Consider the following 144,179-nt stretch of genomic DNA (forward strand, 5'->3'; position numbering starts at 1 on the left):
TGAGTTTAAGAGCATTTAAATGGTCATAGGATAGGCATATAGACGAGAATGGAATAGTGTAGGTTAGATGGGCTTCAGTTTGGTTCCATAGATCGGCTCAACATCGAGGGCCAATGGGTCTACACTGCGCTGTATTGTTCTGTGTTCTAACTTGTACTGTTTGTCCTGGATATATATTTCCATATTGTACTAACTTGCCGAGAACATCAGGAATTTAATCAAAGAAGGAAGTATAGAGTAGGAAATGTTTGTGGTCCATTAAATCTGGGCCTTGTACAGACTATATGCCCTCTCATGGGTTCTGGCTTATTTACATGGCTACAAAAAAGGAAAGCTTTATAAAGTTTCTTTTTGACTCCAAAACAAAGTACACCACACTTACTGTATTGCATTTAGTTTCAACGACTTCCAAAAAATGACATTGTTATATGACATTGTCCAAGCAGAATCCATATAATTACAATCCAGGATGTCCAAAATCATTTCTGTTTTTATTTGTCAATATGTTGAGTGAGAAAAGATTTAAAAGGGACCTAAGGGGCAACGTTTTCACACAGAGGGTGGTGCGTACATGGAATGAGCTGCCAGAGGAAATGGTGGAGGCTGGTACAATTACAACATTTAAAAGGCATCTGGATGGGTATATGAATAGGAAGGGTTTAGAGGAATATGGGCTAAATGCTGGCAAATGGGACTAGATTAATTTAGGATATCTGGTTGGCATGGACAAATTGGACTGAAGGGTCTGTTTCCGTGCTGTACATCTCTATGACTCTATGTTCTTTAATCTCATTCCTGGTCAGATATTTACTTGGTACTTTCTCCCAAACATTAATCAGCATTAATTATTAACTCTATTATGTTGGATTCTGTTTTACGTATTCACTGCTGTCTGAAAAAGTGTTTACTAATCTCATCTTGCTTGAGGCTCATTAATGTTATATTTGATTTCTCTAAGTAGGAGCTCAGAGTCTAAATTTAAAAAGCCAATTTATTTTTACATTATTCATGTAATTTGGCATTTTAAAAACTTGGATTTCATTCTATCTCTAGCCTTCATTTCCCTGATGAAAACAAACTCAGTTCTGTTAGCATCACTTCATAACTTAAAGCACTGAGTCTCAAACTTGTCACTATAACGAAACATGATGTCTTAACTGTGGAAAAAGTAAATAATTTATACAGAGTTGTAATAATCTATTTTAACAATAAACCATATTAGACCTGTTAATAACAACTATTAGTCAAAAAAGCTTCCTTCATCATTAATCAAGTGCTTTTAATTTCTTATCTTTGTAAATAGATTTTCTTAGGTCTGCCTGTCACAAAGCAAGGTTATCTTAACATTGTTAAAAATCACACAGAACACCAGGTTATAGCCCAACAGGTTTAATTGGAAGCACTAGCTTTTGGAGCGCTGCTCCTTCATCAGGTGGTTGTGGCTAGTGTTTCCAATTAAACCTGTCGGACTATAACCTGGTGTTGTGTGATTGTTAACTTTGTACAACCCAGTCCAACACTGGCATCTCCAAATCATTATTTTAACGTGTACTGATTGCACAGACTGGATTTTATACATCCCAGCAGAATGATGGAGGCAGAATGGAAATGGAATGGTCCACTCACTCTTGCCCCAGCTCTTCTAGCTTGCTCCAAAAAGTGCCTATAAGTGGCCATTCAGAATGAAGGAGGAAAACTAGAGGTGGAACATGTGAGTTTCCTGACTATTGTGGGGTCCTTGGCACTTGAGAACAGCTGGAGACAGACCCGTATATTAAAACTGCAAGACTAACAACAATTCTGACTTTTTCCAAAGGTGTTCTACATAGGCAATGTGGTGGCTCAGTGGTTAACACTGCTACCTCACAGTGCCAAAGACCCAGGTTCAATTTCACACTCGTTTTGACTCTCTGTGTGGATGTCTGTGTGGATTTCCTCTGGGTGCTCCAGTTTCCTCCCCCAGTCCAAAGATGCATTTGTTAGGTGGATTGGCCATGAAAAATTGTCCCATAGTGTCCAGGGGTGTGGGGGTTAGGTGGATTAGCTGTGGGAAATGCAAGGTTACAGGGATGGGGTGTGTATGGGTGGGATGCTCTTTGGAGGGTTGGTATGGACTGAATGGCCTGCTTCACACTGAATGTATTTTTTTCTGTTCCAGCTGCCATTTATTTATATTATTCTACTTGTATGGCATGTTCAAGTGAACAATATTTGCAAGTAGCAATTTCACAGTAATACAACATGACAGTGACCAGTGAAGATTGTACGGCAGGGTGTTATGTGGCAGAGAGGTAATACTGTGAGCAGGAAGTTAGTCACAGCTACAAACTTGAAGGATCCCTGGCTCTTTGAATTTTTAAAACTCTGCCCTGGCAGGCTCCGAAAAGTTGGAAGAAGACATAAAAACATCACACAGGTCCTGAGCAGAATCCGCTGCTACATTCAACAATGTTGAAACATTGAAACACAGAAAAAAACGAACAGGAATAGACTATTCAGCTCTTTGAGCCTGCTCCAGCATCCATTATGATCATGGTTGATCATCCAACTCAACAGCCTGTTCCTGCTATTCCCCCATATCCTTTGATCCCTGTTGCCCTCAGTTCTATGTGTAACTCTTTCTTGAAATCATAAAATGTTTTGGTCTCGACTGCTTTCTGTGGTAGTGAATTCTAAAGGCTCACCATTCCGAGCCAGTGGAAAATTCAGCTTTTCTCACATATCAGATAACTGTTATTCAGTTACATAAATGCGCATGAATACTCATCTTAAGGCAACTTCATATGCAGGAGTTTAAATCGAAAACAGGAAGTTGACTGCTGGTAGCAACCGTTTCTAAGAAAACAAGCAATAAGCAAAAGACAGACAAGTTTTCATTGTAAACTTGACCGCATAAAGGTTTTAGACAGGACACAGATCAGTTCCTACAAACATTGACAATGTGCTTGGTTTTTTCCAAAATTAAGGTAAGACAATAAAAGAGGAATACTGCCCCAGCAAATGGTCCCTTGCTTAGAGTCTGGGCTGAAACTTCAAATGGCTCAGCCTTCCAGTGTTCTTCTGTGACTCATTGAAATCAGGCTAACCACAAGCTGGTGTATTGCCAACAGTGTAAGTGCTTTCTGTGCACTGCCTTTGAAGTGAATGGGGGTGTGCATGCTTGTGGTGATAGCAAAGAATGATACTGAAAGCAAGTCTTTTTATCCCAGTAAGTTAAAGATTGATGGTTTTGTTATTTTTGTTTATAATTTCTAAAGCAATAGTCTTTGGCTCTTGTTAAAAGCTACATTTAAATTACTAATGATTTTTATGGGTCACTGAAGCCAAATGTGAATTTCAGTGCATGCCTGCTCATAACTATGGCATGTGCAAATAAACAATGTGTTTAATATACAAAAGAATGAGAAAGGTGTTGGTAATGGAGTGCTGAAACCCACTTGAACTGAAATCACTTTCAATGCTATTGTTATTAAGGCATCTTTGTATGAACAGTACTAATGTCATAGCATGAACAGTCAGAGATTAGTCAATTACATGAAAGAACACCCTACAGTGTTGCATCACCTATCACATTTTGCAATCAGGCTCTGTGATCTTGTAAATTCCAGCTTCCTTTCTGCTCTTGTTTATTTGAATGATTAGTTGCTCCCTTCATTATTGGGAAGGGGTGGAATCAAATGATGTATTTCAGGTTTGAGCTTTCCTCAGGCTAGGCTTACAAGTCACTATTTAGATTGTATCAATATGACAGCTACTTTAACATTTCACTACAGAACCCCATTGCACCTCAGTTCAGATATTGTGGACAGCACCTATACTCCTGAATGTTTGGAATGGAGTTTGGAATGGAAAGGGTAATTGCGAAAGAGACAGCAGTACTTAACCTAGTTGTGAGCTACACTGACAGTCTCCATTAGCAAGCATTCACCCTCCTAGCCAGATCATCATCCACTCCTTTGTCTGTCCAACTCTTCTTCTGTCTCTTTGGGATCTATCCCCATCTATCCTTACTGTCTCCTTGCACCTTATCTTCTGCGTAAAAAAACATTTACCTAGCTACTATCAGTTCTGAGGGTCACTGGACCCGAAATGTTAACACTGATTTCGCTTCACATATGCTGCCAGACCTGCTGGGCTTTTCCAGCAATTTCTGTGAGGGGTTTTCATGGTATCGTTCTGTCTTTGGTTGAATTCATACCAAAATGACTCAACCTTAACATTAATGTGACCTAGAGAGGACGAAGGTGAAGTATTGTTCAGGATTTCCATAGTTTAGTATTTCAACATTTTAAATACAATAATTAACTGTCCTTCTCACAGACACAGCTTCAACATAACACATTTCACAATACCACATACCGATACCAGCAGCTCAGTGGAATGGGCAGCAAGATTCCAGCAGAAACCTGTAATTGACTTTTAAGTTTAACCGGTTTTAATGCAATTCTTTCTGCCTGTTCATAAATATTGCCATTTGGCCATAACCTGAAGACATTAAAGTGTAAAAAGTAAAGTGGAAAAGATGCAAACTTCTCTGAAGAGCATGGGTGATTACTTTCCAAGACATCCTGCCAGCACATAGTTTCATACCAGTTACAGATGCACTGCTCTTTAAGTGAACCCTTTTAAACAAACATTCTCTTGCTTAATCTAATTTTATGCATTCAATTTCAAACTAATTAGTGATCTGTGGATGGGTTAGCTGAGGTTGAATCAAACTTCTGGTTAATAACATTGAATAATACATGCACTAACTTGACAAAAATAAAACTTGGTCAAATTTAAATTCAAAAAGACGTTCAAATGGAGTGAAATCTCGTTATTTATTACAGATGATCACAGATTTATAAAACATTTAGAAGATCCCTTATAAATAAAATAAAAATGTTACTCTATTAGTAATACAGCCGTGTAGGAAAACAAAATTCCAAATCATGAATTTGTCATTTTAAATAATATGATGAGCAAAAATTTGCAAGTTTCAATGAATCCAGTCTTTACAACAGTGGCTTACCACTGTTTTGCTGAATGGAAGGGCTACCAATGTATGCAAAACTCTAATTTATCAAAACTATCCATTATTAAATAAGAATGAGCATATTGCAGCCCCGCAGGATAGAAGCCTGTGCAAGCATTTCCGATAAGAAAAGATCCAATACTGTGGAAAAAGTCTTGAGGTTTCACCCTCTGGAAAGGCTGGTGGACAGCCATGCTCTTTCATCCATGATTGTCAGCTGCTGCTGTGGTAACAGTGCACACCCCTCAACAGGGACAAAAAGGTGGTAAGTGACAAGAGTCAGACAAGATTGGCCCAGCGTTGCTTTTCATCACTCATACACAAAGGTGTGACGTGCAGCTGCATTAACCTTGATGTCTGTGCTATAGTTGTGAGGTCAAACCACTGAATATAAAGTGACTTTTCTCCATTCAGTCCCCACCCCTATCTGGGCAGAAGGTGAACTCGTCTATTTTCTCATATGAGCTGAGGGATGAATGGGCTGGAGCAATTCAAAACCAGTAGCACATACATTTCTAGACATGATGAATCAGGGCTGATTGAATGATCAGAATTTTCTTTGGTCATGGTCTATGGTATAACACGCATTGGATACCACAGATAGCATTTTATTTCTACAAAGCACTGGCACATGTTGGACTATAAATAGCTGAAATCTTCAGGATTGGCTGCACAACATATCAGTTCATGCAATACTTGAACTGAGAATTACACGCTCTTTTGTTTTGTTATTATACCGAAGGTTATATAGTGTGCTGAAATGTGTTGCTGGAAAAGCGCAGCAGGTCAGGCAGCATCCAAGGAGCAGGAGAATCGACATTTTGGGCATGAGCCCTTCTTCAGGAATGAGGAAAGTGTGCCAAGCAGGCTAAGATAAAAGGTAGGGAGGAGGGACTTGGAGGAGGGGCGTTGGAAATGCAATAGGTGGAAGGAGGTTAAGGTGAGGGTGATAAGGTGAGGGTGATAGGCCAGAGTGAGGGTGGGGCCGGAGAGGTACCTGGGGTGTGCAGTGAGAGAGGGACCTCACTGAAATCCTTGTAGAGGGAGGAAGAGAGCTTCTTCAAGGAAGGCATCCTTGCAAGAGGATTCGCAGTAGGTTAAAATCTTCTGGGGGAAAGTGAGAACTGCAGATGCTGGAGATCAGAGCTGAAAATGTGTTGCTGGAAAAGCACAGCAGGTCAGGCAGCATCCAAGGAGCAGGAGAATCGACGTTTCGGGCATGAGCCCTTCTTCAGGAATGAGGAAGGTGTGCCAAGCAGGCTAAGATAAAAGGTAGGGAGGAGGGACTTGGAGGAGGGGCGTTGGAAATGCGAGAAGTGGAAGGAGGTTAAGGTGAGGGTGATAAGGTGAGGGTGATAGGCCGGAGTGGGGGTGGGGGCGGAGAGGTACCTGAGGTGTGCAGTGAGAGAGGGACTCACTGAAATCCTTGTAGAGAGAGGAAGAGAGCTTCTTCAAGGAAGGCATCCTTGCAAGAGGATTTGCAGTAGGTTAAAATCTTCTAGGAGAAAGTGAGGGGATGCTGCATGACCTGCTGCGCTTTTCCAGCAACACATTTTTAGCTCTGATCTCCAGCATCTGCAGACCTCACTTTCTCCTAGAAGATTTTAACCTACTGCGAATCCTCTTGCAAGGATGTCTTTCTTGAAGAAGCTCTCTTTCTCCCTCTACAAGGATTTCAGTGAGTCCGTCGATTCTCCTGCTCCTTGGATGCTGCCTGACCTGCTGCGCTTTTCCAGCAACACATTTTCAGCTCTGATCTTCAGCATCTGCAGTCCTCACTTTCTCCCATTATATAGTGTGCACCAATCACAATGGAGGAGGTCGCCAGGAGAGCAAGGGGGCAAAGTTAAGGCATTAAGAAAGTGTATAAACCTCCAAACATTTAATCTGCTTGACCTTTTGAATGCTCCCTGGCTTGCAGAGTCTGTCGATTACATATTGGACATAACAGTCATCTCAGAGTTCATCAAACAGAATGCCAGCAAATCATCCTCAATCTTAAGGAACTGCGAAGAGAAAACAACGATAACAAATGGAATGTTAGTTTCTGTCCCTGTTGGTTATCACTGCTTTAATGTTCAATAAAACAAATGTTCATCAATTTTGAGAACCGACCTTACCATTAACGGGTGTACACATTTTGGTCACCCAAGTACATAGCAGAGGAACTATACTGCCACTAATCCATATCCTTTTCATGGGCACATAATCCCATGTTTCAGTAACTTGTTAGATTTAATTGGTTCATAAATGTTCCATACTTAACTACATTCTTAATATAACTGTATCTTGGGCTCATCCTGTGAAAAACCAAATTATAAAGCAACGATTAACACTGTACGATAAATGGAATTCAACCTGCAGAATCATACACTACCAATATCTGCTGGATACCCACAGATATTTGCTGGTGTTGACTTTGGAGCTTAAAAGTACATTAGCATTCTCAGACAGTCCTTTTACACTTCAGGAAGCTGTATAAGGGTCAGCAACTCGTCTCCGACTGCAGTGATCCACTCAGAAACTTGGTTCATTTGAATCCACAGTATTTTTTGTGCTAAAATATAAATAAGTAATAAATGATAAAGCTGTTGGTAAATCTAAGAGACTGTAACTTTCAGGTACTTGCAGGTGACCCTTTGCTGCAGTAAATGACGTTCCCAGTGGTTGGCAGTATCAGACTGGCAGCATCTGCTCGTACAAACTAAAGCCCCTAAACAAAGTGACATATTCACAGGGAGATTGTTTCCATCCTCTATTAATCCCTTAAGTATTGATGGCCCATTTTAATTTTAAAACATGAGAGTTTTCTGGCAGAACTGTTTCACTAAATGTTCCTAATTATTGAGCAGTATGAGAATGTTATGGCTATTATAGTCATTCTCTATTGGACCTGTGATGTAGCACGTGTTCCCTTAAAGGGTTTGCATTGCACGTTGAAACTTTGTAGTTTCATTTCCATTGCCGATGGACAAGGAAGACATGAGGCTAACTGATGACGGGAGTGGCAGCAAGTGGAGGCCAGATGCTTCCTGAAAAGATAGAAAATTGGAGGATGAATCATCAGAACAGTGCTCACACTCCATCCGGCTGGTTCATACCAGCTTTAATAGACACAAAAAAGCAGATTATTTAATTACTCTCTCGGAAATCTGTGCTAACTGGGGAGGGGAACCTACAAAAGAAAAGGGCAACAACGTTGGCGGAAAACTCTATCTTTTTAGAAGTTGTTGCTTCTAATTCAGGAAAAAAAGTATGTTGTTTTTCTCAAAAAATGCATTTATTAATTTATGATTCCCAGGCACCTTGCAGTATAGTACAAATGATATTAAATGCATTGAAACATGACTCATAACCAATTGTTTCACACCTTGCCCAGGGCAACTGAACAGAGCGATTCAGAAGAAGCTTATGCCATGACGTCCCGTGAATTTCACACAAGACTGGCACAGTATGTGTGCTCTGCCCAAGGCTGGTCCTTGCACATTATCTGCTGATCCTTCATCCTGAGTCATTTTCACCAGTGACACTGTGCTATTGGCTTCCAGTCTGAGGCAGAGCAAGGAGATAGGTCCCGAGTCTACCTCAGCGGGAATAAGAATTGAACTGTGCTGTTCTGAGCTACAGGCTAGCCAACGCGTCAAATGCTGCTTTCAGTAGCAGATATGCGCGCTGAAATGAACTGATCTCTGTTTAGAATAAACAATGCATTCCAAAGGGAACACTTTTGATCCGATGATACCAAGTTCTATAGCTTTTCTTAAGATGTTACAAAATTGCCTATTCAGTCTTGCTTGAAACTGCCTCTGGGTACTATATCTCTTTAGTCAACCCTACTGGTGTGATAATGACCCTTATCTGAGTTCTCTGCTCATTTGGGTGGGGGGGGGGAGGTTGGGGGGATTCTGTGTTGAAAATAAAGTCAATGGATTGAATTCTCCGATTCCAGGAATTGTGAAAAAGGAGATGCAGAAATGGGAACTCATACTTTTTATCTTTTAAATCCCATTCTGGCTGAGTCTGCACTTGGGACATTTGCAAGTGGAGCAGCATTTGACAGGGTCCTGAGGAGTGCCAAGGTGCCAAAAGCACCTCAGCAGCCCGGGCAGAGTACCACACTATACTTCTGCTGGAGGTACTCAATGATGCACCATGGGAAAACAGTAGCAGTCTTTATGCTAAAGCAATTGTAATGCACAAGACAGTGCACAGGAGTGTTTCATAAAATGTTTAGGCAATGAAGTCCCTCTCTTTAATAATGTCAAATAAACTTTATTGATTTGCGCCACTTTCAGGTCTTCTCCATAACTGTCTCCTGATTGCTAACTTAATTTGTAGCACATAAGACCCAGGAACAGAATTAAGCCATTCGGCCTGTCAGGTCTACTCCACCATTTGATCATGACTGATATGTTTCTCAACCCCATTCTCCTGCCGTTTCTCTGTAATCATTAATCCCCTTACTAATTAAGATTCTATCTATTCTCACTTAAATGTGTTCCATGACTTGGCTTCCACAACCCCCTGTGACAATGAGTTCCACAGATTAACCACCCTCTCGGTGAAGAAATTTCTCCTCATCTCAGTTCTGAAAGACCATCCCTTTACTCTGAGGTTGTGCCGTTACACCCTTGTCTCTCCACTTTCGCCACGTCTGCTCCATCCCAGCCTCTCAGTATTCTATAAGTTTGAATCATATCCCTCCCTCATCCTTGTAAACCTCATCAATTATAGACCCAAACTCCTCAACCGCTCCTCATTTGACAAGTCATTCATTACCCAGATCATTCTTGTAAACCTCTTCTATAACCCCCTCCAATGCCAGCACATCTTTCCTCAGAATCATCCTTCCTTTCATCACTGCTTCTTTTAACGGTTGATGTATTGGTTCTTGTTGGATAGTTTGCTGATATGAGTAAGGTGCTTGCCTGTTATATTGAGTCTCTGTGCTGGGTTGATGTTTTCCAGAGTATGATGAGCTTTGTTTCATGTTGAATCTGGAAGATTTCACACTCTGATGTAGTATCCTCCACTTACTTTACGAGGAGACATAAAAACTCCTTTAAGACCCAAGGGAAATCACTAGTTAATCTCCTTGGGGAGCTTACTGAGTGTGAGTTCCTTGGTAACAGGCAATGGCCCGTCCATCTGAAACTCATCACCTGTGCTCTTTATAAAGTAGGCCCGGGGTTGGGTCTGCACACCTGCCTGTCCCAGGCTGGGACTAGCCTACATAGGCCATGATTACTGGCTATAATTTGTTTCAACAATGAATGATGCTCTTTTCCAGTTGGGCTTCCTGAGTTATTACATTGGTGATGACAGTGAAGTTAAGGTTTGGACAAACCCAGTGAGACTGAGACAGGAAAATATTGGAAATGCTGCTGCTTTGGAAACTGGAACCTTATGAGGTGGATGTGGAGAATTGCTTCAGTACACCGAAAGAATGAGATCGTTTCTTTCAGACAAATGGGATAGAAGGAGACTATTGACAAAAAGTAATTCTCCTAATTGTTATGATGCTTTCAGCTCGCCAGCAGCCCTGGAGGCAAAGTGTTTTGCCGAACTGATAGGTATATAGTGGAACACTATGACCCCGAGCCATCTGTTATATTGCAGATTTACAGGTTTAACATGGCAAAGAGAATTCCTGGGAAAACAGTTGCTTAATTCTTGATGAGACTGTGGAAACTGGCAGAACACTGTGAGTCGGGGTCAACACTTTGGGGAATGTCAAGGGATCGATCAGTTTATGGAATTAATAATATTGCGACCCAAAGGGAGCTACTGAGTGAACCAGTTCTGCACCTCAAAATTTCCTAGAACTGGCCCTTCCCTGTGATACTGTGAAGAAAGCGCTCAGGAGCCTCAGGAGTCCATAGGTAATATTGTCCTTAACCTTGGGTGACACCACACCGCAGAGCCAACTGCCGGCAAATAATCCTCATGGCTCTCATTTTCTGCCATAGAAGGGTGATTGGAGTCAGAGGCCTCAAGGTTCCAGAGCTGGATGGGAGGTTTCTCCACAATACAGAGAGGAGCAGGAATGTCTATGCATCACTTGTGGCCATAGAGTTTGCTCCAGTTACCGAAACAGGTGAAATGCGTACTCCCAGATCGAAGGGAAAAGTCACCTTAAGACAGAGTTCTGTAAATTAATCAGCATCAAGATGAGGAATTAAGACAGCTAAATTCCATCACTGCTCCCAAAGTGGCTCCAGTTAAGACAAAACTCCATGTAAACAGCCACCCCAATGACTTGGAATTAGACCCAGGTACCATTGTGTCTATTATTGGAGACAAAACCTTTAGGAAACTGCGATGGGGAGTTGGGACCATTGCAATTACACATGGGCAACAGACAGTCTGACTCCTCTTAATGTGGTATCAGGGCCAGGTCTCAACCTTTTGGGAAGGGACTGGCTCCAGAAAAATTTGCTTAGATTGGCAACAGATCTTTGAAATTGGGACTGGTGACCTGTATAAAGTCATTGGGAAGCATCCCAAAGTTTTCAAAGAGGGCTTCGGGAAGATAAAAGGTGCCAGATGTGTGTGATAGTATTTCCAGGTGTAATGGAAAAGAAATGAAGCAGACCCATGGATCGGTCTGCAGAACTATCTGCCTCGGGCTGAATCTAGCCTAAGTAGGCCATGAATAGTGGCTGTATTGGTGTTCAACAATAAACTATGATTCTTTCCAACTGGGTTTCCTGAGTAATTATAGGAGGGATGCTCTCAGCATTATGTCTGCAATATGCTGAAATTGTGTTGCTGGAAAAGCGCAGCAGGTCAGGCAGCATCCAAGGAGCAGAAGAATCGACGTTTAGGGCCTGAGCCCTTCCTCAGGAATCCTGTCTGCAATATGCACCTACTTCCCTTGCTCATATATCACATTCAGATGATATATCTGTAACTAGATTCACATTCTTTGTAGGCACTTTGGAGGAAGTAATTATATCTTGAGGGAAATGGTTTGTAAGTAGCTTGTGGTCAGACTCAACTGTCACGTTTTCTCTTTCAAGAACATATCGATGAAAATGATCATAAGCAAAGACAATGGCTCGACATTCTTTCTTGATCTGGTCTTAACATCGTTGTTTTTGTGTTACTGCCCACACTGCCATAGTAACTTCAACATTCTTCTCAGGGATTGCAGCTGTAGTCAACATGTTAGCAATGTGCATCCACTTCCATTGTTTGTGTGTCATCACACCCTGATTCTATCACCCTAACCAGAGTAACATTCTTTGCAGACTTTTTGGCGCAGATAGCAACTGTTTAAGGAAAATGCTTCGACGTGAATGAGCTGTCACTTTGTCCCTCCCAAGGATGTATTGGTGAAAATATTCACAGGCACAAAAACAACAGCCAGCACTTTTCCTAATCTGGGTGGAGCATTACTTTGTCTGAGTTAATGCCCTGGATGCAAATGCAATTCGTTGTTCTTCCTAAATGCAGGTGCACCAGGTCCTTTCTTATTGGCATCACACTGCAGGGTGACTTCTACACCAGATATTTTAGCACTGGCATTGCCATCACTAGTTGCTGCATGTTAGTGAATACTGCTTCATGGCACATTCTTGGCAGTGAGTTGTCTTTGAGGCTCACCTTGAGGGCAGCTGGGATGTTTCTGGGCAGATGCTGAATTGGTTTTAAACCATCATCTACTTTGAGATAATATTCCACAGAAAGATATCCTAAATTGGAAAACGCATTACTGCACTCCTGTAAGATTTGTTCCACAGTCAATGGTGTTGTGTGCTGTAACTCAATGCAAACCTCTTTCAGCACATTGATGGTTACCAATTCAAGCTTTACGCTTGCCCTGGCTGAGCAATGATGAGTGACCTTTGCTTGTCATCAATTATCTGGAACTCCACAACTTTATTTCTGTGATTAAAATGGGCTACATTAATCTGTCCTCTCAACATGCGTATGGTGCAATCATAAGCCTTACTTTCGAGAGCTTCATTTCTGGATTGACATATTGAGCCTTTTCTCACAGATCCATAAAGCTGATGTTCAAAGACACACCAGTGATAAGTGGTATATTATTACTCTTTATATATTATTCTCCTCCTGCAACTATCATTCCAATAGTCATAACAGCTTAAGACCATTGACCTGTCTGAACTAACCTATTGCATGCTGTAGAGTGATTGGTCAAATCTTCAGCTTACATCTCTCAAGTCGCTTGTTTCTAGCCACACGTGTAAAAATGTTCAGTTTCTTGCAGTGAGAGGACTGTTTTTTCCCAATCGATATACTTTTTCTCATGTGATGCTCTCCACTATATTTGCATTCTGCCATTTATCCATAATGATTCAGTCCTTTCAGTCTGGAATATCTGTCAGCATCATGCAAGCCCCAATCTGTTCTGTCATCAACATGCTGTAGCCGCTGATTCACAACCTCAGAATGCCTGCATGTGTTGACCAGTTTCCTGAGAGTGAATTTCTCCTTGTTCAGTAAGTGTGCTCTCACTACAGGATTCCTAATGCCTAATACAATCCTGTCTTTAATTAGATTGTCTTTTAGTTGTGCAATGGGATGCTATAGTTATGGGATGCTATGAACCTGGGGATGTGATGGCGTAGCGGGGGTAATGTCACTGGAATCCCACTTGGGCTGATGGTGAAATTTGAATTCAACAAAATTTGGAATAGTGAGCTGGCCTAATGGCGACAATGTAACTTCAGTTGACTGTCATCTAATCCCATCTGGTTCACTAAGGTCCTTTAAGTAAGGAAATCTATTAGCCTGGTCTATATATGACTCTAGAGGCACAGCAATGTGATTGACTCTTAACTGCCCTCTGGGCAATAAATATTGGCCCATTCAGCAACGTCCTCCATCCCATGAACAAATAAATAAAAATCTTCCATCAAATATCGATCAATGGATTGTTTTCTCTGTGGCTCCTAATTTTGAACACATACTATTTATAAGTTATGTTCACTTACAGTTCAAAGTGTACCTTCAAGGCTTCCAAAATTTCTACCATCTGTTTTTTCATTTCACTTCTTCAGAGAGATTAAGGGTGGAATACACTTTGAAACAGTCTCTCTCCAAAAGTGAAAAGAGTGGAGTTACACAGAGCTGCTCTGACTTGTTAAGTGGTTCTCTAATAATTTTGTAATTTTGCTTTTGGTTCATGGAAAAACTGCCAGCTTTTTTTCATTTTATCTTTCATTTTGACCAGAGGAAACTTTACAGCTATGATGTCTCACCAATGTTTTGGCTGTGATTTGCTTCACTCTTTTTTTCTGTTGCGTTCAGCTGCTAAGAGTAGCTGTCACAGTTCTGAACATTCTTGTGTGTGTGTCTCTCTCTCTGTCACTAGCTGTGCTTTTTCTTTACGATACTTGAACTTAGTTCCACCTCTGGCACCACGTTAGAATTTCTCAAGACAACAGTTTGGTCTTTATTGTCATTTTATTGATATTGACTGCAAGATGAATGGCCCCCATGAGTATCTTATGGTAGAGGTCACAAGACTATGGCAAGCTAGAAGGCACATGGTTCAGTATTATCCTGAGAAATATTGAAAAGGAATACATGTTAAAGGAACAGAAACACTTGCCTTTTAAGCTAGTTCTGATTTCAATCACAATTTGGGGACATTTAACCTTGTGGCTAACTGATGGTGGCTTAACCTGAGGGGCTTCAGGCAAGTTTGTTGAGTGGTTGAAATAGAGAGTCCTTTGTGGTAACTTCAGCCAGTGTAGAAAAGAACCCACACTGCCGATCTGCATTGTAAACCAGCTGTCCAACCAATCAACCTAACCAGATCCCTAACTATCCACAGCCCACACACTGTTCATGTGCTATCAGGCCTGCCTGCCCACGTCAACAAAATGGATTCCATAGCCCTGAAGCCTTGGGCTAAAAGAAACAGAAGTGTAGAAGCACTGTGGGTATAAATCTTACATACATGAGTTGTCATGGAAATCCAATGTGGCATTTTAAAACCGAAAACATTACAGAAGACTTTCTTGTGGATCACACCATATCTCAAAAAGGGAATAAATCAATTTAGAGGCACAGAGAAAAAAACCAATTAGCATCACGATTTTATTGAAGTTTTATCAAGTTCTCTGGACCAGAGCTGCTCTTTAGTGCATTGATCCCTTGGCTTTAATTATTTAACTATATATATTAACTGAGGAGATTAGATCTTTTAAAAAAAGGTAATGGGTTAAGAAAAGTCTTTTTCCTCATCATTAATTAATAAAGAAAAGAGCTTCATCAGTAATTTATCCCGATATCGATGATCCCATTGTTGCTTGCCCCATCAAAGAAGAACTTTCATTGTACGATCGAACACAGATAAGTTAGCATTAACTGAATATTTAAATAATCCACACCACTCTTCCTGCTGCAGCTTTTGAATGAAACACAATCTGTTGCAAATCTAAGCTGTTTTATACACCTGAAAAAAAGGTGTTCTAATGTATTTGACTCAATACAGGAGTAGCTGAATTTAAACAGTATTTGAAAACATTTTAAAATCACTGTTAGAGCACATCTAACAGTTTTCACATCTAGTTTGAAGCATTTTAAATACTACTAGTCTTGTGGTACATTCAATCCACCTTCAATACTTGCCTTTTGAGGTTGTGCAAGCTGGTATCTGATCCATTAAGTGTGGAATGGTTTGAAGTTGCTTTAGAAGATCTCATTATAGTTTAAAATGTGAGAGTACTTCCTGGTGGATAAGGTACATATCAGAGCTTTAATCTTTGATTGGACTTTTGGAGTGAATGATGGTGTAGTATTAATGTCACTAAACTAGTAACCAAGAGGCAGCTGATGGATTTTAAATTCAATTAATAAAATCTGGAATTGAAAGCTCGTCTCAGTAATAGTGGCCATGTTAACCATCGTGGATTGTGGTAAAACCCATCTGTTTCACGAATGTCCTTTAGGGAAGCAAATCTGATGTCATTACGAGCGCTGACCTGTACATGACTCCAGACCTAACAATGTGGGTGACTCTGGAATAACTGCAGCAAACCATTCAGTTCAAGGGCAATGAGGGATGGGCAACAAATATTGACCTTGCTTGCAATGTCTACATCCTATCAACAAATAAAGAAAACTTTTTGTGCAGATTAACCTGCTCTCTTCCACAGCCAGAAATAGTATTTTAAAATTCGCTCCTTTGCAATTGAACTAAGCTAAGAGAAGTCATTATTTTCAAACAAAGGGTATTGAAAGTCTAGAGTTCTCACCCAAAAAATACCTGCAGATTCTAGGGCAAGACTGTCAAGAGATATGGGACAATGAAGTTGAGATGCAGATCAATCATGGGTAAAGCAGAGCTCTAAGTCAATGCTACATAAACCTTTTCCCACTATGGCTCCATTTTGAAAATTGTCACGATCCTTTGGTGAGCAGTGGACTGGGGGTCCCAGGTGGAGGGACAGACCTATGGGAAGGGGGGCAAGAAGATCAACCATTGCTGTCTCAGAGCTTACAACCCAAATCTCGTGACCCCATTTGGGCTCCCTGCTACTACTTGGGGAAGCCCTGCTCAAAGTACTGAATATCCTCCTTCTATTGCTACATTAACTGCTCCTGACTTATACACCACGATTTTACTTTCAACGTACTGCCTTTCAAAATCACCGTACGGACACTCTCTCTGAGAGTGTCACAAAATGCAAAGTAACACCAAAATCTCACCTAGCTCATTACTGGAAAAACCAATTAAAACAAGTTCCCCTCCTGCCCTATAGTACTCAATGCATTCTTTCACAATTGCCAAAAATAGTATCCTAAAGAAGAAATGGGAATTTGTAAATATAGTGACTAGAAAGCAGACTGGAGTAAACTAGATCAAGGTCATCAGCTTCGATTGTCCACATGTTACTGACGAAACTGCACCACCAGCTGCATCTCAAGCATGGCGAAGTGGGAATGTCTGTAGCTCCAAAATGATGAATGACTTGATAAGTTAATATTTTGCACATCGTATATCTAGTTAAATTCAACAAATCAATATTTCACCATAAACTTTCATTAATTCAAAGGCATTTCCTTTGAATAACTGGCTAGCTTGTTTTCTTTTTACAAACCCAATTCAGTTTACTACAATTGTAGATTGATTTATATTTGATTTCTTTCCTTCACTTCATGTTATTAAAGCTTAGAATTTGCGTGTAATCAAAATTAAGATCCAATGAGGATAATACTGTTACCTGGATGACTGCCGTATTAACTACATTTTGTATTAACAGTGCTTATCCAACTTAGAAATATGTATGATTCCAGTGTTGCTATCTATACCAAATGATTAGTTCAAGCAATGAATTGGTAACTGAGAGTCGCTTTAATCTCAGCATGTATTGAAAATAGATTTATATTTGATGTTTGAAATGAAGCCTAAATAATGATCTTTCAATCTACAGCCTCTGTTGGGATTATTACTTGTATTTTATTTAAATTCCACTACTTCAGTTTTCTTTTGGACACTTATAGCTTGCTTGGCTTTGAAGTTGCCTCTGTGTGAGTGATTCTGGATGTTGAATCATTAAGCAGAGGAGCAGGCCATTCAACCTTCTATGATCTGTTTGACTCATCCCTGAGATGTCCTTTCCCAAACAAAAGACACAGGTTTAATTCAGTATTGAGTTACCCCTCATTCCTGATGGAATGATGTCCAACTTGCCCAGTGTTTCACCTGATGCGTGGGCAGAGATGAGCAACTTAAATGGAAAACTGCAGCATTGAGCGGTATCTTGCTCCTTGTGTCACAGCCCATTAGCAACTAATGTCATCAAGTCTCTTAAGTATTATTGGAAATCCATTGTTTTACTAAGTTACAGCAAGCTCGATCTTAATGTTGGATGTGAGAAGTGAGCCTAGCCAAGCTATGTAAATGTAGCCATTCAGATTTCTAATGAGCATTTTCATCTCACCCCCAACTGTTTCACATGTTTATTCATATACTACATGAAGGTGAAAATTCCTTGATTTTATAATGAAAGGAAATAACAATGCAAACTAAAATTTACATCAGCCCTTTGAGTTCTTTGCAGCTTTGAAAGGCTACACATGCTTTCTGTCATATAAGATCTACAGCAATTTTATTCTATAAATGTTTTGTTGGTAGAAAACTCAAGTGGTTTAATATTTGATGCTCAAACAGAAGATGTCAGGGAGTAATCTGACACTTACATTTATATTCTCACTGGAAGAGTTTCATTGTAACATTATGCAAAACGTGATTAATTCCAATTCATGGGAAAGGCAAGGTGACAATATAGAATACCACCAGTGATCATTGGAAGAATACAGCTTAATCTTTTTCTCTCATCTTCCAACTTTTGGATACGGCATAGTATTAGTAAAGGTGAGGGTAATATAGCAGTCTGTGATCAGCCCAAAAGGAGCCCACTCACCTTAATATTAATGAACGACCTAGATACTTGAAGCTGATCTCTGGCATTAACTTAACTGAGTGACTTCTGAACTGAAAGACAAGTACCATTAGTGAACATTAGTAAGATTCTGAGATGACTTGACAGAGTAGATGTAGGAAGGGCATTTCCCCTGTGTGAGAGGTCAGTAGCAGGGGACACAGTTTAAAAATGAAGCATCTCTTGTTTAGATGGAAATGAGAAGCATTTTGTTTTCTCAGAGGGTTGTGAGTCCAACCCTTCATTAGCAAAGGTTCATGAAATATTTTGAGTGCAGATGTAGATAGATACTTGACCCACAAGGGAGTCAAAGGTTATCAGGGGGCTGGTAGGAAAATGAATTCGGGCCCACATTTGGAACAGTCTTAATGTTATTGAATGGCTAAGCAGGCTTGGGGGTAGGAATCAAATGGTCCACTCCAGTTCCTAATTTAGAGGTACCTATACTCAGATGGATTGTCCTTTGAACCTGATTTGGAAAACATAATTGTTGCAACATGTATTAAGGGCTCTCTAGGACCATGTAGTTGACATTCAACAGCAGGTCAGTATTTACGATTCATACTTACACAGGTCTCTTCAGCAACACAAATGTTACAAGTTGTTTCACAAAATGAAGACATGGGATATCAAGCAGGAAAGGTGAATATTTGCAAAGAAGAAGGGTGGAAGGAAGAGATGGATATTGTGGTTGAAAAGATAGTATCATTAGAAATGTTTGCAGTTGGAACTATTGAAAGTAGAGTACTGGTGCAACAAAGTGAATAGAGGACTTCAAATCCAACCTCTCTGAAGACTTGCTGGATAATGGGTGACTTTTATCATTACTGAATTGGTCAGGCTAGAAGACCTCAGTTGCACTCTCTCTGTGTTGTGATAAAATAAAACAAAGAACTGAGGAAGCTGGAGATTTGAAAGAAAAATAGAAATTGCTGCCAAAACTCTGCAGGTCTGGCAACATCTGTGGGAAGAAAGAAGAGTTAATGTTTCGAGTGCGGTGACTCTTCATCAGAACTGAACTTAGCTGAGACAGACATTCAGCTGCTGCATGGGGGTTCATCACTCCTGGGTGAGGGGTGAACTTCAGCAGTAAGTTCCTGTTTATTATTCACTGTTTCCTGATGACATATGGGCATTAGGGCGGCAAAGTCCTGTGCTGGTCCGTAATTTACTGATGCATGTTATCAGAACACAGATGTGACCTTACTGGAGAGCTGCTGATGTCTACAGAAATTTCAATGCATTCAGGTAAGAAGGAGAGCAAGTGCCAAAAACAATTTCCTCCAGAAACTGACATTTATATAGTATTCCTCAATACTAAAAGGTTGTATTAAATGCTTTTGGAAAAATGTCACAGAAGACAATCCTGAAAGAATACTGTAATTGTAGGAAAAATTACTTGCATTTATAAAGCATTTTTATTTACTTGTATTTGCTCATGGACGTGAGGCCATTTTATTGCAAATTCCTAACTACTTTGAGAAGGTGGTGGTGAGCTGCCTTCTTGAATCACTGCAGTCCATATTGTGTGGGTACATCAAAGTCAACATTAGGAAAGGAGATTTGGCCCAGTGACAATGAAAGAATGGCAATATGGAATCAAGTCGAGTGTGTTGCTGGGAAAGTACAGCAAGTCAGGCAGCATCTGAGGAGCAGATGCTCGACTCCAATCTCCAGCATCTGCATTCCTCACTTTTTCCCTCCGATATGGATTCAAGTCAGGATTGCATGTGGCATGGAGGGAATCTTTCCCATGTTGCTACTTCCCTCACGCTTCTGGTAATAGAGGTCATGGGTTTGGAAGGTGCTGTCAAAGCGACCTTTCTGAGTTTATGGCCTCAGTAAGAGTTAAGACACCTTCCAGCCAATGAAGTGGATTTGAAATGTGGTAACTGTTGCAATGTAGGAAATGGGCAATCAACCGAGAGGGGCTAGAGGTGATTGAACAGCCGTTCAGGAGTGAAGAAGTATATTTGGCAAATATGTTGAGGAGAGGTTTCAGAGGTTTTGTAAAATTTATGAATATGGATGAGGCACAGTGTAAGAATGTTCACCTGAAAGATTCCTGGGATGAGGAGAGTATCATATGAGGAATGTTTGGAAATTAAGTCTGGGATGAGGAGAAATATTTTCTCACAGAGGGTCATGTGTCTTTAAAACTTTCTTCCCATTGAATAGTGAGACAGGGTCATTGAATACTTTTTAAGGCAGCCAGCTGTATTCTTGGCTCATGAAGGGAACAGAGGGTACTGGGGGCAGATAACATACTGGGGTTAATGCCCCAATCAGGTCAGTCACTCTCCTGTCAAATGGTGGAGCAGACTGTAAGGTAAAAGTCCATTCTTGCTTCTAATTTCTGTGTTAATACAATAGGTTGGGCTTGCATCCATTGGAGTTTCAAAGAATGAGAAATGATCTTGTTGAAACATACGAGGTGTTGAGAGGATTTGGCAGGGAGGATGTCAAAAGGATATTTCCCTTTGGGAGACAGACTAGCACCGTGGGACACTACTTAAAAATACAGGGTCTCCCATTTAAGACAGAGATGAGGAGATTGTTTTTCTCTCAGAGGATTGTGAGTCTGTGAAATTCTTTTCTCCAGAGAGCAACTCAGGTAGATAGAGTCATAGAGTTTACAGCACGGAAACAGACCCTTCGGTCCAACCCCGTCCATGCCGACCAGATATCTCAACCCAATCTAGTCCCACCTGCCAGCACCCAGCCCATATCCCTCCAAACCCTTCCTATTCATATACCCATCCAAATGCCTCTTAAATGTTGCAATTGTACCAGCCTCCACCACATCCTCTGGCAGCTCATTCCATCCACGTACCACCCTCTGCGTGAAAAAGTTGCCCCTTAGGTCTCTTTTATATCTTTCCCCTCTCACCCTAAACCTATGCCCTCTAGTTCTGGACTCCCCGACCCCAGGGAAAAGACTTTGCCTATTTATCCTATCCATGCCCCTCATAATTTTGTAAACCTCGATAAGGTCACCCCTCAGCCTCCGATGCTCCAGGGAAAACAGCCCCAGCCTGTTCAGTTGCTCTATGTAGCTCAGATCTGTAGACAGATTATTGACTAACAAGGGAGCCAAACAGTAAGGTGAAGGTGGGGTTTGGTAGGGTGGAGAAGAGGGTGGTTAGGCAGGAAAGGAGAGTTTGGGCCATTATCAAGTTAACCACAATCCAATGGAAGAGAAAGCTAAAAATGCTGCAAATACTGCTACTCCTAATGCATTTATAGGATCTCGAATTGGTCAGGCTGGGATATTGGAAGCCTGGGGAGCAGTGTGATAATGCAGGAGGGCTCTGAACATGGGAAAGCATGGCTTTGACCCTCTTCATTAGGAAAGTGTGGTAAAGTGAACCATCAATGAGAAAACTGGTCACTGAGGGGACGATGATGGAGATGGTGGTTGAAGAGAAGGGCGGGGGTAAAATTGGGCTGGAAGAGGGAGGCAGTGTTGTGTAACTGCAGGGAAGCTCAATAGTTTTCACTACTGAGTCTCCAAGCATATGAATATTCCACATTATCCACCAACAAATTTGATTGAATAACTCTGTTCCTTTGATCTGAAAAGATTGCAAATTTTATTGAAAAAATAGAATTAATGCAACTGTCAATTAGCTGTCAGTTCTCTTCAGTTCTTCCCATTTAATTATAAACAGTTTTAAGAGGCAAAGCTATAAATGGGGGTTAAACTCCATGCTGATTTTCTCTAAACAGAATCAGTGTCACAAGTGGAAGGTGCAGGTCACACTCCCACAACTCAGTGGCTTTAATATTTACTACCAAATAATCATAAGTCACAGTGATCAGTTAGATCCTAGTTCAGAAAAGGAATTCCTACTCATGCTCATCCCAATAAACACAAGGAAAATAATTTCACAAGTTTTCTTTTGGTGCACCTATTCTTAGTGATAATCACTTTCATGCTTCTGTCCTTATCTCTCTTTCTGAGGCTAATCTTTTAAAGTCTGCCTTTTCCGTTTTTTTTTCGCATCGTTTTGATCTTGGTACATCTGTCTCCTGACGATCTCTCCTTTTTTGCTCAGCGTGTGGTTTGCCTTTCTAGATGTGTAAGCTCCATCTCTACAACCCCCTCAGCCTTTTCCCTCATGCAGTTTGAAAGCAAGGTGATGTCATTGAAAGTCACTGTCCCACAGAGTTAGATAAATTGACTCACAAGTGTACATTCTAGGACAGGGGTTGATGAGTTTTGCATTAACCGGGGTTGTGGGGGCAGTGGGGGGGAAACTGAGAAATCCGTGGTGAGCAGTTTGAGAAACCATTCCTCCCGGTCAAAGCTAGGGAAGGAGTGGGTGCCATATGCAAAAAATGTTGTGGAATTCTGGATTAAAACAAACAAACAAACAAGATGTGCTAACTGATTGAATGTGGATGAGATGAGAATAGGCCTGACTGGAAGGCTAAGTTTGCAGACAAGCTGAGAGAGAGAGAGAGAGCAGTAAGGATGGTACTGCTGATAGCAGTTGAAACTTTATTGCTGGAACAGCACAGCAGGTCAGGCAGCATCCAGGGAACAGGAGATTCGACGTTTCGGGCACAGGCCCTTCTTCAGGAATGAGCTGCTGATAGCAGTACTGAGTGATTCATATAAGAAGCCATCAGCCTTTTGGGCTGGTAAGATTGTGGCGACTTGACCATTCTACTTCATGATAACTTCAGTCTGAGTGAACCCACACAATTGTCATTGGTCTGCATTATAACCAGCTTCCAGCCAACTGAGTGAACTGATCCCTCCTGCTGAGTCAGAATTGATTGTAGCCATTATTCATACTTCAGGTTTTGATGGAAAGTTAGCACCAAGAAAATTTTGTTTCCTTTTCATGATAGAATTTTAATTGTTCATTCACAAGTGCATCCCCTTCAACCTCCACTTCATTTTCGAGCAGTGTAAACACTGGCTGATCTCCAGCTTGTTTTGTGTGTCTCCTAACGATGTCAATTGGGAAAGGGGCGGCTTTTTCCGACTGCTGTTCTTTCAGCCACACTCCAGTTGATTTGCATGAGAAAGGGTAACAAACAGCCAGGGAAGAGAGAGACCAAGGCAGACAGAAGGTGACTGATCCTAATGATCCTCTTTCACTGTATGGAAGTCATTGCAAGAAAGCTGCATGAAGAAGAAATAAAAGGTACCACTTGCAGTTACATCAATGAGGTATACAATTTGATGTGATGACAAGCTGAAAACTGAAGAAATTGAACAGAGAGTACAACCACAAAAACTAATGTCCGATGCCCAGCTCATGAAAACTGACCGTCAGGCAAGAGGGTTTTGTCCAATTTTTCTGTTTCTCTTTGAACCTCTTTTTTTATGTTTGTGTTCAGGTGATGTAGGCTAGCATTTATTGTGCATCCTTAATTGCCCTGGAGAAGGGCTGCTGAGCTGCCTTTATGAACTACAGAGGTTCATATGATGTCAGTAGCCCCACAGTCCTGTTAGGAAGGGGGTTGACAGGATTTTGACTTAGCCATAGAAAGGAAATGGGAATATAGTTCCAAGTCTGCTTGATCTGTGTTTTGAAGAGGAACATGCAATTGATGGTGTTCTCATCCATCTGTTAATCCTGTCTTTCTAGGTGCTAGAGGATTGGAAAATGCTTTTGAAGGGACCTTAGTGATTTTCTCATTGTCGATCACCACATGAGGCGATGTGGTGCTGTGCAAGCTGGTTTGAAGAGGGTCTCAGTTTTCTGGGTGTGTCATGAAAGGCTGACTTGTCATGTGCACCAGAGCTCAGTTTCTGGGCGAGGACACACATATTAGTGTCATTGCATATTGCAACTCAATGTCGAATGTTTGAGTGATTTGGATTTAGGATTGAATGTCGTGGAGGTTGAAGAGTTCCCATCCATCCTGGGGATTATCTTCATGCCTGGGGCACTTGCTAGAGGTTAGGAGTGGGGGGGGGGGGCACTGTTGCAACAAGGAGAATGGAAAGTAGAGTTGGTACAATCAAAAAGCCTTGTTTGACCCCAATTTTCACAGAGATGGGGCCTGCTGCTCAGAATAACCATTTTCATATCTTGAGACGGAGATGATGAAAGTCATTATCGCCTCCAATGTGACAGCTCGACCTCCTGCTGACAAGGAAAGAAATATTTGAAGACCAGGATCTCGAGGTCATGGTTTACTGAGTGTCAGTGATCCCCATGTTTCCCTCACAGACTTGGACAGCAAGTACCTAAAGTCTATGGACAAGTGTTAACAGCGGTGCCTTCACAGAATCCTCAAAATCCTGCAGCAAGAAAACCAGCTCCATCAACAGTGTCCTCCCTCAAGCCAACACTGACCAGTAGTGAGGTTCTAATTATCACAACCACCTCCACCTTTTGTATGCCTGACACAAGACTCACAAAGCATTGCCCTATTCAGTTAGATTAGATTAGATTAGATTACTTACAGTGTGGAAACAGGCCCTTCGGCCCAACAAGTCCACACCGACCCTCCGAAGACCAACCCACCCAGACCCATTCCCCTACATTTAACCCTTCATTTAACACTACGGGCAATTTAGCATGGCCAATTCACCTAACCTGCACATCTTTGGACTGTGGGAGGAAACCGGAGCACCCGGAGGAAACCCATGCAGACATGGGGAGAATGTGCAAACTCCACACAGACAATTGCCTAAAATGGGAATTAAACCTGGGTCTCAGCAGTGCTAACCACTGTGCCACCGTGCCGCCCAGTCACGGAAGGGGTCTGCCATTTGCATAGTGAAAGCATTTTATGGATTTCCTCATCGCATTGTTGAAGAAGTCAAACATATCCAACTACTCATGGCAATTCCTGGTTTGTGACCAATGAAAATAGAATGGGTTAATTCAACAAGGCACAGAACACTAGAGAGAGTTCATCAGAAACACACAGGGGCGAAGCTGAGGTGTTAGAGAGAGCTCATGAACCTCCAGATACCTGACCCTCTCACCACCACTTGCCTCATTCACGGCAGAGTCTGCAGACGGCACATTGGGCTGATCAGCCATCTCAAGGTAAAAACAATGACTGCAGATGCTGGAAGCCAGATTCTGGATTAGTGGCGCTGGAAGAGCACAGCAGTTCAGGCAGCATCCAAGGAGCAGTAAAATCGATGTTTCGGGCAAAAACCCTTCATCAGGAATAAAGGCAGAGAGCCTGAAGGGTGGAGAGATAAGCTAGGGGAGGGTGGGGGTGGGGAGAAAGTAGCATAGAGTACAATAGGTGAGTGGGGGAGGGGATGAAGGTGATAGGTCAGGGAGGAGAGGGTGGAGTGGATAGGTGGAAAAGGAGACAGGCAGGTAGGACATGTCCGGACAAGTCATGGGGACAGTGCTGAGCTGGAAGTTTGGAACTAGGGTGAGGTGGGGGAAGGGGAAATGAGGAAACTGTTGAAGTCCACATTGATGCCGTGGGGTTGAAGTATTCCGAGGTGGAAGATGAGGCGTTCTTCCTCCAGGCGTCTGGTGGTGAGGGAGCGGCAGTGAAGGAGGCCCAGGACCTCCATGTCCTCGGCAGAGTGGGAAGGGGAGTTGAAATGTTGGGCCACGGGGCGGTGTGGTTGATTGGTGCGGATGTCCCAGAGATGTTCCCTAAAGCGCTCTGCTAGGAGGTGCCCAGTCTCCCCAATGTAGAGGAGATGGCATCGGGAGCAACGGATACAATAAATGATATTAGTGGATGTGCAGGTAAAACTTTAATGGATGTGGAAGGCTCCTTTAGGGCCTTGGATGGAGGTGAGGGAGGAGGTGTGGGCGCAGGTTTTACAGTTCCTGCAGTGGCAGGGGAACGCACCAGGATTGGAGGGTGGGTTGTAGGGGGACGTGGACCTGACCATGGAGGGAACGGTCTTTGCAGAAGGCGGAAAGGGGTGGGGAGGGAAATATATCCCTGGTGGTGGGGTCTTTTTGGAGGTGGCGGAAATGTCGGCGAATGATTTGGTTTATGCGAAGGTTGGTAGGGTGGAAGGTGAGCACCAGGGGCGTTCCGTCCTTGTTACGGTTGGAGGGATGGGGTCTGAGAGCGGAGGTGCGGGATGTGGACAAGATGCATTGGAGGGCATCTTTAGCCACGTGGGAAGGGAAATTGCGGTTTCTAAAGAAGGAGGCCATCTGGTGTGTTCTGTGGTGGAACTGGTCCTCCTGGGAGCAGATACGGCGGAGGCGGAGGAATTGGGAATATGGGATGGCATTTTTGCATGAGGTAGGGTGGGAAGAGGTGTAATCCAGGTAACTGTGGGAGTCGGTGGGTTTGTAAAAAATGTCAGTGTCAAGTCGGTCGTCATTAATAGAGATGGAGAGGTCCAGGAAGGGGAGGGAGGTGTCAGAGATGGTCCAGGTAAATTTAAGGTCAGTGTGGAATGTGTTGGTGAAGTTGATGAATTGCTCAACCTCCTCGCGGGAGCACGAGGTGGCGCCAATGCAGTCATCAATGTAGTGGAGGAAGAGGTGGGGAGTGGTGACGGTGTAATTACGGAAGATCAACTGTTCTATGTAGCCAACAAAGAAACAGGCATAGCTGGGGCCCATACGTGTGCCCATGGCTACCCCTTTGGTCTGGAGGAAGTGGGAGCCATCTCAGAGCCCATCAAGCAGCAATTGAGACAGACCATCTTCAAAGCTGAGGGTTCACCTGAACACACTCTCTCATAAAACAAACCTCATCAGAGTGGCTCAACATTACATCAAATCATTGATTGGGGGAGGCAGTGATGTATTGGTAATATCACTGGACTAGTGACCCAGAACCAGGTTAATTAAGGCCATGGGTTCAAGTTTCACCATGCAAGATAGTCAAATTTAGATTCAATAAAACCTGGAATAAATTATGAGTCAATGGCAACCATGTAACCATTGTCAAATGTCATGACAACCAATTTGTTTCATTAATGTCCTTTAAGAAAGGAAATCTGTCATCCTCGTCTAATTTGGACAAATCCAGATCAACGTTTCTTTGTTAACTTTAAACTGCCCTCTAGGCAATTAGTGGTGGACAAGAAATGCTGGCTTAGACAGTGGCGCTCACATCCAGTGAATGTATACAAAAAACATAATAACTGAGCTCTCCAGTGATGTTACCGAGTCCCCACCAATCACAACTCCACTCTCTCATGCCTTTGCCATAACCAGCCCCCTGGAATCCCATCTCTGTGCATCCCTCCCCCCCCGTGTTCCCCCACTCCACCCAAATCTGCCTCTGACGTCCACATCCACCATTCCCAAAGCTGGCAATGTTCACCTAACTCTCCAGCCCCACCCCCACCACAGCAGAGGGAGACTTGCTCCAAGGCAGTAGACCTTGCTGCAGTATTCCCCGCACAATAGGGTGCCTACCCTATCCATCAACTAGCTTCAGTCCAGGGACTCTCCGGAAAAAGAAACACATGTATGTGCTGTGGAATTAAATCTCAAAGGGAAACCTGAACAGAAGGCCTCCCACCGAGCTTGGACAGCACCCCTCCCTTCCCCTCTCTGTAAAAACAGGGACCCGGAGGTCCAGCCCAGCATAAACTGGTTGTTCCTTTATTAAAGTTGTGCGTAGTTTTTGAATTATTTCCGCACAAGTAAATTCTTCCACTCAACAATGGAATGGCAGACAAGTTATTGATGGCTTTCTGCTCCTGTAGCACCAGGAAATATGAAATGAAAGAGTATCAGACCATTGTAAATAAACTTGGCCATCGATTCTGCTTTCAAACACCTCCTGTAGTGAGTCATGTTGGTGGAGGAGTGCGGGGTGGGGGAGCTCATGGTTTATATATGAGTAACACAGTGGATGTGAGCACTAATGTTCTGCTTAACTGGCTGCATTAACTAGATTTTTGTTTTAAAACTCTAATTGGAGAAAAAAACATAGGACATAGGCACCGAGCCTGGTATATTTTACCCAGCAGCTATTTCTTTCCAGAAGTCTGAATATATTTTGTCTGTTCCATTCTCCCATACCCACTGATGCATCAGCAACACGGGAGTAGGCTATTTGTTCTCTTGAACTGGCTCTGCTGTTTCACAGAATTGTGACTGATTTCAGCATCACCTTGTCTGTCTGATCACCAATTCACTCAATTTTTATCGAACACATCCTTGAACAGACTCAATGATGAAGCATCACCAATTCACCAGGGTAGAGAGTTACAAAGGTTCGCAATATATTGAGCTCTTCACCTCCAATGGGCACATTACCCAAAGACATTCCAACACTTCCATTGACCCTCTTCTGTCTCTCTTGCAGGACAAAATGGCACATAACAAGAGTCAACAGCAATGAAATGGTAGAGGGCTGTATGTTCTCACCTAATTGTGGGAATTGGCACTTTTAGTGGAGGCCATGGCAATCGGTGTTGCTGATGCTATCCAGATCTTTTTATCTTATTCACCTTCTCAAGTCCCATTACAATCTTATGCAATGTGGTATGGTGCATAAACTGCTGACAGTCTAACCTGGAATCTCTCACATTCATGAAAAGACTGATGCGTTTGCGTCCCAAAATGCTTGTGGGATTGGTGTATTGGTGAGTTTTCCATTACAGCCACTTGCCACTCTGAAGGGCATGAATGGGGTTGGCTCTAACTTCACAAAGTGCTTCACATGGAGCTCAGAGGCTATTATTTCTAAGTGTAGAAGTGGTTGTCATCTCCATGAGAATATGCTCAAGCCGTCAGGAGATGTGTCAATGCCAGATTCATCAGCCACACTCACAAGATTGCGCAGAACATCACTCGAGCACAATGCAACGCCATCTGTGCTCTCAAGGCCAATTGCAACATCATCATTTAACCAGCAGACAAAGGTGGAGCCATTGTCATACTAAATAGAATGAACTACTGCACAGAGGCGTACCAACAACTGAACAATCAGGAACACTGCAGACAACTACCAGCCAAACCAACCAAAGAACACACTACCTGCACATCCACTAATATCATTTATTGTATCCGTTGCTCCCGATGCCATCTCCTCTACATTGGGGAGACTGGGCGCCTCCTAGCAGAGCGCTTTAGGGAACATCTCCGGGACACCCGCACCAAGCAACCACACTGCCCCGTGGCCCAACTCCCCCTCCCATTCTGCCGAGGACATGGAGGTCCTGGGCCTTCTTCACTGCCGCTCCCTCACCACCAGACGCCTGGAGGAAGAACGCCTCATCTTCCGCCTCGGAACACTTCAACCCCCAGGGCATTAATGTGGACTTCAACAGTTTCCTCATTTCCCCTTCCCCCACCTCATCCTAGTTCCAAACTTCCAGCTCAGCACTGTCCCCATGACTTGTCTGGATTTGTCCGACCTGCCTATCTCCTTTTCCACCTATCCACTCCACCCTCTCCTCCCTGACCTATCACCTTCATCCCCTCCCCCACTCACCTATTGTACTCTATGCTACTTTCTCCCCACCCCCACCCTCCTCTAGCTTATCTCTCCATGCTTCAGGCTCTCTGCCTTTATTCCTGATGAAGGGCTTTTGCCCAAAACGTCGATTTCGCTGCTCCTTGGATGCTGCCTGAACTGCTGTGCTCTTCCAGCACCACTGATCCAGAACAAAGAACACACTCGTCAACTCAACAGACTGATCAAGACCTTTGACCCAAAACCTTTAGAGTATCCTATGCCCTCTCATCTCACATACTTCTCACGTAGAGGACTTCTCCTGCCTTCCAAAGATACACAAAGCCAACACACCTAGACGTCCCGTCATATCAGGCAATGGGACCCTGTGTGAGGGCTATGTTGAGTGCAGCTTGAAACCCATTGTACAAGGAACTCCCAGCTTCTGTTGCAGCACTGTACAACTCTTACAGAAACACAGACCAGTCGAACCAGGACCATTCCTCGTCACAATGGATGTTTCGACACTCTACATCATCATCCAAGCAGACACCACGATAATGGATGAATGGACACCGCACAACAATCTTCCAGTTGGGGAACACTTCCACGGTCAAGTAAATTAAGTCTCCGATCTTCAGGTAAGCATCTTCCAAGGTGGCTTTCAAGATACACAACAACACAGACTCACCAAGCAGAAACTGATAGCCAAGTTCCGTCCCCATGAAGACCTTGTCAACCGTGATCTTGGTTTCATGTCATGTAATGTGTAACCACATCATACTGTTCTGTATCTGTAAAATCTTCCGTACTATCCTGTTTTGACACTGTCACCTTGATAACTTGTTATGATCTCTCTATCTTAATTAGTTTTTACAGTTTTGGATTACTTGTTACTTTGATTAGATCCTTGGCATCTGACTCTTATGCCTATCATGTTATTCCAGCCATGTGGTTTGTTTTTTTTTGTAATTATCTCTCTGCCTCAATTAATCAGACTATAGGTAATCTCTTTACTGGTTATTCCGCTGTTGACTCTTTACTCACATCATCTGACACTCTTGATCACCTGCAGAGACCTATTATTCAGTTTGTCGACACTCCACTCACACCATTTGTATGATCTTTTGATCTCTTTGATTATAAAATCTGTGCCTGGGTGCTCTCTTTACTTCACCTGACGAAGGGGCAGCATTGCGAAAGCTCCTGATTTCAAATAAACCGGGTGTCGTGTGACATTTGACCTCATCCATGAAAATACTCATGGACCCAGCCATGATGTACAAGCTGATCGCCAATGCCTAGTTTCCATGACAGCACAAGCAGAAGCCCAGTAATATCTGAGTGCGAGAATGGAACTGCAACCTGAGAACAGGAGGCCACTGGCTGTTGCCACCTTGGTCCCACGCCCGTTCGGGTAGCCACCTTGGTTGCAGAAGTGTATGTTCAAAAGAACTTGCAGCCTGTCACAGCAGTATAGCAACCTGGGGAGGCTGAACGTGGAACATAGAAAAGTACAGCACAGAACAGGCCCTTAGGCCCACGATGTTGTGCCAAGACTTAATCCTAATGTAAAATATAGTAACTTAACCTACGCACCCTTCAACTCACTGCTATCCATGTGCATGTCCAGCAGTCGCTTAAATATCCCCAATAACTTCACTTCCACTACCTCAACTGGCAACACATTCCATGCATTCACAACTCTCTGCGTAAAGAACCTACCTCTGATGTCTCCTTTATACCTCCCTCCTAATATCTTCAAACTATGACTTCTCATATCAGTCAATCCTGTCCTGGGGAAAAGTCTCTGGCTATTGACTCTATCTATTCCTCTCATTAATGTGTACACCTCGATCAGGTCTCCTCTCTTCCTCCTTCTCTACAGAGAGAAAAGTCCGAGCTTATTCAACCTTTCTTCATAAGGCAAGCCCTCCAGTCCAGGCAGCATCCTAGTAAACCTTCTTTGCACTCTCTCCAAAGTCTGTGTATCTTTCCTATAGTAGGGTGATCAGAACTGGACGCAATATTCCAAGTGTGGCCTCACCAGGGACTTGTAGAGCTGCAGCAAAACCTTGCAGCTCTTAAAATCGATCCCCCTGTTAATGAAAGCCAAAATACCATATGCTTTCTTAACAACTCTATCCACTTGGGTGTCAACTTTAAGGGATCTATGTACTTGCACACCCAGATCCCTCTGTTCCTCCACTCTGCCAAGAAAGTGGTATTGTGCAGCTCGAATCTGCTCTCCTGTCTCATAATGGCAGTTTTTGTGCTTCCAACTGTGCCCGCTTTGCCTGCACCCCAGCTGTTGCTAGGTAGAATGCTGCTGCCCTTGCCAGTGTGATGCAGTCTGAACCTGGGCACTTAAGACCAAGAACTGCTCCATATCACCTTCCAAGGTCAGCTGTAATTTGGTTACAGATGTGGTGTTAATCAAGCCGGCTGCTTTATCTTGGATAGTATCAAGCTTCTTAAGTGTTATTGGACATACAGGTATATGGGGAATAAAAGATAAAGTCACCATATTCCTACCATAGGGTTGGTGTCTCACTACAGAGAGATGACTGGTAATGGCTGAAAGTCAGCAACCTTCCAGAAGCCATGAAGTAGTGCTGTATCACACAAAATAACGCACAGGTCTGACTACTTGAGTATTGTATGGATTATTGGAGATATTGCTAGATACAATTGGTGTGAAACGGCTGTGTTGTGGTCTTTTGTTTCAGGTTGGTAACCAAGAGGATTCATTGATGATACATTACAGATGGATGATAAGAGGAGGATATTAAAAAATAAAGTGCTGCAAAATCTCAGCATTTCTGGCAGCATCTGTGGGAGAGAGAAAGCAAAGTTGATGTTTCACTGCAACTGAAGAGTGGCAAAAAATGAATGGATTTTATGCTGTTGAAAAGGAGGGAGGGGGAAAGTAGTACAGAAGAGCAGACTTGTGCCTTTGCCTCTTTCAACAGCCCTCTCTTCAGTTCTGAAGAAGAGTCATATTGGGCTTGAAATATGCCTGTGTCCAAATGCAGCAAGACCTGAACAATATCCAGTCTTAGGCTGACAACTGGCCAGTTATATTCATGCCGCCCAAATGCCAGGCAATGACCATCTCCAACAACAGAGAATCTAACCATCACCTCCTCGATATTCAATAGCATGACCATCACTGTACCTCCCCATGCCCCCCACCCCACCCCCCCCGTCTCCCCACCCCACCCCACTAATAACATCCTGGGGGCTACCATTGACTAGAGACTCAACTGAACTAGCCATATAAATACAGTGGGCTACAAGTAAAGATGAGAGGTTGGGAATCCTGCAGTGAATAACTCACCTCCTGGCTCCCCAAAGCCTCTCCATCATCTGTAAGTCAGAAGCAGGATGGAATGCCGTTCAGTTAGCTCAACAATACAGAGTGATGTCAACAATGTGGGTTTAATTCCTGCACCAGCTGAGGTTACTACAAAGGGCTTTCCTTCTCAACCTCTCCTCTTGCCTGTGATGTGGTAGTCCTTCAGTTAAAACATTACCAGTAGTCTCTCTGTAATGAGAAATCAACCCTATGGTAGGACAACGGTGACTTTACCTTTTACTGCCAATGTGCCTATATGTCCAATAACACTCAAGAAGCCTGACACCATCCAAGACAAAGCAGCCGGCTTGACTGACACCACATTGAAAACCATTCACTCCCTTCACCACCAACACTCAGTAGCAGCAGTGTGTACTATTCGCAAGATGCACTGCAGAAATTCACAAAGCCTCCTTAGAAAGCATCTTCCATGACCACATCCATCTAGAAGGACAGGAGAAGAAGATACACAAGAACATTACCACCATCTGCAATTTCCCTCTGAGTCACTTACCATCCTGAAATATATCATTATTCTTTCAGTGTTCCTGGGTGAAGATCCTGGAACTCCCTCTCTAAGGGCATTGTGGATCCACCTACAGCAGTTGGACTGCAGCAGATCAACAAGGCAGCTCACCACCACCTTCTCAAGGGCACCTAAATATGGGCTATAACTGTTGGCCCAGTGAGTGATGCCCAAATCCCATGAATAAATAAAAAACAAAAATGCTCCATGATCTGTGGAGATTCTCCTGTATTTTCCATTTGTTGTTTCGGATCTCCAGCATTCACAGTGTTTTTCTTTTATATAAGATGGGGAAGTAGTAGGCAATGGAGATCTGGGGATTCCTTTCGATAAATCAGAATCTGAAACCCTACAGCTGTGACTGGGCCACCTGCCTCATCACTTCCTTGTCCTCAATGTTTTCCGTTTGGAAAGGATGGGGGCGTGTAACTAGTTAAATTGCTTTTCCAGAGAGCTGGTACGAGCTTGATAGGCAGAACAGACTCCTTGTGTACTGGGATGATTCAATGATTTGATGAGTAAGGTGATAACCAAAGCTCTGGTGGCAAGAGTTATAGAGTCATAGAGATGTACAGCATGGAAAAGGACCCTTCGATCCAACCTGTCCACGTTGACCAGATATCCCAACCCAATCTAGTCCCACCTGCCAGCACCCGGCCCATATCCCTCCAAACCCTTCCTATTTATATACCCATCCAAATGCCTTTTAAATGTTGCAATTGTACTAGTCTCCACCACTTCCTCTGGCAGCTCATTCCGTACACGTACCAACCTCTGTGTGAAAAAGTTGCACCTTACATCTCTTTTATATCGTTCCCCTTTCACCCTAAACCTATGCTCTCTAGTTCTGGACTCCCCGACCCCAGGAAAAAGACTTTGCCTATTTATCCTATCCATGCCCCTCATGATTTTGTAAACCTCTGTAAGGTCACCCCCCAGCCTCTGACGCTCCAGGGAAAACAGCCCCAGCCTCAAATCCTCCAACCCTGGCAACAGCCTTGTAAATCTTTTTTGAACCCTTTCAAGTTTCACAACATCTTTCCGATAGGAAGGAGTCCAGAATTGCACGCAATATTCCAACAGTGGTCTAACCAAGTCCTGTAAAGCCGCACCATGACCTCCCAACGCCTGTACTCAATTCTCTGACCAATAAAAGAAAGTATACCAAACACCTTCTTCACTATCCTATCTACCTGCGACTACACTTTCAAGGAGCTATGAACCTCCACTCCAAGGTCTCTTTGTTCAGCAACACTCCCCAGGACCTTACCATTAAGTGTATAAGTCCTGCTAGGATTTGCTTTCCCAAAATGCAGCACCTCGTATTTATCTGAATTAAACTCCAGCTGCCACTTCTCAGCCCATTGGCCCATCTGGTCAAGATCCTGTTGTAATCTGAGGTAACCCTCTTTGCTGTCCACTACACCTCCAATTTTAATGTCATCTGCAAACTTACTAACTGTACCTTTTATGCTCGCATCCAAATCATTCATATAAATGACAAAGAGTAGAGGACCCAGCACCGATCCTTGTGGCACTCCATTGCTCATGTTATGAGGGATATAACACACCCCACACAAATCAGGAGACATGCTCTGTTAAAGGAGATGAAGGACTTCCTTGCAGGAACCAGGTCAGACAGCCATTGCTTCAGGGTGCTGATGGTCTACCCTAGCTGTAGCCATTGCTCTCTGTAGCCATCTCTTATAGAAAGCTAGGATACAGTCCACCTGGCTCAAGGGATTTACTGGCTTTTGGTCCCATATTACCAGTTGACGGATCCATGTGAAATGTCAGGAGGAGAATTAAATGACTCTGGAGGTGAATCGTTGTTCATATTTATTGTTGCAAAAGCATAAAGTTACAGCTCAACATCTATGTTTGAACACACAGGCTAACTCTGGAATGGCTGCCTGGGAAATGCACCTGTTTTTCTAAATCCATATCTGAGCTCATTGGCACACTCTTCATTGAAAATCATTAGTATAAAGCATTGCATCTAGCACATCAGTGCTGTCACATCTTCAAAACATCATTTGTTTGTGAAGTAATAAAAAAAATCAACCAGTAATATTTATCGGTTATTAACAATTCAATATGCATTGATTAAATATGAATACATCTGGAAATTATAAAATACGTCACTGAGGAACAATTTACCAGGAGAAAAATAAGCAATTAAATCAGTCAAACAGTAAATCAGTCAAGGTTATATGCTCAGCACTGGAAAGTGGGACTAGTGTCGATTTAGTGTATTTTTTGGCAGTGTAGACTCAATGGGCTGAAGGGTCTCTAATGTACTATATTCATAAATCAGCAAGCTACATAAAACTAACCAAACTGATTGAATCAAGTCCTCTAATAGTTTCGCCATCATTTATGTCACTAAGGGTAAAATATTGATTGTAAAATGCTGAGTGTAAACAGTTAGCAATTATACTTATGACACATCAATTACACCATTGTGACATTGATTTATATTAACTTCCTTACACAGGAGGGTTTGCATTTGTAGAGCAGCCTAGAGCAGGGATTGCAACTGGATTGCAAAGAGAAATACAGAAGATAACTCACTTCACGGAGTCATCGCGATCTCTTTGACCCAAGAAGTAGTTGGCTATTCAAATAGGACCAAAAGCTGCAAATAACAGAGATAGAGATAGAATATGGTCGGAAGAGAGACCACATGAGTCTGCATGAGAGAGAGGGTCGAAAGGAACTATGGAAGTAGTTGCTGCATCTGTGGGACTGTAATAACAAGAGTCCTCTAGGCCGACTGCTGTCAACTAGCAACGAATTGGAAAGGGCATGTCACTCAAGTTCCTGTGGTGAAGTGAATTGTATGCATGTAACATAAAGAGTGACGCGTCATGGAACTGTAATTTACATTTGCTCCCTGATACAATACTGAAATGAGTTGTTACTCAAGCAGAAAATTAACTAACAACTCTTATACCTCAATAGTCAAGATAAAAATAACATTTTGACATGCTTACGCTGTCATGATCATGAATAATAACCTCAGATCACTTCTGGAGATACTGAACTTTCAATTACAGGTTTTTTTTACAAGATAATATACAGCCACAATGTGTGGGAATGTAAATTCTACCAATGTAATTGAGTGACTGTCTGGAGGCTTGTATAGATTCTCCTCAGCCTCAATGGAGGCCCTGGAATGTCACACCTGGCCAGTGACAAGGACGTTTCAAAGACAGGGCTTCAAAAAGGAGAAATTGACTGGAAGTCGAACTGTAATCTCTGTGAGCTACCTCAGGCCATTAATGTGCTGGGAACAAAGAATGTATTCTGGATGAGAGACATGCTTATGATTTCCCCTTTCACAAATTCACACAAAGGTTCACTCCTGATCTGTATGTGCCAGTGGGTGAAGGTATTTGCTGTGAGGGCCACTGCTAAAATATCTGCTAGTCATTCCTGCACTGCAACTTAAAAATAAATGTCTAGCTCTCTTTGCTGAAAGCCAAAAAGCTAGCATAACTACAGTCTTAAGAAAACCATACAAAGGCCTTTCAGCTGACTTGAAAAGACAAGCATCTCAAAATCAACCACTCACCTACTGACATCAGTTGTGTCTGTATCACTTAATATGACTGTAGGAGAGGACTGGGTAAGGTAAGGACTCTGTGACAAACACTCAGCATTACTGAGAGGAGTAGATGAAGTGAGGACCCTCGTAGAACAGAAGACAGACCACAAACAGCAATCAGCATCCTGATGCAGATCACAGCATTAACATCTCATTCCAGAAGTTACTGCCAACCATGGAACTCAGAAGTCCATGCTGAAGAAAATTTAATTACAGGGAACGCTGCTCCATCGAAATAAGAATCAGATTTTTCTAGTTGAAGGGTTCCTATTGTTAGTTGAGCTTATGACTGGGGAGCTCAGCACATCCTGCACTACGTAGGAAAACCTAGATGTTCCTAGCAGTCTGGATAATCATAAATGCAGGATGTACCTGCAGCTAAATGAACTCATGCCCTGGGTGTCTGAGTTTGAGCAGTAGCTAAGGCCACTATGGTGTACTCAGGAAAGGCCGAATCGTTCATAGACAGCTCATATCAGGATATAAAAAAGCGTAGCGCAGGAAAAGCACAGCCAACCAGGCAGCATCCGAGGAGCAGGAGAGTTAACACCTTGAGCCTAAGCCCTTCATCAGGAATGCTGCCTGACTGGCAATACGTTTCCAGCACCATACATTTTGACTCTGATCTCCAGCATCTGCAGTCCTCATTTTCTCCATATTAGGATGTGGCCACCCTATGGCTTAAGGAAGTGCAGGCAGAAGGGGAATGGATGACAGCTTGTCAGAAGAAGAGGGCCAGGCAGGATGTGAGGCAATTCCCTGAGTGCATCGTACCTGCAAATTATTTTACAGGCTTGGAATATGGTGAGAGGGACAGTTTCCCCTGTAGAGGCCAAAGCTCTGGCACTTTGGGTAGTCCCAGCTTGGATATGGGCTGTGGGGGAAGAAGAAGAGCAATAATGGTTAGGGACTCACTGGTGAGGACTGTGACCCTAGACATGACTCCATGATGGTGTGTTGCTTTCCAAATCCCAGAGTCAAGCATGTCACAGAAGAGCTGCAGGGTTTTCTGAAGGGGGAGGATGAACAGCTAGTGGTCTTGGTCTATGTTGGGATCAATGACACAGGAAGAAAGAGAAATGAGATCCTGCAAATACACTTTAGAGAATTAAGTCAGAAATGAATAAACAGGACTACAAAAGGTAGTAATCTCCAGATTACTCCTGGAACCACTAAGTTGGATGTAGGAATAGAAGAATAGAACAGATGAATATGTGGCTGGAGAGATGGTGCAGGAGGGAGGGCTTTAGATTCCAGAAACTTTGGGACTATTTCTGGGGAAGGTGGGAACTCTACAAATTTGACAGTTACATTTGAACAGGGAGAGGGAGGCTGAGATGGAATTAGAAGTTAAAATGCAAGTACATGAATCGAGAGGACAGTGAAAACGTAGGCTAGTCAACAAAGAAGTAGGTTAAGCAAAGTTATATGGAATATGTTTTAATTCAAGGAGTCTGAGGAAGAAGATTGATAGAGAAGACCACAGATAGGCATATTAGGAGTAAGATATCAAAGCTCTAACTGAGACTTGCCTGAAAGATGGGCAGACCAGCAGCTTAACTTCCCTGATTATAAGGTACTCAGAGAAAATGGAATGAGGGATAGAAGATAAATGGGCGATATGTAATATTGAGAAACTTATCAATTATAGTAGAGAGGAGGGATAATGCTTTGCAAGGATCATTGAGTTAGGTCATATGGGTCGAATTAGAAAACAGAAAGGGGATAACATGCCATTGGGTGTGTACATATAAGTCCCCGAAACAGTCAATGGAAGATCGAGGATCTAATTGTAATTACATCTCAGAGATTTTAATTATTTAAATATTGACTGGATTAGTTTTAGTGTACAAAGCTTGAGTTATAAAGAAAGGCTGGATAGGCTGGGACTTTTTTCACTGGAGTGTAAGAGGTTGAGAGGTGACCTGATCGAAGTTTACAAAATAATAAGAGGTATAGTTAGAATTGGTGGTAATTGTCCTTTCCCTTAAGATGGGGAATTTCAGGGAGATACATTTCTTTAAGGTGAGAGGAAAGACATATAAAAAAGATATAAGAGTCAAAGTTTTTACATAAAGGGTGGTTCACGTGTGGAATGAACTTCCTGAGGAAGTGGTGTCTGTGGGTACAATTACAAAATTTAAAAGACATTTGGATGGATACATGAATGGCAAAGGTTTGGAGGGATATTGGGCCAGGAGTCGGCAGGTGGGAATAGTTTAGTTTGGGATTATGTTCGGCACAGACTGGTTGGACCGAAGGGTCTGTTATTGTGCTGTATGATTCTATGACTCTAAGATAGGGAAGGACATTCATGAAGGAAAACTCTTTTTAGCCTATTCATTGTAAGCACAACAAGAGAGGGAGTGTTCTGGGCCTAATATTCAGAAATAAGCCCAGTGACAGATCGAGTTTAATTTAGATAAATGTGAAGCATTTTGTTAAGACTATAAGACCATAAGACATAGGAGTGGAAGTAAGGCCATTCGGCCCATCATGTCTACTCCACCATTTAATCATGGGTGATGGGCATTTCAACCCTACTTACCTGCACTCTCCCCGTATCCCTTATTTCCTTGTGAGATCAAGAATTTATCAATCTCTGCCTTGAAGACATTCAACGTCCTGGCCTCCACTGCGCTCTGTGGCAATTAATTCCACAGGCCCACCACACTCTGGCTGAAGAAATATCTCCTCATTTCCATTCTAAATTGACCCCCTCTAATCCTAAGGCCATGCCCACGGGTCCTAGTATCCCTGCCTCACGGATACAATTTCCCAGCGTCCGCCCTTTCTAAGCCATGCATTATCTTGTAAGTTTCTATCAGATCTCCCCCCAGCCCTCTAACCTCTAATGAATACAATCCCAGGAATCTCAGCCGTTCATCGTATGTTCAACAAAGCAGGGCAGGACTTACACAGCTAATAGTAGGACCCTGGGGATTGTTGTCGAGGGGCTCAAGTGCATAATTCTTTAAAAGTGGTGTCACAGGTAGACAAGGTGGTGAAGAAGGCATTTGACATGCTTGCTTTCATTGGTCAGAGCATGGAGTATAGGAGTTGGCACATCATTTCGAGGCTGTACAAGACATTGGGGAGGCCACTTTTCGAGTATTGATTTGATTTAATTGTGGTTGTTTTTCTTGGAGCTGTGAAAGTTGAGACAGGACTAGATAGAGATTTACAAGATTATGAGGGGCATAGGTAGCATGGGTGAGAAGGCACTTTTTCTGTTAGTAGAGTGGTCAGTAACCAGGGGGACATAGATTTAAAGCAAAAGGGAGAAGGCTAAGCAGAGAGTTGAGGAGAGTTTTTTTCATTCAGAACTTCAGCAGTATTTCGATATTCACTTGTGTTGCCATAGCCTCCAGGATAGTGGGCCAAAAACTGAGATTTTAGTGTTGTCAAATCTATGTTGATAGGCATGATGGCCACCTTTTGTGTTGTAAACATCTAGTGGGTGGCACGGTGGCACAGTGGTTAGCACCACTGCCTCACAGCACCAGAGACCCGGGTTCAATTCCCGACTCAGGCGACTGACTGTGTGGAGTTTGCACATTCTCCCCGTGTCTGCGTGGGTTTCCTCCGGGTGCTCCGGTTTCCTCCCACAGTCCAAAGATGTGCAGGTCAGGTAAATTGGCTATGCTAAATTGCCCGTAGTGTTAGGTTAGGGGTATGGATGGGTTGCGCTTTGGCGGGTCGGTGTGGACTTGTTGGGCCGAAGGGCCTGTTTCCACACTGTAATGTAATCTAAAAAAAAAGAATCTTAGAGGCTATGAGTAGTGCTCTCAATGTCTTCTCTTCACAGAACTCAGGGACAGGTGTGTGTGTCTTATTTAACTTTTATTATTTTTTGCACTCACTTCACATTTCTAATCTGTTTGTGTGCATCTCCTCTCACATTTAGGATGGGCTATTCCAAATTGTCAAGCTTCCAAATGAGGAGGGATGATCAATCTCCCCTTCGTTATTCACCCGTGTCCTTGATTGGTCGCAACAACATTAATTTTAAAAGATTCTCTTCTCTTGTGGAATCCTTTCTCCCCAAACTAATAAATTTATGTTTGAAAAAAGCCAATTTAAGCAGGCTTTCTTGATTTACAAATGAGTGAATTCATTAGTTACTAAATGCACAACTTTATGCATCATCTTTGATGGTCTGTAAAAACCAATCTGTTTGAACACCATTACTTTTAGTTTTCATTGCAGGAATATTTGATGATATTTTCCTTCAAGATCTTCCCTGATGTGACTCAAACTTTGCAAGATGTACAGTACTCAGAATACTATCACACATTGCGCTTCAAAGGAACACTAAACTCTAGAGATGCCTGTTAAATGTCTGAATTCATTAGAACATTGTAGGGAGGCTAAATCAAATACAGGGGAGGTTTTATGCAGATGACTTCTGACCATTTTAAACTCAGCAGTATCCTTTTTCTTAATCTACATGCAGCAGTTCATATCCAAACATTGTTATCGTACCAAGGACATTGAAAAGAATTTGCAGCCTTACAGTAGAGACCCTGGTGTTAAGGCTTCCTATACTATCCAGAGAACAAACTAAACAAATCTACAGCCTGACCTCTTCTCCTTCTTTTAGGTCTTGTATGAATTTGTATATATACTGTAGGATGGCTCTAAAGGCAAGTGAATATATTATTAAATGTTTAATTGCCATGGAAGCATTTTCCTCTGTGACCAATATGAATAAAAATAAAAGATAAAATGGGTTGGCAAATAAGGAATTGACACAAGCAGAAAGCAAATTATTTAATATTGGAGAAAACTGAGCAACAAAACACATGGATAATTTTATTTTCTGTTGAACAATATGCCTTGCTTTCAAAAGCCCCTGTGGTGCTGAAGAATGTGTTGCCATTTGTTCCGAGGGCTTGTACCTGTTCCTAAATGTAAGGGATGCAGGTTTTTAAGGTTTTAGATTACATTACATTACAGTGTGGAAACAGGCCCTTCGGCCCAACAAGTCCACACCGACCCGCCAAAGCGCAACCCACCCATACCCCTACATTTACCCCTTACCTAACACTACGGGCAATTTAGTATGGCCAATTCACCTGACCTGCACATCTTTGGACTGTAGGAGGAAACCGGAGAAAACCCACGCAGACACGGGGAGAATGCGCAAACTCCACACAGTCGTCTGAGTCAGGAATTGAACCCGGGTCTCTGGCGCTGTGAGGCAGCAGTGCTAACCACTGTGCCACCGTGCCGCCCACTAGGTTATGGCATGGAACTGGTTTTGCCATCCATCGTTATGCTGGGTTGGGTAATTTAAAATGCAACTGGTTTCTACTCTTAGTTGCTGAGACTACTCACTGTTCCAAGATCATCCTGGAATGCAAAGCTAACCCCTACGTATTTTGTCCACTGCAAACTCTCTCCTAGAGTCCCCACTCCCTGTCCTATCTACACTCACCTCCAATAAGTGTAAAGAGTTCATCGATTGCTTTGTCTCTCAGAATGAGACAATGCAATCAGACCACCTATGCCGTTTTCATCCCTTCCATAAACACACCTTGTCAAACTTGTTTTAATGCTTCTCCATGCCATTGCCCTGAACTCACATCTTTTTGAAGCTTATCTCAAGCTTATCTCCTTATTACTGCCCCACATCAACTTCTCTTTCCTCTCCGTGAATCTGTTGCTGCCTCCCAAATCTGTGTTTTTCTTCCCCAGAATTTCATTGTTTGGCACAGTGGTTAGCACTGCTGCCTCACAGCGCCAGAGACCCGGGTTCAATTCCCGACTCAGGCGACTGACTGTGTGGAGTTTGCACATTCTCCCCGTGTCTGTGTGGGTTTCCTCCGGGTGCTCCGGTATCCTCCCACAGTCCAAAGATGCGCAGGTCAGGTGAATTGGCCATGCTAAATTGCCCGTAGTGTTAGGTAAGGGGTAAATGTAGGGGAATGGGTGGGTTGTGCTTCGGCGGGTCGGTGTGGGGCTTGTTGATCTGAAGGGCCTGTTTCCACACTGTAAGCAATCTAAATCTAAACTTAATCTCTCTGATCAGACTCCACCGAATTGGCTCTTTCAAAGTGACAAGTGACATTCTCTGTATTGTGTTCATTTGAAAGCTTCCCTCTTCATCTTTTTTAACCTGTCTGCAGCCTTTGATCACATCATTTGCGTGCGGAGATTGGCTGGTTTGTGATGTGGAGTAATGAGAACAGTATGGGTTCAATTCCTGCACTGGCTGAAGTTACCATGAATGATGTACCTTTTCAACCTCTCCACTTGCCTGAGGGGTGGTGAGCCTCAGGTTAAGCTACCACCAGCCATCTCTCTCTTTAATGAGAGAGCAGCCCTTTGGCCTGGCAAGACTGTGGCTACTTTACATCCTCCAATGCCTTTTCACCATTGCCCAGCTAGGTGGCATTGCACTTGCCCTGATTCCATTCTTATCTATCTCATTATTGTCAGACAATTTCAATTCTTGTGGTGCAGTTTGCGTTCTTAACTCTGAGCCAGGAGGCCTGGGTTCATGTCCTACCTGCTCCAGAGATGTCTAAAAGCATCACTGAACAGGTTGATTAGAAACATTCATGATCAGAGAATCAGAGAACTCTTGCACACTGCTGATTTTCACCATTCTACCATTGGGGGCCATATCTTCAGCTGCCTGAACCTTGGGCTCTCTGTAATTCCTCCCTAGGCCTGGCTGCCTCCCTACTTCTCTCTTAAATGCATGCCCTTTAAAACCTTCCTTTGTATTCTTACCCCCCCCCCCCCATTATGTCCCAGATTTATATTAAATTTTGTTTGATTTTTTTTTATTCAAAAATATACTTTATTCATAAAATTATTTGGATCTCTATACAATTGGTCATGCCATTCTTATGCACACATTACATTGCTTTACATACAGATATCAAAATTTATTTTTCATATATACAAGTCTGCACATTGACTATCCAGCTATTCTAGGAGAAAGTGAGGACTGCAGATGCTGGAGACCAGAGTTGAAAAATGTGGTGCTGGAAAAACACAGCAGGAGATTCTCCTGCTCCTCGGATGCTGCCTGGCCTACTGTGTTTATCCAGCTATTCTGCTGAGGCGTCAGCGGAGCCCAATTACTGCGTGGGCCCCATGTTCTTCTTAGGCAGGCAGATGTTACACAGTGGTCTTTCCCCACCGCGCCTTGGCGGCAGCTGCTCCAAGCTTCAGCGCATCCCTCAACACGTAGTCCTGGACCTTGGAATGTGCCAGTCTGCAACACTCAGTCGGGGTCAACTCCTTCAGCTGGAAGATCAACAGGTTTCGGACAGACCAAAGAGCGTCCTTCACCAAGTTGATGATCCTCCAGGCACAGTTGATGTTCGTCTCGATATGGGTCCCGGGGAACAGGCCGTAGAGCACGGAGTCCCGCGTCATGGCGCTGCTCGGGACGAACCTTGACAAACACCACTGCATTTCTCTCCAGACTTCCTTTGCATAGGCACATTCCAGAAGGAAGTGTGTGACAGTCTCGTCCCCTCCACAGCCGCTTCGAGGGCAGCGTGTGGTGCAGCAGAGAGTCCGGACGTGCATAAAGGATCTCACAGGCAGAGTCCTTCTTATCACCAGCCAAGTCATGTCTTGGTGCTTGTTGGAAAGTTCTGGCGATGAGGCATTCTGCTAAATGACTTTGACAGTCTGCTCAGGGAACCGCTCGACAGGATCCACCCTCTCTTTTTCCTGAAGGGTCTCAAGGACACTACGTGCTGACCACGTCCTGATGGACTTGTGGTCAAAGGTGTTTTTCTTCATAAATTTCTCCACGAAGGACAGGTGATATGGAACGGTCCAACTACTTGGAGCGTTCCGCGGCAGCGAGGCCAGGCCCATCCTTCGCAACACCAGGGACAGGTGTTTGCGTTTGGGGATCCACGCACAGTTTGATGCAGCCACACACAAAGGTGGCCATCAGGGTGAGGGTGGCACTGGGTTTGTTTCTTTCCCTATTACCCAGGTTTTTATACATTGTGTCCCTTCGGACCCTGGCCATCTTTGATCTCCATACAAAATGGAAGATGGCCCGGGTGACTGCGATGGCACAGTTTTTGGGAATAGGCCAGACCTGTGCCACGTTTCACAACACTGACAGTGCCTCATACCTGATGACCAGGTTTTTTACCCACGATGGAGTGCGATCGTAGCTTCCATCTGCCCAGTTTCTGCCTCACTTTCTTGATACGCTCCCCCCAAGACTTGGCGCACGCCCCAGCCTCTCCGAACCAAATACCCAGCACCTTCAGATGGTCAGTCCTGACGGTGAAGGGGATGAAGGATTGGTTGACCCAGTTCCTGAAGAGCATGGCCTTGCTCTTGCCTCGGTTGACCTTGGCCCCCGTGGCCCGTTCGAACTGGTCACATATGCACAAGAGTCTGTGCACGGACAGCGGATCCGAGCAGAAAACGGTGACATCATCCATGTACAGGGAGGCCTTAACCTGCAGGCCCCCGCTGCCAGGAATAGTCACCCCTCTCAGGCTCGCATCCTTCCTGATGGACTCGGCAAATGGCTCTATGCAGCACACAAACAAGGCAGGAGAGAGAGGGCAGAAAGGCTTATGCCTGAAACGTCGATTCTCCTGTTCCCTGGATGCTGCCTGACCTGCTGCGCTTTTCCAGCAACACATTTCCAGCTCTGATCTCCAGCATCTGCAGACCTCACTTTCTCCTCAGGTGAGAGAGGGCAGCCCTGCCTGATTCCAGATCTGACTGGGAAGCTATCTGATTCCCACCGATTGATTGAGACTGCACTGACAATGTTGGTGTAGAGCAGTCTGATCCAATTACAGATTCCCTCCCCAAAGCCCATTTTGGAGAGAACATCCCTTATATATGTATGCGATATCCTGTCAAAGGCTTTCTCCTGGTCCGGGCTGATGAAGCAGGTGTACACCCCCTGTCCTGCATGTAGGCGATCGTATCCCTGAGGAGTGCGAGACTCTCAGCGATCTTCCTGCCTGGTACAGCACAGGTTTGGTCAGGGTGAATCACCGACCCCAGAGCAGACCTGACCCGGTTGGCGATGATCTTTGACAAGATTTTGTAATCTGTGTTTAATAGTGAGATTGGTCTCCAATTTCTAATTTCCTCCCTCTCCCCCTTCTGCTTGTAGATGAGGGTGATGATGCCTTTCCTCATGGTTTCACTCATGGAACCTGCCCGAAGCATACTGACATACACCTCCAGCAGGTCCTGGCCAATCAAGTCCCACAGAGCGGAATAGAGCTCGACCGGTAAGCCGTCGCTTCCGGGAGTTTTATTCTTTTCGAAGGAGTCAAGGGCCTTGGTCAGCTCATCCAGAGATAGCGGCTGGTCCAGCCTCTCCCATCTGTCGTCTAAGACCTCCGTGATAGAGGACAGGAACGACTGGGAGGCCGTGCTGTTGGTTGGCTTCGAGTCATACAGACTGGCATAGCAGGATTTGTATTAAATTTTGTTTGATATGGTTACTGTAAAGCAGATTAGAATGTTTCTTGGTATTATAGCTTTGTTGCTCATAATCGAACCCTGGTTTGTGCAATCCCCTCTTACAATTCACTTTGGGATGCCCTGAGGTTGTTAAAGATGCTATATAAATGCAAACCATTGCTTTGAATGCTTTTAGTGAATAACTTTTGCAGAACGTAAGTGGTTAAAGATGAGCAAATTAAAAGGAGGAATATAGCTACAGATAAATGTGGGTGGGAGAGAAAAATAAATGGCCTGTGATTGGATAACGGAGAGGAAACAGAAGTGAGAATGATGCAAGACAAAAGGAAACAATAATGAGAGAATTTAGAGAAATAACCCTGGTAATGTGTAAATGGCTACTGATTGCTATGGAGAAGCCCAATAGGGCTCACCTGTAAAACACATTCATGGAAAATAAGGGGGAAGGTCTGAAGAACATGCATTAAAAATTTGTTTTGTGAAGTGATCATTTGAAATAAGTCCATTTAAACAATAAAATTGGTGATGACAAGAAATAGCATATTAAATTAATAATATCATATGGTAACAAATATGTTTCAGTGTTGTATCAAAAATGAAACATATGTGAAAGTTTAGACTTTAAGTAGCAATCAGTGAAACTTTTAAATGAAAACAAAAGATGCTGAAAATATTCAGCAGCTCAGGCAGATCTGTGGGTCACTGATTAACCCTGAGATGAGTTCTCAATCAGGTATCTGCTGCATCACCGGGTCACCCACTTCCACCACTGTAATATCACTGAGCTCTCCCTCTGTCTCAATTGATCTGCAGGTAAAAACACTGACTTATGCCTTTGTTACCTCTAGGTATGAGGATGCTGAGACTCTCTTGACTAGCCTCCCCACTATATATAGGCTTACACACATCCAAAACATTGCTATCTCTATCATAACTCGCACCAACGTCCCATTCAAACATCACCCCTGTGCTTCTGATCTACGGTGGCAACTCTTTCAAATTGCTCAATTCTTATCCTTATTTTCAAATCCCTCTATGGCCTCACCTATCCCTATCTCCCTCGTTTCACCCAGTCCTACAACCCTCTGTGATCTCTAAGCTTCCCCAATTCTTCCCTTTTGAGCATTCCTGGTTGAATCTTCACTGTTGATGGTTGTGCTTTTAGTTGCCCATATCTAAGCTCTAAAATGATGTCTCTTCCTTTCTGTCATTATTCCATAAGACCATAAGACATAGGAGTGGAAGTAGGGCCATTCGGCCCATCGAGTCCACTCCGCCATTCAATCATAGCTGATGGGCATTTCAACTCCACTTACCCGCATTCTCCCCGTAGCCCTTAATTCCTTGTGACATCAAGAATTTATCAATCTCTGCCTTGAAGACATTTAGCGTCCCGGCCTCCACTGCACTCCGCGGCAATGAATTCCACAGGCCCACCTCTCTCTGGCTGAAGAAATGTCTCCACATTTCTGTTCTGAATTTACCCCCTCTAATTCTAAGGCTGTGTCCACGCGTCCTAGTCTCCTCGCCTAATGGAAACAATTTCCTAGCGTCCACCCTTTTCAAGCCATGTATTATCTTGTAAGTTCCTATTAGATCTCCCCTTAATCTTCTAAACTCCAATGATTACAATCCCAGGATCCTCAGCCGTTCCTCCTATGTTAAACCTACCATTCCAGGGATTATCCGTGTGAATCTCCGCTGGACACGCTCCAGTGCCAGTATGTCCTTCCTGAGGTGTGGGGACCAAAACTGGACACAGTACTCCAAATGGGGCCTAACCAGAGTTTTATAAAGTCTCAGTAGCACAACGGTGCTTTTATATTCCAACCCTCTTGAGATAAACGTTGCATTCGCTTTCTTAATCACGGACTCAACCTGCATGTTTACCTTTACAGAATCCTCGACTAGCACTCCCAGATCTCTTTGTACTTTGGCTTTATGAATTTTCTCACCGTTTAGAAAGTAGTCCATGCTTGTATTCTTTTTTCCAAAGTGCCAGACCTCGCATTTGCTCACATTGAATTCCATCAGCCATTTCCTGGACCACTCTCCCAAACCGTCTAGATCCTTCTGCAGCCTCCCCACTTCCTCAGTACTACCTGCCTGTCCACCTAACTTCGTATCATCGGCAAACTTCGCTAGAATGCCCCCAGTCCCTTCATCCAGATCATTAATATATAACATGAACAGCTGCGGCCCCAACACTGAACCCTGCGGGACACCGCTTGTCACCGGCAGCCATTCCGAAAAAGAACCTTTTATCCCAACTCTCTGCCTTCTGTCAGACAGCCAATCCTCAATCCATCCCAGCAGCTCACCTCGAACACCATGGGCCCTCACCTTGCTCAGCAGTCTCCCGTGTGGCACTTTATCAAAGGCCTTTTGGAAGTCTAGATAGACCACATCCACTAGGTTTCCCTGGTCTAACCTACTTGTCACCTCTTCAAAGAATTCCAACAGGTTTGTCAGGCATGACCTCCCCTTACTAAATCTATGTTGACTTGTTCTAATCCGACCCTGCTCTTCCAAGAATTTAGAAACCTCATCCTTAATGATGGATTCTAGAATTTTACCAACAACTGAGGTTAGGCTAATTGGCCTATAATTTTCCATCTTTTGTCTTGATACTCCTTGAAGCACTCCTGTGAAACTTTTTGGGAGGTTGTGCTGTGTTAAAGCTGCTATATAGATAAAATGTTATTTTAAAAAAGTGAATTTCTGTAATATGGATGCCACCAGCATATATTGCCCATCCCTAATTATCTAGAGGCAGTTACGTGTCAACAACACGTAACATTGGCTTGGAGTTACTTGTAGGCCAGACCAGGAAAGGAACAAAAATAAAATCAAAGAACTGCAAATGCTGGAAATCAGAAACAAAAACAGAAATTGATGGAAAAATGTTGGAGGTCTGGTAGCCTCGTGGAGAGAAAGTAGAGTTAATGTTTTGGGTCTAGTGACATGTCTTCAGTACTGATTGTAGCTAGGAAAAGGTTGGTGGATATGCTTAAGATGGAGTGGGGGGAGGAGGGGGAAGTAAATAATAGGTAGAAATGCAACCCAGAAAGACAGAAAAACAGTTGGGCAGATAAAGAAGTGAGTAAAGGTCTGCCTGGGAGAATCAATTGCTGCTAGTGGGGACCATTAGTGACTGGCAACAGGTCATGTGTAGTAGCAGCCTATTGATGGGGGTTGGGATAAGGACATGGCAGGAGGTGCTCAGGCCCTAAAATTATTGAACTCGATATTGAGTCCTGATGGCTGCAGGGATCCCAAACAGGAAATGAGGTGTTGTTCTTCCAGCTTGTGCTAAGCTTTGCTGGAGCACTGCAGCAAGCCTGAGACAGAGATGTTGGCCAGGGAACACTGGTGTTGACAACTGGAAGCTCAGGGTCATTTCTGCAGACAGAATGTAGGTCTTCCACAAAGTGGTTGCCAAGTCTGCACTTTGTCACCCCAGTGTAAAGGAGACCACATTGTGAACAGTGAATACAATGGACTAGATTGAGTGCTTCACCTGGAAGTTGTGTCTGGAGCCTTCGTTGATGGGGAGGGAGGAAGTAAACAGGCAGACGTTACTACTTCGCTTGTTGCAAAGGAAGGTGCCATGGGGATATGGGGAGGTGTTGGAAGCAGGGCTAGAGTGGACCAGAGTGTCCTGGAGGGAATGGTCCTTGCAGAAGGCTGACAAGTGAGGGAAGGATGCATCTAGTGGTGGCATCCTGCTGGAGATGGTGAAAATGATATTCTGCATCTGGCTGCTGGTAGATGAGGACAAGGGCCCTCATCGATTGGTGTTATGGGTGGAAAGGGAAGGGGTGAGGACTGAAGTGTGGGAGATGGGTCGGAATTGGCTGAGGACCCTGTCAATCATGCTGTTGGGGAATCTTTGGTTGAAGAAGAAGGTGGACATTTCAGAGACGTTCCCTTGTAGAAGCTTCAGAACAGATATTTAAGAGTTGGACAAACTGGGAAATGGAATGGAGTCCTTACAGGGAGCAGGGTGTGAGGATGTATAGTCAAAGTAGCTGTGGGGTCGGAGGGTTTGTAGTGGATATTGGTGACCAGCCTATCCCCAGAATTGGAAACAGACTTGTTGAGGGGAGGGAAGGGAGAAGTCACATTTGGACCAGGTAAGGTGTGGGCAGGGTGGAAATTGGAATTGAAGTGGATACATTTTTCCAATCCTGGATGAGAGAAGGAAGCAGCACTGATGATGTCATTGATGTACTGGGGAAAGAATTGTGTGCGCGGGCCGATGTAGGATTGGATTAAGGAATGTTCCACATACCCCATAAAGAGACAGGCACAACTGGGACCCATGTGGGTACCTATGGCCAGACCCGGTCCTGAAAAGAGTAAATGGAGTTAAAGGAGAAGCTGTTCAAAGCGTGGGTGAGCTCGGCCAGAGAAGGAGGCTGGTGGTGGATAGGGACAGTCCAGACCTTTTTTCCAAAAAGAATTGAAGAGCCCTGAGACCCAGGCAGCTGGGGCCCACAAACTGAAAATTCTGAAGTCCTATTTTATGCATACAATACTAATATTTAAATACATTGTGACATGAGGAGGGTCTGTAGTGGCTGAGGTGTGGTATCTTACACTCCTGCAGAAACGATGAGGGGAGAGGCCATTCTAGACTTGGTGCTCAGAAACAAGCCAGGGCAGGTATCAGATCTTGTGGTGGGAGAGCATTTTGGTGATAGTGACCACAACTGCCTCACATTCTACATAGCTATGGAGAAGGAGAGGATTTGGCAAAATGGGAGGATATTTAATTGGGAAAGAGAAAACTATGATGCAATTAGACATGAGTTAGGAAGCATGGACTGGGAGCAATTGTTCCATGGTAAAGGCACTATAGACATGTGGAGACTGTTTAAGGAACAGTTGTTGCAAGTAATGAATAAATATGTCCCTCCGAGACAGGCAAGAAGTGGTAAGATAAAAGAACCTTGGATGACGAGAGCGGTGGAGCTTCTCGTCAAAAGGAAGAAGGTAGCTTACATAAGGTGGAGGAGGCTAGGGTCAAGCTCAGCTCTAGAGGATTACAGGCAGGCAAGGAAGGAACTCAAAAATGGTCTGAGGAGAGCCAGGCGGGGGCACGAGAAAGGCTTAGCAGAACGGATTAAGGAGAACACAAAGGCATTTTACACTTATGTGAGGAATAAGAGAGTGGTCAAAGAAAGAGTAGGGCTGATCAGGAATAGCATAGGGAACTTGTGTGTGGAGTCTGAGGAGGTAGGGGAAGCCCTAAATGAGTTTTTTGCTTCTGTCTTTACGAAAGAAACAAACTTTGTAGTGAATGAAACCTTTGAAGAGCAGGTGTGGATGTCAAAGGCGGGTTCTTTACACAGAGAGTTGTGAGAGCATGGAATGAGTTGCCAGCAGCAGTTGTGGAAGCAAGGTCATTGGGGACATTTAAGAGACTACTGGACATGCATATGGTCACAGAAATTTGAGGGTGCATACATGAGGATCAGTGGTCGGCACAACATCGTGGGCTGAAGGGTCTGTTCTGTGCTTTACTGTTCTATGTTCTATGTTCTGTGTAAATAGGAGGTCTGCTTTGACATTGGCCAGGTAAGCTTACATGGAAACACATTGTGTGCATAGTGTTAAATTGATTATGTTAATAATGGCAATTTTAACATTCATTAAGAGCTTATAGAATTACCCACTGCCCATTCAACGCCTGCCTATCCTTCATCGGCAACTGTTCACAGCCAGATTCCCTGGCCAGATTTGCCGACCCTGACTGCAGACTTGATCAGATGTTGTTCTCATTTTGTTGCATTGGATCAGTATTCTTGCATTTTCCATATTAGATTACCTCTCCTGTCTCTTTCCTTTCTTACTTACTTTTCACAGCATATCTTCCATTATGTCAGGCCTTCCCTAAAATTCTTCCTTTCGTCAGACCTTCGTCTTGGCTCTGCATTTGCTTATATCCCTGCTATATCTCTATAATCTGTCAGCTGCAATGAGAGATCATTGGCTTGAGACGTTAATGCTGTTTTTGTCCCCACCGATGCTGGCAGTCCTCCTGAGCATTTATAGCATTTTCTGATTTAATTTCAGTCTCAATATTATCCAATATGATCAAGGGACAGGCTCAGTGCTAACCAGCTCATCAAACTATTACATGGTGGCTCAGTGGTTAGCACTGCAGCCTCATAGCACCAGGGACCTGGGTTCGATTCCAGCCTCAGGCAGCTATCTGTGTGGATTTTGCACATTCTCCCCGTGTCTGAGTAGGTTTCCTCTGGGTGCTCCAGTTTGCTTCCACAATCACAAGAGATGTGTAGGTCAGGTGTATTGGCCATGCTAAATTACCAATAGTGTTCAGGGATGTGTAGGTTAGGTGTATTGGCCATGCTAAATTACCAATAGTGTTCAGGGATGTGTAGGTCAGGTGTATTGTCAGGGGTAAATGTCAAGTAATAGGGGAATGGGTCAGGGAGGGTTACTGTTTGAAGGATCAGTGTGGACCTGTTGGGCTGAATAGCCTGTTTCCACATGTAGGGATTCTATTCAATTCTACTTTTTGTTTCCCCTTTGCAAAGGTTTCAAGGCAAGTGCATTTTAGCCAATATGAGTGCACAACATGGCTTATGTTATTGACAGTGTAATAAGAACATACATCGATACTGGGATTACCATCCAAAGTAATGAAGAAATTGCTAACATAAAAGGAGAGGATTTCTGCTAGTTTTATATTTTGCAGGTGGGAGTTACGTACTCCCAGTGAACATGTCTGAAGCTGAAAACTTTCTTTCCGCCCCTTCTGACATTAGAACATATCATGCTTTACACAATTTTACTGATAAGATATGTAGCAGACTTCACCCAGGCACTTGTGGTAGTACTGTGTAACTCAGGGAAAGCTCACACATACTCAGAGCAATAGATGCTTGGATTTCTGGTGATCCAGGTCTCCACGGCGATTTTAAATGGTTTAGTAAAGTGGGCAACCCCTCCCTTTGAATAGAATCAGAATCCCTACAGTGTGCAAACAGGCCCTTCGGCCCAACAAGTGCACACCAACTCTCTGAAGAGTAACCCACCCAGACCCATTCCCCTACCCTGTATTTACCCCTGACTCATGCACCTCACCTACACATCCCAACAGGCAATTTGCACGGCCAATTCATCTAACCTGCACAACTTTGGACTGTGGGGGGAAACTGCAGCACCCAGAGGAAACCCACGCAGACACGGGAACAATGTGCAAACTCCACACAGACAGTCGCCCAAGGCTGGAATCGAACCCGGGTCCCTGGCACTGCGAGGCAACAGTGCTAGCCACCGTAGCATTCAACGCAGAAATAAGGACATTTGCAGATCAGGATTGTTCTTGAATAGCATTGGCTCATTTCTCATTCATTGGCATATTTGCACATTTCAAAGTTGCATTATTGAATGCTCGAATGTTTTGACTGGGTCAGACTCGCTTTAACTGCTTGAAGAATGTTAAAGGATCGTATTGAAAATACATTGTGATTGAATGTGGTTTTCCAACATCAGCAATGAAATTGCACTTTCAGGAATCAAACATATTGAAATTCCACCTTCCTGCAATTTCCTTAACTACAATCAAAACATTAGGCATTTTACGCATTTTACAAGAATAGAACAAAATATCTCACTGAAAAAGTACAAAACTTAGAATTTTCAAGAGAATAAAACTTCATGAACAGCAGTTTAATTATATTCTGCAAACATTTCAAAACGGGAACTTTGTGGAACGTTTGTTGAAACTGAATACCTGAAATCCTGGTGTATACACTCCACATGGTTAACCAATACATGCACCAATCTTAGACCTAGCAGCCAACCTGAGAGAGTGTAAAAAGAAAATTATGTCACACAGGTGTCAATATCTTTACAAAAGAAGTGTTTATTCTAGTCTGTCTTTGCTGCCTTTAATTACTTCTTGAGCACAACAGCTCAGAAGACCCCGTGCTCAAAGAACTAATCTCTCTTCATTGTACAGATGTATGTGATCACTGTACTGTCCATACCACTTGTTAAATTAAAAGCAAAAAGATACATCAGATACTTGGGAGGCCCCATGACTTTAAGATTAAGATATAATAAACTAGATTGCTCATTTTGCTTTCTGTCTGTTACAAGTTTTTAACTTAATAGAAGTTAATTGTTTTGACTACATTCGGCACTGGAATTTAAAAAAAATAATTCATGGGATGTGGATGTCTCTGGCTAGGCCAGCATTTACTACTAATCCATAATTGCCCACAGGGCATTTAAGAGTCTACCCCACTGTTGTCAGTCTGGAGCCACATGTAGGCGGCAGATTTCCTTTCCTTAATGACAATATCAGTGGTTACACCATCACTGTTAGGCTAGCTTTTCATTGCAGAATTTGAACAATTCAGTTCAAACTTCACCTTCTGCCCTGGTGAGATTTGAATCTATGTCCCTGGAATGATGGTCCTGGCGGAAGGTTCTAGATTACGAGTCTTGTGATATTAACAACATGCCACCATCTTGCTGTAGACAGTCCAGCAATATTTTTTCAAAGATTGACTCACATGCAAGATCATGAATCAGTCTGGACGGAAGACGACTCAACTCTGAGGTGTTTTTCACCATATGACCTGCTAACAGTTAGTGTCAATGCTGGTAAATGAAGAAATGACGACAGTGAGAGAATGGCCATAGAATCAGACAGCATTTACAACATAGAAACAGGCCATTGGCCCTAATAAGCTGATGCTGTGGTTTTTGCTCTGCATGAGCCTCCTCGCACCCTACTTCATCTCAGTCTGTAGATGGAACCTTCTTTTCCTTTCTCACAAATGTATTTATCCAACGTGCCGTTAAATGCACCAAGCATCCCATTGGCAATCATATCCTGCCAATGTGTTACTGTTTTTTGGAGCGAAGAGGAGAAAGCCAATGAGGAGAATAGATAAAATGTTTTTCTAGAATTTTCAAAGAACATATGCATTATTTTTTAAATGGGTGATTGCATGGCTTCAGATAATCAGGTATTTTCTTGATCCTGCTGTCACGGATTAGGAAAAGATTTGCCACAAGCTGAGGATGTCTTTTTGCTCAAGGGTCATAATCTATTATACTATTGGCGGAATCCCCATCTGCAAACAAACAGCCCTCAATAACCTCCAGAAAAATTGAAATTCTGCATCAGGACAATTACTGACTAGTAGACATCATGCCTAATCCTACTTTCCAGCTTTGGATCCATAATCTCATTGGTTATTGCCCTTCAAGTGTTTTTTAAAATATTTTTTGCCTCTACCATCTTTGTCAGTCAATAGATTCTGGACTCACCCCAGCCCCTGGGTGAGAAAGATTCTCTTCAAACTCCCTCCAACATCTTCACCTACCTGGAGATGAAGACCTCAGCCCAGAGAAATATGACCTTCCTCTCCACTCCATCTTAGTCTCTTGTGATTTTCTAGTCTGCAATCAGAATATTCCTCTGGCTCCTCTGGTCCAAAGCAAACAGCCCCAGCCTGTTCAATCCTTCCTCAACACCAAAATTGTTCAGTGCAGGCAATATCCTTGTAAATCAACTCTGTGTACAATCACACCTTTCCTAGCATGAGGCAGAACTACACAAAATATTTTGGCTGTGGCCTAACTCATGTTTTATACAATTGCGGAATAACTTCCCAGCTGCTGCCATTCTATGCATTGACCAATAAAGGCAGGTACGCGATATGCCTTCATAATCACCTTATCTATCTATCCAGCCACTTTCCTGGAGCAGGGAAAGCCAGCCATACTGTGTCAGTGCTTGTAACTAACTTAAAAGGAAAGAAATGAGACTTGTTAGGGTCCAGGATGGAGAAGGGGATATAATGTACCATCATTGTCGGACATAATGCTGCCAATGCTGAAAGCACACAGCACCTTATACACTTGAAATCTTTGCAATTTTATGGTTCGATTCATTTCAACTTTTTTACAAATCAGTTTATGAGAGATTATGTTTGGAAATAAATGAAGAAACAATTCTGTACAAATTAATATAAATCTAAATATTTCAGCAATTGTAAAATAAAACTTGAAAATCCATACAATTTTCATTCACAAATAGCAGTAGGTAACAAATAGTGAAAGAAAATCCAGAGAAAATCAGAGAAAACATGCATCCTGATGAGTGCTGTGTAAAGTGTGTATACTTCCCGCTTTAGGCCTGGGGCCAGATTTACAGTGAAGTAGCTAAACTGCACTAACATTTATAGTGACCTCCAATTAGTGACCTTCTGTCATGGCTTAGTGATGTACTTTCAACAGCTCTACCCAAAGCTGCTTATAGCCATCACTAAATCATTAATAATTAAGGTGACTTGATTAAAAAGAGCAAGGTAAATAGAACAATCTTCTCAGCACTTCCCCAATTGTTCTTGCTAACTTACTTCATGCTGATTATTTGGAAGGGTACAGTGACCATTTTGGACAGGAAGCTATTCCCATCTGCTCCCCATTTTCTCTCCTCCTCAGTGGGAGGTAGTGCTTCAGGTTCTGACATAGTTCTGCTCCCAGTGATAGCTGACACATGCAATTCGCTTTTGAGAATAAAATGATAAAGTCTGTGCTAACAGTCTTATTCATCTGTGGTGTGCACCACAGAGAAGCATGATCCTGTTTTAATATCTCTTTTTTACTAAGAGATGACTGGAGTGGAGATTTTCGCAGATTGTTTCCTTACTTTGACCCCAAAGGTGCGTTGCTGCTAATTGTTGCATACACGATGTTAGCTCAACAGTGATTTCGGACTTAACCTGGGGTATTCTTGTGCTGAAAATTTCAATACTAAAGATTTCCTGCTCGTATGGATACTGATCGCAGATAATGATGTACTTGAGCAAGATAGAAGGCCGAGTAATCTAGACTATATTCTTTACAGTGTATATTTCTGAGATATGATCTCATTGACGAAAGAACAAGGCTCTGAAAAGGCGTGAGACAGTAGATGCTGAGAACCTGTTTCTGCCAGTTAGGGAATCTAAAACGCAGGGGCATGGTCCTAGGAAAAGGGACCAATCATTTACAACTGAGTTCAGAAGAAGTTACTTCACTCAAAGAGTTGCGACTCTATGGAATTCTCCAGCTCAGAGGGTTGAGGATGCTCCATCATTGGGTATATTTAAGGTAAGGATAGACAACATTTTTGGTCTTTTAAGGAATGTGGGGAAATGGGGGAGCAGGCAGGAAGGTGGAGTTGAAGTTCAAGGTCAACCATGATTGTATTAAGTGATAGAGAAAGGTCAATGGGTCTCATATAATCTACTCCTGCTCCAATTTCTTCTGTTACATTCTTATGATTGACCACAGAAGCTGGAAGATGCTTTTACATTACTGAACATACCCATGAGCATGCTAGCTTTCCTGTAATGGTGTTTCACTCTGTTTATTCCATCCATCAATTTGGCAGCAGGCAGACAGCCTGCATATCAGCATCACAAAGTGTGGTTTTGCAGACCTGGTCAGAGATTGGGACAGGTCCCTTTAGCTTACACATAGAAACTTCTTCCATGGTTAAATCCAAAACACACTTAAATAGTACTGACAAGAACTGTTTACAATTGTCATCATTAACCTTTGTGGCTGAAAGAAAGGAGTGAAACTTTCCTCTGTAAAAAGTTTCTTTTTTTTCAATAGTAAACGAACCAAGTCGTTTAATCTGAGGCTGTCCAAGTGAAGCATGTAAGCATGAAAGCTCACAAAGAAGGAACCAACAGAAGCTGGATAAACTAAAAACTAAGTGAAACTCACCAATATTTTACATAATTTATGATAGATTAAAATATTTATTAGCTTAGATCTATTTATTAGAAATTCACCGATGATCCTCAGACAGCATCTTCCAAAAGCACGACCACTCCTATCAAGAAGGAGAAGGGCAGCAGATGTATGGGAACACCACACCTACAACTTCCTCTCCAAGTCACCTACCATACTGACTTGGAAATATACTGCTGTTCCTTCACTGTTGCTGGATCCAAATCCAGGAATTCCCTCCCTAATGACATTGTGGGTCAACCGACAGCACATGGACTTTAAGAAGACAGCTCACCACCACCTTCTCAAGGACAACTAGGGACAGGCATAAACAGGCCAGCCAGTGACACCCACATCCCATAAAAAAATGAATAAAGCTTTAATGTTTGGGATAACTCTAATGTTGTATTTAATGTGTTTCTTTAAATCAGTTTCATTTGAAAATATTTATCTGAATGAAAACTATATATTATCTGGATCACACTGATGGATCATAGTCACAGAGTCATAGAGATGCACAGTACGGAAACAGACCCTTCGGTCCAACCCGTCCATGCCGACCAGATATCCCATACCAATCTGGTCCCACCTGCCAGCACCTGGCCCATATCCCTCCAAACCCTTCCTATTCATATACCCATCCAAATGCCTCTTAAATCTGCAATTGTACCAGCCTCCACCACATCCTCTGACAGCTCATTCCATACACGTACCACCCTCTTTGTGGTAAGGTTGCCCCTTACAGCTCTTTTATATCTTTCCCCTCTCACCCTAAACCTATGCCTCTCTAGTTCTGGACTCCACCACCCCAGGGAAAAGACTTTGCCTATTTACCCTATCTATGCCTTTCATAATTTTGTAAACCTCTATAAGGTCACCCCTCAGCCTCCAATGCCCCAGCCTGTTCAGCCTCTCCCTATAGCTCAAATCCTCCAACCTCAGCAACATCTTTGTAAATCTTTTCTAAACCCTTTCAAGTTTTGCAACATCTTTCCGATAGGAACGTTTCCATTGAGTTTCTCTAATTGAGAATGATTTTATTAAATCCTACATTGCACTGAGCCTAAGCACGAGTTAGGATTTGTGAATTTAATTTCAATAGTATATGATGTGGGCAGCAATGGTCAGCACTGCTGCCTCAATGCACCAGGGACCTGGGTTCAAGTCACCCTTGAGTGACTGAATGGAGTTTGCATGTTCTCCCACGTCTGCATGGGTTTCACCTGGTGCTCTGGATTCCTCCCATAGTCCATAGATGTGTAGGTTAGGTGCATTGCCCATGTTAAATTGCCCCATAGGGTTCTGGGATTCCAATCAATTAACAGTCCAGGCCACATGGGGGGGGGGGGTCATCATTACTATTATTTCATCTGCAGTCTATGCATGCATCACAGATGACTGGAAACCTCTTTTTCTTGAGCAAACAGATTGAGTACTTTCAGCCAGGTTGAGGCAGATTGCAAGATTCCTTCAAATCCATGCGGATGTTGACTGCATCGATTCATGGGGGATTGGCACATGCCAGTACTGTGGAAAATGGAAGCTATATTTTTGGGATGATCTTCAAATGAACCTTGGTGAGGCCAGTGTTCTGTTGAGTTGTAACACTAGAGCTCCAAATTAAACAGTGCAGGCAAGGGATCAGAAACCCAAAATACCATGAACATTCTTAAGTTGAAATTTCAAATTTTTAAAGAGAGCAGATAGGGCCCAAAATGGCCACAGATGTAAATTAAGTGGCTATCTGGAGAAAGAGAGATCTGCGGAACGTCACACATGAAGATGTGAAGAGAACTTTGAACAACAACCCCATGAAAGGGCGAAGAGTAAAGTCAAAACAACTTTAGTAAAACAAAGTAACTACAAAGATAAGGAAGCATGATGTGCCCTGCTCGACAACAAGCCAACCCCTGGGGATTATGTCCCAAACTGCAGATACATCTTGTGCTTTTCTCTTTGAAGAATACACAAGGAAAATAGTTTTAAAAAGCCATATTAAACTCTATTGCAATGTGCCAGTAGGATTAAAGTTCCCATGTGCGCTAATGGATTAAGGTGTGTACTAACCTGAATTTGAGTATTGTGTGGTGTGAAGGTCACAGTCAAAGCACTCTCTCTTGGTTATACTTACGTTGCAGGTAAGGGGAGTCTGTCACTCTGAGTCCTAGAAGTCAGCTAACCTGCTAACTAGACAATAGAAGATAGGGCAATAAAAGGATCAACTCTAATCATGAATGTTGGAATTCAGTCATGATTAGAAGGAATAAAAACAGAACTTCAACTTGCAAAACCAAGGATCTTGAAATTGATGATTTAATTACCAGTGTCAATGCTGCTGTGCACCTACACTGCCATGATGTTTAACCATCCGCTGTTCACAAACAGCTCAGAGACTGGACTGTACATTCTTTTTAACATTTACCTTTATTGGATTCCATTCTCATTTCTGATCTGCGAGCATGTGTGCTGCATTCCTAATTCTTATGTTTAATAATTAATATACGTATGCTTTGCAACTCACTAAAGTCTGTTTAAATTGGTTCCATTTAAAACACAAGTTAATTTGGGTCTGGGAGAAAGATATCTACAAGTGATCTGCTTTTAAATTAACCTCATTGTGACCAATGAGGGGCCAGTTAAATAAAGAATAAATTTATCTCTTCTCACCTAGGAGTTTAATTATTTGGAGTATCCCATCTGGCTGTAACAATGTGGGAAACCTTGCCCAGGGTCTGGGTTTAAAACTAATTTGGGAAGATATGATAAAGTAAAGAGACAGGATGATGCAAGAGAGCAAAGTACAACAAGAAAAATGATTATCAAAGGTTTGCAGTGAGAAACAGAGCATGTAAACATATAAGTGTACTAGCAGAAAAGGCTAGGGATCACAAAACTGTAAAAAGACACAACCAAAGGCTCTGTATCTGAATGTGCATAACATTCATTAGAAAACAGGTGAATTCACAGTGCAAATAGAAATAATTATGTGTGATCTGGCAGTGACTACTGAGACATGGCTACAAGATGACCAAGGGTACATGGCATTTAGGAAGGAAAGAAATTAGCAAAACTTTTGAGGGGTAGCCTTGTTAATTAAGGATGACATTGGAAAAATAGAGAGCAGTCACCATAGCTCTGGACATGAAGATGTAGAATCAGTTTTGGGTAAAGATGAGAAATAATTAAGGTAAGAAGTGGTATAAAGCAATCATACGGCAGGGGATATACAAGTAGAAATAGCAAGTGCTTGTGAGAGAAGTGCAACGATAATCATGAATGATTTTTCTGTACATACAAACTGCTATAGGGCAGGTTAAAATAAACTCGATCATGTACAATAAGATGCACTTAATTCATAACCTCATCTTAAAGGTGTTCTTCAGTAATATGAATATCATATTCAGTTTGAGAGAGAGAAAAGTGAAAATAAGGCTATTTTTCAAAAAAAATAAGGACAATTATTAAGGTATGAAGACAGAACTAGTTCAGCTGAACTGAGAAGTTGGGTTATGTGAATAATTAAGGGGAAATGCAGTGGCAGACCCTTAAGGAGATGTTTAAGAATACTCAGAAAAGGTACATTCCAGTGAGAAGGATCATGTCTAACATAAGGTTGTACCATCCATCCATAACTAAGGAAATTAAAAATAACATCAAATTGACAGAAAAAAGAATATAATTCCACAAAGTTGAACTACATATCAGAAGATTGAAAAGAAAGGAAAGAGCAGCAAAGAATTGCTAAAATGTTAATAAGGAGGGAGAAATTAAGCAGGATGTAGTGGGGTACTCTCCAGGATATGAGACAGAGTCAACATAGTTTAGTGAAATTGAAAAATATACTAGAATTCTTTTAGGAAGTAATGAGTGATGTGGACAAAGGGAAAGCAATGGATGTGCTGTACTTTGTAGGGGAGCTGTATTTGAACTAAAAACAGAAAATATTGTTCAGCATGCCAGGCAGCATCTGTGGAGGAAAGAAACAGGGTTATCAGGAAGACTTTAACAAAATCCCTTATTCAGAGACACTTAGTCCTGACCATAGAAGACTGTTCCAGAAAGAGGGAGCACACAGAAAGTCTGCTCCCTGATCTTCCTCAAACTACCCTCTTGCTCACTGCCCACTCGCTTCCAGGATCCCCATCCATCACATTGACCATTCTCTGCAGATTGAACAATAACCCTTGGCATGTGCTCAAATCCATTACTGGGAGCAACCACTGAGCCCAACACTAACAAACACAAGACAACTAGCTCTGTCCTAGTACTTAGCATGATAACACTGAGGATGTCCTAAAATACCTTATGGACAACGACTTATTTTTTAACAATGTTGCTATGAAAAGCCACTACCAAGATCCCATAAACAGATGTAATATGAATAAAGATCCTATAAACAGGTATCATATGATATTCAATCATATTAAGATCACTGTTACTGAACAGCACCTTTAGGATGAGGTTATGAATTAATTGTATCTCATTGCACATGATCGTGTTTATTATAACCTGCTCTAGAGCAGTGTGTACATACAAAAAAATCACTCATGATTATCACCTGGTTGAGTATTAGATGTTAGTTAGGAGTACAGCTCTTCTTCAAGTATTTCTATAGCTTATGTTCACTAGGTAGGGCAGATGATCTCAGTTTAATATAAAAGATAACATCTCCAGCAGTGTAACACCTCCTCAGCACTGTGCTGAAATGTGAAGCTAAATTGTTAACAATCAATTGATCTTCTAACTCAGAAGTGAGATATGTTTGAGTCAGGATTGGAATCAAAGAGCTGTGAGAGTTGTACAGCTTTTGAGGGTGTGAAGGGACATAAAGGAGGTGAACAAAGGTTTCTTGGTTGACTAATGAGCAACTATGGAACGTAGGAAAGAAACAAAAAAACCCTTAAGGAGATTGAGATGAAGATGAAGCCGTGCAGTGTAGTGGGGAAGAATGAGAGTGGGGAAGAGTTAGATCATGGCATTCCTTTTTGCAAGGTCTTCCAGTTGATGCAGCTTAAAGCTATAGGTTGTACCACTTTTCACCAAGTTCTGTCCTCAGCCCATTTTGATGCCTTCTGATCATCTGAAGCCAAATGGAATTTTCTCCTTCTCATGAACTCAGTCCACATACACATCCACAGCAATATCAAAGACTCTTGTGGCCCCTCTTGATCCCAAACTTCTTCCTCTACATCCCTGTTGTCTTGTTCCTATTTGGTCTCAACAAAACATGTCCCTTCAACTTTATGGAGCACTCACCAGCAGCTGATTTCTGAACTCCTTAGCAGTGAGCTATCTCAAGGAAAGGTAGTTTGCACTAACAGGTTGTCAACTACATGCTAATGGGGGAGAAACATGGAGATTGAGGGTGTAACTGTCTCTCCAATCTCCGTCCCTGACCCTTTCTGTCACTTGGCCAGTGCCATGCTGGAAGACCAAAGATAGCCCACTTTGAGTTTTAAATGGACTGAAATATAGCATGATATGCAATTCTGGTCTCCTTCCTATCGGAAGGATGTTGTGAAACTTGAAAGGGTTCAGGAAAGATTTACAAGGATGTTGCCAAGGTTGGAAGATTTGAGCTATTGGGAGAGGTTGAATAGGCTGGGGCTGTTTTCCCTGGAGCATCAGAGGCTGAGGGGTGACCTTATAGAGATTTATAAAATCATGAGGGGCATGGATACGACAAATAGACAAAGTCTCTTCCTTGGGGTGGGGGAGTCTAGAACTAGAAGGGCATAGGTTTAGGGTGAGAGGGGAAAGATATAAAAGAGACCTAAGGGCAATTTGTTTACGCAGAGCGTGGTAAGTGTATGGAGTCAGCTGTCAGAGGAAGTGGTGGAGATTCATACAATTGCAACATTTAAGAGGCATTTGGATGGATATATGAATAGGAAGGGTTTGGAGGGATATGGGCCGGGTGCTGGCAGTTGGGACTAGATTGGGTTGGGATTTCTGGTCTGCATGGATGAGTTGGACCGAAGGGTCTGTTTCCGTGCTGTCTACGACTCTATGTGAGGACTATATCAAGTGCTATTGCATTGGCCTTCGAGTAGTGAAATGAATAGTTGCCTAACTATCTAATATGTCAATTGTTTTCCACTTCGCAGTATATTGCTGCAATCTCCAAACAATACAATAGAGAGCAGAGCAGGAGTGCCGAAAAAATTAAGATTAGCCTGACTTCAGTCAGGTTACTTTTAATGCCACATTTACACTGATGATCAGAGGTCAGAGTGAGCTTCTCTGTCCCTGTATTGATTTCCTTCTGCCTCCTTCATTCACCCACCATCTGTTGTGCCTAACGCATGCAACACAGGGGGAGGGGAATCACCCAGACACATGCATAGAGAGCTTCTTCTGCTGCACTCTTACACAGACAACATCTGACGCACACTGTGGCCTCTATATTCAACTGAAAATCTTGCAGCCGTCATGCTGAGAAACATCTGTGTGAGCTAGGCAACTCCTCCCAAGTCAACATTGCTCCATGGCCATGCAGAAACTGAGTCCAACAAAGGCAGTATCTAAAACTTGCGTCAGGAAGTGGAAGTTTATATTCTGATCAAGCGTAAGGATAAATCATAACAGTTTTTGTTATTTACATTTGCATTTATAATGATTCTGGTTGGAGCTGAGTTTGATAGTATTTATACCATGGCCTGCCAATATTTTAAATCCATTTACTTAGCTATGGAGGCAGGATTTCAGTACAGTAATATTGAGTCAGCACACTGCTGTCTCCTGTTGCTTGGAGATACACAAAGCATGTTTAGAGGCTTTCTCTAGAATCAGGCCAGCCCCTTATTTACATTGTTCATGATATGGATTATGGCTGTGTTTGTGCATTTGACAGGAAGGGTGCTGGATTTTGTTTCTTAGGACAGTCACAAATAGCCAATCAGAAAATATGCTGGCAGCTTGGAATCAAGCAACCATTTTATTGGGTGCAAGCTGAAAATGAATATTTAATGAACTTCAGTATTGTCTTCTGCTTCAACCGTTGACTTTAACTGAAAACTATAACATGTAACCTGCCAGAAGCCAGATTTGTACCTTGTTAGGGAAGACAGGAACATTCAACAATTAATAGAAGATGTTGATCTGTTTATGGAGACAAATGGGGAAAATAGGATTCACTGCTTCTTCTGACCCTATCTCTTGCATTGGGCTTACACTATTATGCAGCAAATGTTCTTGAACCTGACTTACCTCTAAAAACTTACAAACAGAAGTTGCTGGAAAAGCTCAACAGGTCTGGCAGCATCTGTGGAGAGAAATCAGAGTTAACATTTCGGGTCCAGTGGCCCTTCCTCAGAACATGTTTGTTTTTGTTTCTGATTTAGTTCCACAGTTCATTTAGTTGTCTCCACAGACTGTTGGAAACTTATTTATCATGAAAGTCAAAACTTCATAAAACTGCATTTGCATATTTGGAGTTAAATTTTCTTTCAGATAAGTAATGGTTTTTTGGGGGGTGGGGAGGGTGTCAATCAAAGTACCTGATGAGAACCATTTGATCCTGGTGCCTGTCTGTTCCAGGAGAGCAATTTAGATCAAACATCCACTTCTTTCTTCATTTGCTTCATTCTAGAGTACAATTACACCCCAAATTTACAAACCAATGACAACAGTCACAAAGATTGAGGTAACAGGAGGCATTTTCAGTGCAGCAGGTACAATGAGATCCAACACACAGCAGTAACATTACACAGTGAAGCCCAAGTATCACCACTAACTGAAGGAAGTGATAAAGGTTTAGAGTGAAGTGTACATGTCACCTTTCACAATGGGCACAGTGAGGAGTAGAACATGTAACTGCATTTTTCCTGTACAAGATTCTGAATTGTTTTGCCCCGCAGAAGATGAACTTTGACAGATCTGGATTAGATGGAATTTGAAAGTCAGCAAAAATTGGATGGATATGCTGGAAAAGAAATGTAATGCTCATTTTGAACGATCAATGATGTATCAGGCTTGCAAAGATCATGGGGGGAGGGGGGGGGGGGTTGATTAATTTGTCATCTTTGGGCCAAAGTCTTCGTTTAAAGACATTTAGAGATCAGGGTTTGTTGATTTAAGAAAGGGAACTGATATAAAATTATGGAATGCACAGCACATCCAGCATCAAATCAACTCAATTGGTACAGGCTGTTCTTAACATTGGCATGATCACTTTATTTCTCCTTAAGATGCCTGACAACTTAAATAACAATTTTCAGGATGAGAATTAAGTAAACTGTATATAAAATTGCCAAGTCTATAGCCCACTATCAATGCTGGAAAAGCTAGTACTTGACCCTTTGAGGAATGCAGCAACAACTTTGCCATGGGCTACAAATAGAATTCGAATTTAGTTTTATTGTCACGTGGACTCAAGAACAGGGATACAGGAGTACAGGAGAAAAGTTTACAATGTCACCATTCACAGTGCCATCTTAGCTACAAACTACCCAGATACAAAACCTTAGGCAAACATTAGCAAAATAGAGAGATAAGAAATACTGCATTGCAATATTAATTCCCCATTTTCCTCTCAGTACCCTATTTATAGATTCTGTCGCAGGGATTTTATGCCTGAATTTCAATGGTCAACTTTTATATATTGTTACCATCTGCAAAAAATCTGCCTTTTCAATTCATTAGTCTTCAAAAATGTCAAGTGGAAGACTTGTAACCAAAAGACCCTGACAATTAAACTGTGGCACACGATTCATGATTACTGCTTAATATTTTTAAAACATCATGATTAAGAAACACATTATTTAGCAGACTGATGTGTCTTTGTTATATAATTAACATTACGTAATGGATTCATAGTAAATGACTTCTGGAGTGTTCAGTAAGCTAATAGGAAGTCTGAGTGTCAAATGCTGGAGAGAATCCTTTGGAACACTTTTACTAATTGAAGAATTCCTCTATTTCTTAAATAAAATCCAATCTTCACTTAATATTTGCTAAATATAACTGTAAACAATTGACTGAAAGTAACTGCAGGTTATTAAGTAGTTTAGTTTTAGTGTATTGTAGTTTTATGTCCTTTGTAGTCTCTGGCAGCAAAGATTGTCAATGATGTTGTCCCATGAGGAAATAAAGAATCAATGAGAATAATAAACCATCCATGGTTAAATAAGGAAGTTAGAGACAGTACCATATTGACAGAAGAGGATTACAATGCTGCAATAAGATGGGAACAGTTGAGAAACCAACAATGTTATGACTGAAAAAAGAAAAACAGAACCAATTTGGAATCTGAGAATAAACCAGCAAGAAATTTTTAAAAAGACAATAAAAACTTTTAATATTTTATATAAAGGAACAGACTAGCTAAAGTAAATATCTGTACCTTTAGAGGATGCGTTTTGGGAACTGAACTAGCCATATAAAAACTCTGGCCATAAGGGCAGGTCAGAGACGAGGAAGCCTGCAGTAGGAAATTCACCTCATGACTCCTCAAAGCCTGTCCTCCATCTAGTCTTGCCTGGATGCTGTAGCTCCAACATTCAAAAATTTGATATACATCCAGACTAAAGCAGCCTACTTGCTTGGCACAACATCCACAGGCAGTCACATCCTCCATTACCAAGGCTCAGTAGCTGTAGTGTGTACCACATCAACAAATTGCACAACAATTCTCCAATGCTTCTTAGATGCACCTTCCAAACCCATGACCACTACCACCTAGAACAACCAGGTGGAGCAGTGAAGATTAAGAAATGACTTTATTGAGGGGTTAAAAATTATGAACAATTTTGACAGGTTAAAGAAGGATATTCTATTCCCACTAATTGGTATGTTAGTAACTAAGGGTCACAATTTCAAGATTGTCAGCCAGAGCTACGAGTGAGATGAGAAGAAAAGTCTTTACTCAGCCAGTTGTTGCGATTTGGGATACGCTTCCTGGGAGAGTTGTGGAAGTGGATTCCATGAGGGTTTCAAAAGACAGTTGGATATATCTTTGAAAATGATGGAGTTAGAGGGCTTAAGCGATAGGGTTGATCAAGGGGATTAGCTATCTCTTTCAGGAGCTAATACAGGCATAAAAGGTTGAATGGTCTCCTTCTGTACTGTAATATTGTGTGATACTATGAAGGGCAGCAAATACATGGGAGCAACTTCCTTTCTGAGTACTCACCATCCTAACTTGAAAAGATATCACTATTCCTTCAGTGTCACTTGGTTAAAATTCTAGAACTTCCTCCCAAACAGCCTTGTGGGTCTTTCTACACCATATAGACTGCAGCAGTTAAAGAAGGCAGCTCACTTTGTCAAGGGTTATTAAGGATGGGTAATAAATACTGGCCCAGCCAGTGGCATCGGCATCCTAAGAATGAATAAATACAATAACAAAAATAATGATGGAAAACAAGGAATTAGCATATTTTGAAGAGACATTTTATTTCTTTTTTCAAGATAGAAAACGTAAAAGCATCTTAAGAATAATAGAAAATAAGGAGAAAACGTTAGGGAGGAACTTGAAACAATCACTATCACAAGAGAGAAAGGTACCAGGAAAACTGGAACTAAGGACTGACAAATTCTAGGACACGATGATGTACACCCCAAGGTCTTAAATGTAGTGCTTGTGGAGATAGTAGATACATTGCTTGTAATCTCCCAAAATTCATTGGATTCTGAGTTAGACAGATATTTGACAAGCAAGTCTAGAGTTATAGGAATAAGCAGGAGATTGGAATTGAAGCCATAATCAGATCAGCCACGGTCTGTGTGAGTAAGCGGAGCAGCTCCAAGAGGCTGAAATTCGTACTCCTGTTACGAGTTTTTATGATTTATAAGAGGCCCATTCCAGTACTCAGGCTTGGGGTCATCTGAAGTCAAGCAAACAAATACACTTCAAAACAGTCGAGTAAGCAAAGGACAGAAATTTTGAACAGAGAGTGCTAAAAATGATGAAAGCATGATGGGCTGAATGGAATCCATCTGTGGTATAATTCCCATGATTCTACATTTTATGTCAGTGTTTATGCTCTCTTGTAGGTATTGTGACCAGGTTATCTGTACTCACTACAAAAGCAGCACATGCTTACCAAACCTGATTTCCAGGACAACATCAGTATAATGGATAATCGTAGCCTCATTACATGCTAAATCAGTAAAACAGTAAATCATTGCCAATGACAATGCTTCATGCTTCCCTAAAATTACTGATAACCCAGTAAGTTTACAGTTTTATTAGCTGAGCCATATAAATTGGTGTGAGTTAGTGTAAAACTATTAGTTACAGACATTATAGTTAAATGCTTGCTAATATAGAATTTAAACATTGCTAAAAGGAGACAATACATTGAAACTTTTCTTCTTGCACTCATCAGAACTAGGATGTAAGAAGCAAGATTTGAACAAAAGAGATACCATTTTATACAACATGAGAAGAGGGTGCTGAGTGCACGAAGAAAAGTCTCAACTTCGAGTCTCCTCTTAGCAACATTACTGTTACTATCAGTGACCAGAGCTGAGGTGGCTCAGTGGCATAGGTGTGATTAGCACTTCCAACTCACAGTACCAGGACCTGGGATCAACTCCAGCCTCGAGTTACTGTCTCTGTGGAGTTTGCACATTCTCATGTCTGTGCGTATTTCCTCTGGTTTCCACCCACAGTTCAAAGATGTGCAGGTTAGGTGGTTTGGCCATGCTAAGCTGCCCATAGTGTCCAGGGATGTGCAGGTTAGGTGAATTAGACATGAGAAATGCGGGGAGGGGTAGGTCTAGGTGAGATCTTCTTCAGAGAGTTGGTGTGGAATTGTTGAGCTGAATGGCCTGCTCCCATATTGGAGGAATTCTAGTATTTCTAGGGAAAATTAGTTGGAATTCCCTGCTGACTGTTTTTCAGCAATCCTAGCTGGAAGTGTGACTGTGTGTGCATGTGGACATGGGATGAAGATAGAATTTGACTTGACTCACAATTTCCCACTGAGTGAATTAACCTAACAATGTTCACGATCAGCACTCAGAGGGAAATACTGAAGGATGTAATTGATTCTCAGCAAGAAATCACTATTTTCAGAAACGCGAAAAATTTTCACTTAAATAATATTCTAACCTAAGACTGAGGGGATTTAATGTGAAGTTAACTAGAACGCATATTTACAGAAAACAAAATGATGACTTTTTATAGGCACAGCTATCCAAACATTTCTGTGTTAACAGCAGTTGTTAAGGTCAAGTTTGTGAAGCTCTTATGCCTATCAATGCCAAACAATATACTAAAAAGATGGCAAAGTAGAAAATTGCAATGCTTGTGCTGGAGGCTATTGTGCCTTCAGAACATACTTTAATGTTCATAATCATGTAAACAACATTTCGCTATCATAGCACTATAAAGGCATTTTTGTGAAACATTCCTGAAGGAGTGCTGAGGTAAAATAAGTAAAGACCAATGTGCGAGCTCACAATAAACTAATATCTGCTGAAAAATCGTACCCTCAGTGAGTGAACTAAGCTTTAAAAACAGCTTTAGAAACAGCTCAGAACTGCACTTGTAATACAAATAAAGTTCATCATACTTCATGCAATCAAGGCTGACTCTGCATTTTGGAATGGAGTGCTTTTCCTCTAAGTACAGGTTCTGATTTAAGGAATGTCATTGAGAACATCTAACTCCACTGTGGGCCAATATATTTTATACACAAGACATGACTTTTAAAAGTAGTTACAGAGTAAGGTTTGTCTATATCAATATCCTTGCATCAGTCTTGAAAACACATTGGTGATTCAGATTCATGCAAGTATAATGAGGCCATCTGCATATAGAAAGAAATGTATCTATTATACATTACTTTAACTACGTGTAAAATGCTGTCAAATAATCTCCACTAACAGTTAAAACAATTAATCCTGTCTGTGCCAGTTTAAATAGTGATACAGTCTTGACAGTTCTAACAAGGGACAATGGCTCATTTAAATATTTACTTTTGTAAAGCAGAAAATAAAATATTTTATGCTACCCTATGACTAGTCAGGACATTTAGGATAATTGAAAACTGATGGTAACTGATCTAGTGAAACTTAATTGATTTGAATTATATTATACTGTTTAAAGGTAAACTCAGTGGATTATATAGGTCAACCGAAATCAGAGAGTGAATTATTCTGACCTTTAGCTCACTGGTGAATGCTACTCTTAACTTGTTTTCAATATTCTTTTTCTTTGGTGAATGAACAATAAATCTATAAACATCTAATTTATAAACAGGAGATGGCCATTCCACCCTTTGACACCACTGTACTATTCAATAAGATCATAACTGATCTGACTGTGGCTTCAACTCCACATGACTGCTCCTAAAATCATTGAAGCGGAAGACATAAATTGTATGATTGTAACCTTCACAATCCCACATTTCTCCATGATGTACGTAATCATTTTGGGTACAAATTTGAGTATTGCTGAAAAAAAGACACATTTTGTTGAAGTTTTTCATCTTGCACTTCTTAGGACAATTTGCAAAAACAGCAGAAGAAGAAAACAACATTTATACAGCAAGTGGTTGACTCTGATTGGTAGTTTTTCAAGTGGATTCTGATTATTGACTGGAACATTCTCCAAGGCAAACAATGACTGATAGTTAACTGCCATGATTTTCCATGACATCTCAACCAATCAGATTTGACATGCTAATCAATAAGCATGTCCTCTGATACAGTATAAATGCTATTTATCGTTTGCTTTGGTATTTATTGTGAATTGTCCTGATGAGTGCAAGATAGAAAGCTTTGACAAAATGCAACTTTAGCAATACTCAAGTTCTTCGAGGGGTTTACATTCATTTAAATCTGGGCTCTTAAGCATCTTCATGGACACAACTGGTGACCGTACTGTCAGTTGCCTTAGACCTAAGCTTGCAAATTCTGCCTTAAACCCTCCATTTCTCTTTCCTCTTTCAAAACACTTTTTTATAAACATATCCCTTTGACTGAAACCTTGATCACTAAACCCAACATTCTCTTTTATGACTCAGTGCCATATGGAATATTTTATCATGCTAAATTTATTATTATAAAATATAATAACCAGCGATATATTTTAATACTTCTGCACTATTGTCAATTCAATTTCCACTCCAGAGTCTTAAATATTTGACCACTCCAATGCAGCACAATTGGCAAGTGCTGCATAAATTCACCAGATTACATTCTGAAAGGGAAAAGGACAGTTGTTCCTGTCACGTTATCTCCATCTTTATCTCTCAACCAACAGCATTAAAACATCATGGAAACCCATTTTATAAAATGCAGACTTAGGAAAAAAAACACTGCCAAGACTGTATTTCAGCTTTCCACCTGGGTAACTTATTCCTGGTTTGGTGGTCAACCATTCACCCACTGATCCAAAACCAAAATACCACCAAAACCACACTGATTGATTGGCAATGACTCCGGAAAACTGGAAATAAGATCAAAATATGAATGAATCTCAAATGTAAACTGGTGGGTACCGGCTATGGGAGCAGAGCCTCCTCACTTTACTTGCCCGGGTCTATCCAACATAGAATAATACTGCTCAACCTCACTGAGGGATTGCTACACACAAATAGTCAATATCCAGTTCCAGGAAGTCGTGAAGATTATTTGTGGGGAAACAGGCCCAACACAGTTTGAGTGGCTTCCTGCACTAGTCCATCTGAACCTTTGATGTTTGTTGGGCAAATAAGTCTCTCAAAGAACATCACTGGCTGTCAGCAAACAAAACACTCTCACTGACCTCAAGAAGGAAACCAATGCACCTATCTAGAACATAGAACATCACAGCGCAGTACAGACCCTTTGGCCCTCGATGTTGCGCCAACCTGTGAAACTAATCTGAAGCCCATCCAACCTACACTCGTTCATATGTCTACCAATGACCATTCAAATGCTGTTAAAGTTGGCGAGTCTACTACTGTTGCAGGCAGTGCGTTCCACACCCCTACTAGTCTCTGAGTAAAGGAACTACGTCAGACATATGTCCTCTGAAACACCATTGCCTCCTACTGGAACACATTTCGCCCTCTACAAACATCACAATGACACACTTCTTGGACAGCTGCAAACATCACCAGCTGTTAGCTGGTAACTAGCCTGAGTGACAAACTCACCTTCCGCAGAATGTCTGGATAGCCCTCACAATTCAAGGATGTGCCTGGGAAGATTTGGTGAGAGGAACTGCTAAAACTGTGAATATGACTATCTAAATCAGACCTGAAAGATCCATTCCTTGTGGCATCACTGCCATTTAACTGTGCCAGCTGAGGCCTTTAAATGGATTGCTAACGTCAACATCAAATTATAACTATTTCTCCAGTCATGTGAACAACTAAAACAGATTATCTAGTCATTATCTAGTATTTATGGAACCCTATGTGCAAATTTATGTGCAAATTTCCATTGCTTTCCCTACATTTCAACAGTGAATATTCTTTAAAACTACCTCTCACCTGTAAAACACTTAGGAGCTTTCCAACGCCATGAGAATTGCTATATACAGTAAATGCTTGTTCTCTCCAGTTTTGTTTCTCCCCATGTTTTCAAGCAGTTTAATGCATTTTTCCACTGAATAGCAATCATTAGAGTGATGCGATCAGTATTCTTAGCAAATATTCTGTTTGCTACTTCGTTTGGTCTTGCTGGCTAACACTGACCGGACACTAGCTTCTTCATTAAATACATTTGCTAACCTACCATTCACAGGTTATAAACAGTAATTGCAAACACATTTCAATACTCAACTCCAGTAACACTAACTATAACCTGATGTAGGTAAAAACACAGCAAAAGCTATTTAGTATTACAATAAACTTAAAGAAAGTTGGAAAAGTCTTACATTAACTTTACTGTGTAGCAATCCTGAATCCATTGTATTAAGAATATCATTGCCTATGTTTCAATGTTGGAAAATACATTTGTTTTACATTTCAAAATAAAACTTCTGGAAAAATATTGAAAGGACACAAGATTTGTAAGCACCAGTTTGATCAGAACAAATTACTAACCAGAGAAGAGGCAAAAGATTTGTTGTTGCACAATACAAAAGTAAAATAGCATAAATATTTTAAATCTTTGAAAATACTGTAGTGATAAGGTGAGAAATCTATAACCTCATATGGCTTACATTCTACATTATCCCTGTTGGACATATGGACATAAAGGAATATTGGGCTTCATTAATAACAAGGACCATCAAAACCAAATTATCTGCTGATATCCACTACTTAGTCTTCACATGATCAATGTCTAATTAGCTGACATAATGTCTACTCAGGGTATCGTACTATCGCATTAGTCACATTCACATGTAGAGTTGGGAGCATTCAAAAACACTACATAAAAGAACACACAGAAGCTAAAAACACAATCAAGAATGTCTTTATAGCCTGCAATACTGTTCTGGGCATCCTGGCTGTAGTACTGGAGTAACAACTGGAGGTTATGAGTGCAATCTGTAAAACTGAATTTGTTCAGTAGAATTGTTTCTGTACATGCAACAGAAAAGCCTGACAACTAGAGTTCAACTGATTTACAAATGTCCTTCAGGGAAGGAAATCTTTTCTTCTATTTTATACAACCTGGGTGACTTAGTCTCATTTAATGCAGTTAAATGAGTCTTTTTGAAGGGGCCTAAACAATTGCTATGTACTTAGGGCATTCAGGGATGGGCAATAAACATTCACTGTCCACACCTCAGCTCAAATGAAAACGTTTAATTTGATCTGCTCTGAAGAAACATCAAAACTCTACTTTGCATCCTTGAACAAATTGAAAATTGGATTTTTTTTTCATACTTACTCTATTTTAATGACATTTAATCTTCTATGAAAAAAATTTCAATTTCTACCCAGAAGTATCTTGAAACAGTCACAAATAATATTCTATTTATAAAATTACACTTAACAGTACGACTAGGTTGAAGTATACATAATGACGCGAACTTGGTTTGTTCTGATACTCCATTTTTAAAACTTACTTTCATAATCACAGCTGTAACATTTTTTAATTTTAAAGGTACCAATAAAATTGAAAGAACAGAAAAAACCCAAGTTCAAGTGGATATACATCCATTTTTTGATCCAAGCTTTGGAATTGCAATTTGCAACTTGCTTTTACAAAAAACATAAAAACCAATTATTTAATAATCAGCGTGCAAAGATCATCAGAAGTTGTCACAAAACAATGTACCTCACAAGATTAGCAAAAGAAACCTGCAGTTGTCTGCTATTCTTGAAAGGTTATGGTCTCCATCTGAGGAGGAACTGTAGCGACAAACTTTGAAGGGGAAGGTCAAAGATTGTTAATATTTCAATTGCATTAAAGTCATATGCAATGATCTTCTTCATTTGAATTTCTTTCAAATGACTGATCATTTATGTACAAGCAAAAGAAATAGCTATTTATTTTGTGTATGTAGCTGTCCTTTAAGGTTGAACTTATTTGGAATACGCTTGCAAAGGCTGTAACTTTCTGATGGATTAATTTAATTCTGTTAAAATTGACTCTTTCTTTTCAGTCGCAACATTTTAAAGTTAATTTTAATTGAGCAAACAATTCTGGTTTAAAAACTGGGATCTTGCTGTAAGGTAAAATGGGATGGTAAAATCACCAAACCTCAAACAAGAAACACACTGCTCGTCGAGGTAATGAGGACCTGCTGGAAGTTGTACCAAGATTTTTTCTTCCAGACAGGATCTGGCAGTGCCGGGAGGGAGGCAGCTGGCTTCTGGCTGATCTGGATTTCCAAACAGGTGTTGCTGTGAGCCTTCAGGCCACAGGGCTGTGGAGATCTACTGAACCTGTCAGGTCTGATCAAAGGAAGCAGAAATACTGTCTAATCACAATCACTGGCCTCCAAAAGGGCTGGCTGTTTACAGCACGCAACGTGGAACAGATTTTCGCCTCATTAAAACTCTGTACATAATTTGTTATCATTGAATGATAATTAATAGACTGCACATTCCACTGGGGTTGGAGAAATACAAACACTCCCAGCAATGATGGAAATAATCCACACTCAATACTGCCGCTGAAAAGTGACACTTTCTTTGTGGCCTGGTTGGGATATTGGCCCAATCCTTTTGTTTATGGGTTCTAGTTACCTTGTCAATTCCAAACTTCTTTCTGCAAAACAATCCCTTCCCTAAACCATCCAAGTGAACAGTGACATTTTTGAGAGGGCAAAGAGGTCTGACTAAGATAAGTTGATAGATCCAAACAAACTAGAGGGCAAAAAAAGACCCAAAACAAACTCAGACAACAGTCTCTTTGATTCACTCCAACTACCTTGACAAGTTCAATGTATATATTTACATAGGCTGGAAATATAAAGGCAGTCCTTTCAAGAAGTTGGTAGGAATTTGGTGAGAGATAAGGCTGTCACTCGCCCTCACCCTGTTATCTATAACCTTATATAGCCTCCTGTTTCATGGAAAATCTGGCAATGTCACAGTTTCCTCACATTCCACCTGGGTTTCCATTTTTTGACTCTCCTCCATCAAGTGACAAGTCTGAGACTGTAGGAGCAAAGAGTTGCCACTGATTCTTCCTAACATTCTGTAACTCTGGTGTTTTAAACCGTTTTTGAATTATATGACATGTCAGCTCTTTAATTACAAGGACTTCACAGAGGTTTGTGTTTCCTGCAGATTAAATCAAGATGTTTCTTGCCGACCATTCACCGTTCCCTTGTTGCAAATCCAATTAAAATAATGCATGTGAGTTTTGTTACTGTGTCATTGTGTGAGGCACTCAACCAACCAAACACTGCAGTTAAACACAGTAAACCCTCCCAGTGGATATGACAATCTTCAGTCCTCTCAAACTGATTGCATTTTAAAGCGAAAGTTTATTTCTTCACAAAATGTGAATGTTAGGGAATTTCTTTTTAAAAAGGTGCTTGTATCTGGTGTTCTATATTTCTAACAATATATTAAAGGGTACTTTGTTGAGGCTGTTCTTCACTGTGATAAATGTTTGTTTTTGAAGTGGCAGAATCTCAGTTGCTGAGTTGCTGTATTTTGCTCTAAGCAACCCTTAGGAGTGGTAATACAAATCAGCATAGTTTAATTAACTTTACAGCTGGGCATTTAGTAAAACACTATCCCTTTTTAAATATTTTAAAGTATGCCATTATGTTATAGTCAATATAAAATGGAACATCACAGCAGCTCCAATTACTTACAACTTTAATTAACTAACGTCACGCAAATTCTGTTCACAACAGGTCTGACCTGCCCTTTTCTTTAATATTCTGCCTTCACGTAGCAGCAATAAATCAAGTTTAGCAGGCAGTAGCTTTGCATTTTAACCCCAGGCACTGCCTTTCTAGACAGTCTGCTGTGAAACGATTGCTTTTTAAGAATTGTCACATATTCAGCAGATTTCTTGCCAAACTAAAGAAACATTTTATTTTATAAAATAGACAAACTTGACAACAATTATATTTTACAAATATATACAAATGTCCCAATGTGCTTCACAAAGCAAGTGAAGAGCTACAAGATCACAGGGGCTCCCTGTCCACACAAACTCTTTGTTTTATCTAGTGCTTGTTGATCTATTCATGGCTAGAATTAGCTTTACAATAAGACGAGTCGATAAGCTTCGTGGGTCTCTTTGAATCGCCCGTTTACAAATCAGTTCAACTTGTCTGACACTGGCCTGATTTCCATCAGAAAGCAAAATGTGTCATTAAAGAACTTCTGTCGCCCATACCTCTAAGTTCTTTTGTCAGAAGAAGATTCTTTGTGAGCCTTTTATCTGCAGCTGATTGTTGAAAAGAGAGAGAAAAAGAAACTATTGCACATTGTTAAAACTGCCCATCTTCAGCAGAATATTGCTTATCCACAAGATACTGAATCTTTTGAAGAGACCCTACTTATCCCTGAAGGCTTCATTTTAAAAGGTAAATAGTTGCTGAGCTGGACAAAATATGATGATTGAACTGTTAAGTCAATCCAGAATTACAGCAGAACACATGCTGTGGGAGCACACACATCCCTGATGATTTTGAGCTCCAAACGTTTTAACCTTTATTTGAACCTCTGCATCCAGCCCAAGTTAGCAGTGCTGCCAGCAATGGAATCTATTTTTCCTTAACATTGTCACTGTAGGCAAGTTGTCTTCAGATTCCCCGTTTTGGGTCATTTGCCTCCTGGACCAACCCTATACACAAACTAAGAAGGGGAAAAGAGATGGCCAAACTCATGTTCGGGGCAATACTCATTTCAAACACAAGTTGGTGGGAGTGCGGGTTCATATTTCCCATGTGCTTTCAAAGGAGGTTGAGCTTTTCCGTAGGAGACCCCACTACTGCTGGTAATTACGCTGGCAGGTTTCCTGCGGACCCTTCTTCTGAATCTTCTGCTGCAAATGTTCTGCCAAGACTGCAGGGTCTTGGAACTCCAAATCCACATGCCGCTGGTGATCCCCACCACCAAAAGCATGAATATCTTGACCATAAAAATCTCCACCGCCGGGATGGAGCTGCTCATGGTGCAGTCCAGAGGTTTCGAATTGTTGCCCCCTTTGCATTTCTCCCGCGTTGCTAACAGCTTCCAATAGTCCATGTTGAGGCGCTCATAGAAATAACAGGCGATGACACAGGTGGCGGGGACAGTGTACAACACCGAGAAAACACCTATCCTCACCATCAGTTTTTCCAGTTTATCCGTGTTCTCACCACCTGTCTTCATGACCCTCCTGATGTGGAACAGCGCCACGAAGCCAGACAAAATGAACGAAGTGCCAATGATCAGGTAACAAGCCAGCGGGATGAGCACAAAGCCAGTCAATGCATTGACGTCCATGCTGCCCACATAACAGATGCCGGTCAGCTCATCTCCGGCCACACGCCTCATCACCAGGATGATGATGGTTTTGATGGCAGGGATTGCCCAGGCGGCTAGGTGGAAATAGCTGCTGTTGGCTTCGATGGCCTCATGGCCCCATTTCTTGCCGGCAGCCAGGAACCATGTCAGTGTGAGGATAACCCACCAGAGGGAACTGGCCATGCCAAAATAGTAGAGGACCAGGAAGACGATGGTACAGCCGGTGCTCTCCAAGCCCTCCTGGATGACATAGAGGTGGCCACTGTCCCTGTCACAGGCAATGCTGTCCCCTCCAGCGAACAGGCGGATGATGTAGCCCACAGAGTAGACACAGTAACACATGGACAGGAAGATGATGGGCCTCTCCGGGTACTTGAAGCGCTGAGGGTCGATCAGGAAGGTGAGGACGGTGAAGGCGCTGGAGAAGAAGCAGACCAGCGACCAGACGGCGATCCAGACGAAGGCGAACCTCTTGTCCTGAGCGGCCCAGTAAACGTCCACCGAGGGGGAACAGAGAGGGGCGCACGACGCGCTCTTCTCCACCCGGTGGAACTTGTCGTAGTTCTCGCAGGCCGCCTTGGAGGGACTCTCATGGGAGAAGGGGAAGAGCTCCTGGGGGCTGCTGCCTCCCCGGAGGTGGGGCCGGTAGACGGGCGGCAGGACGCTGGAGCCGCGGGGGGCGTCCTCGGAGCCGTTCCTGGGCGCCTCCATGCACAGGTAGTTGGGGTCGTTCTTGTTGGGCAGCTGGCTGCAGTCCAGGGAGTCAGGCCAGCGGAAGCTGAACTGCTCCATGATGGGCGAGCACTTGAGGCGGGCTTGCTCGCACATGACCCGGCAGGCGGGGATGGGCATGGAGACCTCCTCGGTGCACATGGGCGCGTACAGGGAGCACAGGAAGAACTTGAGGTGAGTGTGGCAGCCGTACTCGACCAGGGGCGCGAACTCGTGCAGTTTGATGGCCGCTTCGCGCTGGTCCTCATGCCCCATCAGGTTGGGCATGCGGGTCATATTGTAGCCGATGTCCCGGCACATGGGGATGTCAATGGCCTGGCATCTGCCCTCTCTCTCAGAGCGCTCCGATTCGATCGAGCTGATCGCCAGGTTGCCCAGGATCGACCACCACCAGGTCAGGGTGTACAGGCAACTCACTCTGATCAGCCGTCCCATCTCAAACCCTCTTCCCCCCTCCTCCACCCAACTCCCTTCCAAACCAATTAGTACAACCAGCCGCTCCAATCGTCTCTCTGCTTAAACTTTTTCTCCCATTCAAACTTGTCCCAGAGCTTGACTTCAGTGATGCAAACCCTGGACAGCAAAGCGAGTTCTCCGAACAGAAGGTTCCAACGACAAAAACTGGACAAAAAAGAAATCCGGGGGGTGGGTCGGGAGCGATGGCTGTTTCGGCGTCCCCCTCCCCAGCAAAAGGCAAAATAGTCCCAAGGATCCGTAAGTGTGTCCTCTCGCTTTCACTTCAAAAGGGCTGGTTCCCGTGCGCTGGTGGGACACAGGTAGAAAGGAAGTAAACACACACTCTCTCTCACTCACTTACAGAGGCAGCTCTCTGACTGGCAACTGTGAAGTGAGCTAAGAGGGGGCGGACCGTCTCTGAGACTCGGGCGAAAAAAAAGAGCAGCAAAGAGAGAGAGAGAGAGAGAGAAAGGGCGGGGTGGGGGGCGGTGTTGATCATCAAAAGATTGGCCAAACAACCACTCGGGCGCCTGCCATTCATCTGATACTGACTGGATTTCCGCCACTTTGGTTGAGGGAAATGCAGAAGCAGATATTCTCTCACCCCCACCCATGACCACTCAGTGATTTTATAGCTTCCTTGCGCGAAAGTGCGTTCCTATCACCGGGAGATGGGTCGTTCAAACAGACAGCGTGAACTTACAGGCGGTTACAGCCAGAGAAACCACAGCGTTGGAGACCAGAGCCTGGGCAAAACGCACAAACTCCTGATGACCTGATATTTAACTTTCAGAAAGTTTGAAATGCCGCAAGCAGCCACCTCGCTTCCCCACCTCAGCTCCATAAATACAAAGGAATAAAACATCAAGATCAGTTTGCAAACTTAGCAACTTGGATCTAAGTTGATATTTCGCTATTAAAAGTTATTCACCAAGGACCCAGTCCTGGTCAATATCCTAGAATTTCGCTGTTACGAAAAAAGTTGCTGACTGTAGCCTTTTATTATTGTGTTTCTTTAAAAAGTATGTTTATTCAGGCATTGTTACATTTGCAAAGCTGCATATTTCCCCAGAGTATTTATCTTTCTCTTAACAGCTTCCTATCTAAGCCAGTCAATTCAACTGGAAAACCATCGGCTGCCTACAGCACAGCAGCATCTCAGAGAGAGAGAGGTGGAAATCAGCCACTGACTAAGATAATTCTGTTGCTAATAAATGAAAAGGCTCTTTGATGCCTGAAGCTGAAAAGATATTTTTTTTGGGTCGGGATTTGAAACCTCTGCCTTTATGCAAATAGCAGGATCCCCGCTGGATCGCTCCGACAGAGACGGACCCCCGGCGACTGGTGTTACGGAGAATTGCAGGAATTTTATGGCTGTCGGTCGCTGGTCTTTTCTTCTTTTGTGTTCTTTGAAGAATGACTTTAGACATTTTATTTACATATTTAACCGTGGATAGAAAAAAAAAGTTGTTTCTTTGTTGGGGGGGGGGGATTTTGAATGAATGGGAATCTTATTAAAATCTATGGTGTATATCATTTTGTGAAAAAAAATCTTGCTTTGTGAGATTGAATCATGATGAGAAAACGGATGGACTTGCTTCAGCTTTACTTTGTTTTTTCCGCGCGCGGATAGGTTCCAGGATTGGCCGAGGTGTGTTTGTGAAATGCTCTTTTTCCGAACCTCGATATTTTCCAATGTCACCCCTCACCTCGTTAACAAAAGGTTCAGTTGGCGTGGCGGGGGGAAAACAGCCGCCTTCCCTGCTCCTCTCAAGCCACAAGTTACAATTGGATTCGATACATGCTGCACCCAGGCTGTGGAAATGTTACAAAGTTGCAACACATCACACAAAAAGGAGTTGTTGCCGATTTAGACAAAGGGAATGTAACCAACTGAAAAAAGAGGAGGAAAATAGCAGGGTTCTGACACAATGGAAGGATTCTCCCACCCCAACAAAAAAAATCTGTTTTGAAATATTACGGACGGTTCAACAGGGTGCATCTCTGTGAATTGCAAATAAGAACATTTCTTAATCCCCTTTTCATTCACTGGCTTCGGATCAGTGGCATCTAAGCGGCTCCCCACTGCTCCTGGCCCAGGAGGCTGCATTCAATGCTCCTGCTTCTCACTTCTATTCCCACACTCCTGGGGGGGGGGGGGGGGGGGGGAGCAGAAAAGAAACCTAGGCACAGCCACACTCTTTTAGGTTAAATTCATTCCACAATTCCTGGAGAAAGTGAGAAACCCAGCACTTTCCCTGTCGCCTGCCAGTCTGTCACAATAAGAAATGAGCAAGTTCTAAAAGCTCCACAACTTCCTTACTGCTTCTGACAATTGCCAGGTAACTTTGCCCCCACAGTTTCACCCGTATTCCCGCCCCCCCCCCCCCCTCATCTCTAAGCCTTTCAATATCCTCTGCATTCAAATGTCAACTTCTTTGTCTGAAAGCACTGAAGGGTCAACATCTAAGTATTGTAAGTGTGTGTATCAATCTTGCAGTAAATTGCAGGATTACAAAAAGATATACGGAAACAATAACTCAAGAGTATAGGTTGATAAATTCTCAAGGCCTGCTATTTCCTTCATATTTGCAAATACAGGGTGCAAACTAAGTTCTCATCCTTGTAAAAACAAATGGGCACAAATGAATTGCAAACGTTTACAGTATGTGCACATTTAGCCCATCTTCGTTAGCCCGCTATTCACCCCCTGCCCTATCCCACCCTCATATTACATACTCGAGGATCCTTCAAGTGCATTTGTTTGGGGCATTTTTTGATCAGACTTACAGGTGTCGCAGCGCAAAAAAAAATCTTAATTTCCTACTGCATTCCAGTACATTTCTTTAGCATTTAATATAATTATTCTCTCCTGCATTTTCTGGTTGGATTAATGCAATTTCAAAGCACGAATACCATTAAAACACTTAGCCATCCCCCCCTCCCCCCCCAATATTGGGTTATTAAACATACTGGGACTGCACTAATGGTTGATGAGCTGAAAGCCTCATTTCTCTCAGCATTTTCCTGGGACACCGCTGTTGACAGCGATTTGCACCGATTTTACATCCGGCCTTGGTCTGATGAGGTTCACAGGAAATTTGAGCGCAATTTAGAATCAAGGTGCACCTTTCTCTGCACTTCCCACTGGCGCCCAGAAAGGAAATTCCGGTACAACAACAACTTGCACTCGCAACGGCTGTAGGACCACAATATCCCAAGCCGCCATTGGGGGAATGGCCGAGGAAAATGCACGCGAATGTTTTAAAATGACAATGTCGAGCAGACCTATCGGAAAGATGTTGTAAAACTTGAAAGGGTTCAGAAAAGATTTACAAGGATGTTGCCAGGGTTGGAGGATTTGAGCAATTGGGAGAGGCTGAACAGACTGGGGCTGTTTTCCCTGGAGTATCGGAGGCTGAGGGGTGACCTTATAGAGGTTTACAAAATTATGAGGGACATGGATAGAATAAATAGGCAAAGTCTTTTCCTTGGAGTTAGGGAGTCCAGAACTAGAGGGCATAGGTTTAGGGTGAGAGGGGAAAGATATAAAAGAGACCTAAGGGGCAACCTTTTCACACAGAGGGTGGTATGGGTATGGAATGAGCTGCCAGAGGAAGTGGTGGAGGCTGGTACAATTGCAATATTTAAGAGGCATTTGCATGGGTATATGAATAGGAAGGGTTTGGAGGGATATGGGCCGGGTGCTGGCAGGTGGGACTAGATTGGGTTGGGATATCTGGTCGGCATGGACAGGTTGGACCGAAGGGTCTGTTTCCATGCTGTACATCTCTATGACTCTGTGACTCTAAAGCATCTCAGTTCTGAAGAAGGGTCACTGGACTCCCAACGTTAATTCTGCCTTCTCTCCCCAGATGCTGTCAGACCTGCTGAGTTTCTCCAGTTAAAAATCGCACAACACCAGTTTTTTTAATTTTGTCCACCCCAGTCCAATACCGGTACCTCCAAGTCAGAGTTTCTCCAGCATTTTCTGTTTTTGTTTCCAATTTCCAGCATCCCCAGTTCTTTGTTTTATTAAAAAATAAAAGATACCACTGAATATCGGAGCATGTGCAGTAAACAAATCAAGCTGTAATGTCAACAAACTTATGCAAGTGTGTTCCTTGACAACCTTTAGGTAAAGTTTTAAAATGTGTAAAACTAAAAAGGTATGTAGAAGAGAATGCACAATTCGCATGTGTGCTATTACCATTTGTTCGTCACCAAACCTGTTGGGGTTTAAAATATAATTATGCAGTGACAGGACAGCAATGTATAACTCTGTAAGTACGTCATCACATTTCAATAACACGGTGCACAGTAGCTGCTGGGACCTACACAAAGAAAGTTGCTGTCCGGAAGAAAATGGACCCCAAATTAGATAAAATCAGCATACTAAATTCATATTAGTCGTTGTTGTTGTCTTAGTACAACTCATAGAAATTGTAGCTTCTAGGGATGGTAAGGCTGTTTTCTCATTTTGGGATTCAATGAGTTATGGGGGTAGTTTTCGCATTCAGATATGATCTAAGTCCCAATTAATTGGAATCATGTTTGTAATCAGTTTCAGATATTTGTTATTATTCCATTTTAATATGAGCGCTTAGTATAGTATTAACAAACCAATGTGCATGACACTTAATTGGTTACATGTAATGCTTGGAGCCAAGTACTGCACACTGAATTTATATTTACACTATATAAATCCCTCCACAGAAATCAAAGGAATGCAGCTTCAAATCTAATTATTTGGCTGAGGGAGTTTACTAGCCCTTTGCCACTATAATGAGGTCATGCATCTCGCTGTAGGCTGCAATAAATGGGTAACAAATCACAACATTATACTGTTGAAGAGAAACTGTTCAGTAGGATGTGAAGATTTCCATGGCTTTGGAACCCACCCCATCCTAACTATATGATTGTTTTTCAAACTTTGTGCTGATGCCATTTGGGGTCATTTAACTCAGTGCAGATTGGAGTTTGAAGATGCCCCTTTCTTGCCTCGTCCACTGATTGAATAAACTTAGTGCTTTTAAGGGCGTGTGCAAAAGTCTATCTTTATGAAATTTTCAGAATAGCTTGTATCTTTCTATTTTTATCTAGGAGGTCTTAACTCTTACTGGAACACAAACTCACAAAGAATCACTGCTTTTCTGGAATTGAGCACTTGTGCAGATTCTTTATATATGAGACTAGATCATGAGGTAATTATTCCTTAAGCTATTCTGATATATAATACATTTGAACCATGCCTCATCCTGTTCTACTCTAATGTCCACACATACAAAATTCTAGCAGGTGGATAGACTAGATAACACCAGTAATGTAAATCCTAAATAGCTTGTTCACTTCCGCAGCCCAGGGTCACTGAAACCAATTGTAGCAACTGCAACTATTGTCCTTCCTGAAATGAACTCATTTACTGTGGGCTGAAGAGTCAAACTGGAGATCTTTTACTCTTTATGGGGATGTCTTTATGCATAGACCATGAGCAGAACTATTTAGAATTATTTATTAATGTTGCCCTCCAAGAGTGACAGGGTTACAACTAACTGTACATAAACTAAAGGCGACTGTCAGCATTGCTAAGGGATATCATTTTTTCTTAGTATTGTCCTCAGTGAATAAGAGTTGTTAATCACAGCTCAGTGATGTCACACTATAACATTGAGGCAAGCAGAAGAAACAAGCCCCATAATCACCTTAGCCAGAACAGGAAACAATTCCACAATGTTGGCTGCTCCTTGGATGCTGCCTGAACTGCTGTGCTCTTCCAGCACCACTAATCCAGAATTAATTTAACATCATACATTTAGCAAACAGAGCTGACAGGAGTATTGGGCGGATTTGGAAAGAGAGATGAAAATATACTTTAAGTGAACTCTTGAGACTGCATGTGATAACATCGGGGTTGAAGCAGTTACTGTGATGAATGGGTTGAGAGTTGATTTGAAGTCCTTGGACTGTGAAGAATTTATTTGGGTTTGGTGAGTTATGATGAAGATCAAAATCACAGAGGAAAAGGAGACAACTAGTGAGAGTGTGAGGACAATAAAAACAGCAAATTGATTTAGCAACAAATTTTCCAGGTCGTTAGGTAGGAGTTACATAGTGTAAGAAGTGAAAACATTTCATCAAGGTCTTGAGAAACTAGAATGAAAACAGACACTGCTAGGATGTTCACTTTAAATATTTTGATTCTCTCTTCAATAACAGAAGAAAGTGGTTTATGCTAAGATTGGGAGCAAATAAAGGTATAGTTTACTGTTTAGACACTGTCAATAGATTCCACAATTAAAAAGAAAACTTAGTTCTTCATAGTCAACTGTGGATCCTGTCAATGATTTGTAGGTTTCACAATTCATACGCGAACAAATGTATTTAAACAGATTTTAGTCAGATCTGTAACTTGTGTCATGAACTCAATTGAATGAAAGTCTCTCCTCACTGCATTAACAGTTTTACATAGAAATACATGTTGACAGTTTAGGGCCAATGTCAAGGCTAGACCCAAAGGAAGTAAAGTCATACAGCATGGAATAACTGGCTCTTTTTCTATCTACATTGCCAATTGCATCTGGACATACTTCTGTGGTAATTAAAGAAATGCTACCTGGTGTAGAGCGGTGGAGAGAGAGAGAGTTTTGAGTTTGAGGTTGGGGAACAATACTGATGAACACAGAGTCTATACAATATTTTAATTAAAAAGTATAATGTGTTTTTCCATTTGAGTTATCCTTGGCGGCAAGAGGCTGAGAAGCTTCTATTTCAAGAACCTGGGTGTCATAAAGATAAAGCATAGCTAGATGCAGAAAACATTCTGTTGTTCTGTCCTAACCTATTTTAGAAAATAGCCTCTCCTTTATCAGTGTGACATTTTCTCTCATTTTCCACACACATAATTCTTAAGTAAAATTGTGGTTTAGGGATAATTTCTGGTATAAACCTATAGGAATTCAATACTCACATTTGTTCAAACTCATTACATTTGATCAAACTCACTTTTATAGTTTGAAGCCAGAAAAGAAAGTCTTTTAGCTGATCAAACCGTCTCATTGTGCTAAATCTGACCCAAGTCTGTGTTATAGTTGTTGGGTTTCTAAGAATCCTACATTCCACAGCAATAGCAACTTTTTATTAATATGAAGTTCACAATAATTCATTGACTCCAAAAAGAAAGAAAATGCAAAAACTAGTATTGAGTACTGGAGTTAGGAGGTCATGTTGTGGCTGTACAGGACATTGGTTAGGCCACTTTTGGAATATTACGTGCAATTCTGGCCTCCCTCCTATCGGAAGGATGTTGTGAAACTCAAAAAGGTTCAGAAAAGATTTACAAGGATGTTGCCAGGGTTGGAGGATTCGAGCTATACAGGGTGGTTGAATAGGCTGGGGCTGTTTTCGCGAGAGTGTCGGAGGTTGAGGGTGACTTTATAAAAATCATGAGGGGCATGGATAGGATAAACAGACAGTCTTTTCCCTGGGGTGGGGGAGTCCAGAACTAGAGGGCATAGGTTTAGGTTGAGAGTGGAAAGATATAAAAGGGATCTAAGGGGCAACTTTTTCATGCAGAGGATGGTATATGTATGGAGTAAGCTGCCAGAGGAAGTGGTGGAGTCTAGTACAATTGCAACATTTAAAAGGCATCTGGATGGGTAAAGAATAGGAAGGGCTTGGAGGAATATGGGCCAGGTGTTGGCAGGTTGGACTAGATTGGATTGGGAATATCTGGTCAGTATGGACAAGTTGGACTGAAGGGTCTGTTTCTGTGCTGTACATCTCTATGTCTCTATGGTGCATCAGATGTGAATGCTGCCATTGATTTCTCCCTGTCCACTATTTCAGAGCTGGCTTAACTTAACTTGGGCTGCATCTTTCGTTCACTGAAGCAGATAAGATTTATTTTGGTCTGGCTTCCATCACTGCTGTATCTTAACGCATCTATATTGGGCTATTGGCTTTCTGTCCACAGAATAATGACTTCAGTGAAAATGAAAGTAACATTTCCCCTTCTTTATATTCATATCTAACTTTTCACTGAAGTTAAAGAACAGAGAAAATTTTACAGTTGAATCTTATGTAAGCATAAACTTATATAATGTCAATTGGACTCTGTTGCTCGGATTAATATAGGCACATTTAACCTTGATCACAGTTTTTTTACTTTCTTTAAATACAGTAGATGTAATTGATTGTATTTTGTATAGGTTATAATGCTTGACAAGATCTCTTCTTAGTGTTGCTTTGTTCTGTCTGTTCAATGTTTTAACTTGCTTTCTTTCATTAATCATGGTATTTTGTAACAAAATACATGTGACAACAAATAAAATTAAATAATAATCCTTATGGTGTAGTTCCTATATTTTAATTAGGGGGGAGCATTTTCCCATTAATTATAATACTGTAATTTGTATCTTCTACAAACTCCCACCTCATTTATAAAGTAAATACGCAACCATGTCAGCTGGTAAGAGATGAAGAACTGAATGATTGGTCATTATGATTTAATTTAAAAAATTAAGTCAGAGAAAGTCCTTTTCAAATATCTAAGCAATAAATTGCCAATCTGAATGAATTAGTTTTATTCTACTTTCCCCTTATCTGACCCTTTGGGCAAGTATGACTTTCACACTGCTCAAGTAAATTCAAAGCCATATAGCACCTGGACTCAGTTTTATTAGTGTTACATTGTAAGTAAGGTGAAGCCCACATAGAAGGAGATTACATGAGTGTTTGGGCTCAGTCACAGATAGTCTGCAGGTTTGGAGGGATATGGGCTGGGTGCTGGCAGGTGGGACTAGATTCGGTTGGGATTTCTGGTCAGCATGGACGGGTTGGACCGAAGGGTCTGTTTCCATGCTGTACATCTCTATGACTCTATAATTGTATAAACTCCATATGCTTCAGAACCTCTCAAATATTTGCCGGCTGATTGACTTGGAGCGAGCTACTTTCTTTATGTGTGTGAAATGGGGAAAAAGAGAATATCTCTTAGAAAATGTTAAATAAATTGAAGCAGGAAAAGGAAAGTCCAGTTCTATTGTGAAGGGAGAAGGAAAAGTTTGATCCCATTCTATGGAGTTTGGTGATAATCAAGATAGGATTACCACGTAATATAGTATATTTATAGTTCTTAGATATGTCATACGTACTGTTGTTTCTTCAGGTTGTCAAGACATCTAAAGATTTTGAGTTGAATCATGTTTCTTGTAAGTACTGAAGGACGCTGTAGATGTGATAATTTTGAATTACATCGTTTTGTCTTCCAATACTGAGTATTTTAGGGCACTTTTTAAATGAATGCTTCAAGGAATTACATAGAAAGTGCAACAGGTAATCGGGTCACTCAGCCAGTCTGTTTTGGTGGTTATCCCTGATATAAGCAGAAGTGGACTGTGGTCATGGACTGCAGTGGTTCATGGTGGAAGCCAACCACCAACCTCTCAAGGGCAATTAGGAATGGACAATTAATGCTCGTTCACCCAGTGGTTGTCATATCCCATGAAAGAATAAATAAATTATGTTTGATCTGTTTCCCTATTCCTTTGTTTCCTAGTTCATTTCAAACATTTCAGCGTAAATTAGATAGATGGCCATAGCCACTGTGTCAATCACTAAACCTGGTAGTGCATTTCACAGCCTCATGATACTCTCCTGCTAAATTGCTTATTACCAAATCTTGTAACAACATCTTCTCAAATCAACATCTATGTCTTTCTATTTTACACCATGCCTTCTTTATTTTACAAGTAGGACAGCTGATATAGACAATTACTGGTGAGCGAATTTATCTGAAGATGTCATTGCTACAAAGAAAGTGAACTATTCTCAATATATATTCCAGTCTTTATGTTTTACAGGTTTAATTTTCAAAACTAATAATTATAGCCATGAAGAAGCAAAAAGAATAACAACCTTAATCTTGCAAGAAAATGAATTGCTTTTTTCTTGGCAAAGCAAGTGTTTTTTTAAAAATCCTCAGTGATTTGTTTCCCTCAGCTTTGTACTCCCAAAGTTGACTAAGTGGTATGGTAGAAACAGTAATTAAGAAAAACATTTCTCACTTTCCTATCTTCATAACCACTGCATCCTATCGCTTACTGATCTATAATTTAAACATCAACGTTTTTGGCTTTACTGCAACTAAATCTGCTGTGCACTTGCCTCTCTCAACCATTGCTGTCACAAATGATATGAATGGAACTGAGCAAGTAGCAATTACCTTCCCACTTAGCTGAAATCAAATTGTCTCTGAGTGTGCACTATGAAATTGAGTGCGCATCACTGCAAAAACGCAAGTCGAGAGATGAAATTATTGCTATTTATAGCATTTTGAAGTGACTAAATGATGTAGACCATGACAACCTGTTGTTTCTTGGTTTGTTCGGGAAGAACCAAAGGAGAATGGGTGGCACAGTAACTCAGTGGTTGACACTGCTGCCTCACAGTGCTAAGGACCTCGCTTTGATTCCAGCCTCAGGCGACTGTTTGTGTGGAGACTGCATGCTGCTCTGTTGGCTTCCTTTGGATGCTCCAAGTTTCTCCCATAGTCCAAAGATGTGTAGGTCAGCTTTATTAGCCATGGGAAATGCAAGGTTGTGGGGTAGGAGGTAGGTCTGGGTGGGATGCTGCTTGGACTGTGAGTGTGGACTTGATGGGCAAATGGCTTGCTTCCACACTGTAGGGTTACTAGATGGTTTGAGATTGAAGAGAAATAATTTCAAAATAATCTATGGAAAAATTAGGCAACATTTTCCCACAGTCTCCTAGTGTTGGGATTAAATAGGGGTCTTGAACTAGGAGCCAGGCTGAGGGAATGACCTTCCAAGAGACCTTATCTGGATTTGCCACCTCTGAGTTAGCACCCAATTAAGGACGGTATGTGGGTTCCCAATAGAGAGCTGCAAACTCTGGAGCCTTGAGAGAGTAGGTGCAGCTCAAGCAGGTATGAGACTGCAAGAGCATCACAAATGGTTTCATAGGGGTGAAAATTATGACAGTTCTTTTAGGGGAGTCAAGTGAAAACCTGATGTAGTGCACGCGACATACTACACACGAGACCTGTGCTGAGTTATACTGACCACAGGCTGGTTTGAGCTAGCATTACCTTCAGAGTCAAACAGTTACTCAAAAGGAAAGGCCTTCAAACAGGGAAACTATGAGTCTGTAGATTCTTGCAATAGAAGTAAAGGCAGTTTTTTCCAGTGGAAGCTTGAACACAGACTCCACATGGACCAGACTCTGGGCAGTGATATTAATCAGCAGATCAGTGGTAACTCTTGAAATCCATCCTAAAATAAACAGCTACAGAAATGGTTTTCTCAACAAGAACCTCAAGTTCTATAATCTGCATGATTATGGAGCAAATGCAGGAAAGTGGGATTCAGCTTGGTGACTTGTTTTTGGCTGATCCCCATGGATCAAATGACTACCTACGATACTCATAAAATGAGATTGCTTTGATGAAACCCCTCTGCCAGGTGGATGGTTTGCATGCCTGATGAACGTGAAGTCTGCAGCACTCTGAAATTAACCTTCAGGTCATCCAAAGCAATTCTTGCTGAAAGGATGAATGCAGAAATGAAAGATGGAAGCTCCTCCTACCAAACCTTGAATAAGAAGTGTTTGGAGGGATATGACCCAAGCGGTGGCAGGTGGGAATCATGACCAGGATTGAATGGTTGGACCAAAGTGTCTGTTTCTGTGACTCTATGACTCTATCTTATGTGGGCATCTTTTTCAGGTGAAATTAACTTTATTTTGGAGCAGAGATATGCTTTCTAAAGACATTAATGGCCAGTGCACTTTGATAGTTCAGTTGGTGACACTGGTGGATGGTTCAGGAAATGGCATCACAAAGATCTTCCAGAGAAGTTAAGTGAACCACCATCTGTGAATTGATCAAGATCACAACAGTACAGTTAAAATCACACCTTGGAACAGATTGAAGTCCAGCCGCAGTATATTATTTGGGAAGACATGTCATTATTAATAGACTTACAGATCTATTTACACATACAACATGCTGGGAGAAAAGATCCCAAACATCTAACAACCGATTCTGGATTCTCTCTGAATCTAATGATACAAGTTCTTTTAATAAACAAATTTGTTTCAATGTGTGGTTTATTCTATAAATGTCTATTCAGTTTATACTAAATTAAATCCAGCAACAAGATGCACCTGGCTATAATTTAACTCATGGCATAATATCCAGGGTGTCTTCAATATCATGGAACAAATAAAGCTTAAACCATAAGGAATACAAATCTAAATATCTTTTCTGGGCAATACTTGTTGAACTGTCTTCCTAATAATGTTTACCCAAGACTGAAAGTTATCCCTTTAGTGTGGCATGTTTTCTACAGTTCACTGGTGACATAGTGTGGTGAATCCAATTCACATTAAAAAACAATGGGCTCAGAATCAGCTTTGGTTCAGTGGAAAAAGTCGTGCCTCTGAACCAGACAAGCCTCACTAAAAAGCCATGAGCTGTCTAACACTGAGGAGTGCTGCCCTATTGGAGGTGCTCTCTTTCTGATTGAGTGTTCAAAGAAGGCTTTATTTGTCCTCTCAAGTAGCCATAAAAGATCTGTAATTGATAAAGAGCAGGGGAGGTCTCCTGGTCAAAACCAGAAAGTGATTGTTTACTTCCTTGCTGTGCACAAATTAGCTAATCTTTTACCATCCAACCATGACAATATTTCAAGGATCCTGTGTGTGTGAAAAGAACTATATGCATGCAGGCCCTTTGTTTTACATATGACAAGTCAGGAGCAATAGGATCTATCTCTTAGACTTTCAAGGATTGCAGTGGTTTCTCCAAAGATTTGCTTGGAGGGAACATGGATTATATTATTCTTCACAGTTACATTATTACTGCAGCCATGAAGGCTTTTGACCTCAATAGCATGGATAGAGCTTCCTTTCGGAAAACAGCTGCATTTTAATCATCATTTACAAATTATGTAACATCACTTTTGGTCGCCAAAAGATAATGAGATTTTCTTTCACGTTGTGGGTCTGAAAATATAACATAATTATCTTCCATACAAGTGGCAGCAAAAATACCTGGGACTTACTGGTAAGATTTTCAGCACTTTCATCACAGCATGTTCCAAGAGGTTGGCAGGATCGGCTCAGCTCCAGTAATCCACTCACAGTGACAACAGAGGAGTTAGGTAGCTGCTCACAGAATGTTCTCCTCTTTATTTTAAAAATTGCAAAATAATTTAGCAACATGTTAATCAATTGTTTTTAAAATTTATTTCTCGCATTTTGCAGGATCAGAGTTACATTGTACAAGCAAAGACTAACAACAATTTGTAATGTCGAGGTAATTGAGCTGGACTAGATATGGACACTTTTTACAAAAATTGAACAAATATATGGACAGAATATTTTTGGAAACTGCAGTCCATCCACACAATAGGTCTGCATTGCATCCACTCCAGCAACACACTTGCCACTGCACAGTCTGTCAATCTTCATTATTCATGTGCTTGCTTTTGCTTTTGGGTTGGCAAACTCCTGAGTTTTCTAACTTCTGAAGTTGAAGTAAACCAGAACATTCATATGCTTTGAAAAATCCATAGCTCAAAGGAACTGTTTACCTTAGAGGCATGCAGCAAGTTCCAAACTGTCTTGAGTGTAATTTGGCTTAGATAATGAAGAGAAACTAGTTTTGTGAAATTAAATTAGTAACAGCAGTAATGTCACTTTTACATGTTAAAGAGAGAAAATAAAACAGATTTTCTTCGTTTTTCCTAGAGAGACGCCACTGAACTGACAAATAGAATCTCATAAAGGGAAACATTCAGAAATAGATCTACAAGATTTTATTTTCAAAAGTTTTATGTCTGAACTGTGTGTTGCTATTTCTGCCCAGTATCAGGAAGACATGGTATAAACAAAATCTGGATTATGAAATTTTACTTGGCACAAAATGCAGCATGAAGAAGCACAAGTCTTTGATGTTTCAAAAGCTCAGTCACACAATTCTCTGATTATTTCTTTCAGTGGTCCTACACAATTTCCAGGAAGTGAGACATTAGTGCCAGCAGGCACACAAGAAGATAAAGTTTGCCAGTAATAGAAAACAATAACATAAGTGCAAGCCTCCTTTGATTAATACTTTTTCTTATTGCCTATTTTGAGTTGAGGTTGTTAGGAGTATATGGTTAATGCATTTCTCAGTTCAGAAGCTCACATTTCTTATATCATACAACATTCTGTAAAGGAAACCTGCAGACTGTTCCAACTATAGTCTGTGGACTTGCTCCTGCCTCTGACCGAATTTCACCCATTGAAGCAGCCCTTCATTGTCAAAAGAAAGCTCATCCTTTTCACTGTGAGCATCCGAGTCAGAGGGCTGCTGATGTAAGTGCAGCCCCAGAGCCTTAGCCTCATTTAAAGACAGCACCACTGCAAATCTGTACTGAGGGAGTGCTGTTTTCTTTAAATGAGGCCCTCTCAGGTGGATGTTAAAGATACCATAATACAATTTGGAAAATGAGTCAACATTTATCCTCAACAAACAATATTACATACATTTATGCGACCATTCTTACCTGTGAGACTTTACTGTGTGCAAGTTGGCTGGCAGGTTTCCTTTTTACATGCCTGCAAGTGTGGCTGATGGATTCCAATGCAGTTAAAGATAAGACCATCCATTTCTGACTAAATACATGATATATGGCCCAGATACAGCAAGTTTCTAACCATTCTATGTGAGTGTTTATGTTTCACTTGAATCTCCTCCCATCTTTTCTCATCCAAGCTTTCCATCATAATCTTCTATTCTCTTCTACCTCACAGGCTTCACCTTCGATTCATCTATACTAATCACTTCAACCACTCCCTGCGGTATTGAGTTCCTTAATTGTACCACTCTTTGAGTAAAGAAGCTTCTTCTTTGAAAAGCAAAATGCAAAAACTGCATATTTGTGTCAGTGTACCATATGCCTCTCTTATTAAAACAATCCAAATTTCTAAAATGACTTTAAAACAATTTACACACCTTTCATCAAAGCAGGAGGTCAATCATTCATTCTGACTGTGGTTGATGGCTACATGTTCAAGAGCTGACCACAGATGGATTGATAGTGGCAGGAAGTCTTCCTTTCTCATCCTGACCCTGACAACAGCTTGAGTAGATTAAGTTACCAAGGGTGGTAAGGAAAGGAAAAGTATATAACACTTTAACTCGAATAAAGATAGCAGGTTTTTATGGAAGGGGAATGGAAGAACAAAAACATGAATAAAATATTTTCATCTTAAGTAAATACTGAAAAGTAATCAAGAAACAGAATTTTATAACATACAATCCAAAAGCTTGACAGTTTTGGATGAAAAGAACAAAATTATGTACCCCTTCAGCAAGTTTTCTAAAGTGGTCATTACACTGGAATGTAGGAACTAATGTTTTGACAAAACTATGGACTGCGTTTGTTGGAGATCTGAAACGAAAACATTTTGAGTCTTGTGATCCTTCACAGAACTATTTTTTGAGATCCTCAGCTTCAGCATTTTTATTCTAGCATAGAATGTGAGTAATGTTGACAACATCTGCATTTATTGCCCATCCTAGTTGCCCTTGAGAATGTAGTGATAAGCTGCCTTCTTGAGGGGAAAATTCCATATGGTGTAGATATCCTCACAAAAGAGGGTTCAGAAGTTTGATTCAGTAACAGTGAAGAAGGAGTGATATATTTCCAAGTCAGGGTGGTGTTTGACATGTCACTACACATCATTGTCTAAATATTGAAGTTGGTTGTAACAATACTTCAATTTGCTGCTTTTTCTTCTTTTAAAATCAGATTCAGATCTGTAATGTTTTATGATTCATCTCTTAATGTAGTCAAGCTCTCACTATGAGTTCTTTTTGAGACAAATAAATTTTGGCATTAAAAAGGATTCTGTATTACAGTATTATGCCATTGCAATTTACTATTTTATTGGAAAACTGTATTACAACTGATCTATTCCCAACATTGTAACATTGCTTCATCACAGTTCAAATCTTAGCATGGATTAAAAGCCCATGCATGTACAGTGAGTACCGTCAATGTTAACCTGGGCCTTTTAATCTGCAGCAGTTTAACCAACATCCGAGGAGCAGGAAAATCAACGTTTTGGGCAAAAGCCTTTCTATTCCTGTTCCTTGGATGCTGCCTGAACTGCTGTGCTTTTCCAGCACCACTCTAATCTAGAATCTGGTTTCCAGCATCTGCAGTTTTTGTTTTTACCTAGCAGTTTAACCAATCCTGAAGCTTTTAGAAAATTAGAGGTGGAGTCATATAGGGTTCTGAGTGATATGGTCATGGTGAGATGTGTGCCAGAATCAAGTGACAAATGTGGAAGGCTCAATCTCATATCAGCAGCAAGTGCATCATGTTTTACGCTATTTAAAAAAAGGACTTGAGATGTAACTTTTTCACGCAGAGGTGGAACAAGCTGCTAGAGGAAGTGGTAGAGGCTGGTACAATTACAACATTTAAAAGACATTAGGATAGGTATATAAATACGAAGGGTTTAGAGGGATATTGGCCAAGTGCTGGCAAATGGGGCTAGAGCAGATTGGGACGTCTGGTCAGCATGGACAAATTGGACTGAAGGATCTGTTTCGGTGCTGTATGACTCCATGCCTCTGACTTTACAAACAGCACAGCGAGATTTTTGCTTGGCAGCATCAAGATGCCAATCGACAGGAAATAACACTTATTAACCATCTTGTTAACTGCATAACTCACCTCATTAATATTCAGCTTCCAGCTTTATTAAACTCGCCAAACAAGCTCGACATCAGGAAAACTCAAGAAGGAAACCAGGCCAAGCACCTGGATTTGGTTTGTATCTTGCTCCAAACAACCTCCATGTTGGCAACTGGGCGCCAACGTCTCAGACAAGCTGCATAGGCACACAGCTGCACCTACGCCGAGTCTACAGACATTGGCATCCTCTGAGAACACTCTTGGCACATCTCCAATCCACTTACAGGGTGCTTCTGCATTTCAATGGTGCACTTTGGGCTGCACCAGTAACAATCATTGCGATACTGGACCAGGATTATCTTTGAGCTCTTTGCTTGCTCACTCCCTTTGACTCTATTTGGATGCATCCAGACCTTCCATTTCCTTATTGTGTCCTTTTTCACATTGCCCCTCAGCCAGAGATACCAAGCTCATATTACCACTGTCTTGCCATGCCAATTATTGCAGATCAAAAGTTAGGTATTATAGCTGTCAGAAGGCCTCAGTCAGTTCAAGGGGAATAGCCTTCATTCAGGGGATTCAGGCACAGAAAGTCAAAGGTAGCCTGCTATACCAGTCCAGGCTCTGATTTGGGCAGTCAGAGTCAGGATCCCCTCATCATAAGAGGATAGGAGCCAAATGACAGGCAACACAGTATTGCAGGCTCCCTACTGGGACCTGTTTCACTCATGGAAGGGATTATGGAAAACAACAGGCGGAGATACATGCTAAGTGACTGAGTAAGTAACACAGACGACATGCATGCAAGGGTAGGTGTGAGCAAGACTGAGTGAGAGTAGATGTTGCAGGTAATAGTGAGACTGGTAGAGTGTATGCCTTGGTAGGATGTGGGTGTACTGAGTGTCAGATATCGGGGAGAAGATGGTGGCACTTTCACTGGTGGAGTGGTAAAGAACTTTGGGCTTCTTCCTTAACCATAAAAAGCACAGAATAGAACTCTGAAGAAGGATTACTGGACCTGAAACAGTAGCTCTACTTTCTCTTCATAGATGCTGCCAGACCTGCTGAATGTTTCCAGCAATTTTTGTATTTGTGCTGACTTTCTTCCTACTGCACTCGGTATTCCTCCAGACAGAGGAACTGCTTCAACCTGGGTGGCAACCTCAGACCAGACTGGCATGGTCTGTTGTCTTGTCAAACATTGCTGGTGCTGGAGGAAGATGAAGATGGCACCACTCTGACCAACAGGACTTCCAGATCCCTGCCTGCCAAGCGGGGTGCCAATTTCCACCTGTTTGCCATGTGCCAGGAAAATGTAAGGAACTATGAAGGGCAGCTGCAGGCTGACAGTTCTTGGTGTGTGTATAAACAAGCTTTTGAAGATGACGTTGGGGTGTCCGAGAGATGCTTGTAAATTCCAGGATACTCCTTGAGGGGAAAGTTGTTCCAGGAACAATGTGTTAAGATGGGGTGGGAAACAAACATGAGAGATGTCATAGGAATTTGATAAGCTCTGGCGAAAACTCCTTCAAACACTCAATGCAACTTGGACTTAGCCGAAGAAACCATAAGGATTCAGCCCTAGGATCTTTAGTTATATAATGCGCATCTCATCTCAATGCTGATTTGCCTATATGGCTCTGCCTTAATAGGATAGTCTGATCTTAAATTATTTATATTTGGAATTCAATGCAGAAAAAAATCCGAAGCAAAACCCAGATTGTAAAAATGTAGGAGATATTTTGTTTTACATACTTTGTCAGTTTGCTTATTCCAGTGCAGCCACAGCTCCAGATTCTAATAACATAGCAGCTAATAGAATAAAAGTAAAAATCCTGACAGTTTTGAAAAATGATTTTAATAGTCACATTGTATCCTAGTGTTGAATTCAAAATATAATTTGCTGATTACCTGGTTTTAAAAGTAAGTCCTTTAATTATTTCATTTATAGCACTCTGTCCTATGAAAATACATAATTTCTTCTTTGTCTAGTTCTCTTTATATTTTCAGTTACACTGAAGTATTGTTAGCGACTAAATCTTTAAGAAGATCCCTAAACACAAGTAATGAAAGACTAGTTCATAAGAATGTATACTCTCTGAAAACAGTCAGAAAGAAAAATATGTCATAGCACATAATCAAAGCAACAGCAACAACTAACAGCCGATTCAAGTTAAAGGACAAGGAAAATGTTATAATGACACCAGGATGAGTATTGCAATTCTGACCCACTAAGTCTAACTGAGCCATTTGGCATAAAAGCACTATTTTCCCACAAGGATCGGGTGGCACGGTGGCTCAGTGGTTAGCACTGCTGCCTCACAGTGCCAGGGACCCGGGTTCAATTCCTGCCTCGGGCAACTGTCTGTGTGGAGTTTGCACATTCTCCCTGTGTCTGTGTGGGTTTCCTTCGGGTGCACTGGTTTCCTCCCACAGTCCAAAGATGTGCAGGTTAAGTGAATTGGCCATGCTAAACTGCCCATAGTGTTAGGTGGATTAGTCAGGGGTAAATATAAGGGGGTGGGTTTCTCTTCAGAGGGTCGGTGTGGACTTGTTGGGCTGGAGGGCCTGTTTCCACACTGTAGGGAATTTAATCTAATCTGTGAACCTGAAGATATCTCATCCAAAAGCAGTTAAGTCAGATTAAATGAAAGTTTCAAAATTGAGGTTAAATGATCTTGTTGGGCACTGGTTACATTAAGAGTTACAGAAGCAAGGTTGGTGGATGGAGTAGAGATACAGACCATCCAGTATCTTATTGAATTGTGGACAAGGTCTGAGAGGTTGAGTGAACTACTCATGTTCCCACGTTCTGTTAAAGCATCATTATTCATATGGTTTTTGAGGACTGCTGTTTTTTTCTTCATGTTTTGATTCCCGAATATAACAGACAATATTTCTCTACTCTGTACAAAATTGTTTCAATTATTATTTAAGTAGTTCTTCAAAGTCTGTACAGCTCACTGCAACAACAATGCAACTTCTTCACAAAGAAACAGGGCAAAACAAGCTCATAGTTTGTGTTCCCCAAGGTTGTATAAAAATTCTTTGCTTTTTGTCATGGGATCCTTTAGCTCATAGAAATTTGTACGTTCAAGCTCGCAAAGTCAAAGACAAATTACAAAAGCACAGTCTGAGTAGCCAAAACTGCAGGCAGAAACTGTGATGCCACAGACACAAATCATTGAAAATGAAGTGAAGGGCTAATAGAAAGTTGACAATCATCTCAATGTGGTTGGCTTTTGAAAGAGAAGAAGCAGTGTGTTAGTTGCCCGAAGCCTTGACAGGTTTTAAAAGCTGGAGGGGTGATTTAATTAAGAACTTAAAATGAGTAATGTTTTTAATAGGGGAAATGTAATGAAACTGTTATCTTTGGAAGTGGAATCCAAAGTGAGAATACATCATCAGCCTTAGAGCTAGGCCATTTTAGGGTGAAGTCAAGAACTTTTCCATACAAACCCAGGACTCGATCTCTCAAAAGACAATGCAGGCCAGGTCCATAGAAATGCCTAAGTATGGTTTTTGTTGGATAAAGACATCAAGGGAAATGGGTAATGATGAGTCAATGGAACAGCTCAGTATGCTTTAACTGAATGATGCACCAGGTTTAAATGGTTTTTCATGTTCTTTTGTTCCTACTTAAGAATAAATACCAGGTGGATACATTTTTGTTGTCGAGGCAAAGGTACTAGAGAATTACCTAAAACTTAGAGCATGTGACTTAAAGGTAAGAAACATTATTACATGATCTGACTCTATATAACCAGGTCATCTAGCTATTGATTAACTCAGCACCAAGAAGCACGAGTATCTGAAGTTATAGTTGTGTCTGCGAGGCGTTTAATTGTTTGCTTCCTCTTCAGGTCAAGGACAAATATAGATGTGTTCAATAAAGAAGTATGAAATGATCTTCTTGGGAAATTTGTTTGTCCACAACATAACAAGTGGTCTCAACCCAGTTGTTAGAAAGATCAGACACAAAATCGCACTTTTTAATCCTGGGTCTAAAAATGACCAAACAAAGGAGGTTCTTACTGCACCACTATCCTTTTTTCTCCTCAGATCCAAATTTGAAGGTAATTTTGCTGTGGTTAGCTTATATCCACTGGGAAAACAAACTCACAGGGCTTTATTTACAGGTTTAAAAAAATTCTGAGGAAAACACACCCAATGATGGAATGTCATAGGCAGAAAAATAAACCATTTCGTACATTGAATCTGTGTTTCCATATGCAAATACAGTAAACAGGCTAAGCAAGTTTAACATTCTAAAATTAATTTGCTAAATTAACTCATTTCCCAGCTGGGTTACAGTGTTAGGAGAGAAAGTCCAACATGTACACCCAAGCTAGTATGTTTGCATGGAAATGGCCTGTCATTCACGTGCAATGCATTTTCTTGATGATGGCAATTTTTTGTTATCAGAAAAAATCAGGATTGAACTAAGGTAAGGAGAACCTACAGACAGATGAGAAAAGAGGAATCTGCCCTAGGACGCACATCCCATACCTGATCAGTAACCTCTTCTGAACTGTACAAACCATGTTTAATCCTCAATCTGTGAATCCAGCCAGAGTGACAATGTGAGTGGCACCCTTCAATGTCTATGACAAAGTAGTGGTAAAGGAAACCTAACCAACCACCTAACAAATGCTTAACATTCACCATCTTGACTCATATATGACCAATAAATTCACTGCTGAAGTAATAGAGGACCAACAAACAGTGTCTGTGGAGCCATTGAAAATACATTACAGTGGTATTTCATCTAATTGTGAAAATTAATAAGCAGAACTGCCAGTTAGAAAACAAGATTTAGTTCCAATATTGAATCCTTATTATCAACGAATATTGCTAAATCCAGCTAATGAATGAGGAACAAAGCAGATTCTACCGGGAGAGATTTGGTCATTAATTCCCAGGACTGGACTTGTAGATGCTTGTATCCTAGGGTAAAGCTGACTTAAAAGCTTAATTTTTTTTCTGACTTCTTCTTTTGGTGCACGTAGAAAACTGATTTGGAAAATGAGTGCAGGCTCTAATTAATCTTTACCATGTTCCTCAACTATTAATAAAGCTCAGGTAATTGGCCTTTTCCTTCTTTCAGAAGTAGCGTTGAAAAACTGATTTTAAAAATTAAGAATAAGCAACTAGCCACTGATTGTGGTGCCACATAGTTTCCGCAACATGTCTGATACATCCATCCCTAGCCTCAGGGCAACGAGGCCTGTCTGTGGTATCTATACATGCACCAAGGATGAGATTATCTCACCGTGTGCCAATCAGGATTTAACATGAGACACTGAAGGAGTTTGGTATGTTTTCATTATATAACTATAAGTCCAAAATATTGAATAAAAAGTGTACAACAGGTACTTTGAAATACAATTATTAGCAACTTATGATTGAGATCGCATTGATTTGGGTGGGGTGAGCTTTGATTCCACCAAACTTAACCACTTTTGACTTGGCTCACTTTTTGCTGGGGAGTTGGTGGGTTGGGGATGGTAATGGGGGAGAGGTAACAGAGCAGAGAATACCATGTCTGCTGCTGTAGGCGCTTGCTTGCAGCTTTGGAAAGAGCTGCAGCAATGGAAGGGTCTGCAGCGGTATAAAGAGGTGCAGCAGGTTATTCAGGGACACTTCCAATTCGTTCCTTTATAGCCACGTCCATGTCATGAACACATATTTACATATTTATTGAGAACACAAATGCCTGTTCACAGACATATTTTGCATATGGGTGTCAGTCTTAACTCAAGGGTAGCATGTTACTCTCAAAATTGTAAGTGTTGTGGTTCAAATGTCACAGATTTGTGCCTGTTTGATATGGAAAAAAACTGAGGTCCCATCTTTTATGCAGGATGTAAAAGATCATATGGCATTGTTTGAAGAAAAGAATGGAAGTTGTACTGACTAATATTTATCCATCTGCCAACTTCATGGTGGGTCAGTACTCAGCACTGCTGCCTCACAGCACTAGGGACCTGGGTTCGATTCCCACCTCGGGTGACTGTCCATGTGGCGTTTGCACATTCTCCCTGTGTCTGCGTGAGTTTCCTAATGGTGATCCAGTTTCCTTCTACAATCCAAAGCTGTGTAGATTAGGTAAATTGCCTCCAAACAAAGTAATGGGTCATTGGTAATGGCTTTCCACTTAGATCACCGTCGATAATTCTTTATTAAATTACAGATTCTCCGTGACTCAGTCTTCTGCCTCAGTTTGATTTTCACATCCATTCATTATTCAAATACATCTAATTGTTTTCTAATGAATTCATTCAAACTTCATTCACTTTCTATGTATTACATTTTCAATGTTTGAAAAATGAATAATGCAAATAATGTACAGTGTAATGTCAAAGCCATCACAATTTGAGCTCTTTTAATACTTCCTTGATGGACTCCAGCAACCTTGACTATTTTAGTTCTTCACAGCTATATTGTCTTCATGCTCCTCAGAAGTCTCTACTTACACTCTACTGATCTCCTTGGATGCCAGGTGAAAACATATCAGCCAAGGTCGAGTGGAGGAGCAGACTCAGTAGGATGAATGATCTAATTCTGCTCCTATACCTTATGGTGCCTTTGCATTATCTTCTCCAGTTTTAAACAGAATTGCTGTATTTTCTGCATTACTAAAGCTCCCTCCCTTAGGGTAGATTGCATACTGAATATAGTGTCTGCTCTCTCAAACCTCTAGCTCTCTATAAAACCCACCAGCATTCTAAAAGGATTCTGAAACTAGAACTGGAGAGGCCCAGTGGACAGTGTTGTTTAATCAGGACTGATTTCAAGAAAACATTTATTAATACATCTCTAATATTCATTCCCTTTCTCTTTGTCCTAAGTTTCCTATTTTTCTTATTAATACTGCTCTGGTCGTTGTTTTAATGTTTTATATTTTTATGTTTTTATGTTTTCTTTCGAAAGATGCCATTCTTTTACTTTTCTTCTTGTATATGGTTTGGAGATCAAATCATCTTTCACAAATTTCCACTGACAACAAAATGATGGGACTTAATCTTCCTCATTGCTTCCTTCTTTCCTCCAATCTCCAACCTTTTAATGTACACATTTGACATCACATAATGTCTGTCACTGGATCTACCACATCCTTACAAAATAGATTCCCCCTTTCCATTTCAATTTTCCAGAACGTCAACTCATCTGTTATTGATACAGGGTTTAATTCTGTGAATGAGAGATATCCTTGGTTTCACTTGCATGGCTGCCCATTTCCCCACCAGTTTTGTTGTTCTACTTGACATTTGTGAAAAGCTTTACTTTGTCTATCCTGCTGAGTAATTTGACTCAAGAAGACTCCTTCTGAGACATTGCTTTACAAAGTTGAAAAGACTCACCTTATCCTCATTGCTGTTCCTTCACAATGAGTACTAATGTCATGGCTTTCCTTGACGTCACATGTAGAGCTTGGATGAAAGGTATGATCACTATATTATAGTGATCAGAGTCCTACAATCCACCAGGTACTGTGAATCTTTGACATTTTGGCAGTGAATTCCATTGGTTTTTTACATTCACCCTGTTTTTGTAAAATGAAGAATAATATTACTGCAATTACAAACTTATTGAAAGAATTGAAAATATTTACTGTAGCGAATTTTGTCCTTTTTACTACCACGTTTGTTGCTTTTCAACATCCTCGCCTGCTTCAATCTCTCACTGAAACTTCAATAAAAATTCAGCTGAAACCCCAGAGAAATTGCATAAATGGATTAAAAAGAACCATGTTTATATTCAGCAATAATCAACAATAGGTTTGTGACTTGATGGCCAAACTGTCAAAATAATTACATACAAAACGAATTTGACCGCACTTAAAAACTTGATTGAATTTTATTATTGTGAAGGTGACATCATAAGGTTACAGATGGTTCAAATGAGTTGGCAAAAATCTGGCAGACAGAGTATAATGTAGGGAAATGTGAATTGTCCACTTCAGCAGGAAGAATGAAAATTAGATTATCATTTAAGTGAAGAACAGTAGCAGAATTCTGAGGTTCAAATAGTCTCACGTGTCTAATACATGAGTCACTAAAGGTCAGTATACAGGCATAGTATGTAATCAGGAAGGCTAATGGGATCCCTGCCTCTATTACAGAGGAAATGACCATAAAATTTCAGGATAAAGTCAAATAAATAACTGCGGATTCTGGAGATCTAAAATAATAACATAAATAGCTGATGAAGCTCAGCAGACCTGGCAGCATCTGTGGGAAGAAAACCAAAGGTAACGTTTCAGGTGCAATGACTGTTTGGATGAAGAATCATTGGACGTGAAACATTAATTCGGCGTTCTTGCCACAGATGCTGCCAGACCTGCTGAGTTCCTCCAGCAATTTTCTGTTATTGTTTTTAAAAGTTAGGATGTTATGCTTCAGTCATACAGGACATGGGTGAAATCATATATAGAATCCCTACAGTGTGGAAGCAGGCCATTGGGCCCACACCAACCCTCTGGAAAGTATCTCACCTCAACCCAGCCCATCCCTGCAACCCTGCATTCCTCATGGCTAATCCACCTAGCCTGCACATCCCTGGACACTATGGGCAACTTAGCATGGCCAACCCACTTAACCTTTGGACTTTGGACTGTGGGAGGAAACCCATGCAGACCCAGGGATGGAATCAAACCCAGCACCCTGGTGCAGTGAGCTAGCAGTGCTAATCACGGAGCCACCGTACTGCCCCTGCATCTTGAATACTGTGTACAGTTTTAGTCTCCTAATTTAAGGAAGGATGTAAGCGGAGATGGTTCAGAGGATGTTTACTCAATTGATACCTGGAATAAATGGGTCGTCTTATGAGTGAAGATTGGAAAGACTGAGCTTGATCTAATGACAGTTCAGAAGATGATTTAATGAAGTTTATAAAATCTTTAATGGTCTTCTCAAGATGGGGGTAGAAGGATGTTTACTCTTGTGGTTAAATTCAGAGCTGTGGGACACTGTTTTAAAATTAGGGATTTCACCTTTAGAACAGAGATCTTTTCTCTCAGAGGATTGTGCAACTTTGGAACTCTGAATTGGAAGGTGATGAAAGCAGAATCATTGAATATTTTTAAAGTGGAGGTAAATAGATTATTATTAGGTAAAGGAATCAAAGTTATTGGGCTAGCTGGCAATGCAGAATTTGTACAACAAACAGATTAACCTTGATCTTATTGAATGGTGAAGCAACTGGAAGAGTGGAATGTCTCCTTCTGCCCTAACTCATGTATGTTATTATACAATGCTCATGAACCTTAAACCAGTGACAAATTTGGCTTAAAAGACTGTCCCAGGGCTACAGAAATCGAATTTAACAGGCTTGATGCTGGGAACTGGATTCTGAATGCTGAGTCTCAGGCATTTGAATGATAGAAATGAAGATTAATAAAAACACGATAAATGATACTTGACATTAAACCTACTCCTTGAGTTGTTATATAGAAGCATCTTCAATTTACGGCTGTCACTTTGAAAGCCAGGTGTAAATTCTCTGCCTGAAAGCAAACAGACAATAACCCTGAGTGTCCTTCACCAGCACCTAACATAACAAACACTGTTGTTAAACTTAATCCCAAACAAATGCTTTTAACTGGAGGCAGTGTGAAACAATACAAGAATGCATGTCACTGGCCAGGGTGATGATGTCCTTTTAAGTGCAAAACAGAGAATTCAGGGTGAAATCTAACACCAGTCTTACTTACACAGAGGTGAAATATTTTTGTCACGAGTCACTGTGTGTGACAGTGGAATCAGCTCCCTGCTGTAAACTGATACTTTAGCATTTGCAAAGCAAGACAACCTTTCCTTGGGGCATGTTCACTGTGAAGTAAAAACAACAAATGTTGTAGCTGAGCCGGTTAACCAGTCTTTTGTAATTAAGTCACATAAAGTAAATGTGGTCCCAGTCCACTGGACACTATCCAAGGAAACATTTGTGGTCTGCAGAATTATTGCGATACACGTGGAAATATCCAACTGCAAGCTGGTCCGAGTGAAAGGACGTGGGAGTGACTTGGTTATACAGACCAAATCAGAATCAATTGAAAGTCACTTTTCTGGTGGTGGTCTAACTGTGGGTGACATTCCTCTTTTTCATGGAACAGGCAGAGAAAGCCCATTTCTGTCCGTAACTAATGAATTACTAACATAATCGTAGACTTAGAAACTGCACATCATTAATTACTGAGCCAAATAGGCACTCTCCTGGTCTTTGTTACAAAAAGATTTCATCGCCTTGAGATAAATGGGTGGGAGAATTGGTGTGTGGTATGAAACTGAGGAATTTTAGAAGCTAACCGTGGTAGTGGATGCATTAGGAGAGTGAAAATCAAACAGGAATACGCTTAAAGAGGCTACCTTTGAGAAAGAAGACAGTGATTATGAACCTGTTTATTTTACATTCAAAGGGGCAAGAATAAGGAAATAAAATTCAATGTTGGGAATGGAGGTGACCTGATTCAGTTCACTCTTAAGTTACTAATTCAGTTTCAGCAGTATGCCTCAAAAATTACAATGATACATTCAGCTGGTGGCAAAAGTACAAGTTGTAAAATTTTTAATTCATTGGGTAAAAGTGAGAATATCACAATTAAAAAATAAAAAGCAGAAGGTTCAGAATGTGCAATCACATACCCTGTTTACTTTGCTAAACTCATGCCAGAAAGAACCCATAAACCATGGCAACCAAGCACAAAAGCTTGGGAGTTACATTGTGCCCTTGAATTCTTTGCTGGAATGAAAAACTGTTCCTTAAAGGATTGGTTTCACAAGTTTGGAGATACAGTGGTGCAAAGCCCACAGGAATGCAAAGCTAGTTTTACTGTTCCAGAAACCCACGTGCATTGGCAAACAGAGACGTGATTTAAACACATCACCTTTCTAATATCCACTAAGGAGACCATTGCAAAACATGTGGAGAAACATACTGTAGGACACATGCAGTCTGCATTAAAACATAATTCATTCCACCATGCTGCAGTAAAACCGGGGACAAACTATCACCATATAATTTTGGTAGTAGGATTTATGCCTCACTACCGTCGTATATAACGTTGGCATCTACACAACAGTGTGGAAAATTGCATTGCCCAGACTTTTCCAATGTGGTTAATTACCACAGTATCTACTGATTCCAAAACCTCAATAAAGGAATGGAAGGAATTGATAACAGTGCTGTCAAAGACAATTACTCACAACAACCTGCTCCCTTCTGCACACTGTCTGTCTTTGGAGAGATTCTGCAGGCTCCATCTGGCTCCCATTTATCCTATGGCTCCCACACCACTGCAACCTGTTTCCATCATTTGCATCCTCTTTCTATGTAAGATGATAATTATGCAGCAAATGCTTTAGATATGACAGAGCTGCACTATTGCTGACGGCCATTGGGAGTCAAGCCTTGTGAGGCAGATTCTGCCACAAATGTCACACAAGAAGTGGGAATCATGTTGTTCTGGATAGTTTGGTCCAAATATCTAAGTGCAGTTGAACTCCAGAGGAGAAGTGTAAATGCCTGTACACTATATTAAGGCAGCTCATGACCGGGTGTGACATCAAAGAGCCCTTGGAGAAATGATATCAATGGGAACTTGGGATGGGGGGGAGGAGGGGGACTGTTGGTCACATGACCTGACACAAATGCATCTGGTTTTTGGAGGCTAATCACATGGCTGTAGAAGCTCCTCAGGGCAATCTCCTGTCCCCAGTGATCTTAGCTGCTTCTGTGACCTTTTCACCATCGTAAAATGATTTGTTGATGATGGCACATTGCATTCCTCGAGGTAATGGACCAAACTTTAACCCCATGTAAATGGATGGCTTTCAAATGAGTTAAAACTTTGCCCAATGAAGCAGTTCATGCCCATTGAGCAAGACTTGAATAACATGCAGCCTTGTCTTGCTGAATGGCAAGTAACATTTGTGCCACAAAAGTGCCAGGCAATGACCATCTCCACCAAGAGAGGGTGGAGTCATCTCCCATTTAATAGCACTGCCATTGTCATGTTCTCCACTATCAACTTCTTGGAAGTCACAATTAGACAGGAATTAAGCTGACCCACCAGGTAGACAAATACTGCACTGTGTCTACAACACTTAAGTCGGAGGCTGGGTACTCTGTCATAAGTAACTCACTTCCTGACTCCTCAGAATCTTTCCACCACTCAAGAGTGCAATGGAATATTTTCCAGTTTCTTGGATGGTACAACTACAGCAATGGTCAAGGAGCTCAATGCCATCCAGACCTAAGTTGTTCACTGTAACGTACAGCACTTATTAGCCTGGCCATCTGATCCATTTAGCACTGTCCTACTGTGACTGTATATGCATTATTTATAAAAAGCAGCATGCAATAGACAGAGCTAAGCAATCCCACAACCAATGGATCAGGTCTAGGCTCTGCAGTCCTGCTAAATTCTGTTGTGAATGGTGGGGGACAATTAGACAACATATTGGAGGAGGATGCTTCACAATAATCCTCATCCTCGATGATGGGGAGCCCAGCAATAACTAGCCTACTCTGGGGATTCCTGCCATCACCGATGTCAACTTTTGATTTAGTCCATATGATATTAAACATTAACTGCATATAACTGGCAACGTGGAAAATTGTTCAGATAGATCCTGTCCACAGCAGGACAAATCCAACCCCGCTAGTTATCCCCTCATCAGTCTCCCTTTAATCATCAAAAGATTGATGGAAAATGACATTGACAGTGCTATCAAGGGGCACTTACTCAACAATAACTTGTTCACTGACTCTCAGTTTGGGTTCCATGTGTCCCACTGAGTTCCTAACCTTATTACAGCTTTAGTTCAAATAAAAAAAACGAGCTCAAGAGGGAAAGTGAGGATAACTGCCCTTTCATTGAAGCACATTTTAGCTGAATATGGCATCAAGAAGCTCTAGCAGTCAATTGGAATCAGCAGGTGAATTCTCCAGTGGTTGGAGTCATACTTAACGGATGGGAAAGAGACTGTGATTGTTATAGGGCAATCATCAAGTCATATGCGTAAGATTTCCTCAGAGTAGTGTCCTAGGGCCAACCATGTTCAGTTGCTTCATCAATGACCTTCCCTCCATCCCTGAATCTTCCACCATCATGACCATTGACCAGACACTGATCAGGACCAGCCTATAGGTACTGTGGTTACAAATGCAGGTCAGAAGCTGGAGATTCTGTGGCAAATAACTCACCTCCTGACTCCTCAAAGCCTGCGTACCATCTGTCCTGAAGATGATTCCTGAAGAAGGGCTTATGCCCGAAACGTCGATTCTCCTGTTCCCTGGATGCTGCCTGACCTGCTGCGCTTTTCCAGCAACACATTTTCAGCCCTGCCTACCATCTACAAGACACAAATCAAGCGTGTGATGGAGCACTCGCCACTTGTCTGAATGAGTGCAGTTTCAACAACACTCAAAAACCTTGACACTATCCAGGACAAAGTAACCCATTTGATAGGCACATTTAATTACTTTAAAATTAAATCCTTCCAACATTGATACAGCAGCAACAGTGTGAATTATTTACAAGAGTTGCTGCAAAAACCCATCAAGTCTTCTTAGATCAATTCCAAACCTGTGACCTCTACCACCCAGAAGGAGAAGGGCATGAGATGCAGCTTCACCTAATAATCCTTACTTTTCTCTGCCACAGGTATGCATACAATAGTCAGCAACTATGTAAAGAAAGCAGATCACCTTCTTCAAATGTACTGGACCCGAAACATTAACTCTGTATTCTCTCCACAGAGTCAAACAGGGTGCTGGAAAAGTACAGCAGGTCAGGCAGCATCCGAGGAGCAGGAGAGTAGACGTTTCTGGCATAAACTTTTCATTCCTGATGAAATGTTAATTCTCCTGCTCCTCGGATGCTGCCAGAGCTGCTGTACTTTTCCAGCACCACCCTTTCCGACTCTGACTTTCTGGCATCTGCAGTCTTCACCCTCTCCACAGATGCTGCCAGACCTGTGAGTTTCTCCAGCAATTTTGGTTTTTGTTTCAGATTTCCAGCATCCACAGTTGATTGTTTTATTCAAAGGATGGACCCTTGCAAGCGATGGCAGTGTGCATTACTAAGGATGCCAGCGTACACAATAGCCAGCCTGCCTTCTGGAAGGTTGTAGCTTATGCCTTCTCATGGTGACCTTGGCATGAAGGCACTGCCAGCAATCACTCTACCAGCCCCCCCTCCCTCCAATTACCCCCAGTTTTGCCACTCTTTCCTTGTGTGAGATGCCAGAATGTACAGTGCTTGTGAAGGCTGCCTTGTGCCAGTGGGGCACCTTCCACAATGCAGTTGTCTCCATTGCAGCGTTGCCACCTCGTGATCTCTCAGGAATGCACAATCACGCAAAGATGTTCTTTGACTCTCCGAGTTCAAGAGATTGCTTTGGACTGTGTTGACTCATACTGTTGAAGGGTTGATAATGTAATGATAGAGAGCAGCCAGAGTTGGTCCATCGACTGGGACTTCAGTTGGCCAAACAATGGAAGATGTTAGTCCACTTCTCACTCTTCCCACGTTAGGTGAGTCATTTCTACCTGGAATGAAGAATGGTGAAATTCAGCCAGAATCTCACTTTGCCCCCTCTTGGCCATGTGCCCAGAGAGACAGTGAGCTTTGCTGTACTTGGGCACATTGATGATACTTAGTGAAATAACAATGCAGGTGAGCGTAAACATCATTTAAAACTGTATCTTTCTCAGGATAACGTAGCAAACATTTACCCTTGGAGGTTCTGAGAAAGTGCAAATCACGTGATCGACACCTGATAATGGCTGCCAGGGTTCTCAAGCATTGAGTTTGTTGATTGGGTAGAACTGAAGTAAGAAGACAAAGTTAATGCCGGTGAATTGTGTATTCAATAAAATGCAAATGTTGCAAATAGGCTACTTGCCACTAGTTATGGCAGAATTAAATCACTGAAGATTTTCTTGATGGTGAGAATCTGATGGTTTGGCTTCTTGCCTGCTTCGGTTCACCCACTTGTTATTCACCTCAACGTGGCTGGGATTGAAAACTCCTGCCCATTGTTAGAGGTATTTTGGGAAGTGCTGAGGATGCGAGTGATGCCATGGGAATGCAAGTTTCCTTTTCCTTTATTTTCCCACTATCCTGGTCCCCATAAGAAATTCAACATAGGTCTGTTGTGTAATATTCATTATTGATTTACTTCATAAAAGCATTAAGAGATATTCTTATTCAAAATGCTTTTGGCTGGCTTTGTATACTGAACAAGTGAGAAAATAAATTCATTGGTAAACCTTTTCACTAATTCTTCTTCTTATAATTAGTCTTTTTCTCTCATTTTCAGTCCTAGCTTTTTTGTGCTCCTTTCTAGTGATCAGAACTTTTTGTCCACACATTATTCACTCCAAGGATTGGAAAATCATCAACCTTCTCTTCCCTTTCATCAGCAGTTTAGACAAAAGAATTCAATTTCACAATATCTCTTCTGAGGCACATGTTTAGGAGAACAAAACAGCCTTGAAGAATTATAGGATTTGGAAATCACTAACTATCCAGTCTGTCACACATGGAGTAAAATGCTTTCAGGCTCTGACACAGAGGATCTGGAATCCTGTGTGGGAAATAATAAAAGATGGGGCTTCTGCTTGATAGGAAGATAAGGGCTGGCTGACAGAGATAAAGGCATCAGAGCAAATCAAAAACTGATTGTAGGAAGTAACTGAAGGAAACTCAGTCCCTGCCTTAGAGAAGAAGCTGGGAAAAAAGGCAACTTTGCAATCAGACGCAGCAAGGGTGAGATAGATAACTGCTATTGACTATGATGGTGTGGTGGGTGAAGGATTTAAAGATACTTGTAATATTTTGGTTGCTTTACATATAGAGCAGGAAGTTTTCTGAAAAAGGTTATGAGGGTATAATGAAAAAAATGAGAAAGCTTTCTGGTTTCTGAACTTGCTATTACCTTCCTATGGATTCTCACCCAATATAAAACTCATTGTTTAAAATTCATCCAGCTTGACTTCTGTCAGTCCCATAGCATTGAGACAGCCCAAGCTGAAATGGTGCATGACATCCTCTGTGATTGTAACCTATTAGTTCTCCCTTTTTGGTCTTCAAGGGTGGCAAGGAGGCCCAGTGGTTAGCACTGCTGCCTCACAGCACCAGGGTCCCATGGTTCGATTCTAGCCTCGGGCGACTGTCTGTGTGGAGCTTGCACATTGTCTGCGTGAGTTTCCTCCGGGTGCTCTGGTTTCCTCCCACAGTCCAAAGATGTGCAGGTCAGGGGAATTGGCCCTGCTAAATTGCCCATAATGTTAGGTGCATCAGTCAGAGGGAAATGGATGGGTTACTCTTTGGAGGGTTGGTAAGGGCTTGTTGGGCTGAAGGACGTGTTTCCACACTGTAAGGAATCTAATCTAATTTACATTTTATTGTGGCCTTATGTAGTTCTATTCACACCTAAACTACTCATCTTTTGCAAGATAATCTCTTCCTTAGCCTCTTACCTTTTTATTACATCAATTGGTCATATAACTAAAGCCAAGCATTTGATTGATCCAGACATGGACTAAAGAGCTGAACTCCAGAGGTGAGGGAAGAGTGACTGCCCTTGACATCAAGGCTGCATCTGACTGAATGTGGCATCAAAGAATCTGAGCAAAGCTCGAGTCAATGGGAATTAAGGGGAAAACTCTTGTGTATAGTGACATATCTAGAAAAAAGGAAGATATTTGTGGCTGTTGGAGGTCAATCATCTCAGCTCCTGGATTTCACTTTAGGATAGACCACAGGGTAGTCTGTCCATCTATCATAAGGGTGAAAGTGGTGATGTACTCTGGTGATTGCACAACGTTCAGTATCATCCATGAGTACTCAGACACTGAAACAGTCCAAATCCATATGCATCAAAACATGGACTACATCTAGGCCTGAGCTGATAAGTGGTAAGTAACACTCACGCAACACATAAATCAGACAATGACTATCTCCAACTGAGAGAATCTAACCGTCTCCCCTTGACTTTCAATGGCATTCAACAGCAGCAGCTTGTCTACAAGATACCCTACAGCCACACACCAAGACCTCTATCACCTAGAAGGACAAGGGCAGCAGATGCAAGGAAACAGCACCAGCTGCATCTCCTCCAAACCTCACACCATCCTGACGAGGAACTACATTGCCTTTCCTTCAGTGTTGTTTGGCCAAAATCCTAGCATTCCCTTTCTAACCACACTGTGGGCGTACTTAGACTCTGTTGACATTGTTCAAGAAAGCAGCTCACTAATATCTTCCCAATGATAATTAAAGTGGTGTAATAACTGCTGTCATGGCCAGCGATTCCCCATCCTGTTGCAAATAAGTAAGTAATATTGTTTTCCACCATCCCTATTTCAGTATCGTTGCTGAAACCTTGTACATGTTTTTGCCAGCTTCAGACTGAATTCCCCAAAGTTTGTCTTGATGGCTTTCCAACTCTCTGCACCCCATAAACTATGACACGTGTGTAAGTATGTGACCACATATATATTATACATACACATGGATATGTTTGAAAGGTATTGTACATTTTCACTTTAAGGGCACCAGATAAAGTCAAATGTTTTTGGGGTGTGAGAACGTTTGGTCATAGAGTCACAGCGATGTGCATCACAGAAACAGACTCTTCAGTCCAACTTGTCCATGTCGACCAGTTTTCCCAACCTAATCTTGTCCCATTTGCCAGCACTTGGCCTATATCCTTCTGCACCCTTCCTATTCATCCATCCATCCATTAAATGTTGCTGTTGTACTAGCCTCTACCACTTCCTCTGGCAGCTCATTCCATACACGTACCATCCTCTGCATGAAAAAGTTACCCCTTAGGTCTCTTTTATACCTTTCCCTTCTCACCCTAAACCTATGCCTTCTAGTTCTGGATTCCCTCACCCCAGGGAAAAGACCTTGTCTATTTATCCTATCCATGCCCCTCATGATTTTATAAATCTCCGACGCTCCAGGGAAAACAGCCCCAGCCTATTCAGCCTCTCCCTATTGCTCAAATCCTCCAACCCTGGCAACATCCTTGTAAATCTTTTCTGAACCCTTTGAAGTTTCACAACATCCTTCTGATAGGAAGGAGACTAGAATTGCATGCAAAATTCCAAAAGTGGCCTAACCAACGTTCTGTACAGTCGCAACATGACCTCCCAACTCCTGTATTCAATACTCTGACCACTTTTTTCAGCAGCACTCCCTAGGACCTTCTTGTTGAGTATATAAGTCGTGCTAAGATTTGCTTTAACAGGTTCTGAAGAACAGCATCAACAGAACAAAGTTAGGTCATAAGGAACCTGACCCAGAACATCGAACTATCCTCCTGCTACTTAAATGCTGACAATCTTGGTCTGTTAAGACCAGAAGTCATGCATTATACCCATAGTCGTTTAGACATGGGCCCTTTATGTCCATTTACTGCTGTATGGCTCTCACAGAATCAACAACTTCCACATTTATCATTTTTTAAGCCTGCAGGAGAATTTACCTGGTCAGTTCTTTATTTGACATGCTCCAGAAGGTATGTGGCATTTCATCAGTTAAGAAACTTGTCGTTCAGTTGAAAATGACCCCAATAACAATGGGACAGAGTCTGCATTAATACCCTGGCCTGGGATATTCTGACTGTGATTGCTACTCTACTCACTTTTTTTTAATGTTAGCACTGAGCTCCACATTTCTAGCTAGAAATTTTAATTCCAGCCCCATCAGAAATGCAGAGTGTAGCTGAAATGAACACAATTTTCCCTAGTTCAGGGATATTGGGGGAAGTCATACCACACCCTGTTTTGCAGGACTGTGCTGAGCCTGTGATTTAAACAGCCAGCAGTACTGCCAGACTCTGACAACTGCTGTGAAAGGGGAAATATGCACGGTAAGTATGGGGTTAGGTGCCAGTTTGTTCCGGAGTTAAGAGTGCCATAAAAGTGTTGGGTTGATATAGGAGAGTAGAGTTTAGTGGTGCTGGGGCTGTTGGGCAGTGGCTGTGGGTTTTGGGGCTAGTGGGAGGGTTTCAAAAAATGTTAGGAGACACAGAAAGGAGTATTGGGCATGTATCAAGGGCAACATGTGGCCAAAGTGACTACTCTAATAGTATTGGGTTGGGGTCTTCATTATCCAACATTTCCTCGGCAACCATTAACTTTATAGAATGTTCCAACTTTAGTGGATTCTTTAGGAACGGTTTCAGATAATGGGTCTCTTATCAGAGTCTTCAGTTCCCCAGGTAATTTGCACAGAGTCTGTTATCACCAGGTTTCCGCAGGAGCCTGACTTGCAACTCCAGCCTGTGCTGCTCCAACAAATTCTTGGCTTCTGGAATTGTTCCTTTCTGACCGGGGTAATGCAGAAAAGTGTTTATACTTTTCAGTGTAATGCACAATCGGCTAGAATCTGCTGCAACATGATACTGTCCCATGAGGTAGATATTTGACCCTTTTGAATGATAGGATCTATCCCAATTGAAGAAATTATGTCCTAAACACATGCAGGTCAGAAGCACAAAACAAACACCTGGCATAACAAGTTCCCAAAAATCTCTTGGAAGTACTAAGTGGCTGCCCTCATTACCAAACCATTCCTCTGAAGTCTATTTGCCCAGTATGCAATAAAACTAAATTATTGTAAGGGACTGACTATAATCGGAGGCATTAGCATTATTCCAATGCCTGGAGTTTCTCTTTTAAAATGAGTGAAGACTCCAGATATACATCCATCTGATAGGTGTTCATTATTGGAGTCTTGCTATTATTGGTAAATGATCTATACAGCAATTCCTCCCAAGATTCTTGCCATTGTCAACGTATGAGTTTGAATCCTAAGATAGATCAAGTAGCAATCTGGAGGTCTGCGTCTTGCCCGCTCTGCTTTTATGTTTATAGGCTTTTTTTGTTCATGTGAACCATGTAATGACCATGCAATGTTAAATTAATTTATAGGAGGGACAGCTTTTTCAATATTTGATAGTTTGATAGTTTGCATTCCCGCGTTTTGTGCAGCCAGTATGTAAGGACTGAAACAAGTAGCATCCTTAAAAAAGGAAAACCCCCGCATTGCTTACACTAAAAGATTTACAAGGATGTTGCCAGGGTTGGAGGTTTTGAATTATAGGGAGAGACTGACTAGGCTGGGGCTGTTTTTCCTGGAGTGTCGGAGGCTGAGGGGTAACCATACAGAAGTTTATTAAATCATGAGGGGCATGGATAGGATGAATAAACAACGTCTTTTCCCTGCGGTGGGAGAGTCTAGAACTAGAAAGCATACTAGAGGCTGGTACAATTACAACATTTAAAAGTAATCTGGATGTGTACATGAATAGGAAGGGTTTAAAGGGATATAGGCCAAGTGCTGGCAAATGGGACTAGATTAATTTAGGATATCTGGTAAGCATGGACGAGTAAAAGAGTCTGTTTCCGTGCTGTACATCTCTAAGACACTATGACTACTGATAGCCCAGTCAGGAAAACTATGAATAGAGAGCATAAGGGTTCCCATGTTGAACTCCTGGTTTGTGCTGAGCTAGCTGATCTCAAATAAATTGACAGTAGAGATGTTACAATTAGCAATGGTGATCTCTTTCTATTCCCTGGGCAGTTTTAAGAACAAGAAGGAATGCAACTGAGAGGATCAGATGAGATAAGAATTGCAAAAATTGCCTGATGGCACCTACACTGTAGACTCACCGATAAAATATGTCTGTGTTGCTACAGTGTGAAAGGATATCAGGAGTTGTGCCCACTACAGAGCTACAGAAGGAGAGGGGCTGTGACAAATAACTTAAAAGACAGATCAATAATGTATATTAAGCTCCACATTTCAGTGCTTTTAAATTCTTTTGGCTTGACAATAAATGCTGATGTGCCAGCGGATGTTTCACTACATTCAGGCACTATATCTGTACAACATATTATTGCTGTTAACTTGAAAGGTTAGATAGTGTAGAACTGCAATTTCATCATTAGGAGCTACTCATTAAACCTGAGTAGGTTCAAAATCACTTCATCAAAGACCTTCTCTCTGCCTGTTTTTCTCCCCCTCCCCCATTTCATTTGCTCAAAATCAATTCCATTTTTAACTTTTCGCTGTTCAGATGAAAGGTCACAGACCTGAAACGTGAACTCTTCTCTCTTCGCATTTGATGATTATTTCCAACATTTTCTGTTTTTATTTCAGAGTATCTTCATTTGTGTGAATTACTTCAGTTTCCTCAAATTATCACAGCATTGAGTTCTCTCCCAAGCCATTCCCTGATGGAACTCCACACACATTACAAAATGTACAAATTTTCTTTTTTAAGAAAATGCCAGAAATGAAGGACCGATTTTTGAAAATGTGTTTGTTGTATTTTGTGATGGCTTGACATTGGTGGGAGAAATGGAGGTATAGTGGTAATGGGGTTGATGATGATTTGCCACCAATGATTAGCCACTGCCAGTTCGCCACCAGTGTTTCTCCACTGGGATCGTTTGACCTCCAGAGACTATTCACCACCGGAAATATATATATGTAGTGATTGTTTTCCCTCCTGCCTGTTCTTTCATACTTCTCAGCCCCCTTTATTTATACAACTACACACTACATATTGATAAAAAATAAGGTAAAATAAATATAATTTTATTGGTTTATATATAAAAATAAGTTACAAACTTTAACCAGAAAAAGGAAATATATTTAAAATTTTTTTATAATGGCAGTAAAATCTCACATTAATATTAAACAATGAAATTTTAGTTCATTTGATAGTTATGCACTATTCCTCGAAGATATTCCAAACAATCTCTTTCACCGTATTCAAGAACAATTTTTTTTATTCTATCGTTTGCGTCTCGATTTGTTTTAGTTTTATTTTTACCACAGTGCCACTCTTGGTGTGGATCCGTCCATTACATCGGCCCCTTTGTTCACATCGCCAAAACTTAATACTTGAATCACTCTTGGATAGTTTCTCAAAATCGTATATAAAACCATTGTGGTAAAACGTCTTATTTCTACATTTACTAATAATTTCTGTTTCCATTTTGAAGACTTGAGGGTAAATGGGAAAAAAAAATACAAGCTTAAAAAAAAACTCTCTTGTAACGAAAATAAGTTGTTACTGAAACAATGCAAACACTACCTTAACCAATATAATGACAATTTTATATAGTTTAGATATGCTTATTCTCTAACATTTTGAACGTTGTTAAATAAAAAAATTTCTATTAACAAAAATAAATGGTTATTAAAACAAGTAAACGCTACCACCAATATTCAAAATATATGACTTATTTGCCATGGCAAATCGTCATCAGTGGCCAATGGGCGGTGGCTAAGCATCCTCGGTGGTCAAAGGGCAGTAGCTAATCATCAGCGGCAAAGCTGCAGTGGCAAATGGTCCCATCCCAGTGGTAATGTCACTGGTCTAGTAATACAGATGTCTAGGCTAATGGTCTGGAACATGGATCCAGATTCCACAATCACAAATGGTGGAGTTCAAATTTAATTTATAAATCTGGGATTGCCATTCAGTCTCAGCAATGGCAATCATCACAACTGTAATTGATTCTTATAAAGACCCATCTAATTCACAAATGCCCTTCAGGAAAAAAAAATATGCCAGCCTTACTTACTCTGACATACAGGTCACTCCAGTCAGCAATATGGCTGACTCTTAGCTGTCTTCTGAAACAACCGAGCAAGCCAACTAAATCAAGGATGGATAACAAATGCAATATCCACATCCAATGAAAACATTTTTTTTAAATCACAATAGAAAACTTCGTATCTTCATCTTGAAGCTGCAAGCAAAATTATTTTAATTTTTTTCAGTTAATTGTGGGTTGAACAAAATTGAGAGAGAAATATGTTCAACTTTTGGTATTGAATCGGCTGGCACAGTAGGCTCAGTGATTATCATGGCAGCCTCACAGTGCCAGGTGCCTTGGTTTGATCTTAGACAACTGTCTGCATGGAGTTTGCGTGATTTGCCCGTGTCTGCGTGGGTTTCCTCCGGGGGTGCTCCAGTATCCTCCACAGAAGCATTTCTGGTTTCAGTCAGCTTTTTCACCTATCAACCAGGTAGAAAATTAGGCTTTTTGTTCATCAAATCGGATAAAATGTGATTGATTGGCTCATGACTTAGTATGCTGAGGTTTTAAATTCAAAGCTATAAAATGAGGCTACATATGAATCTTTCCCAACTTTGTTAATCAGACTATCCGACATTTAAAAGTAAATATCCAACGATGAGATAGATCATTATGGAGTTTACTGGTCATCTAAAATGGTGGCAACTATTTTTCTAGTACACTTGATGAATAGTATCATTAACACAACAGGTACACTTCTAAATGGGTGAGTTCCAGTTAAAGAATAATCTCTTTGATGCTCTGTATTCTGTGAATATAAAACCTGAATATGTTTCACCTTCATTTTGCATGCACAACTTAATGCTTAGTGCCTAGGTTTGTTAAAGCATGGTCTTCCCTACACTATATGATGTGAATTGCAAGAAGCTGTAGTGAGGCTTAATCAGCTTTGTGGCCATCAGTACCACAGCACACTTTTAGCAGGAACAATAAGTACATTGACTTACCTTAAAAATGGCTAAATAATACATCAGAGAATTTTACTGTTGAGCAATGTGGTCAGAACTACTGATTAAAGGCACAGGCTTACTATTTACACTTCAACTCTTTGAAACATTATTTAGACATCAGTGGTGTCCTAGGGCCAATCATCATTGGCTGCTTCATCAATCACCTATCTTCCATCATATAGTCAGGAATGAGACGTTCCCTAATGATTGAGCAGTGTTTAGCCATATAGAGTCATAGAGATGTACAGCAGACAATTCAGTCCAACCCGTCCACACTGACCAGATATCCCAACCCAATCTAGTCCCACCTGCCAGCACCCAGCCCATATCCCTCCAAACCCTTCCTATTCATATACCCATCCAAATGCCTCTTAAATGTTGCAATTGTTCCAGCCTCCACCACTTACTCTTTCAGCTCATTCCAGACACGTACCACCCTCTGCGTGAAAAAGTTGCCCCTTAGGTCTCTTTTATATCTTTCCCCTCTCACCCTAAACCTATGCCCTCCAGTTCTGGACTCTCCAATCCCAGGGAAAAGACTTTGTCTATTTATCCTATCCATGCCCCTCATAATTTTGTAATCCTCTATAAGGTCACCCCTCAGCTTCCGACGCTCCAGGCAAAACAGCCCCAGCCTGTTCAGCCTCTCCCCATAGCTCAACTCCTCCAACCTTGGCAACATCCTTGTAAATCTTTTCTGAACCATTTCAAGTTTCACAACATCTTTCTGATAGGAAGGAGACCAGAATTGCACGCAATATTCTAACAGTGGCCTAACCAATGTCCTGTAAAGCCACAACATGACCTCCCAACTCCTGTACTCAATGCTCTGACCAATAAAGGAAAGCATATCAAATGCCTTCTTCACTAACCTATCTACCTGCGACACCACTTTCAAGGAGCTATGAACCTGCACTCCAAGGTCTCTTTGTTCAGCAACACTCCCTAGGACCTTACCATTAAGTGTATAAGTCCTGCAAAGATTTGCTTTCCCAAAAAGCAGCACCTCGTATTTATCTGAATTAAACTCCATCTGCCAATTCTCAGCCCATTGGCCCATCTGGTCCAGATCCTGTTGTAATCTGAGATAACCCTCTTCGCTGTCCACTACACCTCCAATTTTGGTGTCATCTGCAAACTTACTAACTGTACCTCTTATGCTCGCATCCAAATAATTTATGTAAATGACAAAAAGTAGAGGGCCCAGCACCGATCCTTGTGGCACTCTGCTTGTCACAGGCCTCCAGTCTGAAAAACAACCCTCCACCACCACCCTCTGTCTTCTACCTTTGACCCAGTTCTGTATCCAAATGGCTAGTTCTCCCTGTATTCCATGAGATCTAACTTTGCTAATCAGTCTCCCATGGGGAACCTTGTCGAAGGTCTTACTGAAGTCCATAGAGATCACATCTACTGCTCTGCCCTCATCAATCTTCTTTGTTACCTCTTCAAAAAACTCAATCAAGTTTGTGAGATATGATTTCCCACGCACAAAGCCATGTTGACTATCCCTAATCAGTCCTTGCCTTTCCAAATACATGTACGTCCTGTCCCTCAGCATTCCCTCCAACAACTTGCCCACCACTGAGGTCAGGCTCACCGGTCTATAGTTCCCTGGCTTGTCTTTACCACCCTTCTTGAACAGTGGTACCACGTTTGCCAACCTCCAGTCTGTGCCTATCGTTGATGCAAATATTTCAGCAAGAGGCCCTGCAATCACTTCTCTAGCTTCCCACTGAGTTCTCGGGTACACCTGATCAGGTCCTGGGGATTTATCCACCTTTAACTGTTTCAAGACATCCATTACTTCCTCCTATGTAATCTGGTCATTTTGCAAGATGTCACCATCTATTTCCCTACAGTCTATATCTTCCATATCCTTTTCCACAATAAGTACTGATGCAAAATATTCATTTAGTATCTCCCCCATTTTCTGTGGCTCCACACAAAGGCCTCCTTGCTGATCTTTGAGGGGCCCTATTCTCTCCCTAGTTACCCTTTTGTCCTTAATGATTTGTAAAAACCCTTTGGATTCTCCTCAGTTCTATTTGCCAACGCTATCTCATGTCCCCTTTTTGCCCTCCTGATTTCCCTCTTAAGTATATTCTTACTTCCTTTATACTCTTCTAAGTATTCACTCGATCTATCCTGTCTATACCTGACGTATGCTTCCTTCTTTTTCTTAACGAAACCCTCAATTTCTTTAGTCATCCAGCATTCCCTATACTTACCAGCCTTCCCCTTCACCTTGACAGGAATATACTTTCTCTGGATTCTCGTTACCTCACTTGTGAAGGCTTCCCATTTTCCAGCCATCCCTTTACCTGCCTCCAATCGGTTTTTGAAAGTTCTTGCCTAATACTGTCAAAATTGGCCTTTCTCCAATTTAGAACTTCAACATTTAGATCTGGTCTATCCTTTTCCATCACGATTTTAAAACGAATAGAATTATGGTCGCTGGCCCCGAAGTGCTCCCCACGACACCTCAGTCATCTGCCCTGCCTTATTTCCCAAGAGTAGGTCAAGTTTTGCACCTTCTCTCGTAGGTACATCCACATACTGAATCAGAAAATTGTCTTGTACGCACTTAAGAAATTCCTCTCCATTTAAACCTTTAACACTATGGCAGTCCGAGTCGATGTTTGGAAAGTTAAAATCCCTGACCATAACTACCCTATTATTCTTACAGATAGCTGAGATCTCCTTACAAGTTTGCTTCTCAATTTCCCTCTGACCACTGCGGGGTCTATAATACAAGAGGAGAAAGTGAGGTCTGCAGATGCTGGAGATCAGAGCTAAAAATGTGTTGCTGGAACAGCGCAGCAGGTCAGGCAGCATCCAGGGAACAGGAGAATCGACGTTTCGGGCATAAGCCCTTCTTCAGGAATGAGGAAAGTGTGTCCAGCAGGCTAAGATAAAAGGTAGGGAGGAGGGACTTGGGGGAGGGGCGTTGGAAATGGGATAGGTGGAAAGAGGTCAAGGTGAGGGTGATAGGTCAGAGTGGGGTGGGGGCGGAGAGGTCAGGAAGAAGATTGCAGGTTAGGAAGGCAGTGCTGAGTTGGAGGGATTTGACTGAGACAAGGTGGGGGGAGGGGAAATGAGGAAACTGGTGAAATCCGAGTTCATCCCTTGTGGTTGGAGGGTTCCTAGGCGGAAGATGAGGCGCTCTTCCTCCAACCGTCGTGTTGTTGTGGTCTGGCGATGGAGGAGTCCAAAGACCTGCATATCCTTGGTGGAGTGGGAGGGGGAGTTGAAGTGTTGAGTGGAGGGGAGGGAAATATATCCTTGGTGGTGGGATCCGTTTGGAGGTAGCGGAAATGACGGCGGATGATACGCTGTACATGGATGGTGGAGGGCTGTACATGATGCCCTCCACCGCATCTCTTGCACTTCTTGCTCCTCTCCCCTTGAGCCCCGCCCTTCCAACCGTCACCAGGACAGAACCCCACTGGTCCTCACCTACCACCCCACCAATCTCCATGTACAGCGTATCACCCGCCGTTATTTCCGCCACCTCCAAACGGATCCCACCAACAAGGATATATTTCCCTCCCCTCCCCATCAGTGTTCCGTAAAGACCACTCCCTCCGCGACTCCCTCGTCAGATCCACACCCCCCACCAACCCAACCTCCACTCCCGACACCTTCCCCTGCAACCGCAGGAGGTGCAAGACTTGCGCCAACACCTCCCCCCTCACTTCCCTCCAAGGCCCCAAAGGAAACTTCCATATCCGCCACAAATTCACCTGCACCTCCACACACATCATCTATTGCATCCGCTGCACCCGATGTGGCCTCCTCTATATTGGGGAGAGAGGCTGCCTACTTGCGGAGCGTTTCAGAGAACACCTCTGGGACACCCGGACCAACCAACCCAACCACCCTGTGGCTCAACACTTCAACTCCCCCTCCCACTCCACCAAGGATATGCAGGTCTTTGGACTCCTCCATCGCCAGACCACAACAACACGACGGTTGGAGGAAGAGCGCCTCATCTTCTGCCTAGGAACCCTCCAACCACAAGGGATGAACTCGGATTTCACCAGTTTCCTCATTTCCCCTCCTCCCACCTTGTCTCAGTCAAATCCCTTGAACTCAGCACCGCCTTCCTAACCTGCAATCTTCTTCCTGACCTCTCCGCCCCCACCCCACTCTGACCTATCACCCTCACCTTGACCTCTTTCCACCTATCGCATTTCCAACGCCCCTCCCCCAAGTCCTTCCTCCCTACCTTTTATCTTAGCCTGCTGGACACACTTTCCTCATTCCTGAAGAAGGGCTTATGCCCGAAATGTCGATTCTCCTGTTCCCTGGATGCTGCCTGACCTGCTGCTCTGTTCCAGCAACACATTTTCAGGTCTATAATACAATCCCAATAAGGTGATCATCCCTTTCTTATTTCTCAGTTCCACCCAAATAACGTCCCTGGATGTATTTCCAGGAACATCTTCCCTCAGCACAGCTGTAATGCTATCCCTTATCAAAAATGCCACTCCCCCTCCTCTCTTGCCTCCCTTTCTATCCTTCCTGTAGCATTTGTATCCTGGAACATTAAGCTGCCAGTCCTGCCCATCCCTGAGCCATGTTTCTGTAATTGATATGATATCCCAGTCCCATGTTCCTAACCATGCCCTGAGTTCATCTGCCTTCCCTGTTAGGCCCCTTGCATTGAAATAAATACAATTTAATTTATTAGTCCTACCTTGTCCCTGCCTGTCCTGACTGTATGACTCACTACTGTTCTCAGCTGTACCCATCTCAGATCGATATCTTTCCTCACTATCTCCCTGATTCTCATCCCCCCACCTTACTCGTTTAAATCCTCCCGAGCAGTTCTAGCAAGTTTCCCTGCCAGTATATTAGTCCCCTTCCAATTTAGGTGCAATCCGTCCTTCTTGTGCATGTCACTTCTACCCCAAAAGAGATTCCAATGATCCAAAAATGTGAATCCTTCTCCCATACACCAGCCCCTCAGCCATGCATTCATCTGCTCTATCCTCCTATTCCTGCCCTCACTAGCTTGTAGCACTGGGAGTAATCCAGATATTACTACCCTTGAGGACCTCCTTTTTAAATTTCTGTCTAACTCTCTGTAATCTCCCTTCAGAATCTCAACCTTTTCCCATCTTATATCGTTGGTTCCAATGTGGACAATGACCTCCTGCTGGCCCTTCTCCCCCGTGAGAACATTCTGCACCCTTTCTGAGACATCCTTGATCCTGGCACCAGGAAACAACACACTATTCTGCTTTTTCTCTGCTGGCCACAGAAACATCTGTCTGTAACTCTGACTACAGATTCCCCTAACACAATTGATCTCTTGGAAGCTGACGTACCCCTCGTTTCATTAGAACCAGTCTCAATACCAGAAACTTGGCTGTTTGTGCTACGTTCCACAAACGAATCCATCACCCCCTACAATTTCCAAAACCGCATACCTGTATATGTGGGTATATCACAAAAGACTCCTGCCCTAGATGCCAACCTCTCTTACCCTTCCTGGAGTTAAGTCATCTATGTGACTGTATCTGAGACTTCCCCCCTTCCTATAACTGCCATCCATCACATGCTGTTGCAAATTCCTCATCGCTTCTATCTGTCTGTTCATGACTCTTCAGGTGCTGTAGCAGTCCATGTCCATATGCAGCAAGATCTGGACAATATCCAGTCTTGGGCGTATTACTGGCAAATAACAAATGTGCCACACAAATGCTAGCTGATGACCATCTCCAAAAGAGAGAATCTAACCAATGCCCTTTGACATTCAATGGCATTTTCACTGTTAATACCTTAACTATCAACAGCCTGCAGGTTACTATTGACCAGAACCTGAAATGAGCCTGCCGCATAGACACTGCAGTCAGAAACAAGGCATTCTGTGGTGAATAACTCACCTCTGGACTCCCCTAGGTCTGTTCACCATCTACAAGGCACAGGTCAGGAATGTGATGGATTTTCTCCATTTACCAGGAGGAGTGCATCTCAAAAACATTGACACCATTCAGGACAAATCAGCCAGTGTTATCAACAAATCAGCCAGTAAGATGGAGTAACCACACTCCATCTGCCACTGATGTACAATTGTTGCCTTGAGTACCATCTACACTGCACTGCAACAACACACTAAGGCTCCTGAGATAGCATCTTCCATACTTGTGTCATCTACCAGAGGACAAAGGCAGCAGATAAATGGGAACACCATGACTTGCAAGTTCCAACAAGCCACTCACCATCCTGACTTGGAAATGTATCGCCGTTCCTTCAGCATCATTGGATCAAAATCTTTGAAGTCCCTTCCTAACAGCACTGAGGGTGTCCCACCAGGACAATTAGGGATAGGCAATAAGTGCTGGCCTAGCCAGCAATGCTGATATGCTGAGAATGATGCTTCTTTGGTTCATGATATCTGTAGTAGCCACACCAATGTATTTTCATAGGTTAATCTATTTTCTGTTAAAACAAGATCATCTAAACTCTATTAAAAGTCATCTTGATTTGCAAGAAGATACTTCCGTAAGCTATTTGAGCACAGGATGTGATTTCATGGGTGTTGAAGTGAAGAATTTCAGACTAAGCTTGCTGGTTCACCTTCTGCTTTTAAATTATTAGAGAAGAGGCTGAATGAAAGGCACAACGTGCAAGTATTTCCTGCTGACTGATGCGCTCAGCAGTTTGCATTGTCAACTGCCTGTCTGTACATTTACTGGCTGAGATCTAATTTCCCGGAATACCTGAGGAGATTATTGTTACTCTTGTTCTTCTACCAAAGATCCAAATAGTTCAGTATTCCAAATACTCAAAAACTGGAATTACTGGAGAAAGCGAGGACTGCAGATGCTGGAGATCAGTGTTGAGAGTGTGGTGTTGGAAAAGCACAGCAGGCCAGGCAGCATCCGAGGAACAGGAGATTCCTGATGAAGGGCTTATGCCCAAAACATCAATTCTCCTGCTGCTCAGATGCTGCCTGACCTGTTATGCTTTTCCAGCACCACACTCTTGACTGCTGGAGAAACTCAGCACATCTGGCAATACCTTCAGACCTCAGCAACCTCAGTTCTTTGTTTGACTTCAGTATTTCATTCTCAGAAATTGCTTTCAATTAAAGAATGTAAAAGTACTTACTCCATATGATTACGCAAATGCAGATCTTCCTTTCTCATTTACATAATATATACAGATGTATATATTCTACGATTATGTTCAAATTGTTTAGTGCAAAAATCAAGGAGTTATTTATTGCTTTATTTCTGGTTTACATCTTCCACCTTGCACCCCAATACCTGAAGCTATTGTGCATACAATTCTGGTCTCCTTCCTATTGGAAGGGGGTTGTGAAACTTGAAAGGGTTCAGAAAAGATTTACAAGGATGTTGCCAGGTTGAAGGATTTGAGCTATATGGAGAGGCTGAGTAGGCTGGGGCTGTTTTCCCTGGAGCATGGAAGGCTGAGGGGTGACCTTATCGAGGTTTATAAAATCATGAGGGGCATGGATAGAATAAACAGACAAAGTCTTTTCCCTGCGGTGGGGGAGTCCAGAACTAGAGGGCATAGGTTTAGGGTGAGAGGGGAAAGATATAAAAGGGACCTAAGGGGCAACTTTTTCATTCAGAGAGTGGTATGTGAATGAAGTGAGCTGCCAGAGGAAGTGTTGGAGGCTAGTACAACTGCAACATTTAAAAGACATCCTGGTGGGTATATAAATAGGAAGGGGTGAGAGGGATAATGGCCAAGTGCTGGCAAAAGGGACTGGATTAGGTTGGGATATCTGGTCGGCATGGACGAGTTGGACTGAAGGGTCTGTTTCCGTGCTGTACGTCTCTGAGACAGTATGACTCTATTGCGGGAATCAAATCATAAAATCCTGTTTCTCATTAGAAAAATCACCGCTTACCAGCATCCACATTTGCAAAGAAGTGTTTACTTTGTGATGTGTTCAGGGATCATAACAAGAATGGAACAGTGTTTGAATGAAATCATTGAAATTGTAAATAAGTAAGTAGTTTGTTCGTGTGAAGCCACCAGAATCATTGCTTAATTTCAGCGTGTTAAGCACTGACAGAACCAGAACAGTGTTCAGGCACACTCAATGGAAGAGACCTCGGGTAACCTCACTGGAAAAAGAGCTCACCACTGCTGGAAATTATGGCATTTTCTTACCAGCAACGTCAACAAAAATAACGCTTATTTCTCAAGTTTATTCTTGTACAAAGAGTTGGAAGATATTTGAAACAGTATAGTTTTGTTGCTATTTTGTTGCGATGTCATAGCTGAGTTTGAAATTCAATCCCGTTAAAATGGACACAGACTGTACGTATCCTTAGTTCCAGTCAATCTCCCCAAGTGTGCTTGAGAAACTTGAGTCTGCTGTGCTGAAGTGCGAGGTACATGGGCCTCGTTACCCGATCTTCTCCGTTTTGCTCACAGCTGGGGAAGGTGATGACAGCCGACTGTGTGAAGTGGTTGTGGGTGTGTGACAGCGAAGGTTCATACAGCTGGCCCGGGTGTGACAGATGTGAGGGAGGCCTGCTTTCAGTGAGCATGCTGCAGGCCACTTTGATCCAGTCTGGAAGGGAAGCGGGAGGATATCTAAGGAGGAGATTATTGTTACTCTTGTTCTTATGCCAGGGATCTAGATGTTCAGCCTTCCAAATACTCAAAAACTGGAATTGCTGGAGAAACTCAGCATTTCTGGCAACACCTTCAGAACACAGCATCTACAGTTCTTTGTTTGATTTCAGTATTTCATTCTCAGAAATTGCTTTCAATTAAAGAATGTAAAAGTACTTAGTTCATATGATTACGCAAATGAAGATCTTCCTTTCTCATTTACATAATATATTCAAAATTGTATATAGTTAAAATCAAGGAGTTGCTTATTGCTTTATTTCTGGTTTATATCTTCCACCTCGCATCTTGATTTTCAATCCAAATTATCCAGGCTATTTGACACCACTGTCAGCTTCTGAACAAAGTCTCAGAAGCTATTAAGAGATTAATTTTAGGTACAACAGAACTATAATAAATAGTTTTGAAATGTCAACATCTGGAAATAAAAGTGTTCGATCAAATATGACAAGATGAAGAAGAAACGTTGTATCTACCCAGGTCTCACTTAATTGGTGTCTGTAACTTTAGAATCAATCAGAATTATTTTGACTCCACAGTAATAAGCCCATACATGTTATTAATATCTAAACCTCCTTCCTTGGGCCTACAGCCTTGGAAAGGTGACTTGGAGTCTATCTGACATTATAATCTTCAGTTTGTATCAGTCTTCCCCTGCAGTATGTCAAGCTTTCTAACAGAAAAGTGTACACTTTTTTAAACAGAGATTTGATCGTTTTGCATTGGGTGACCATGAAGGTAATGTAAACACTCCCTGTATCACACCAGCTAGTGGCTTTTAGTTTTCTGTCTGGAAAGGAATTGGAGGAATAGAAATACATTTCTGAAACAGTTCATTTTAAATGATTTGCATTTCCTTAAGAGCAAAAAAGAATTGCCGAAACCATTTGTTAAAACATTCGATAAGAAGCAATCTTCTGAATTGTTTAAGATTCTCTATGTTAACATTCTTAAATTAATTCCAATGACTGCTTCTCAAACCAAAATGCTTTCTGCAGTGCTGGTTTCAGTTGCCACAAATGTCTGGATATAAGAGCCACAAAAGTGGCCAGCAGCAGGGATACTGATGCATGATTCTCTTCATATGTGCCTGACAATTGAAATGACTACAGTGTGCAGCCATAGCTATGTACTGCACTATTGAGTGGCTGCATCCTAAGAAGGGGAGGTCAAAACTGTGAGAAGCTAACACAAGTTATTAGACTGAGCTGCTTAAAGGCCCTCTGTTCCTTTTTGAATGGAATGCCGTTGTGACTGGAGCAATTGCTGGTGTCAGAAAGGGAGTCTGATGAGGAGACATCTGGGAAGGCATATAGCAGATACCAGCTTCAAAACCTTCCTGATGTTGCACTGGAGACTGTGGCACAGGACAAGGAGAAGAGGTAAGTTGCCACTTATCAACAGGAAACAAGAAGGCCCTCTAGCTACCTCTTGTTAAGGCAGTGGGATCAGATGGCTATGGTCGTTCATGCCAGGAGTCTATCCCCAAAGACCTGAATGTGGCACCTTGAAGGGCTCAAATACCCTCCACAAATGGTCAACATCAGTGAAGACATCTTCAAATGCCATATCCTTCTAAGCACATCACATTTTAATGCACCACACTTTGATCACTTGCCAACCAACAATCTCCACTAATCATAACTTCATCTCCCTGTTAGAGATATAGCACCTCTGTAAACCATACACCCACCTCCAACAGCTGGACATACTGCTAACTATTCAACCATGACAGCCACATCATCCAAAAGCATTGCATAACAATCATTTACATACTCCCCTCTTACCTAACCAGCAGTGGGCATATATAACTGTATAGCCTTACTTTGATTGCAGTTGCCAATATTGCTGGGCCCATAGCTGAGTCCGTACCCAGTGATGTAGCTGAAACGGGACCTTGATCATGTGGGTCAATGGACTGAAGAATAGCAGATGGAGTTTAATTTAGGTAAGTGTGAGGTGCTGCATTTTGGAAAGGCAAATCAGGGCAGGACTTAAACATTTAATGGCAATGTCCTGAGAATGTTGCTGAACAAAGAGACCTTGGAGTGCAGGTTCATAGTTCCTTGAAAGTGGAGTTGCAGGTAGACAGAATAGTGAAGAAAGAGTTTGGTACCTTTGCCTTTATTAGTCAGTATATTGAGTATAGGAGTTGAAAGGTCATGTTGAGGCTATACAGGACATTGGTCCAGCTACTTTAGGAATACTGTGTTCAGTTCTGGTCTTTCTGCTATTTGAAGGATGTTGTGAAACATGAAAGGGTTCAGAAGAGATTTACAAGGACTTTGCCAGGATTGGAGGGTTTGAGCCAAAGAGAGAGGCTGAATAAGATAATTTCCCTGGAGCATTGGAGGCTGAGGGGTGACCTTATAGAAGTTTATAAAATCATGAGGGTCACAGATAGGGTGAATAACCAAGGTCTTTTCACCAGGGTAGGGGGGTCCAAAACTCGAGGGCATAGGTTTAAGTTGAGAGGAAAAAGATACAAAAGAGACCTAAGGGGCAATGTTTTCACACAGAGGGTGGTGCATACAAGGAATGAGCTGTCAAAGGAACTGGTGGAGGCTGGTACAATGAGAATATTTAAAAGGTATGGAGCAAGTGCTGGCAAATGAGACTAGATTAATTTAGGATATCTGGTCAGCATGGACAAGTTGGACAGAAGGATCTGTTTCCATGCTGTACATCTCTATGAGGAGAAAGTGAGGATCGCAGATGCTGGAGTACCAGAGTTGAAAAATGTGGTGCTGGAAAAACACAGCAGCCAGGCAGCATCCGAGGAGCAGGAGAATCGACGTTTCGGGCATAAGCCCTTCTTCAGGAAGAAAGGCTTATGCCCAAAACGTTGATTCTCCTGCTCCTCGCATGCTTCCTGGCCTGCTGTGTGCATCTCTATGAGTCTATGACTGTAAGATATCTCATGTCTAATCCTCCTTCTCACACTTTGATCCCCCTCCTCGCATAATGTCTTCTGAACTGAAGAAGCAAATTGTGCATCTTGTCTCTACCTCTTACTTTCTCCATCCAGTCTCTAACCACAACTCGACCCTTGGGACCTTTTCTTTCAGAAGAAGGAAGCATAAGTCAAGTATAGACAGGATAGCTGGAGTGAATGCTTAGAAGAGGTAAAGGCAGTAGGAGTATACTTAAGAGAGAAATCAGGAGGGCAAGAAGGGGACATGAGATAGCTTTGGCAAATGGAATTGAGAAGAATCCAAAGGGTTTTTACAAATACATTAAGGACAAAAGGGTAACTAGGGAGAGAATAGGGTCCCTCAAAGATCAGCAAGGAGGTCTTTGTATCGAGCCACAGGAGATGGGGACAGATACTAAACGAGTATTTTGCATCAGTATTTACTGTGGAAAAGGACATGGAAGAGATAGAATATAGGGAAATAGATGGTTACATCTTGAAAAAGTACATATCACAGAGGAGGAAGTGCTGGATGTCTTGAAACACATAAAGGTGGATAAATCCCCAGGACCTGATCAGGTGTACCCGAGAACTCTGTGGAAAGCTAGAGAAGTGATTGCTGGGCTTCTTACTGATATATTTGCATCTTCGATAGTCACAGGTGAGGTGCCGGAAGACAGGAGGTTGGCAAACATGGTGCCACTGTTTAAGAAGGGCAGTAAAGACAAGCCAGGGATCTATAAATCAGTGAGCCTGACGTCGGTGGTGGGCAAGTTGTTGGAGGGAATGCTGAGGGACAGGATGTATATGTATTTGGAAAGGCAAGGAATGATTAGGGATAGCTAACATGGCTCTATGCGTGGGAAATCATGTCTCACAAACTTGATTGAGTTTTTTGAAGATGTAACAAAGAAGATTGATGAGGGCAGAGTGGTAGACATGATCTATATGGACTTCAGTAAGGCGTTTGACAAGGTTCCCCATGGGAGACTGATTAGCAAGGTTCGATCTCATGGAATACAGGGAGAACTTGCCATTTGGATACAGAACTGGCTCAAAGGTAGAAGAAGGTGGTGGGGGAGGGTTGTTTTTCAGACTGGAAGTCTGTGACCAGTGGTGTGCCACAAGGATCATTGCTGGGTCCACTACTTTTCATCATTTATCTGAATGATTTGGATGCGAGCATAAGAGGTATAATTAGTAAGTTTGCTGATGACACCAAAATTGGAGGTGTAGTGGACACAGTGAAGAAGGTTACCTCAGATTACAATGGAATCTTGATCATATGGACCAATGAGCTAAGAAGTGGCAGATAATTCAGATAAATGCGAGGTGCTGCATTTTGGGAAAACAAATCTTAGCAAGACTTATACACTTAATGGTAAGATCCTAGAGAGTGTTGCTGAACAAAGAGACCTTGGAGTGCAGGTTCATAGCTCCTTGAAAATGGAGTCGCAAGTAGATAGGATAGTGAAGAAGGCATTTGGTACGCTTTCCTTTATTGGTCAGAGTATTGAGTACAGGAGTTGGGAGGTCATGTTGCGGGTCTACAGGACATTGGTTAGGCCACTGTTGGAATATTGTGTGCAATTTTGGTCTCCTTCCTATCAGAAAGATGTTGTGAAACTTGAAAGGGTTCAGAAAAGATTTACAAGGATGTTGGAGGATTTGAGTTATAGGGAGAGGCTGAATAGGCTAGGGCTGTTTTCCCTGGAGCATCGGAGACTGAGACCTCATGCAGGTTTATAAAATCATGAGGGGTATGGATAGGATAAATAGACAAAGGGGAGGGGGAGACCAGAACTAGAGGGGATAGGTTTAGGGTGAGAGGGGAAAGATATAAAAGAGACATAAGGGGCAACTTTTTCATGCAGAGGGTGGTACGTGTCTGGAATGAGCTGCCAGAGGAAGTGATAGAGGCAACATTTTAAAAGGTATCTGGATGGGTATATGAATAGGAAGGGTTTGGAGGGATATGGGCCAGGTACTGGCAGGTGGGACTCGATTGGATTGGGATATCTAGTTGGCATGGATGAGTTGGATCGAAGGGTCATTTTCCGTGTTGTACATCTTTATGACTCTATGAGATATCCAAAACCTGCAATACTAGGCATTCATGGAAAGCAAGAGATGAAGAGTAGGAACACAGTGATGAAAAAGAAACATTGTAACTCACTCTCAGACTGGCAGCATGAAGTTCAGATACTGACATTGTGCATATTTTAACAGATGGCTTTAAGCCAAGATCCGTACATTGTGGTCAGATTGGGGCTGGCAAGAGACAATAGGAGCACAAATGCAGCTCATTGAATGTCACGATGAATCCTGCAGCAGAGGACTCAGATAAGGATTTTAATGATGCAGTCTGCAGAAGAAGACTAATGGTTGCATGGAGTGAAATGCTCAGTGCATTGACAAGTCAGCCAGAAAGCCTATAAATAATGACATAGTGTATGGGAGAGTCCACCAGCAACTTGACATATGGCAGAGCTTAGAGTTTTGAGCCTATCCTTCTGGTATGGAAGTGGAGGCCAATTTCATTCATCCTCTTGTGGACTTAACTCTGATGCTGATGAGTTAGCTTCCATTATCATGCAAGCAGGGTCACCTCATGTCTGGACCTTGCTCTAATGACCACGTTGATGGTAATGTAGTGTGAGCATTTAATGCTGTTCCTTTACTTAACACATATTAAAATTTCAGTGTAGACTCTATTTAATAATGTTTCAGTAAAGCGGCAGTTCGAACCAGATTACCCCAGCAAGGACTGAACATGGATGGAGCTTTTTAAGCAGAAACTAGCTAAAATAATATTTATATTCATACTTGGAATTCAAAGGACTCTCCAAGAAGCATAGAGTAAGTATATTGCTGCAGGGGATTTCTGAAAATTGCCCCTATATTACCAATCATGTTATTTGATATCATGAGCTGTAAAGGCATACAATTTGCAGTCAGTTTGACATCATTCAACGTGAGCCTGCAGCACTCATGCAGCACAGACAATGGCTGGTAATACAGATAAAAATACCATCCACATAGATTCAGCAAATTGATCTTATGAGCAAAATATTAGAATAAAAATGATTACCGTGTGACCTATTTGCAATGCTCCCTGACAAACATCTTGGCCAAACAATGCCTCAATTTTAAGTTTTCCAACTTGGCTTTAAAATCCTTGCAGGGCCATGCCCTCACTTTCTCAGGAGCTCCTTATTGCCTTTTAACCCTTCCAGGAATCTGTGTTCCTTCAACACTTGTGCCCAGTTTTAATTATTAAACACTAAAGGCTAAATGTTGGTCAGATACACGACAGAAAATCCAACACACAAATTACGTGTTCCTCAGCCTTATAATTGCCATATTCCCACAATTATCCTTTGATTAGCACATAATAATCATATGTTCCCTAGTTCCATTTGTCTCAGCCATCTTTGCCTAACCTTATGATCCACCATTCCTTCAGTTGTCTTGAGCCCTATACCCAAGTCTCTCCATAAACCTTCCTGCTTCTTATCATTTAAGATGTTCATTAAAGCCTTTCTCTTTGATCAAGCTTTTGGGCATTTGTCCTAATACTTATCCTGATGTCATATTTTATTGGATAGTGCTCCTTGGGATACTTGACTACTTTAAATGTGATATATAAATGTGATTTGCTTTGTAAACCAATCCTGTTTTGTTTAGTTTACGATATAACCCACTCATTACATGTCTTGGTAAACTGTTTGCTGAATTCAATGCATGTTAGAATTATTTCAATTAAATTCATCTTTTTAATGCACTGATCCATTTGCACTTCAACTGGTGATAAGGTCACTCACTGCAACCATTTGAAATATTACCAAATTGATCAGTGCACCCAGAATGTCAGCTGCACTCACATGGCCATCAATGGAATTTTTGCTTCACATCATTTAAGATTGTTAAGAAGTCATTATTGATGATACCAGACATCTTCACCCCCTCAATATTGAGAACACTAACTTTGTAACATATGTAATATAATATTAAGCATATTACACTGTTTTGAAAGAGTCTTTTCATATGATGAGCATTTAAAATTTATAGAGAATGAAAGATTTCTCCAACTCAATAATAATCTAGAATTTGCACTGTTTACTTCATTACAAAATGAAAATGAGTTGGGTGAGACACATAGCAGCTGACAACTAGTAAGCCAACTCTTGGCATTACTTGCATAGGAAGCTGAACAATCTGAAATGCTCATCATATTGGATTGATCCCTATTTGCATTGTGTTCTCCTGATATCAGGAAAGGTGGGTCTTAAAGCCAGACCTTCTGGCCCAGCGTTAAGCACAATATCACTGATCACAACCCAAATTAGTGCAGACTTGACATAGCCACACCATGTTTCTTTCTGCTGCCTGGAGATCTAGCACTTGCTATATCTTTGCACCTGCTTTAGTGAATCATATACAGACAAGCAGATCTGAGGTCTAAGCCAATGCTTTTATTTAAAAAAAAAGAGTACCAAGTGGTGTTTCTTGGTGACCCTCTGCAAAACAAGGTTTGATTATCAGGGACTCTGTGGGATACCGTACCATCCATAGAAGCAGAGTTGGAGCATCTCCAACATCCTGAGCAATATCAAATTCAGCTTTGCAAGAATATTTGCTGCCATCTTTTCTTCCTTTCTTCGTTTGCAAAGTGCACTATCCAAATGTTAAGGTGTGATTCCATAGAGCACTTGTCATTGAGCCACTGTGGGGCAGCATGGTGACTCAATGATTAGCACTGCCGCCCCACAGTGCCAGGAACCCAGGTTTGAGAACACTCATGGGCAACGTCTGTGTGGAGGTTGCACATTCACCCCGTGTCTGTGTGGGCTTCCTCCCACAGTCCAAAGATGTGCAGGTTGGGTGGATTGACCGTGGGAAATGGAGAATTAGAGGGATGCAGGCTATGGTGGTGGGATGGTCTTTGGAGGAGTGGTGAGGACTCAATAGGCCAAATGGCCTGCTTCCACACTGTAGGATTTCTATGATTCTAACTTCCCCTTTCCCCAAGACTTTATTATTTACATATAAACCAAGTCAGGCACTTAGCATTCACTGTCTTCACTTAGCATTTATAACAGTGAATATCCAACAGGAGACACTAGAAGGTGCCAGCAGAGAGATCATGGCAGATGTTCTCCTTTGTAACTCAAGGACAGATAATTGTGACAGCTCTTCATTGATTTGGCTGAGATTAGTAATCCAGCATAGACCAGTACTCAAAGCTGAGGCTCCCCTGGCCTATGTGACTGGGGTAGTTGCTTCTAATCCTACAAAGTGATTGGGAGAGCCCAATAAATTCAGTTCTATTTTCATTTCAATCATTTACCTCTATTACAAAAGCTCCAGTATTTCAAAGGGGATTCAAAGGGTGTTGTTATTAGTTCCAAACTGGTCCGTTACTTTTATTTCTGCCCTGCTCTGCCCTGCCCTGCTGCTCCAATAGGGAGATCACTATGCATCATCCTCATCTCTCCGCTCTAGCTTGTCTGCAACCACTCTGTGAAGTCCATCATCTAACTCGGCCCTCTTTTGGTCCACTTTGCTTTATTTATTCACATATTGCTGTATTATTGATTTTGTAAATAAAAAGGTTTGCCCATAATATTTGTTCCAGTTAGAAGCCAGACTTGATCCATTTTAGTGCACCAATGACTATGCATTCTGCTGCTGTGCTACATATTAATATGGCTACCATACAATCAATGGTGCTTCACAGCTTCGTTGACAGTTTGGACATTGGTGCAGCTAATCCGTTTGTTATTTACTGCTGCTTTTCTGTGCAACACAGTGCTACACAAAACCTTCTGTGGCCGATTACTAACCTTAAGACTCCTGTTGAACAACCCATCAGATTCAGGCTGGAGCCCTGCTAACAGGTCCATCAATTATTCATTGCAACACAAAAATTTGCATGCTGCTTAATTAGGACTTGTAAAAAGTATTTCATAAACAGATTTATTCCATGAATCCCTGGAGTCAAAGAGTTGGTAATGTGCTGTAAACTATAGATAAAAATCTGATTCTCACTACCTTGGACATTTTAACGATGGCTTATCTGACAGTGCGTCCCAATTTATTCCTGCTATAAAGCTCCCCTGCAAGGTACAGTTTGATGTCCACATTGAGAAAAGAATGTTCTGTCGAGTAGATAAATCTTGTAATGATCACATATCACTGAACCAACAATGAAAGCTGTCATGGGTGGACGAGGCAAGACATGTAAATTCCTACTTAATTAGTACATTGGCCAAAACTAAATTCCAACCTTTAACAACCTGAAAGAATCTTTAATGTACTCAAATAACAGCAACAACAAACTCTTGATTCACTGATTTCTGCCCTTAACCCACAGTGTTCATGAGAGTCCGCTTCCTCTTCCCTTTTTTAAAAAATAAGATGCATTTTCTGATCATATTTTATCTAATTGTTTAGTTTATCACAGCATGCTTTGGGCCATGAGATTCTTTTTCGAAAGATCTCAGTAAGATCAACGCATAGAGCTATCCTCCAGCGAAATGTCCAAATAGAGAATCAGTCTGAACGGAGACCTGCCCACTTGCTGGTTCCATGTTCTGGGGGAGGCACTGTCACTGGACTGCCAATCCAGCACCCAAGGCTAATGTTCTAGGGACATGGGAAATTCAACCATGGTAGCTGCTGAAATTTGAATTTAATAAAAACTGTAATTAAAAGGAAGTCTAATAGTGACCCTGTAATTATTGTCATTTGTGATAAAATTAAAACACTGAAGGTGCTGGAAATCTGAAATAAAAACAGAAAGTACTGGAGCAGTTTTTGAATGGACTTGTTAAATGTTAACGTTGATCTGTCTCTGCACCTTCTCAGCCACTGTAACGCTATATCCTGCACACTGTTCTGTTAGCCTGATGCACTTGTATAATTTGCCTGTGAAGTACACAGGGCAACACTATTCACTGTACTTTGGTACATGTAACAGTAATAAATTAAATTAAATCAAATCAACTCAAACCTCTGCAAGTCTGGCAGCATCAATGGAGAGAGGAGCTGGATTAACGTTTCAAGTCCAGTATAACTCTTCATCTGAAGAACACCGTTGAGTTTCTCCAGCATATTTTGTTTTTATGTCATAAACCCATCAGATTCCGTCGTGTTTTAAGATGCTTGAGCATGGTCCTAATGCTCTAGGGAGGATATCTGCCATGTCAGCTCTACATGTGATTTACTCAGTTGGCTACTCAGCAGCAGTCAGTAAAGTGCTCAGAATAGCCTGAAATAAATCCATGCAATGCCCATGTTGGGACCTCCTACTGGTTTCAAGATACATCAGCAACTTAAGTTGGGTCATTCACTACTTACCAGAAAATTTAGGCCAAAATGCCTTATGTTGTCAAATGGTGTCAAAGTTTGCTTCTGTTAAATGCCTTAAGAGGTTGTACTATGTTAAAGACACTAAATAAATACAAGTTTTTGTTCCTGAATTCTCTGATTTTTCTAACCACAGTAGGTATGCAGAGTTGCAAATTCTCCACAATTATCATCGCATACACTACTCTGAAAATATAAGTATTTTGAGAATCAGTATGTTTAACACACACCATAAACCTAATGAAGTTTAATGCACTGTGACTGTGTGAGCAGCAGCCTTTACACTTGACAGTGTTCACTGCTCTCGGACAGACACAAATCCAGACACCATAGCTCTGTAAGCTGTTTAAACATACTAAATTCTGTGAGGAGGTCAGCTGTGTCCAAGTTTAAACTAAGGAACTTTGTGAACATACAGTCTAGTACGGGAATCATTCTGGTCAGAAAGTAATAGGTCTAATTCCAGAGCAGTAGTGGGTTTCACCTTGGGAGCAGTTGTGTTGCTACAAGCTACAGCAGTGAACTAGGAAAAGAATTCAAAAATAATGATCAGCTTGAGGTTATATCTTCTGTTTGCTAAAAATTGGTGAACTATTGCATGCTGGAAGATTTGCATTTATAAATGTGCTATCGTGGCTTCCCATGTCTGTAGGTACATTTCTTTTTACAATTCGCAAGGGTAATATATTAGCACTTGCCCTTGTTTCAACCTTAACCAATAATAAATAGTCACTAGTTTTCCAATGACAGATAAATTGAATTTTTGCAAACAATTTAGACAGTTCAATGAGCCTGATCTTTTCCATGATTAACAGTGTGAAGCAGGATTTCACCACTTTTTGTTTCATCACACACATTGGTAGATTCTGATTTCTTGATCACTTCCTGTAAATGCTCTGTCAGAGGAGTGTTCATGGAACTTGATGGTACTCCTTGTTTATGGTCAGGTTGAACCCATTCACGGCTCTTCATAACTGCATCAGCCTTTGCTCCAGTGCACTTTGCCTCTACCAATGGCCTTTTCTAATACATACCTTGCAAGAATTGCATCATACTTACATCATTCAGCAGCTCCTTGTTGCATTAAGTCTTTGGTTTGTGCAGCAAATCTTTCTAGAAAGCTTCCAAGAGTAGATGAGAATACTGAGTCAAAAATTCTGTTCGCTAGCTCCCTGTCTGAATAAATCCTTTAATGAGTTTTTTCTCTGCATCTTCTCGTGAAGTAATCGATGGATTCTGTTCACTTCTCTCTGAATGACAAGAATTCTGGTTGATGATTATGGAAGTTTAGTCTAACTCTGAACTCGTGTTCCAACGTGGGCTATAATGTTTGAGGAACTTTTAGCTCTTTGGCTGTTAGCTCTGAGGTGTTAGATTGGTGTAAATCTCCATTTTCAATTGCTAAGCAAATCTGATTTACTTAATTTCCTTCATCAGACAAACCCAAATCTGGAAACTGTAGCTTTGTAAGCTGTTTAAACATATTAAATTCTGTTAGGAGGCTTGTTGTGTCCCAATTTAAACTCAGGAACTTTGTGAGCATTTGACAATATACCTTCAATCATCACTCAGTTTCTATTAATCTTGCACAAATAAGACCATAAGACATAGGAGCGGAAGTAAGGCCATTCGGCCCATCGAGGCCACTCCGCCATTCAATCATGGCTGATGGGCATTTCAACTTCACTTACCCGCATTCTCCCCGTAGCCCTTAATTCCTTATCTCTTAAATCCCCTTAAATCCTGATCTTTTGCCCTTCTTAATAGAGTTTTTCCTGCTTTGTTTTCAACACTCTCTGACATTGTAATGAACAAAGCCATTGATTCATGCACTTCAGCACAACTTAAGATTGTTGACCACGTGTTTCACCTGTGGTTTAATTCACTTGATGATGGTTCAAGCACAATAGACCTCATCAGCCCAATATTTTCTATTGCTGCTCCCATGTTATGCTCAAATGGTCAATCACTCACTAGGGATTGATTAATTCTTTTGGTTAGGTTATTTAAAACAATAAAACATATAGGAATACAAGCTAGGAAGCAGATTTGACAGCAAAACATTGGCAGGCCGTATCATAACATTGCATACACACAACACATGGAGTCATACAGTCATAAAACATGGACACAGACCTTTTGGCCCACCTAGTCCATGCTGACTAGACATCCCAATCTGACCTAGGCCCATCTGTCAGCATTTGGCCCATATCCCTCTAAATCCTTCCTATTCATATACCCTTCCTCCTAAATGTAGCAGTAGTACCAGCCTCCACCACTCCCTCTGGCAGCTCATTCTATACATGCACCACCTTCTTTGTGAAAATGTTACCATTTTTGTATCTTTCCCCGCTCACCTTAAACCTATGCCCTCTAGTTCTGGACTCCCCCACCCTGGGAAAAAGGGCTTGGTTATTCATCCTATCTGTACCTGAAATGATTTTATAAACCTCTATAAGGTCAGCCCTCAGCCTCCGATGCTCGAGGGGTAAATGCTCTAGCCAATTCAGCCTCTCCCATAACTCAAACCTTCCAGTCCCAGCAACATTCTTGTAAATCTTTTCTGCACAAGTTTACAACATCTTTTCTATAGAAGGGTGTACAGCTGCAACATGACCTTCCAACTCCTATACGCAATGTCCTGACCAATGGAGGCAAGAGTGCCAAATGCTTCTTTCACCACTAAATGCTTTTTTCTACCTGTGACTCCATTTTCAAGGAACTATGCACTGTACCTTTAGGTCTCTTTATTTGGCGACGCACCCCAGGGCCCTATCAGTAATTGTGTAAGTCCTGCCCGGTTTACCTTACCAAAATGCAACACCTTACATCTATTTAAATTAAATTCCATCTGCCACTCCATGACCCATTAGCCCATCTGATCAAGGATTTTTTTGTACTCTGACATAATCTTCTTCACTATCCACTACACAACCTATTTTGGTGTCATCTGCAAATTTACTAACCATACCTCCTATGTTCACATCCAAATCATTTATATAAATGATAAAAAGCAGTGGATTCGGCACTTACCCTTGTGATACACCACTATTCACAGACCTCCAGTCTGAAAAGCAAAGCTCCACCACCACACTCTGTCTCTAAATTCAAGCCAACTTTTTATTCAGTTGGCGAGCTCCCCTTAGAGCCTATGTGAACTATCCTTACTAATTAGTCTACCATGGGAGCTTTGTCAAATGCTTTGCTGAAGTCCAAATAGATAACATCTAACACTCTACCTTCATCAATCCTCTTTATCACCCCTTCAAAAAACTCAATCAACTTATTAAGATACATTTCCTACACACAAAGCCCTGTTGACTATCCCTAATCAGTCCTTGCCTTTCCAAATGCATGTAAATCCTGTCCTTCAGAATCCCCTTCAACAACTTATCCACCACTAAGTATCATCAGTCTATAGTTCCCGAGCTTTTCCTTACAGCCTTTCTTAAATAATGGCACCACATTAGTGAACCTCCAGTCTTCCAGTACCTCATCTGTGGCTGTTGATAATACAAATATTCAAGCAAGGGGCCCAGCAATCTCTTCCCTAGCTTCCCACAATTTTTTCAAAAACACTTTGGAAAATGTAGGGGGTGATGGATTCTCAGGGGAATGTAGCACGAACAGCCAAGTTTCTGGTGTTGAGACTGGCTCTAATGCAACGAGGGGTATGTTGGCTTCCAAGAGATCAATTGTGTTAGGGGATTCTCTAATCCGAGGTACAGACAGACGTTTCTGTGGCTAGCAGAGAAAAAGCAGAATGGTGTGTTGTTTCCCTGGTGTCAGGATCAAGGATGTCTCAGAGAGGGCGCAGAATGTTCTCACGGGGGAGAGGGGCCAGCAGGAGGTCATTGTCCACATTGGAACCAACGACATAGGAAGGGAAAAGGTTGAGGCTCTGAAGGGAGATTACAGAGAGTTAGGCAGAAATTTGAAAAGGAGGTCCTCAAGGGTAGTAATATCTGGAATACTCCCAGTGCTACAAGCTAGTGAGGGCAGGAATAGGAGGATAGAGCAGATGAATGCATGGCTGAGGGGGTGGTGTGTGGGAGAAGGATTCACATTTTTGGATCATTAGAATCTCTTTTGGGGTAGAAGTGACCTGCACAAGAAGGACGGATTGCACCTAAATTGGAAGGGGACTAATATACTGGGTGGGAAATTTGCTAGAACTGCTTGGGAGGATTTAAACTAGTAAGGTGGAGGTATGGGACTCAGGGATATAGTGAGGAAAGATATCGATCTGAGACGGGTACAGCTGAGAACAGAAGTGAGTCAAACAGTCAGGGCTGGCAGGGACAAGGTAGGACTAATAAACTGAATTGCATTTATTTCAATGCAAGGGGCCTAACAGGGAAGGCAGATGAATTCAGGGCATGGTTAGGAACATGGGACTGGGATATCATATCAATTACAGAAACATGGCTCAGGGATGGGCAGGACTGGCAGCTTAATGTTCCAGGATACAAATGCT

At 41.8% G+C, this 144,179-nt stretch overlaps 1 protein-coding gene and 1 long non-coding RNA gene across 2 annotated transcripts; both read right to left on the reverse strand.

Moving 5' to 3' along the window:
- Nucleotides 1–6,899: 6,899 nt before the first annotated feature.
- LOC148145388 (uncharacterized) lies at nucleotides 6,900–104,736 on the reverse strand. Its single transcript, XR_015761303.1, has 4 exons — nucleotides 104,563–104,736; nucleotides 65,695–65,749; nucleotides 54,476–54,545; nucleotides 6,900–7,023 (listed from the first exon to the last, which is right to left on the reverse strand). It is a non-coding gene; the product is annotated as an uncharacterized LOC148145388 (long non-coding RNA).
- fzd10 (frizzled class receptor 10) lies at nucleotides 74,190–80,858 on the reverse strand. Its single transcript, XM_043715784.2, has one exon. It carries the CDS (start codon nucleotides 80,463–80,465, stop codon nucleotides 78,696–78,698), a length of 1,770 nt encoding a protein of 589 aa, XP_043571719.2. The 5' UTR covers nucleotides 80,466–80,858; the 3' UTR covers nucleotides 74,190–78,695.
- Nucleotides 104,737–144,179: the final 39,443 nt, after the last annotated feature.

This window comes from Chiloscyllium plagiosum, unplaced genomic scaffold (genome assembly GCF_037043375.1).
Source record: "Chiloscyllium plagiosum isolate Xiang-an unplaced genomic scaffold, Cpla_swu_hap1 HiC_scaffold_24, whole genome shotgun sequence".
Taxonomy (NCBI): Eukaryota; Metazoa; Chordata; class Chondrichthyes; order Orectolobiformes; family Hemiscylliidae; genus Chiloscyllium; species Chiloscyllium plagiosum.

Coding starts and splice junctions, on each gene's coding strand:
- fzd10 (XM_043715784.2), bottom strand. CDS start 80,465: ATGGGACGGCTGATCAGAGTGAGTTGCCTGTACACCCTGACCTGGTGG.